This window comes from Canis lupus, chromosome 38, assembly GCF_048164855.1.
Source record: "Canis lupus baileyi chromosome 38, mCanLup2.hap1, whole genome shotgun sequence".
NCBI lineage: Eukaryota > Metazoa > Chordata > Mammalia > Carnivora > Canidae > Canis > Canis lupus.
Genome location: NC_132875.1, coordinates 23,745,937 through 23,887,915, shown reverse-complemented (window position 1 = coordinate 23,887,915; position 141,979 = coordinate 23,745,937). Strand labels below are relative to the sequence as shown.

The 141,979-nt window shown below is 48.3% G+C and overlaps 3 protein-coding genes and 3 long non-coding RNA genes across 9 annotated transcripts in view; 3 read left to right on the top strand and 3 right to left on the bottom strand.

Moving 5' to 3' along the window:
* Positions 1–931: 931 nt before the first annotated feature.
* LOC140626988 (uncharacterized) lies at positions 932–10,139 on the bottom strand. 2 transcript variants are annotated; one of them, XR_012025936.1, is made up of 4 exons: positions 9,963–10,139; positions 9,522–9,602; positions 8,020–8,186; positions 932–5,902 (listed from the first exon to the last, which is right to left on the bottom strand). It is a non-coding gene; the product is annotated as an uncharacterized lncRNA (long non-coding RNA). The 2 variants fall into 2 exon arrangements; XR_012025935.1 differs by lacking the exon at positions 932–5,902 and having other exon boundaries at positions 7,405–8,186.
* Positions 10,140–25,868: 15,729 nt separating this feature from the next.
* Positions 25,869–36,034, bottom strand: FMOD (fibromodulin). Its single transcript, XM_072815103.1, has 3 exons — positions 35,895–36,034; positions 32,231–33,218; positions 25,869–27,713 (listed from the first exon to the last, which is right to left on the bottom strand). The coding sequence occupies exons 2-3, from the start codon at positions 33,207–33,209 to the stop codon at positions 27,562–27,564; spliced, it is 1,131 nt and encodes a 376-aa protein (XP_072671204.1). The 5' UTR covers positions 33,210–33,218; positions 35,895–36,034; the 3' UTR covers positions 25,869–27,561.
* Positions 36,035–46,007: 9,973 nt separating this feature from the next.
* LOC140626686 (uncharacterized) lies at positions 46,008–57,003 on the top strand. The gene is made up of 4 exons (XR_012025732.1): positions 46,008–46,366; positions 47,547–48,557; positions 51,663–51,758; positions 53,179–57,003. It is a non-coding gene; the product is annotated as an uncharacterized lncRNA (long non-coding RNA).
* A 4,035-nt stretch (positions 57,004–61,038) lies between these two features.
* LOC140626823 (uncharacterized) lies at positions 61,039–93,127 on the bottom strand. The gene is made up of 3 exons (XR_012025824.1): positions 92,977–93,127; positions 92,606–92,731; positions 61,039–61,349 (listed from the first exon to the last, which is right to left on the bottom strand). It is a non-coding gene; the product is annotated as an uncharacterized lncRNA (long non-coding RNA).
* Positions 93,128–122,104: 28,977 nt separating this feature from the next.
* PRELP (proline and arginine rich end leucine rich repeat protein) lies at positions 122,105–135,736 on the top strand. Of its 2 annotated transcripts, none has more exons than XM_072814910.1 (3): positions 122,105–122,276; positions 129,818–130,797; positions 133,178–135,736. In XM_072814910.1, the coding sequence occupies exons 2-3, from the start codon at positions 129,834–129,836 to the stop codon at positions 133,351–133,353; spliced, it is 1,140 nt and encodes a 379-aa protein (XP_072671011.1). In that variant the 5' UTR covers positions 122,105–122,276; positions 129,818–129,833; the 3' UTR covers positions 133,354–135,736. The 2 variants fall into 2 exon arrangements, with proteins under 2 accessions (XP_072671011.1, XP_072671010.1); XM_072814909.1 differs by having other exon boundaries at positions 122,107–122,286.
* A 2,989-nt stretch (positions 135,737–138,725) lies between these two features.
* The window catches only part of OPTC (opticin), an 8,124-nt gene continuing 4,870 nt past the window's right edge, over positions 138,726–141,979 (top strand). The window contains exons 1-3 of one of the 2 annotated variants that reach the window (XM_072814911.1): positions 138,726–138,849; positions 140,030–140,312; positions 141,449–141,584. In XM_072814911.1, coding sequence (XP_072671012.1) covers positions 140,094–140,312; positions 141,449–141,584 — 355 coding nt within the window. In that variant the 5' untranslated portion in view covers positions 138,726–138,849; positions 140,030–140,093. Of the gene's footprint in view, positions 138,850–139,962; positions 140,313–141,448; positions 141,585–141,979 lie in introns of those variants that run through there. The other variant, XM_072814912.1, reaches the window with a different exon arrangement.

Here is a 141,979-nt window from a genome sequence, read left to right as displayed (position 1 = left end):
TAGAGGAGGCAGGAGATGGGGCTGGGGGAGGCCAGATCATCTGTCTCACGAATAGAATTGGTTATAGGGACCCACTTGTGTCAAGAGGTTATTTGAAGAAATGGTCCCATTTGCATCTGTACCTTCTAACACAAATGTCCTAGGCACTCATTTGTAAGGACCTGCCTTGTGGGATGAAAGGGTGGTGTTAGGATTGGATTTTTGCCCCTCCCGGTGTGCTATCCTTGTCAGCCTGTCTTGTTTTCTAACAAGCTCCACTCAAGGAGATTTCGTTGTTTTCGTGTCTAAAAAGCCTGAAAGGGAGAGTTATCTGGAGGCCAAGAGAGCATCATCCACCTCTGTCTCCAAGCCAGGGAGACTGTAGAAAGGCAGATTGATTTGGAGAATCACTCTTGGCCCAGGTAGACTGACAGTTCCTAGATTTACATGGGAGTGTTCTGTGATCAAGCCCCAGATTATTTTAGTTTGAATTTTAGCGGCGGCAGTGAGCACCTCTTGGCTAGCTGGGGGCATAGAGGTGCACAGGAGCAGTTTGAGGAGTTGCTGCTGGTAGCTTTTGTGCATTCAGGGACCAGGTGTTGGTTGGTCCATTCTGCTCCCAGCTTCCCCACTTGGTACACGGTGCCAGCCTGGGAGACCTAAACTCGGTCGGCTGTTTCTGGATGATAAGGCACTGTCCAGACAGTGTAGACAAGGTCTGGGAGCTGCAGATTAAGGGCCCATCCCAGCTTCTGATAAGGATGTTTGGGTGGGGGAAGGCTTGAGGTTTCAACAGGCAAGCCCAGGGGGAAGAAACCCTCCCCTGTGAGTCTGACATCAGCCCTAGAGCAGCTTTACATGAGCCAAGATAGTTAGGACTCCTGGCTTCTAGGCCAGTACTGGAACCAAGGCCCAGCAAAGCCTAATTCGGTGGAAGGAGTTCTGGGCTGGGAGGGAGAATATATGGGTTGTAGTCCAGGTTCTTCCTAACTAGCTGTGTGAATTTGGGACAAAGCCCCTCAATTTTCCTGTCTCAGAAACTAGGGAGTTGGATTGAATGATCTCTGTTTCTTTCTTCAGCTTTTGATTCTAAATCATCTCCATTATCCTGGCAATGACGGAGGGCAAATTAGCACAATTATTATAATCATTTTCAAGTAGATGAATGGAAGGTCATTTGTGTTGGGCAGTGGAATAATAAATAGTCTTCCCCTTGCTTGAATCACACTCCAGCTCACGATAAGGTTTCCATTTCCAAGCACAATAGGCAGTACCGCAGGGGTTAGCAGCTCAGGCTGTCTAGGGATCTGACTTCAACTCTACTACCTGCCTCCTGGCTATGGCACCTGGAGCAAGTTACATCAACCAGGCTTCCATTTCCCCATTTGTAAAAGGGGACTTAAGATAAGAACCCATCTCAAAACAGGAAGGAGGATCGAGTGAGATCTAAACCACTTGGAAGAAGGCTTGGCATATTTAAGTACTCCACATATGAGAATTGTAGTTTTAAATTGAAGTTAATCTGAATTGGTCCTGAGATGAGTAAGGATACTCTGACATTTTGATGACTGGGAGGAAACGATGATCTAAGTAGCACTTCTAGTGCTTCCCAGAATGGCTGCGGGTAACAACAACTGAGCAGCCCCCGGCCTCCCCTATTGAAAGATGGTTTTCAATCCTTTGCTGAAAACGTTTCACAGTCCAAGGGCATGTAGCTAGCTCAGTTGATACAGCATGTGACTCTTGATCTCAGAGTCCCTGAGTTCAGGCCCCACATTGGGCATGAAGCCTACTTAAAATAAAAACAAAACAAACAAAAAATGTTCACAGTTCAAGAGCCCTTCCTAATACATGATATAGGTATCATGTAGCCTATAGTAGGTACTCTATAAGAATCTGCAGAACGAATGAAGGCATTCGTGTCTGATCTTGGCCATCCTTGCTGAAATGTACCATGTCCTCACCAGACATTCGATCTCATTGGCTGGAGGGAAACTCTGACCTCTTGGCTCCATGATCTGCTTGTGGATTAATACCAAACTGGACTATGTGCTCATTCACACACACAGTGGGTGGGGAAACGAATTCTCCAATAACAACTTTGCTTATCTCCATCCTGCCCATAGGTGGAATCACACCCACGTGTTCCTTCCAGGAAGAGAGAGAAATGGGGAAGCTGAGAAGGGCAAGCCTAGTGAGTTCCAGAGAATTCTGGTTTCCTTTCTGCACCACTTCTTTGCAGAGCTGGCCTGAAAAATATTTGAACTGGGTCTAAGAGGCAACCAGGGCCCTGGATAATAATCTTACACAAACAAGCATACCCTAGATGTGCTACCTATCCTTTCCCCTGATTTGAAAGAGGCCTGCTTCCCTGGGCACCCACAGCTCCAAGTCATTGTGCTCCCAGGTGAAGTGGCTCTACCACACCCTAGCCCTGTTGCCATGAACAAGGGCAGGCCTTTATTCAACCCTTGCCCAGCAAACCTGACAGGCTGCCCCAGAGCACATCAGATAAGATGAGGTTATAGCTGGGCAGGTTGAAGCAAGGGCTATTTTCTTGACCAGCACCAGCAAGGAGGGGCCATTTAAAGTTCAGTTCAGTGGGCATTGGAGGAGTGAAAGGTAGAGCCGGGCCATCAGTGACTGAGGACAGCTGGACACAGGCTGTGGGGAACTCAGAGAGTGAGTTCAGGCTTTGAAAAAGACCCTCTTCTTTAGCTGTCGTCTGCTGCCTCCCTGGAAGACCAGTGACACTAGATATTGAGATTTTTTTTTTGAGAGAAAACTGAAATATAGACATTAAAAAAAAGATTTTATTTATTCATTTGATAGAGCAAGTGAGAGCACAAGCAGAGGGAACAGTAGGCAGAGGGAGAGGGAGAAGCAGGCTCCCCACTGAGCAGGTTGCCTGATGCGGGCTTGATCCCAGGACCCTGGGATCATGACCTGAGCCAAAGGCAGATGCTGAACTGACTGAGCCACCCAGGTGCCCCTGAAATATAGACTTTTATTTTACATATCCCTAAGTTCTAATGATGATAACTAATTTTTTTCAAGTGGTAAACTGCTTATAAGTACTTATTTGCATAGGCTTACAGTTTGACTTATGATAAGATTTGGACCACCTGGGAATAGGGATATCGGGCTTTCTGGCCCCATCTCCCAAACCGGAAGGAGGTTCGTGCATTGAAGGCATTGATGGCACACTGTCACCTTGGCTGTGATCTCTTGAAGGAACATCCCACCATGTTTCTGATAGGACCCGGGCACACATAGGGCTTCTGCTTCTCCTTCAAGGATTAGACTAGAAGCAGCTTGCCACCCTCAACTGGTGCCCATTAACTGGTCCCTGGGCCTGTAGCCTCTGGGCCTCTGCTCAAGGAATGTTCTGACCCCTCCTACCTACCTGCTTCTCTCTGGTTAACTCTCCTCTCTCAAGATTCAGATCTTCTCAGTGATAGCGTCCCTTCCCATGCTACTCAGTGTTTTCCTCTGTCCTAGCCTTTATAACCCTGAATTTACAGCTAGAACGTAAGCCAGGGACATTACCTGAGCAGTGCTTGGTGCTTAGTAGGTGTTAGCGAATAATTGCTGAACAGATGAATGTCAATGTTGCCAAGAATTAGGGCTAACAGATGAAAGGAATTTAGATGAGAGGTGGAAGAAAAACATCAAGTGCATTCACGGTCTGCCAGTGAAGGGTCAGAAGAGCTCAGAATAGCTAACCTGTGGTTGTATCTTCTTAAGAAAACAATCCTTTGAATCTTGTGAGCTCTTAGGTCTTTAAGCATCTGCTGTTGAAATGCAAATGTTACTTAGAGAGGGGTGGGCACACTTCAAATCATAATGTGAGAGAACCTCAGTTAGCAATTAACTCCCTAAAGTGGGCTTACCCAGAAGGTAATCACCTGGACGGATGGCTGGGCCACATGTGGTTAAGCAATTCTGACCTCGGTAGCAGGAGAGGGAGAACAGACTCCACAGATACTGAATACTGCTCTTGTCCACAGAAATCCTTCCCAGTGTTGACCTTGGAGGCCAGCTGCCGGGTGGTAGAAACACCTTTTGGCCTAAGAGTTGGGAAATAGGGGCCCTAGCTTCAGTTCTGGCAGTAACTAGTACTAGAATGTTACTCTCTGACATCTTTGACTAGTGTCCCCTGCCCTCCCACCCTGAGCCTCCGTTTTCTCATCTGTAAAATGAGTCCCTTGTGCTAAATCACCTTTCACCATCTTATTTCCATTCCCAGACAGAACAGGGAACTCTGATTCTTCTGGGCTGTGTAGGCCAGCACAGAGCCCTTGGCCCGGCCCATCACCCATGAAATAATTCAACAGCCTTCTACCTGCCTCCCTACAGGACCTGGCCAGCAGCCCGGGACCACCACAAACGTCATTTTCATTGTGCCATTCCCTTTCTGCTGCCTTTCTTTGCATTCTGAACATGTAAGATGGGAATACAAGGCTGTCCGAATATTTCCAACCCTGGACACCCTGTGAAATGGCCTGACCACACCAGGACACCACCCCCCACCTTCTCAATTCTCTTCTGCTCACCTTTCCTTGCTGCTACAACCACATTTGCAAGTCTCTCTACTCTGCCAGTTATGATGGCCCCAAATCACTCATCAGAGTATGCTGACATACTTTCTGCTAGGACATGAGCACCTGCCCAGGTGCTGAACACCCACTGCTCCCAGGCATTCTGCCTGGTGCCTTACACAAAGCCTCTCTCCTGTAATCTCCACACGCACACTGCGAGGTCCTGTCACCTCGGGTTCACAGATGAAGGAAGCCAAGCACCAGAAACTAGAGGGGGCGGTGGTGGAAACAGATTTCAAATCTGGATGTGTCTGTCTCCAGAGTCCATGCTTCTTCCTTCCCCTGCTGCCTCTCCACAATGCCATCCCTGAATAATTCCACTTGTGCTCTTGAAAAACATTCTCACCTCAAGGCTTTTCAACATTGATACCTATGGTTTAAAACTGGTTACACTTTCATAATAGATTCCTCATTCCAGGGCCTCTTAATGATGTGTACACATCTTTTATTACTGTTTACATTTTTGTTACCGATACAGTCAGCACATCTTCATGTATCATTTTTGATGTCTGGAGGCTTTGCAAGCTCATGTCCTCTCTCCAACTGTGACCATACTTGCCTCCGTAGGAAGAATCACTGCCCTCTATTTCTCCTTACACTCCTGTGTGTTGTACATGGCTTGGCACTCCACAGTCTGAGCACGCTGGCCATTGAATGCAAAGCTATGAGTTGAGGAAACTGTGGTGTCCCCACAGGTGGCTGTGGGGCAAGTGACTTCTCCTCATGGCCCCCTTCCAATCTGGCCCCTCCAGACCCAGAAAGGAAATTACCCATTCTGGGAATTTCCTAAAAGAAGGTGAGGGGCCTGGTGGGTTGTCACCCCGGCATGCACACACACAGTTCCCAGCACACAGTCTACACACCAGCAAAAGTGTTCTTGAGCAGACGCTGATGGTAGGGCTTCGCTTAGATTCTCCTCAGTCAAGTCTGCTCCCCCTGGAACCACAACCACTTGAAGTAATGAGCAATAAGCAGGCAGAGATGGATGCAGATCTTAGATAAGTTTAGAAATAAACGAAGACTTTTCTTTGGAATAGATTTTCACGTGACACAGGCTGCTGCCTTGGTTAAGGATTCTATCTTCATGCCATGGTTTTCAACTTACATGATCCAAAGAGGGTCTGACTCTGAGAGGGAGGAGACCACTGGAGGGAAGAGAGGGGCAGAGGCAAAACCCACTGAGCAGTCTTTGCTTTATGGGTGTTCTTGTCCTCATTCTAGGAAAGCTGGCACTGGAGGGGAATGATCCCTTTATCGATGAGTAGGGAGATGGGGTGGCCGTGATGGTGCATTTGAACAACTCAGCAGCTCATTCTCAGCAGCTGGTGGGGGCCAAGAGAAGTGCAACTAAACATCCGAGCACCCACTCCCAGCTCCTCACTGGCCCAACTCCTGCAAACTCTTTTCTTCTTTTGGGCAGAGGTCCCCCTGCCAGCTGCCCTCTCCTCCAGGTGTTTCCTGTGCGCTTTTCGTTTGCTGGCAGGGTGGTGAGGGTGGAGGACAAGTCTGTTTGGTCCTCCTGTGAGCCAATGGCAGCCAGTGTGGGAGAGGGCAGGCGCTCCTGTATCTGGGGAGAGCAGACCACAAGCAGCAGCTGCCTCCCAACACCTGCCTTTCTGAGAGCCTGTAAACAGTACCAGCCCAAGAAGGCTTCCTCAGTAGAGCAGGGCAGGGGCTTCTTTTGGGTCATGCCAAAAGGATAATTTCACAAGTGAAATGTCCAGAAGCTTCCCCTACCCAGGTCCCCTTTCCCCAGAGGAGGAGTCAGGCCTAAAGCGTGAGTCACCCCAGGAACCTCAGGGCAGAGTCCCCATTGTCCTGGACTCTAATCCCTACAGGACAAGTCTGAGTGGTGAGTGGTGCTGGGTCACCCTCCACTGTCCACCTGCCATGAAAGGGATGGCACTGTGTCTTGAGTTGAAAGCCAAGAGTGGCCAGGTAGAGCCTCCATGTCCTTATGTGAGACCTGAAATAACTGCACACCCCATCTTCACCAAGCCCCCTCCCCACAGCCCCAGCCAGTGGGTGCAAAGCCACATGCTGTCTTGGGTTTCTCCCTGGCCACTCTTCCCAAGAAGGAAAGCAGTATTTGTGGTTCAGGTTTCTTCATTGCAGTTGAAACGGTCCACTCATCTAGTTGATTATTTAATTTATGTCTCCTTGGTAGGCTGTTGACTCCTGGGGATCCAGGCTGTTTTGATTCTACATTTTATCTCCAGTGCTTGCACAGGGCCTGGCCCAAAGTGGGCTCGCAACAATATTGTAAATGAATGAATGAGTGCTACCTTTTTAATCCTTTTCTGTCCTTATGTTTGTGGTGGGCTAATAGAATAATGCAATAATAGCACTGGTGAGATTCAGCGGGTACATAATCTCATGAAATCCTCAGAACTCTATGCATTGATATTATTATCATTAGACTAGAGGAGAGGAGACCGAGGCTCTGGCAAGATATAGCAGGTGATCTCTAGGTACACCGCTAGTGAGTGGCAGAGTCAAGCTCAAATCTGGGCCTGGCCCAATAAAGAGAGAGAAACAACAAGAAAAATTAAGACAAAACTAGATCCATGGCTTCTCCTAATTTTTCTGCCACCACCCCACCCTTAGCTCTCTGGTCTTCTGGATTCCAGGAACTTTAACACCAAGCCACCGTTCACATTGCAGATAGTCAAGAGATAAGAAGAGTGCAATCTCAAGCTTACACATCTTTTAAGTTCAAGCTTAGGTTGCTTCTCATGCATGAAATCCTTTCCATTTTCTTTTTTTTCTTTTTTTTTTTTATTGGTGTTCAATTTACCAACATACAGAATAACCCCCAGCCTTTCCATTTTCCCTAAAGTAATTTTATAAAAACTTTCTGAACTCTTAAAGGAAGAAGTTGCTGCTCTGTCTGTGATTCCTTATGTGGATAGTGTTTTGTGTGCCTCTGTCTTCCGTGGTTTTCTCTTTTGTTTATGTATCATATTTCCAAATGAATATAAGGCCCTAGAGATCACCTCTAAAGAGCATCTGGCTCTAATACAGAACCTGGGGCTGAATCCGACAGCAAGAGGGCTGGGGGACCAGGTGGTCTGGTCTAGACACCCCAGTGGCCAACCCCTCATCTGCCGTTTGTGCCTTTCCAGTGGGAGAAATTTCACTCCAGTGGAGACAGACCAACCAGATGGACTGACTTCCAGCCCTGGTGCAAAACACAGGAATTCTTTGTCTTCGTTCTGACCCATTTCCTTTCTTCCTTGTGCCTGTCAGGGTGGAGGCTTAGGTCCTAGTGGCTCCTCTTGTTTTCACAAAAGGAGAATAACCTCCCTAACATAATCCCTGCTTGACCAACAGACTTTTCCCCCATCACCTCCCAGGTGGGGAAAACAAAAAATGGAACAGTGGTGGTGTCATAGGATGAGATTCAAAGACACAAGGGCAGAACACAAGGAACACGCACTTGTCAAGATCACCGTGTTAACGGAATGGGAGGATTGGAGCAGATCCACGCTGGCCTTGGTGCCCAGGGGCTGTATCTGGAGCCAAGCAGAGGGCCAGCTGCACAGGACAACTTGAAAGACCTTTTCTTTGGGTGGAATTTCAGCTTTCTCTTTGCCCTTTTAAGTCCTGAGAGGGTCCTTGAAAGAAGCACAGGGTGGGGGTGGGGGTGGGGGTGGGGGAAGGCAGAGAGGAGGAAACAGGTTTTTGTCCTCAGGGCGTTGCCAGTCTGAAGGAGGTGATGGGATAATTATTTATGAGAGTTCAGGAATGCCAGGCATGGATTAAATGCAAACTAATGGAAATGACACAGAACAATACATTACACAGTACTTCGCGCCCAGATGGTTGTTAGGCAAATGGAAATGGTCAGAGATGGGTGAGGTTAGCTTGGGCAAGGGTTGGGAGAGAGATGTTTTGAGAAATGCCTTTACTATCTTTTGCCAGAGAGAAGAAACCCAAACCAACTGAGCATGGTCACCTTGGGCAACACAAACAGGTCAGGTGGGTGGATGAAAGAGCAGGACATGAAGCCACGTAGGAGGAGTACAGAGAGCTCTGTCCCCTGTGTCCCTGGGCAGCCACTCTATTCCTCACCCCCATCTCCCAACCCAGCTCTCCCAGCACCACCAGATCAGCCCTTCTGCAGAAAATGCAATGGTGGTGGTAGGGGGGTACAGTTTAGCTCAGAGGCAAGCTGATGGCCTCAGAATCATAATTTTGCATATGCTGCACCTTTTTATCCCTTTAAGACCCAAGGAATGGTTCCTTTTCATTCTGAATTTTTTGAGATCTCTTAGCCCTTTAACCTAGAGTTCCCACTAATTTTCTCTAATGAGGCTGGGCTGATATTGGAAGGCAGAGAGAGAAGGGAGACAAACATTGGAGATTCAAGAAACTGGTAGGTCAGTGGCGGGAAGCAGGGGAGCTTCCATTTATATATATATATATCTACTATATAGATAATATATATATTTATGTATATATATATCTACTATATAGATAATATATATATTTATGTATATATATATAAATCTTTGCACCATCCTAGACATTTTTGTTTTCAGTTATCTCACAAAAGAATAGATATGAAGTACTTTGAAAACGTTGAACGTGCCATGCCCACTCCACCTCCTGGGAGATATGGGTGCGGGGAAATTGAGAGCAAAGCCTTGTATTTGCACAGCCTCTCCTGTTTTTACAACTGTGGATTGCACATCCGCTTATTCTCCACAGTGCTGGGAGGCAGAGGTGGCAGGTGATTTTACCCCCAACCAACAGAGAGGAAACTGGGATTCCGATGGCCAGCTGGCATGACTTGCCCAAATTACACAACAACCAAATGGTGAGCTAAGAGTGGAGCTGGGTCCTCTGATTCCTGGTCCCCTCGTCTCCACTGGCTTCTGATGTTTGAGGACATTTCTGGATTATTTTGACAGGATCATATTCTAGAACAACTCAAACCTGATTATTTAATGGCGAGGACCAGATCCGACTGTTCTCCACCTGTCCCCAAGGCCTTGGATTTTCCATTTAACCTTATTTCTGAAGAGATGAAACAATGCCCAGTTGGGGGATTTTCTGTAATGAAAGCCTCAAAGCACGAAGCCCCAAACAACTGTGGGCACAACACTGCTGGTCCAAATTGAGGTCTCCCTTCCCAGGGTCCCCTGGCTCTGCTCAGAGCTGCCAGAAGCCGAGGGGGCGCACGGAGGCAGAGCCTCCCCAAAGGAGGACAGATGGGCAGGCTGGCCCCAGTGCCAGTGCTTTGAACAACCTTTTTGTTTTCTAGCCAAACATCCAGCATCAGTTCCCCGCCCCCCCCACCCCCCCCACCCCCCCCACGCCCCCCCCCCGCAAACACACACACTCCCTGGCAGCCTCCCACCCCGCCTCCCCACCAACTTGTATCTTTGGGCTGGCTCTGAGGAGCTGATGGGCTCTGGAGGGATAGGGGCTGTTCTTTATGACTGGGAATTCATGAAAGGAGGCTGGCAACTGTTGCCATCTGTCTGGTGAGACGTCACCATGGAGGTTCTCACCCATTCACTCCTTCATGCACTGCTGGGCTCAGGCCTTTTGTTTGGTTGCCTGGCCATGGTGGGGGGGCTTCTGTAGGGCAGTGAGAGAGTTAACGAGTGAGAGAAGCAGCTTCTTTGTGTCTGGATGGAACTTTCCGGTGACTCACTAAGATAATTTGCATGAGGACACTGCCCAAGACCCAAACCACTCCAGTGATTGACAGCCTCCAGCCCTCTCCTCATTATACAGCTCTCCACTCTGGGCCTCTCTCTCCACTCTCTGTCCCCATCGCTTCAGACCCAGTTCTGTGTGGGTCTGGTATCTTCCTCTTGACCCACTCTTATCAATCCCTTAGAGTCCCTTGCTTTTTATTTGGTTTCTGCAGCCTGGCAGGCAGAGGGGCCCATTAGCTGCCCGGCAGCTGAGCAGTAAAAGAAAGGAGCTGAACAGAGCCAGTGGGGTTGGCAGTCCTCCAACCAGCTCCTGGTCTTTGAATAACATCCCAGGCCAGGGGCTGGGATCATCAGAGTGGGGGAAGCTTTGGGGCACTTAATTATTTAAAGGTATCAATAAAAGGAGTAAAGTCCCCGGGGGAATAGGGGAGGCTAGGCAGATGGTGTGCCTAAGGAGCTGCGAAGTGGGTGTGGGGTGAGCCCAGATGTGGGTGGGGGAGGTAGAGAGTTCCAAACCAGAGGTCAGAGCTCAGGCAGTAGGAGAAGGAGGGCTGGAAGTGAGTCAGAGATTGCTCTCCAGATCCAAGCAGTGCCCTGCAAGTCACCTTTTCTTAAAGTGGGTGGGAGTAGGGGCTCAGCCTTTCTTTGTAGATCTCCTGCCTGCCACTCCCCAATCTCAAAGTTCATGTCTGCCCTAAGTGAGGTCCATTTTGGAAACATCCAACAAAGCTGTAAAGTGTGAAAGGGGATCACTCCTTCACCTCTCTTCTGGCACTAAGGGATGCTTCAGATTGATTCAACAGTGGTGATCAGCACTGGGCAGATGGGTGCTAGGATTTTCTCTCCTTCCTTCCTTCCCTCCTTGCTTCCTTGCTTCCTTCCTTCCTCCTTCCTTCTTCCTCTCTCCCTCCTTTCCTTTGTGGTAAAACTCATATATCATAAACTCACCATTTTATCTGGTTTCATCTTTTTAAAGTATTTTTTCAAAGAATTTATTTATTTGAGAGAGAGAGAGAAAGCATCAGCTGATGGACAAGGAGAGGCAGACTCCCCATTGAGCAGACAGCCCCAGGCAGGGCTGGATCCCAGGACCCTGAGATCATGACCTGAGCTGAAGGCAGATGCTTAACCGACTGAGCTACCCAGGGGCCCCCATCTGGTCTTATTTTATATGATGAGACTATACAGTGAGCCTATGGAAGTACTGACAAAGTAGATAATTGGAGTTCCCACCCTTGGGGATACATGCTGCTTCAAAAGGCAACCTGGGGCAGCCCAGGTGACTTAGCAGTTTAGCGCTGCCTCCAGTCCAGGTCGAGATCCTGGAGACCTGGGATCGAGTCCCACGTCAGGCTCCCTGCATGAAGCCTGCTTCTCCCTCTGCCTGTGTCTCTGTCTCTCTCTCTCTGTGTCTCTCATGAATAAATAAATAAAATCTTAAAAAAAAAAAGGCAGCCTGTTTCAGCCTTTTTCTCTGACAATATTGAAGCAACGGCTATACCATGAAGAGCAAGGTCAGAGTGGGCCCCTATGTGGAAACACACTACATATATTTGACTCTGGCTCTGCCATTGACTAACTCTGTGACCACTGGCAAGGTACTTCTCAATGCCTCAGTTTTCTTATCCTTAAAGTGAGATTATTATGATTTTTAAAGATTGTATTTGTTCATTCATGAGAGACACACACAGAGAGAGGCAGAGACACAGGCAGAGGGAGAAGCAAGCTCCATGCAGGGAGCCCCCTGCAGGACTGGATCCCGGAACTCCGGGATCAGCCCTGGGCAGAAGGCAGGCGCTAAACCTCTCAGCCACCCAGGGATCCCCTAAAGTGAGATTAAAAAATAGTTCCTATTCCGTGTTGATGAGGGGGTTAATATATGAGAAGAGCTTAGAAGAGTGCCTGGCTCTTAGTAAGCACACAGTGTTATTAAATATTATTATTACCCTTACCAGCCAGGAGGCATTTCTATAGGCTACACAATGGAAACTGAGAGAAAGAGGGAATTTGGGAATTGGTTTTGAGGCCAAAGGAGAATTTGGCGAGGGCAACAATTTGCTTCCACCTTTTGTCACATGTGTAATGAGCTGTGGTTGGAAATGTGGTCTTTACTGTTCCTAGAGTCACAGTGCTGTTTGGGCAACCCCCTTTCCCACCTGCACCCCTCTTCCACCTTCACCAGGCTGAGCCAGCAGCTACAGGTCCTCAGGCTCCGAGATCCTCTGGTCCGGACCCTTGCTGTATGGCAGTGTTTGGGCGTTATTATGAGCCCCATTTTATGGATGGAATAACCAATCCAAAAGGTTAGGGCGCTTCAGATTCCATTCTTCTGCTTCTAGGGCTACCCCCCCTCCACTTCGCGTCTTTGCTCCTCCCAGACCCCAAGGTCACCGGGCATGAGGTGGTCACTAGGTCACTGTGGGGCACACCCTGCAGGTCAGCGTATTTGTTAGCCCATCTTCATGTCTTAGTCTGGCCCTAATCGTGTCAGGGGGGGTGTGTTTTCTGCACCTTCCAGCGGAGGCAGTTCTCTCGTCCTCAACCTGTCTGGTGGGGACAGTGGCAATGCCTTCCACCCGGGGACATGACCGTGATGGGGCCGCGGGGAATCAGACCTGCCCAGCGAGGGTGGAGCCGCGGGGAGGAAAGGGGGGGGGGGCAGGCTGCGGGTGTGGGGACAGGCAGGTGTCTGGCCCCCTCCCTCTCGGATATGGGCCGAAGGAGGAGCCTTGGGCCACCCACCACGGCCCTCAGTCCCCACGGAGCAGCTGGCTGGGGCCTTGAAACTGGAGCAAAAGCCTCGCTTCTGCTCTCCTGGCTCCGCGGCAGCCCCCGGGCCCCTCCAGCTCTGGGAAGCCCCACCTTGGCCACAGCTGCTGATTGGCTGGCGGAGGGCGGCGCGGGGGCGGGGTGGGGGCCCGACCGCCTGGGTCCTCTAAAGCTTGCGTCGCGTCCCCTGTCGCCCACACCCTCGCAGTCGTTCTTGAGCAAGTCTAGAGATTCTGGGTTTCTGAACCTCTCTAATTCCTCTTGGTCCTCTTTCCAAAGTCCTTGTAGACTGGGGCATTTGCTTCCCCAAGTTCATTATTCAGGCCCTCTTGGATTCCGTCCTGTACACCTGCGCGCGCTCACCCACCCAGTAAGACCCCGTGGACCATCGCTCCGTTATACTGTACCTGTTGGCCCGCAGCCTCGTACATACACACTGTATTAGAGCCTCATATGCTAGTGCAGTGTATATTTTCCGAGGACACATTGTAAGTGTTGTAAAATAAAATATCTTGAACAACTTTGTTCCTCCATTCCAACCTACACAAACATACACGCATATAGACTCAAGGGCCCAGCATGGTAGCAATAAGATTAAGGCTAGAGACAGGAGACCAGGGGTTGATTTCTACTTATTGGCTGTGTGATCTTGAGCGGTTACTCAACCTCTCTGAGCCTCAGTTTCCTTCTATGAAAAATGCTAATGTAATAGTACCTGTATTTGGACGCCTGGGTGACTCAGTGGTTCAACTGCCATCTGCCTTTGCCTCAGGTCATAATCCCAGGGTTCCGGGTTTGAGTCCCACATCAGGCTCCCCATAGGGAGCCTGCTTCTCCCTCTCCCTCTGCCTGTGTCTCTGCATCTCTCTCTGTGTGACAAAATATCTGGTACATGAATGCCTACTAATGATGCTATTATTTCAGGTACTGATAATAGAGGCATGAGTATTCTTTTCCCATATTTAATCTCCACCCTCCATTCTTGGTTTGGGTGCTGTGGAGAACTTTTGATTCTAGGGACATTTAACATTCCTATCCATAAAGCTACTATCCAAAAATCTTTAAAGAACTTATCCAACTCAATGCCCAAAAACCAAATGATCCATTTAAGAAATGGACAGAAGATATGAATAGACACTTTTCCAAAGAAGACATACAGATGGCTAAAAGAACATGAAACAATGTTCAACGTCACTCCTCATCAGGGAAATACAAATCGAAACCATGATGAGATACCACCTCACACCTGTCAGAATGGCTAATATTAATAACACAAGAAGCAACAGGTGTTCGCAATGATGTGGAGAAAGGGGAACCTGCTTGCACTGTTGGTGGGAATGGAAACTGGTACAGCCACTCTGGAGAATAGTATGGAGGGTCCTCAAAAAGTTAAAAATAGAACTAGTCTATGATCCAGCAATTGCACTGCTAGATATTTACCAAGCAATACAAAAATATAGATTTGAAGAGACACAGGCACCCTGTGATGTTAGTTAGCATCAGGGTGATAATGATGGAAGCATTATCAACAATAGCAAAACTATGGACAGAGGGCAAGAGTCCATTGACTGATGAGTGGGTAAAGAATATATATATATATATATATATCTCCTTTATGCCAATATATAATGGAATATTACTCAGCCCTCAAAATGAAATCTGCAATGAAAAGGATGGAGCTAGAATGTATTATGCTAAGTGAAATAAATCAGAGAAAGACACCACATGATCTCATTCATATGTGGAATTTAAGAAAGAAAACAGATGAACGTAGGGGAAAGGGGAGAAAAAGGAGAGGAAGACAAGCCATAAGAGATTCTTAATTAGAGAACAATCTGAGGGTCACTGGAGGGGGAAGTGCATGGGGGTTGGGCTAGATAGGTGATGAACATTAAAAAGGGCATTTGTTGTGTTGCACACTGGGTGTTGTATGTAAGTGATGAGCCATTGAATTCTACTTCTGAAACCAATATTGCACTATTGTTAACTAAATTAAAAAAAATTTCTATCTGTAAAGCAATTAAAACAGACTAAAACATAGTATAGGGTCCTGCTTTTATTTATTTATTTATTTTTTATTTTTTTAATAATAAATTTATTTTTTATTGTTGTTCAATTTGCCAACATACAGAATAACACCCAGTGCTCATCCTGTCAAGTGCCCCCCTTGGTGCCCGTCACCCAGTCACCCCCATCCCCTGCACACCTCCCTTTCTACCACCCCTTGTTCGTTTCCCAGAGTTAGGAGTCTCTCATGTTCTGTCTCCCTTTCTGATATTCCCACTCATTTTTTCTACTTTCCCCTTTATTCCCTTTCACTACTATTTACATTCCCCAAATGAATGAGACCATATAATGTTTGTCCTTCTCCGATTGACTTATTTCACTCAGCATAATACCCTCCAGTTCCATCCACATCGAAGCAAATGGTGGGTATTTGTCATTTCTAATGGCTGAGGAATATTCCATCGTATACATAGACCACATCTTCTTTATCCATTCATCTTTCGATGGACACCGAGGCTCCTTCCACAGTGTGGCTATTGTGGCCATTGCTGCTAGAAACATCGGGGTGCAGGTGTCCCAGCATTTCATTGCATCTGTATCTTTGGGGTAAATCCCCATAAGTGCAATTGCTGGGTCGTAGGGCAGGTCTATTTTTAACTCTTTGAGGAACCTCCACACAGTTTTCCAGAGTGGCTGCACCAGTTCACATTCCCACCAACAGTGCAGGAGGGTTCCCTTTTCTCCGCATCCTCTCCAACATTTGTGGTTTCCTGTCTTGTTAATTTTCCCCATTCTCACTGGTGTGAGGTGGTATCTCATTGTGGTTTTGATTTGTATTTCCCTGATGACAAGTGATGCGGAGCATTCTCTCTAGGGTCCTGCTTTTAGCTCATGGATTTTTACCAAGGGAGAGATGTCTTGGCAAGACAGCAGTCCTCTTTTCCTCAAGGACTTTTCTTCAAATTCCTCTCTCTCAAAAATTTTACAAAAGCAGCATCTGAGGATTTACAATCTATGTCATTTGAAGAGGATTTGACATTGCCTTTTTTTTTTTTTAATGGACTTGTGGAATGCCCTATTTCATCTCCTCATATGTCTACATTAACACCAAGTTGTGATTGTTTTTCTCAAACTCCTCTCCTGGAGCCACCCAGAGGCCCATCTCTTCTTCAGATTTTGCCTTCCCCCAATATACTACACACTGGTACACAGATTTTCGTCAGTGAATACAGAGACTAGCAATTTAGTGCTCACAGATTTTTGGTGACCATCCGGTTCTATCATTTGCTGGGCCCAGCTGATGCCTGAAGTGACCCTTTGTTGACATCTTGCATTGTTAAAAACAAAGGCAATGATGTGTGTGGTGCAGGATGATGGGTACAGGGAGGAAGGCAAGGAGCACACAGCATTGAGGTGCTTTTCAATGGGAGCTAGTAGACCTGGATTTCGGTGTTGAGTCTATGCTATCAGAGGCAAATCAATCAGAAGTGGTAGGTCTCAATTACCCTATCTGCAAAATGGAGTAAATCATACTTGTCTCCTTACCAGTAGATATTTTAGGAAAAGAAATGAAGTCATACAGTTGAAAACACTTTACATTTTTAGAAAAGATAAAAAAGGTTTGTGTGAGGTGGAGGGTGGGGGACAGGTAATGGGCTGTTAAATCCATTTCATGCCACTGTTTTCACTGGGCCCAAAAGAATATGATCCAATAGGTATTAATAAAAAAAATTTGAAACCAGCTCTGTGCTAACTCTTGTGGAGTATGTGAGGGAATCATATGACATGATCTCTACTTTTAAACAATTTACAATCTAACCAGGTTGCTCAACTATATATGAAACATTGATGTGTGCCACTGACTGTGGGTTTGCAACAATGCTTCCTAACCCTATCCTATTTAGTGCTACAAGGAAAGGACTATCTGGTGATGTGACAATGGAGCCAGTAGGTGGCCCCATTTGGACCAGCACAGCTGCTGGCCTCTTACTGTTGTATTTCTGTCCTTGGCAGGGCATAGGGATCTTAAAAACCTCCTCACTCCTGCCTTCATCAGTGCTCCTGAGTCATGGCCTGATGCCTTATGACCTGGGCTTGGGGAGCTGCTAGTGCGTTCACTGGGGCCTCCTCTCCTGCTCACCGTTGATGCTAGTTACAAATGCCATCACAACCACTGTGACTGCAGCAGCTGCTCTAGGGTGGACCTGGGGTGAGACACTGGAGTTCTCTTGTCCTCAGCCCTTCTGAGTTGGCCAAAAGAGGCCACTTCCCTTCCCCTTTCCAAGGAGGGTGGTGCTAGTGTACCCCCTTCTAATCTCTGCATTTGCCCCAGAAAACTAGAAAAGATGCCAGGTGCTCACCCTTTCCCCCAGCACAGAGGGATAGCTATGTCCCTGTCTGGGACTGTCCCCAGCCTTCTTGTTCGGGGATGTTGGTCTGCAGTGGGGTGAAGGACCATTTCTGTTGTTCGTCCTTAGCAGGCAGATTCCAGCTCCAGATTTCCAGTGGTAGGCCAGCAGATTTAACTCTTTTTCTTTTCTGGGATTGCCCAAAAAAGGCTCAGTATAACTTCTGAGGAGGAATGGGTTAGTGTAATCGCTATCATCTTTGAAAAGAAAAGATGGGATATGCTAATTAAAATAAAAATCAATACCAAGTCTAACCCATCAGACTATCAAAATGACTCGTCTGATGTAGTATTTGACATTGTGGGATGTGGGGCAAAGGGGACTCTCAGGTGCCATTGGTGCCCTTGTACCCCCCGTTGGAGAGCAGGCTGACAACATCTAGTAGAGGTAGACTGCTCATACTTCACACTCAGCAGTTCCTCCCGGGCATGAGTACCAGTGGTACTTAACAGGTGGTGCTTTTGGCTTCGGGAATATTTGGTAACCCTAGAGACATTTTAGATTGCTCTGTTTTCTATTTATACCAACCCAGAAGTATGTTCCCCTTCTTTTCCTGTTTGGTTTGGTGCATACGTGATGCCTCCCTTGGACTATTTTTGCTGTCATCAGGATGTCATCCACAGGACCTGGTCTGTGGTGTCTAGGTCTTAGTGCTTGTCTGGTATTCCATCCCCAAATCCTTGGAAACATCTATCTCACAGCCTATATGAAGCTCTTTTAGTCTGCCCTGGGGAAGTCCCCTTCAGATGAAGTAATGGGTTGGATAGTGTACCCCCAAATTATTCATGTCTGTCCAGAGCCTTAGAAAATAATCTTATTTGGGAAAAATTAGAGAGGGAGACAAACCATGAAAGACTCCTAACCTTGGGAAACAAAGGGTTGCTGAAGGGGAGGTGAGTGGGGGTGGGGTAGGGTGACTGGGTGATGGGCAATGAGGAGGGCACTTGACGGGATGAGCACTGGCTGTTATATGTTGGAAAATTGAATTTAAATTTAGAAATGTAAAAATAAAAGAAAAGAAAATGACCTTATTTGGAAACATGTAATTAGTTAAGGATTGGGATGAGATCGTTATGAATTAAACTTAATGACTAATGCCCTTATAAGAAGAGGAAAAGAGACAGATATGAAGAAAGATACATGAGGATGGAGGTAAGTAGAGATGGGAGTGATGCTGCCACAAGCCAAGGAACTCAGGAGCCACCAGAAGTTGGAAGTAGTAAGGAAGTAGTCTTCCCTAAAGCCCTCTTTATACTTTGATCTTGGTCATCTGGCCTCCTGAAATGCAAAAGAATGAATAAATTAAAAAAAATTGTTTCACGCCAGGGCGCCTCGGTGGTTCAGTGGGTTAAGTGTCTGCCTTCAGCTCCAGTCGTGATCTCAGGGTCCTGGGATGGAGCCCTGTGTTGGGCTCTGTGCTCAGCGAAGAGTCTGCTTCTCACCCTCCTTCTGCCCCTCCCTCCATATAGTCTCTCTCTCAAGTAAGTAAATAAAACCTTAAAAAAAATAGTTTCACGCCACCTGGTTGTAGTATTTGCTACAGCAGCCCTAGGAGACTAATGCAGACGGCATCTGCAGATTTGAAAACAGACTCAGAGCAGTGCTGGCCAGAGGAAGTATTTCTGCGTTAAGAGGAAGGAGGCATGTGTATGTGGCAGTCCTGAGTTACATAAGGACACTCCATGCCCGTGCTGGTGTTTGTTACTCCAGTCCACAGAGTTGCCATGGCAGCAGGCTAGGGGGACTGATGCACCTCACAAGCCTCCTTCCACAGATTTCCAGAAAGGAGACCCTGCCGTTTATTTGGCCACTCAGCATTGGAGCCCTTATTTATGATGGGTCATTCTCCACCACAGGAGAGGCCTGACTCCTACTGTTGGAGACGACATTGCCAGGCTCCTGTAGCGTCAGTGCACTAGCACAGAGCTTGGTTCTGCCAATTTCACCTGGAATTGAAAGTCAGTGGTGTGTAAAAGTGGGAGTGCGGCAGGGCGGGGGGGCGGGCATGGGGGCAGCTGCACCCATTGCCCACAGGCAGCAGCAGCAGTGGTGCCGAGGAGCATCTGTTATCCTCTGTGGGTGGTGCTGGAGGAGCCAGCTTCAGTGTCTGTTCCCCCGGGGGTGGTGGCTGTGGGGCCTTCATGGGCATGACCTCAGACATTGTTTCTGGCTGCATGCCCTTCAAGCCTGGTTCTAGAAGCCTCCCAGAGATTCTGGCAGCTACCTGGTATGTCACCTGAATTCCTTTTCTGCTTAACTCAGCTAAATTCAATTTCTAGGGGTGCCTGCGTGGCTCAGTTGGTTAAGTGTCTGCCTTCATCTCAAGTCATGATCCCAGGGTCCTGGGATCTGGTCCTGAGTAAGGCTCCGTGCTCAGCGGGGAGTCTGCTTCACCCTCTGCCTCTGCCCCTCCCCTGTCTCGTGCTCTTGCTCACTCTGCTCTCTCAAATGAATAAATAAATAAATAAATAAATAAATAAATAAATAAATAAATAAATGAAAATGTGATCATTGAAGCCAATGAGAAATGTTTTTCATACTTTCAAGGTGCCTGTGGGCTGAGAGCCTCCACGTGTGAGGATGGGCCAGGAGACACCATCTGACATTAGGCTAGAGTCACCAAGGCTGCACTGAGCCCTTGCCCATTGGCCATAATGCTATCCCCCATCTTTCTGGGTCATCTTTACTCCTGGGCTTGGAGCTGCTTGTGCCCCTGCCACATAAATCTGGTTTTGTTTTGAGACTTGGGCTTTGTGGCTCCTTCCTTGGAATAGCTTTCCCCCCACTTTCCTGTACCAACTGGCCTTGTTGGCTCTAGTATCTGACTCAGGCCACCTTCCAGAACTGGCCGCTAAGCCTGGTATGCATCTGTTATTGTCCCAGCCTATCTTCAAAGTCTTATTTTGCCAGGGGTCATGGCTCTGTGTGACACAGTAGAGGAGACATAGGGACTATTGGAATAGAATATTTACTGCTGGTGGGCTTTACGAGGGTTCATTCAACACTAACTCCACTGGCTTGCTGGCTTTCTTTCTTTTTAAGATTTGGTTTATTTATTTTAGAGACAGCTAGAGAGCACAAGTAGGGGGAGAGGCAGAGGCAGAGGGAGAAGCAGACTCCCTGCTGAGCAAGGAGCCCGATGAGGAGCTCGATCCTAGGACCTCGAGATCATTACCTGAGCTGAAGGCAGACACTTAACCACTTAACCAACTGAGCCACCTGTACACCCCCACCTGCTTTCTGATGCTTTTGTTTATGTAGGTAGGTCTTCTTACTTGCTCTTGGGACTGTGACCCATTTCCTGTTATTATCTCTAAAACTAGGTCAAGTGTAATTCTGTTCTTTCTACTCTACGTGCTACTGGCAACCCGCACACATAGGTGAAACTGCTTGTTTAAGTTTAACATCTGCTGCTCCTGTTGGGCCCCAGCATGACTGGGCAGAGTAGGCTTGGTCCTTTTGCCCCTTTCAGCCTTTCTGGGCCACATGGGGCAGCCAAGAACAGGGTTCAGTCTCTCATGTCATCAAACCATCCAGGGGCTCTGTCCCCAGGGCATTGTCTAGTTTCCAGGAAGGATTGGTGCTCTGGAAACTCAGGCTGCCTTGGGAGTGAGCAACGTGTTTGCTGGCTTTGGATCCAACATGGTGGCCCAGGGCATCCCCCAGGCTCAGCCAGTGGTGGGGGCCGGGTCTGCCAGCTTCCATCTGTCTGAGCCAGAGGACCTTCTGGACTGTCTGAGGTCCACTCAGCATGAAGAAGCTTCGATGACACACTTTCAGTTGTGGACACTCCCCAGGACTGCTCGTGGATCTGACGGCTGAGCTAGTGAAGAAAGGAGAACTTCCAGCCCACCCACTCCCTGGGGGGAGAAGGTGCTAAGGGTTGCGCCTACAGCTTGCCTGGCCATTCAGCCAGGAAATCATTTCTTCCTCTTTTAAAACAAATAAGGAAACATTTGTCCATATACTTCATTCAGCACTTAAGTCAGACTGCGTCAAGGGTTCTCAAATTAACTATTCTTTTTTTTTTTTTTTAAAGATTTTATTTATGGGGCACCTGGGTGGCTCAGTGGTTGATTGTCTGCCTTTGGCTCAGGGTGTGACCCAGGGTCCTAGGATCCAGTCCCACGTTGGGCTTCCTGTGAGGAGTCTGTTTCTCCTTCTGCCTGTGTCTCTGTCTCTCTCTGTATCTCTCATGAATAAATAAATAAATAAAATCTTTAAAAAAAAACCCACAAGAGAGCACACAAGCAGTGGGGCATGAGAGGTAGGGAGCAACAGAGACAGGGGGAGAAGCAGGCTCAGCAGGGAGCTCAACGTAAGGCTCAATTCCAGAGTTCCAGGGTCATGAACTGAGTTGAAGGCAGAGGCTTAACCCGCTGAGCCACCCAGGCGCCCCTCAAATTAACTGTCTTTCCAAAGGCTAAGGCAAAATACATGTTAGTTACTATTATCTTCACCAAACTCCACAGCAAGTACCAGGAGAGCTTTATATCCATTCTTTCAAATCCTGAATGCACTAACTATTGACATTCAATGGCTTGGGGTTTTGCACCCAATAAACATTTGTAGACTTTGATTAGATTGAGTTTGAGTTTGTTTGATAAACATTCGATTGAGCTATGCTCATGGAGAGAAAAGACCACACGTATTTTCTTTTCTTGCCTTTCTTCTGTGATCCATCCTTTTTGCCTATCTTTCCATGGCTTAACTTAGAGGGAGTCTGGGAACTTGGATGAGAAAATACTATATCTTTTTTTTAAAAAAAGATTTTATTTATTTATTTCACAAACAGAGAACATGAGCATGAGCAGGGTGTGGGAGGTGGGGATTGGGGAGAAGCAGATAGAGAGGGAGAAGCAGACTTCCAATTGAGCAGGGGGCCCAACTCAGGGCTCAGGGCTCTATCCCAGAACCCCAGGGATAATGACCTGAGCCAAACACAGACTCTCAACCGAGTGAGACACCCAGGTGCCCCTAAAATACTATATCTTGATTTTTTAAAAAAAGATTTCATTTATTTATTCATGAGAGACACACAGAGAGAGGCAGAGACATAGGCAGAGGGAGAGGCAGGCTCCCAGTAGGGAGCCGGATGTGGGACTCAATCCCGGATCCCAGGATCACGCCCTGAGCGGAAAGCAGATATTCAACCATTGAGCCACTCAGGCGTCCCTATATGTTCATTTTTCACACAGCTAACTGAAGTTTAACATTTCTTCCAATTACAAAGATAACAAACAACTGCGGTATTAATGGTAACTGAGGCTTTGTCACCAACTGAAATTGCAGGTATTTTTATGTCATATCACAATTATTGAAAATAGTTCAAAGTGCCATTATGCTCAACAGTACTTCCAAATGACTGTAGTTAGACTTATTGCTAGATCTTGCCATTTTTTGCATTAATATGCAAACATTATACTATATAAAAACTTACGTATTTTCTATTTTGATAACTGTATTCAATGTAGTTGGGTTCCCTTGGAACCCTATGTATGTCTTTAAAAACATTTTGAGAAGAGGTCCATAGTTTCACTAGCCTGCCAAAGGGGTCACCAGCACACAAAGGTCAAGGCTCCTTGGTTACTACAGTGACTTTTGGTGCCTTAATTCTTTTGGTCAGTGTCCAGTGTGGCTGAGGACTTTGATCAGAGGATCAAAGCGGTTGGGAGAAAGTTGAGTGGACTGCAGCCTGCAAGGATTTCAGGAAAGCTCTGATGGTGCAAAGTGAGATGCTTCCCTCTAGTGGTTGAAATTCGGTACCGCGAGATTAAATATAATGCACGCCTTTAGGGACCTTTAGGGGATTTGGGGTGTTGGTAAGTTTCCTGGTACTTGGGTCTGAAATAAGAGAAACGGAGGCAGTGGGCAGTTTGATCCCCACTCACATATCCATCTATCGCTTGAAACCCTCTTCCTCGTTCGCTGCTCCAGCCCTCTTCGCTGTCAGCTTCCTCCCACTTAGGAAGTTGACTGAGGCTGTGAGGGCTCCTGGACTGCTCCTCCCACCTCTTCATCTAGATAATGGTGCCCTACATCCAGCTACTATCTGCCCCTGAACTGCCAGTCTAGGCCAGCCTCCTTGGTCACCCTCATGCAGACCCGTGCTTATGTCCTTCACAGCCCTTTCTCAGTTTGTAACTACGTGGTACCAACCCTTTTCCCTCCCACCGCCCCGCAATTTTTTTTGGTGCCACGTTTGTCTCTGAACTAGACAATAAAGCCTGTGAGGCAGGGGCTGCCTGCTTTCCTTCTCTGTAATACACACATTGCCTGCGCAACGATCCTTCCTTATTGACAGATGAAGAGTACATTTCAGATGGGAAACTCATAAAGGGATTGTGAATACTAGCAGGATGGATTTAGGCACATCACAAATCAAGTCAGATGGCCCTCCTTCCCCTATGGCACTCCATCTACCACCATGGCCCCTCGGCACTCCTGGCAGACCTGCTTACCCCAGTGACATGGAGACTTCAGGCCCAGCCCAGGAGAAACAGGAGAGCAAAATTGACAGGTCACGTTGTGCCCAAGATCGCGGATCCGAGAAACCACCGAGGAGCCGACACCGATGCAAACACACGAGGGTTGATTTACAAGCTCGAGCTTGCGTCCAAGTACACCCGACACAGCGGAGCAGGGACTTGGACCCCGAGGTGGGTTTTAGCTTAGTTTTAAGGGCTGGTCTCGGGGACCTCCAGAAGGGCTGGAGCAATTCCTCGAGTTCTGTTTACATTTTGATTTGGGGCCTTCAAGGGCATTGAGCTCTGTTCTCATTCTAATATGGGGCTTTATAGGGCGTTAAGCTGTAAGCTGTTTTTTTTCCTGTAACTGAAGTAATGTAAAATCCAGCTCTTCTTCACAGGGGCCTGGGACGGCCGTACTTGTGCTAACGCTGAACGTAAAGTGGAATGGCCTTCATTTTCTCGGCCTCCTCAGTCAGAGGTTAGATCCTGGCCTCAATGCTTCCTCTTGGGGTGATCTCAGCTTCCCTGAGCCTCAGTTTTCCCATCTGTAAAACAGTAAAAATACTAGTACCTATGGCACAGAATGGTTAGGAATGCTAAGGACGTAAGGTAAGTGAAGTACCGAGCACCTAATAAGAACTGGCCAAATGGTGACCCAAAGGAAAGCCAACCAAGCCTGACAGATCGCCCACTCTTGCTATTCTCTTGAGAAGCATCAGATTTAGAAACCAGAGGATCCTTGCAAACAGGGCCAAGCCTGGCTTTGGATTCTCCCGCTGCTCTACCTTGGCTGGGCTGTTCCCAGGGGCTGCTCAGAAGCCAAAGAGAGAGGCAGAGGATTCTCTTTGGTAGCTTGGCTACGAGAAGCCTTTGGCTCTGTGTGTTTCTCCGCCTGCTGCATGAGGCATCTCTGTGCTGGGTCACCAAGGCAGGTGTGCCACTGTCCCTCAAGAGTGGTTGAAGTTGTGATTTCCTTTGCATCTTTTTACCCTCCGGCACTCCCTACCCCTTCCTGCCTATCTCTTGCTCCAGAGAAGAATAATCAAGTTAGTTAAGATGGAGTTGTAACATTTGAAATAGTCTCAGCAAAGAACTTCACAGAATGTATGAGTGAATGTATTCAGCAAGTAATATATTCAGCTCGATAAACATCAGTTGCATGGATTTCCCTATTTTTTTTAATTTTATTTATTTATTCATGAGAGACACAGAAAGAAGCAGAGCCACAGGCAGAGGGAAAAGCAGGGTCCCGGCAGGCAGCCCAATGTGGGTGGGACTCGATCCCAGGACCCTGGCGTCATGCCCTGAACTGAGGCAGACACTCAACCTCTGAGCCACCCAGGCGTCCCACAGTGATTTCCCTATTAGAAAACAATGGATTGTCCCCAAAGCGCCTGTCTGGTCCGCCCTCCTAACTCATGTGACATCTGCTAAGCAAAAGGCACCTCCGGGCTTTCCGGAGAGATTGAATGAAGGAGCGCTCTGCTGAAGGCTGCGCTTTTCCTGGTCCTGGCCCAGTGGCGCTGCACCGCCTTCTACTACCCTCAGTTCTGCACAGTGGCCAGTAGAGGGCAGAAGCAGGTAAGGCAACAATACTCAGGACCCGCCAGCCCCAGAATTCCTGGCTTGAGGAGCCAAGATTGGTGGAGGAAGAAAAATGCTAACTATGACTGGAAAAAAAAAAACCCAGTTGTTTTTTTCTCTCCTGGGGATCAAATGGAAGGAAGTGTGTAACTAGCGGGATTGAAGTTAGACTTATGGAAGAACTTCCAGAACACCAAGTTTGCTAACCAGAAATTTCATACAGGTGACTTTTTTTTTAACCTCCCCCGCCCCAGCTACATCTGCCCCAAGCAGAATAGACGAGAAAGGTGGTTCGTCCAGTCCAAGGCCAATGTGACCCATTAGGTGCCCTTAAAGTAACCCTTCTGTGTGTGCCTTAAATGACTCCATTCTTGCAGATGCAATCATAAAATAACTTTATTGGTCAGGTTAGCCACCACTCATGCTGTTCCTGTAATAGGGATCCTTTATAGAGGCATGATGGTGTTCACATGCAGATGCTTTCTGAAGAGCCTGGAGCAGAGGCAGCCTTGCCCCTCACATCAGCGCTCCTTTGTTGAAATGAGCTGGTTTGGCTTTTGTGGATTTTTGAGTCTGGAGCCAAGAACATAGTCTAGGGATCCTCCCCTTCACTTAAATATCAGTGATGGAATGGCATCTGGGCAGGGGCCAGGCTAGGGCTAGCTCTCCTCAGGCAGTCCCCGTCCCTGACCTCCCAGATGGCTCCATTCCAATGGTGCCCAAAGGAGCAGGACGCTTAGGCCCCAGGCAACATTACCTTTCAGACATGGGAAGAATGAATTGCTCTCCAGCAAAGCTATAAAGCAAAAGGCATCTTCAGTAATGAGGGTGCAGCTCAGAGATGTGAAAGCAGAGGGTTTCATCCTCAGCACAGGCCAGATTTGGCTGCCTGGCCCAGGCTTCACAGACCCAACAAGCATCTCCAGCCAGAGCTTTCACTATGAACTATGGCCTCAGCACAAATCAATTAATAACAGCCGAACCACAGCATCCTCCTTTGGGCTAGCCAGACATGCCCAGGGCTGCTTGGAGACCATTTCTCCCATCAGGATGTAGACCTTTCTGCTTGGACAAGAGAAGAGGACCAACTACCTTTCTCGTGCTTTGAGAACCACGTGCCTTGGAGGATAAAGTAAAGAGCTGCTGGGGGCACACGGAGGGTGTTTGGGGCAAGGGTGGAACTCTGGGGGCTACTTCCTCAGTTCAGCTGATTCGGGATGTTTGTCACTATTATGGATGCTGATGTAAGCAAGATATGGCCTTTCCTGTTTAGAAGTCTGATCCACCTTCAAAGAACTGCCCAGTTAAAATACAGCCCTATCCACTTATCAAAGCCTAAAGTTGCTTGTGTCTTCTCTCATCAGTCCCTGAATATTGCCATCACGCTGGTGACTTCCAACCTGGTAGCTTTCAAGGAGTGAGGTTAGGGAGGTGTAGAGATGACTCTTGGGTTCCTTCTACCCCCGGACACTAGTGTGAGTTCTCTGCACAGGCCATGCGACACAGGCCCACATGCCTTGGGCTCTCATGCTTCTGCCTAAGGCACAGAAGAGGAGTCTGTGGAGCGAGGCTGAGCAGATGAGGAGGGTAAGGAGGAGGCAGTTGGGTAAGAGGTATATATTCCGAGGAGCACTGAGAGGGAGCCCAGAGTAACTGCACCACCAGCCCAGCACGCAGGAGAGCTGTCTAGCGCTGCTCACAGAGAGAGCCAGGGATTGTGGGGAAAGCACGTTATGTGCTGTTGCCCAAGGGCCTTGTCAAGTTCATGACACCGGATCATTGGGAAGAACCTAGGGGCAGTGAGATTTCTGGGGTTGGGATTTCCAGGGATTATATCCTCTGCCACCACGTCTGTCCTGAAAAGAGAGCCACAGCCATGTCTCTCAGTAAAAGGCTGCCTGTCCCCTGATCCCACCTGACCCTGACTACAGGGAAGAAGACTACAGAGGGAGCCCGTGGACTTCTGTCACATGATCTGTCCCAGACCTTCCAGCAAAAGCCAAACCAAACCATCAAGCCAAATGCAGTGGGGCGTGGGGGCCCTGGGCCCCGTGCCCTATGCAAGGGCCGCTCAGATCTCGATGAGGCTGGCAAGGCGCAGGCAGAGGGGCGCGTCCACCGGCATCGCGCTGCGCTTAATCTCGTTGCCGTCTAGGCGAAGCACCTGCAGCTTGGAGAAGTTCATGACGTCCACCACGGTGCAGAAGCTGCTGATGGAGAACTCTGTGGGGACAAGGGGGAAGGGGTGCAGAAGCCCGGATCAGAGACCCGGATCCACAGGGAGGCAGGTCAGCCTCTGTGAAGCAGCTTCAACCCTTCTGGGGGGAGCAGCGGGACTTGGCTGGGTGGGGCCATAAGCCCACCGGCACCGAGAGGGGGTAACACCAGGGCCAGAGCGGGATCGCTGCCTGCGTCTGCAGCCCTGGCCCCCCGAAACACCACGCCTTTATCTGCACGGTGCTCTGCAGACCCTGGGATGTCCTTGAGTGTCCTTCCAGCCAGGATCCGATCTATCGTTTCCCTTCTGTGGGCAGCAGTGGGAGCAGAAGGTAGTCAGAGACCAACGTTGCAGCTTCGAAGGACTTGATGGCCTTTGGAGAAGGAGGGCTTGTTCTCTGAGAAGGAAGACTGGGGACGTGGAGGGACTTAGATCTGGAATATCTCCTGACACTCTGGCAGATACAGAGGGTGGCAGGAAATGAAAGAGAGAAAGCCTGGGCAGGGAGACAAGTACCTCTGCGTGCAGGAGCTTTGAGGGGGTGCATGTCTCCATTCTCAGTACTGCCGAAGGAATGAGCAAGGCCCGCAGATCCGAGAAGCTGGAAAAGAGCTGCTGTGGACCTCAACAGTCAAACAGATAGTTCCCTTGCCTCCTACATTTAATGTGAGATGGCTTACCTGACTCCTCCCTTTTTTTAAATCTCAAAAGATTTTTTGAAGCTGTTCTCCCCCTCTCCCCAAAACACATGATCTTAATGAACAAAATAGTTCTTTTGGGGTTTAACATAAATCCTTCTCTTTTCCCTCTGGTTCTCCTCTTGGACATATCAACCACTTCTGTCTCGGGTCTACTGGGTCAGGAACTTGAAGGGAACAAACCAAGAATTCAGCTAAAACTCCAGCAGGGATGACGCAAGTCACCACGAAGGGGTGCCTGAGGGCCGCCAGAAAACTGGCCTTTGCGGGGGGGGGGGGGGGGGGGGGGGGGGGGGGGGGGGGGGGGGCTCCAGGTGAAATCACCTGTTGGGTCTTGGTGGGATATACTTTGAGGGCTGTCACTACATTGGGCAGACCCAGAGCTTGCATTTGCTTCCACCGGAGGCATTCCTCAGCCTACCTGGGTGGTCGGGAGGACTAAGAAGAGCAGGAGGAGCGGGAGGAGCGGGAGGAGGAAGGTTTTCTGACTCTTTTCCTGGGAGCACTGTGGCTGGCCTCAATGAGGTTGTGGTTGCAGGTGTGAAAGGGAAGGTTGCGAGGAAGACAGTGTGGGGAGCTTAAATAGGCTGGCCAGGAAAGTGCTTTGCCATAGCACTAACACTTGTTTTCAGTCTCTCCCAAGAACTGACCAAGAGGAAATGCGGCAAGGCTGCAACCCATTAACTTGTACTGCAACAAAGACACAAAGTCCAGCCCTGAAGAATAATAAGACACAGGGCTGGGGAGAGGGGAGAGGCTGGGAAATGCCCTTCTGTGGACAGCATTCAGTTGCAGGGTGGGAAGGGTAGGAAGGGAGACACGTGGGGACAGGGGTGCAGTGTGGTGGGGGTGGTGGGGATCTTGTGGACACTTTTGGACATCTCTTTTCTGGTCCCAGGAAGTAGATTAAGTGGACTCTGAATGGTCAGATTGGGTGCAGAGCTTAGGCTGGGGGTGCACCTGGGGTGGCCACAGAGAAGGATAGAGTGGAATGGGCTGGGGAGAAGTCAGGTAGTTCGGCTTAGAGATCATTTCCAAATCTACTGGGGACTGTACCAGATTGATTCTCCACCCCAGACTCGGGCTCTGAGAGCATCTGCTAAAATCCTGGATCCCTGCACACTTATATAAATACAGGGAATACCTAAGGACTGCCAGACACACCAAGTACGTGGAGTCTATCCACACAGCAGATGCACGGTGCCCCAAGTTTGTCTCCCCCAAGCTCAAGGAAAGGACAGGGCTTCTGCTTAGAGACTCTGGAGGACATTTTCCAGGCCAGATTAAATACTGACATAAGTCTTTCCAAATTCCTCCTGGGGTACCCACCCTGCTCCCTTGAATGAATAACATTCTGAGCTGTCTTCCCTTGCTGTTGCCAGGCTGGAAAATCTGAGGGAGATCCTAATGGAAGAGGGAAGGGGGAGGGAGGGCTTTATTCCCCAGCACACCCTTTAGTTTCTGTCCTCCATGTAGCTCCTCCCCCAGATTTACTTGGGTCCCACCCACCCCCACCCCCAGCCCTGCAACTGACTGTGGGAGGATGCCCTGGGAGAGGGGGGTCAAACTCAGGGCACTGTCCTTCCTGCTGATGGTCCGAATCAGAGAGGTATTCCTCATGTTCTCAGCCAGAAACACCTGGTGCCAGGTCCTCACATGTTGAAGGCTTGTGTTCAGGGTTCTACCTACGCAGGTGGGTACCTGGAGAGATGACTGCTCCCTTTCAGGGTCTCCATCTCCGCAATGCAAAGAGTAAAACAAAACGAAAGTATGCCTGTCAACTTCCAAGTGGCAATGAGAGGAAGAAGCTGGTAACTGTTATCGTCTACTGCTTTTCAGTTATGTGCCCAGCCCTAGGCCAAGCACCTCACATGTCTTAGTTTGCTAATTTAAGAAAAATTAAATGCAAGAATTGGTATTATTTTCCCTCAGAAGAAGACTGGCAGAGAGACTAAATGATAACTAGATCAGGGGATTTGGCTTAAATGATGCAAGAAGGGATTTGAGGGAGACGCTGAACATTTTTAAGTTGTTTGACTTAATGGAGAGCTTTCTCATCAGACCTTGGTCCACTTAGCTGAAGTGGTTTGATCTTCCACAGAGCTTTGGGAATGGGTGGACCAGCTTGTATCTGAATGGCAGATGTGCTCTGCAGAAGGCAGAGGGTGACAGGGTGCCGTGATGGAGTCCTTCCCACCCCAACTTTCCCAGACTACATATAATCAGGCAATAACTAATGGGTTCTCTCCCTTGGCAGCTGCTCTTTGCTGTCACATTTTCGGGGTCAAACATGACACATAATATGACATTTCTGATGTGGCAGTCCTTCTGGATTCAGAGTGGGGTGGCAAGTGACTTCTGGGTGGGATGATGGACAGCCACGAGTAAATGTCAAACCTTTTGTAGCATGCGACATCTCAGAGACGTCTCAGAGAGCTGGCCTACTCAGGAAAAGAAGAATCCTCCCTCCCCCAAAGAGAGACACTTTACAAATTAAACAGTCGTGTGCCCATGATGGGGTCTCGGGCTTCAAAGCAGAGGACCAGATAGCTCCTCACCTCGCCTGCCCTGCTGTCGACCTCTGGGCCTGGGTGCCTCTTTCACTCACAGGGCTATCCAGCCCATTAGCATGTTGCCAAATGACTAATCTGTTCCCTGAGCATGGGGAGCGAAAGGACAGAGAGAGAGGGGATGAAAGCTCAGTCCCTATCTGGGCTTTGATGGCTGGTTTGCTCACAGCAGGCTCTGCTTCAAAGCCCTTTGCCCATGGTGGGTAGTGAGTCCTTTCCCAAGGAAGGGGGTACTTTGCTGACTGGAGGAAGCCTCAGGACCTACGAGCTGGGATTCCAACATCAGAGGCCCTGGGATAATGTAAGCACTTTCTGAACCTGAGATCCTGACACGGATCCTGAAGAGCAACTAGATAATTCTATCTGAAATGAATATTTTGGTCATAAGAGGCAGAGAGGTAGCCCTTTGGATTCCTGTAGGCATTTACTGGGAAGTGCTTGGAAAACAAGAGGCCTGTGTCCTTGAGCATTCTACCCCCACTCCCACCCTGGAGCTTGTGGTGATAGGGCCCCTGTGACCCTAGGGGAACCTCTGCTTCCCCCACCAGGGGTTCCTTGTACTCCAGGGAGAACTGACCAGAACAAGTACCTCATTCAGCTCACAGAGGTCGCATGTTCTTATCCAACAGTTGTTATGTTCAAAAAATAAACAGCCAAAACCAAGATGGGCTGTGGAGGCAGGCGTAAAGCACATGTGGAAGCAGAGAGCTCATCCTCGTCTCGATCAGTAGTACAAATGCTATGGTTTCTTCACAGCCCACCTTCCTCCCAAGATGGACCCTAGAAGTCCTAAATCCCCCTCTCCATGAACTGCTCTCATCCAAACCTCTGCACACTTCCCTCTTGCTGCTCCTCAACATATGAGCAACTCAGACACACAGGGACAGGGGCTGTCCCCTACAGGTGACCTATTCAGTGACTGGTTCCTGTGTGACACTTCCACTCCCTAGAATGGCTTTGTCCCTTTCCCTTTCCTTTGGCCCGCACTCACTTATCTCTCAAGACTTACCTCTTCTGGAATGACTTCTTCCAGGCCACCCCACCCCCTACTGAATTTTCCCAGTACTGCTGTTTGGTCTAGGGACATGCCACTTAGTACCTCTTGTACAGGGGGAGAGCTTGGGTTGCAGATTGCTTCATCAGTGCTCTTTGGTTCCCTATGTCTATGGCTTTTGTATTGCTGCTAGCACTCAGAATAGGGTTTTTTTTTTTTTTTTCAAAGCTACTCCCCACTCCCCTTTGTCAGTGTCTCACCATTGATCCTATTGCCTTGGAGGTAGAGATTCTCCAGGTTGGTGTTGACTGGGGGGATCTTCTGCAGCTGGTTATAGGAGAGGTCAAGCTCCAGGAGACTGCTGGAGTTGAAGGTGTTAGAGGCCAGGCCATTGTTGGTGAGACTGTTGTGGGACAGCCGCACATACAGCAGCTTGGGCGACCCCCGGAAGTAGCTGTCAGGGACCGAGTAGACATTGTTGTGCTCCAAGTACAGCTGCTCCAGGGCCGAGGGCAGTCCATCAGGCACCTTCCGCAGGTGGTTGTAACTCAGATCCAGCAAGATCAGGGACCGGAGGCCCCTCATTGCACTGCCCACCTCCTGGATCTCATTGTGTTGGAGGTACAATGCTGTGAGGTTCTCCAGACCCTCTAGAGCATTGTTGGGGACCCTCGAGATCTGGTTGTGGTCGAGATGGAGCTCCTTCAGCGATCGCGGCAGCGGGCCAGGCATCCGGGTCAGGTTGTTGTGGTCTAGGTACAGCCTCTCCAGGTGCCTCAGCTTGGAGAAGATCTTCCTGCCCACCTTATCACTGGTGATCTGGTTGCCATGGAGAGCAATCCAGAGCAGCCCCGTGGCATTGTCGAAGACACCTTCCTGGATAGATGAGATCTGGTTGTTCTGGAAGTAGACGTACTTCATGCGGGAAGGGACGAAGGGCAGATACTTGAGGTTGCGGTTGTCACAGTACATGGCTGTGGGGAAGTTGGGTGGACAGTCGCATTCCTGGGGGCAATCTCGGGGCTCTGGCGGGGGTGGAGAGCCATAGGCATAGGCAGGGCCTTCCTCCACCCCGTAGGGGTAAGGCTCATAGGGCTCATAGGGGTAAGGGTCATAGGGATCATAATAGGAGGACTGCTGGCTGCGGAGGTAGTGGAACCACCAAAGGGGGTCTTCATCATACTGGGCCCAGGACAGGGTGCAGAGCCCGGCCAGCAGCAGGAGGGAGGCCCACTGCATTTTGTCTCTCTGCAAGAAGGGAGAGAGAACAGAGCAAGCAGGCATGAGTTAGACAGTAGGGAGGCAGGGAGGCAGGGAAACGGGGAGGCCAGCCTTGGGCTGTGAGCAATCAGCTCTAACATCTGCAGTAAGCCCCTGGGGGGCGGGGCCACCCTGCTCTCACTTCCTGCACGCCTTCCCCCAGCACCGGCTCAGCTCACTTGATCCGGCTGGACTGTGGCTACCTGGGGGAGGCAGGTGCATTCTACCTTGCTCATAGAGTCACAGAAACAGAGCCTTCCAGACTAGAAGGAATTTGAATGGGGGGCACTGCATTTCTTTCAAGAGGCAGGTCCTTAGGAGCCTCTAGCAACCTGAAGGTTCTGTGGGGGGACCTGGTGAGCCCACCACAATCATGCCCGTGGCGGTGGTGGGTGCTCTTCAGGCCTGAATTCACATTCAGTTTGAACTCCCCAGGGATATAATATTTTCCAAGAGTCCAAGGAAAAAGCTCTCTGGTTCTCTCCATGTTTGTGGGAAACCTCCAGAAGCATTTTGAGACCTCAAAGGGGGAGGATCTGAACTACACCTAGAAGATCTTTTGGTCTCTTGGGCAAGCTGGGGGTTTCTGGTTTCTGGTCTCTGGTGAGGGGTGTGGGCTGTCTGCAGTCCCCACAAGGCTTGGGTGACCTTTCAAAGTGCCAGTGTCCATAGCAGTCTGCTGGGTGAGAAAACTCTCCGATTGGCAGTTTGTGACTATGCATGCAACCTGGCTGGCACAGGGTCTTCATGCCATAGCTACAGTCCTCTCCAGATTGGGGACACTGGCACCAGGTATGACACTGGTCTTCTAGGATGGGTTCTGAGTGTGTGGAATCTGAGTCCATGCACTCGGGATCTCTTGTATAATATCTACTAAAGTGTGTTACCTCCCCTCATGCTCCACCATAGACATTACGCTAGAGCCATGTGGAGCCCAGAGAAATGAATGAAGAATGCTGAAAAATGGAATAGGGATTGAAGAAAGTTGTGTATATCTAAGAGAATGTGGCTTTGGAATGGGCTTCTGGCATCTCTCATTCTGAGCTATTTATGATGACATCTGGATTACCAGCCCCCATGACTACCCCCTTCTCCTCACCAGTGCCAGGCAACCTGTTGCTTTGAGCTTGTATGCTAGCGAGATGAGAACAGGGCAGGCTTGGAGAGAAATGTGGGTTTGATGCGTTCTGGGAGGGAAACTGAAGATATGGAAGATGAGGGACCCTACTGGTCACCCTACTCTGAATTCCTATAGCCAATGCACTGGATAGCCCTTGTAAGCAATGGGAACCTTCCAGAGGTAAGAGATTCACCCTTGGGCAGAGGAACCTTAGAACCTTTCTTGGTCCTGGAAGGGTCACATATATCCCTCACACTGCTATTAGGCCTCCTCAAGTTGGCAACTGGAGACAGAAGAAAGAAATCTAAAAGTCGGCATCAAATCCAATGAACTGATGGGAAAGACCCTGACTGTGTCACTCAATCTAGTCACCTTCTGCAACCGTTCCTCCCAGGCCCCAGACCTCTCTATTTCCTAAAAGTGATGCCCATAGGCCTCCTTCATTCCATTAGCCTCTGGGCTGCAGAGGAGAGCCACCTGGCTCATCCTCAAGCAGCCTCAGGCCTCGGACAAAGAGCCCACAGTGTTTCTGAGAAGCCAACCCAACTGCCCACTGCCTGGACACCCTGGCTGGGCCCTGGCTCTGGCCAGGAGTAAAGATAGATGGAGCCCACTGCCAACAGCGCATTTTTCCATGCACAGCCTTAGGCTGCTGCAGGGCCAAGGTAGCTGTCTGGAGGCTGGCACAGTGAGCCTCTGTCTCCATTTTTCCTTCCAGACTGAGCATCTTGGCAGACGAGATCCACCTTCCTCTTCAAGATCTAGCTTTCCAGGGGCTGTGCATCCTACCCACTTTGGCCTCTCCTTAGGAGCCATGGCTGCTAAGAGAGCTGGGTGGGGAGCTTCTGCCTCTCTTCCCCTCTGTCTCTTAGCAGTGTTGCTCCAGGGTTGTACACTTTTAAATCCCCCTGCCCACCCTAATAGTAGAGACCTTCCTGGTACTCCATGAGTCTTAGGGAGCTGACTCAGGATTTAATGCTGTTCTCTCATTCCCCCACTCTGGAGAATGATCTTTGCCTCTTACCACATCAGACCAGAAGTCCTCCTCTCAGCTGGGCTGGACCCTCCTTCATGGCTCCCTGAATGTGGTTGATTCTCAACATTTCTCTTTATTCTCTCCCTTTCATCCCAGCACACACTCTCTCTCTCTATCTCTCTCTCTCTCACTGCCCCCCCATCCTTCCCCTATAACAGCACTCAGATACCATAGTCTGCCTACTGGACACACTGCAGGGCTGGGGTGGTGGGATTATGAGTATTAGCAGAACCGAGCTGGCTTCTCTAGATACCTGGTCCTTCCTTTTCTCATGCCTGAGAAGTGGAGGTTCCCCCTTCCCACAACAACCAGAAAGGAACTGTAGGACAGGGCTAACACATTCCCTCCTCCCCCATGCCTGTCTGCAGTATCCTGGCGTCATGGCCCAGATGGGAGCATGAGGAATGACTCCCCCCTGCCAGCCCCTCTCCCCATGCTCGAGCTCTTTCTTTTTCTCCCGTTATGGAACTACAAGGGACAAAAACTTAAGTAAAATGACTAAACTTACCTCCAGTTGAACCTTTCAGAGAGTGACCACGTCCCTCTGTCTGGCCTCCTTGGGTTGGAGAACGTGTGAGAGAGAGAGAGAGAGACAGAGACAGAGTGTCTACTGAGAGTGTGCGGGTCTGTGCCAGGCCAGGGTCCCGCCCCCAAATTCCGGATCAAATATTGTGAAGAGAGGGACCGAGGAGGCTTTTTCGGCTCTGCTGCAGGGGCGGAGCTCACACTCCACCAGGCAAAATCCTTCAGTCCTGACTTAGAAAAACCACCTTCTTTCCACTCACTGATCTTCCCTAAAGCATTGGCAGCTCTGAGTGTCTTTCTGCTGAATGGGTTAGTGGCATCCTAGAAGGTATTTGCACAGCTTCTTACCAAGTGCCTGGATTTCTCATTTAACCCACAAAGGCAGATGCAGGGCTGGGGAGGCCCAGGATTTGGGAAGAGCCATCTTAGTTCTTTCAGCAACTCCCTGTGTCCTCCCCAGAGACCCAGGACTACTCTGGCCTTTTTGGCTCCCCCTCCATGCCAGTGGTTACTGCATGAGAGGGCATGACACAGGACAGCTGGCTCTGGCTCTGGTTGCATCCCTTATCAGTGTAGACTCATCTGGGCAGGGTTTCTTTCCTCCACTGGAATTAATGGAAAGGAAGGGGAGCTCACATTTGTGATCACCTATTATGCACTACCACCACACACTTTCATATAATCCCCTGGCAACCATTCTATTGTCTCTATGAATTTGACTCCTCTAGAAACCTCGCATAAGTGGAGTTGTACAGCGTTTGTCTTTTTGTGGCTGGTACTTAGCATAATGTTCTTCAAATCCATCTGTTGTAGCGTGCAGCAGAATTCCCTTCCTACAACATTCTATTGTATGTGTAGACCACATTTTGTTTATCTGTTCATCCGCTGATGGACATTTGGGTTGTTTTCACCTCTTGGCTGTCGTAAATAACACCGCTATGAACATGAGTGTACAAATATCGTTTTGAGACCCTGCTTTTAATTGTTTTGCATATATGCTCAAAAGTGGAATTGCTGGATCATATAGTAATTCTATGTTTAATTTTTTAAACCACCATACTATTTTCCATAGTAGGTGAGAATGCCATCAGGGCACAAAGGTTCAAGTTTGAAACACTCCTTATTTAAAAAAAAAACAAAACAACTGAGAAAGGCTCAGATTTGAATCTGAAGAATTTAGAGGTGTGAAGGCAGATGCAACTTTTGGTTGCTTCAAAAGTTCTGAACTGTGTAGGCCATCAGAAAGGTCCTTGTTAGAAACCCATTCTTCTCAGGACTTCTGAAGAGTCTTTTAAAAGATTAAACATAATGAATGGGTATTTGCTGACCACTTGCTATAAACTAAGTGGTTCAACTTATGTTATCTCATTTAATGGCCACAGTAGGTACTTTGCATTAAAAATAGAGGCACTAAGATATGGTGTGACTAGCCAGAAAGTGGTAAAACAAGGATTTGGTTTTTTGGTTTTGGTTTTTAGGGTTTGTTGTTGTTGTTAAGATTTTATTTATTTATTCATGAGAGACACAGAGAAAGAGAGAGAGAGAGAGACAGAGAGAGGCAGAGACTCAGGCAGAGGGAGAAGCAGGCTCCATGCAGGGACCCTGATGTGGGACTCAATGCCAGGACTCCAGGATCACGTCCTGGGCAGAGGGCAGGCGCTAAACTGCTAAGCCACTCAGGTATCCCCTAAAACAAGAATTTGAGCTGCGTAACTCCAAAGACTTTCCCACAACAAAAGACCAGAGGACTGATGGAGTGGAGAGGGCGATGACTATCCTGATAATGCACTTGGATTCAATTCATACTGAGCCCAACTAATTAGAGTGGCCCAATCTGCAGGAATCTGGGGACAGGGCATGGTAACAGTGAGAGGGAGCTGAGATACAGGACTTCTCTTTCCAAGCCCAGACATATTTTATTTCAGTTTAATAAATGTGAGCATCTACTTTGTGCCTGGCATGATCCTAAGTATTAGGGATGCAAAGAAGGTTCCAGTATAATGCCTGCTCAAAATAAAGCAGAAGCCTTTGCAGCACACTGATTCCATGAGTGAGACAGAGTGGTCTCAATGTGAAGATGGTTGTCAATAATGCACAGATAACCTTCTCATCATTTTGAGTCCGGAAAACAGTCACTTTTCAAAGGAAGACACTGGTTTTGGCAATAGGGCCCAAGACACACTTCTTAGATGGGCCTAGATAGCCAGGTACATCTGCCCATTGGGTGCAGATGTGTGTGTGTGTGTGTGTGTGTGTGTGTGTGTGTGTGTATATAGTGTTTTTTTTTTTTTTTTAAATTGCAACATGCTGAATTACACTGAATTTACTAACAGTGAAAGTCAGGGGAGGCTGAGGACCAACCATTGACTGGGATCCTTCCCAAAGCAGTTCCACCCCAAAAGGCAGCATCTCCATGTGTTTTGTTGATCATTTCTAAAGCAGAGATTGTACCACATCTTTAATTATCTATCCTGTTTCAAGGTAGGCTTGGGAGGAATAAAGAAGGGATGACTGGGACCAGGCCAGGGGGCAACTTCCAGGGGATGACCCACTGTTCAAAGATCCCACCATCTATGGGCTCTAATCTCCATTTTGACTACTACTGCTCTGTTTGTCTGGGTCCTGGATCCAGGCCCTCAGAGCTTGGCTGAAATATGGAAAACCAAGTAGGGGATACTGATGTTCTCCAGATTGCTGAGGGAGTCCACATGTGAAAGGGGTTCATTTGGGACACGGGTGCTTTTCGGGAGGTGTCAAGCCAGCACTGCCCAGTCACCAGACTACAAGCAAACTAAAAAGAGACGCTCTGTTATTCATTTATGTAACCCCTATCCCCAGCTGGGCATTCAATGCTTTGTGCTTAGTAGGTAATCAGTAAAGTATTCTGGAATGAATGGTATTTTGGGCTCCCTACAGAGTCAGCCTGTCTTCAGTACCCAAAGCCCCATGGCATAACCAGCACCAACAAAGCCAGGAAAACCATTTGGCCTTCAAGCCTATTTGACTTTCCAGGGGTGCAGGCCACTGGTATTTCCTCCCCACCCCAAAAAGTACAGGTTAAACCACAACCACTAGGCAAAGCTGATTGTCTCTGATGTTGGACCCACCCTGTCTGGAAGGGATGAGATGTGTTCTGACTCAAATTCCTACTGGAATTCAAAGACACAGTGACGCTTTGGTGGTCACCAATCCCTTCCTCTTTCTCTCCCTTAGGACCCAATACCCCTGATTTTTATAACACAGCCTCTGATCCTAAACAACCAAGGGATGGTGGCGATAAGAGTGGAAATCCAGGGGTAGCCCCGGTGGCCCAGAGGTTTAGCGCCACCTTCAGCCTGGGTTGTGAACCTGGAGACCCGGGCTCGAGTCCCATATTGGGCTCCGTGCATGGAGTCTGCTTCTCCCTCTGCCTCTCTGTCTCTCTCTGTGTGTGTCTGTCATGAATAAATAAAATCTTAAAAAAAAAAAAAAAGAGTGGAAATCTACCCAAACAGGATTAGTAAATTGAATATAAAGAGGTCAGTAGAAAGATGATCATGGTGAATAAAATCCAGGCTCTACTCCTGGCCCATCCTGAAAACTCCTGATGCCAGTGAGGGATTATTTACTAGTCTGATGCTTTGATGGAAAGTTTGGGCTACCCTGGCACCCAATAATAGTGTCCCAAAGTTTCCAAGGGAGATGCTTCTCCTTATTCCCTTGGCATTGAAGGGTCATTAGAACTCACCATGGAGAGTCTCTTCTTTCCAGAAGGACAAGACAAAGATATTGGAGCTGGGGAAAAGATTTGTTTTCTTTCAAATGCAATCAATCAATAGGAGGAAGACCTCAATTTCGGAGTTCTGGAAAATGCATTGAGGGCTTCAGAATTTTCTTTTAATAAGCTCCTTAAAAAGAAAACAAGACAACAATTTTCTTCTTTTAATGGATAGCATGTCTTATTTTGACTGTGAATTTACTACATGCTTGGTATTATTAACCTGATGACCTGATGGATTCCAGATCACCTTCTAGAAAGTATGAATGTCCTTGAATTAGGAGATCAGGGTTGGTTTAGGGAGAGACACCTACATGAGGGAGGAAGCAAAGGAGGTAACCTGAAATCTGAAGTCTGGAGGCCACTCAGTATAGGACATCCTTTGTTTTACAAATGAGCCAAGAACTAATGATGTTCCTGAGATTGTGCTGGGGGAGAGAATCATATACGATGGACCAATTCCCAGGATTCTGGCACTGGCTATGCTTACCTGGCTCTAGGTATGACCAGGACTAGATATTAACTCTAAAATACCAGCTACCATTTCTGAGATTCTCACTACAACCCTATCAAATAAGTATTATCTTACTTTTACAAATGAGGAAACAGAATCTTAGAAAGGCTGATACATTTGTATAAGACTGCCTAGTAATTAAGCGGCAGAGCTCGGATTTTAAACTTGTCTATCTGCTTCTAGAGTCTGAATTCCTGACTGCTATGCATATACAGTCTCCAGCGTAAAAGAAAAAGCATCGATTTGGAACATATACATATCCGTTCGGATTCTAGCTCTACCACTTCTTGTCCCCATGACATTGGGCTAATTGCTTAAGCATCAATGAGACTTCATTTGTAAAATGGAGACAATAAACCTAACATCATGAAATCTTGGAAGAACTAAATGAGATTAAAAAAATAGAGGTGCCTGGTAGGGAGCCTGCATGTGGTGGTCCTTCAATAAATGGCAGCCTCTGTTGTTTATTTTAGTAAATTGCAAATTCTTTGGGAGAGAGGGCAATGTCATTAGTTGGCATAATGCTTGGCCAAGTGCCTGACACTTATTAGGCCCTTTCTAAACATTGGTTGAATAAACGAAAGTTGGATTTTACTGAATAGTAGTAAATCTACTTTGGTAACTTAAACCAATCAGAGAGAAGCTAACCAAGGATAGAAGTGGAACTTTCAGTGCCTAGAATTTTCACCCCCCTTCCCCACCCCACCATGGAATAACTAGAGAGGTGCCTGCAAGGTCAGTGTAGAACACTCTTGGGGGAGGAGGCATGGAAAACGTCAGGATCAAACCTCACATTTGATGTTAAAAAGTCATGTGATTTTTGCATTTCGTCCCATAAAACACCCATGTTTATTTCCATAGCAGTCCTCTTCCTCCCCATGAAAAATCCTTGGGTAAAAACGGTGCCCTAGATACACCATGCTTCTCCAGAGGCTCTCTGGACCCGGGCATTCACAGACTGAGCAGCCATTCACCTTGGCTGGCGAGTTCCCTGGTCACTGGAAAGACAGCTGGGTGAGCTGCCCCTACACATTGCTTATGCATCTTCACATCTCGCATCTAATGGGATGGAGGGATCCACCCCAGCTGTTGAATTCCCCCCCCCCCCCCCCCCCCCCCGACCCGGGGCGGGAACTGACAGACCAGCTCCCTCCATCTGTTGCTGGAGCATGAAGAGGTGGCACTGTTGCTTCTTCACCACTTTTCCTTTTGGAGAAACTGCCAAATGGCTCCCAGCCAGGCTGCTTGGTTAAGCTTTGCAAAGAGCTGAATTCCTTTTCTCATCCCCATGGGGCTATATTTCTAAGGGAATTTGTAATAATAGAAATTGTTTTGATCCTCAATCAAGACACAGAAAGATTCTCTCCCTTCTCTAACTCCCACTTCTGAGATCCCCAGCCATGTTAAGTAATGCACCCTTGGGGGAAAGTTTATGCCCCCCCCAACTCCCTGCCTGTAGCCAGCCTCACAGGGCAGCCTAGTCTCCAACTTCGTCCCCTGAAGCATTTCTGTCTGACCTGTGATGTTTCTTTGGACCTGACCCTCTCTTCCTCCAGCGCCCTTTTTCATCCTCTTCAACAAAACAGCATCTTCCAGGAGTCATGTGTTGTGATTTCAGGGGAGGACTGGGGTGTAGGGGGCAGGATTAGAAGAGTGTGTCTTCTTTCTGGAGAACCAGAAAAAGGAAGACGAAGGGAACCGATATTTTTGAAGGCTCTAGAGTAGGTCTTCTACATACAACATTTAATCTTTGTAAAACCCTGAAACACAATTGCACTTATTTCCATTTAACATGTACGGTAAGCTGAGGTATAAAGAGGTGAACTGGGATTTTAGCATCAGCCTAGCATCAGTGTACAGTGTGAAGGAAAGGTTGCCTAGGCGAGCGAATCAATGAGAAGGTCAAGTCAACTGGAAAGCGAAGTCTGACTTCTTTGGGCTAACTGCCTCTCTGTGTCTCTCATGAATAATAAAATCTTAAAAAAAATAAATAAATAAAAGCTTTCTTGGAATTCCCCAGCTTTGGGAGATCTGTTTCTGAGGTCTCTGCCCTGGAGTCTGGGATGTCACATCACCTTCTGAAACAGGCCCTCTTTACCCTGTCTGTTCTATTCCAGAACCAGGTTTCCATGAGAAAACCAAGCCCACAGGAAATGGAAGTGAATGAGGCCTTCTTTTATTCTTTCTTTCTTTTTCTGTATTCTTGCCTAGTTTTCTTTGACTTTGGTCCTGGCATATATTGACATTGCTGAAGGAACAGCTCCCTCACAACCCCACACCCACGCCTAAGACATTGTGGATATTTGGTAAGGTTTGCTAAGTCTCATTGAATTGACAGCTGGCAGCCACACCATCTTGCCTCCACAGGAGGGAAGAAGGGAGGGCAACCGTGGGGGAAGGAGGGAAGTGGGAAGAGGACCCAGAGGTAGAAGGCTTGGTCTTTTTTTTTTTTTAATCTTTAAAAAAGATTTTATTTATTCCTGAGAGACACAGAGAGAGGCAGAGACACAGGCAGAGGGAGAAGCAGGCTCCTCATAGGGAGCCCGATGTGGGACGCAATTCTGGATCCTGGGATCACACCCTGAGCCAAAGGCAGATGCTCACCCGCTGAGCCACCCAAGGCTTGGTCTTTAGTTGGCTGCTGTGGGTTAGTCAAGGGAGAGGTACCAGCATCACCAATTACTGGGATTTTTTTAAATATTTTATTTATTTATTCATGAGAGATAGAGAGAGAGAGAGAGAGAGAGGCAGAGACACAGGCAGAGGGAGAAGCAGGCTCCATGCAGGGAGCCTAACGTGGAACTTGATCCGGGGTCTCCAGGATCACGCCCTGGGCTGAAGGCAGGCGCTAAACCACTGAGCCACCTGGGCTGCCCCCAATTACTGGGATTTGATGTGAAAAAGTGCTATTCCTTGGCAGGGAAAGAACAGAAAGCTCAGGAGCTCGGAGATATTCTTGTCTAGACTTGCTGTTTGTTCTCAGACCCCATGTCAGCAACCCCGGCCTGAGAGCCCCTTGGAGACTCAGAGCTGTGTGTGGGGTGTCATTGGGTGTCATTTAAAGTGAATGGGAAAAGCAACTTGGGTTCAGGCCCAAGGTTGATACTTTAATTAGAGTCCTCTCCTCTGTGGTGTGAGGCTCTCTGCTAATCAACTGTAGCAGGAGGGATGGGGGAGAGTGACTGCTGGCTGTAGATCAAGGAGATTCAGATTCTGTTGTTCTGCCAGCTAGAGGCCCACTTCTAAAAAGCCCTCACCCCCTTTGGTTAGGTATATTCCTAGGTATCTTATGCTTTTGGGTGCAATTGTAAATGGGATTGACTCCTTAATTTCTCTTTCTTCAGTCTCATTGTTAGTGTATAGAAATGCCACTGACTTCTGGGCATTGATTTTGTATCCTGCCACACTGTCGAATTGCTGTATGAGTTCTAGCAATCTTGGGGTGGAGTCTTTTGGGTTTTCTATGTATAGTATCATGTCATCTGTGAAAAGGGAGAGTTTGACTTCTTTGCCAATTTGAATGCCTTTTATTTCTTTTTGTTGCCTGATTGCTGAGGCTAGGACTTCTAGTACTATGTTGAATAGCAGTGGTGAGAGTGGACATCCCTGTCTTGTTCCTGATCTTAGGGGAAAGGCTCCCAGTGCTTCCCCATTGAGAATGATATTTGCTGTGGGCTTTTCGTAGATGGCTTTTAAGATGTCGAGGAATGTTCCCTCTGTCCCTACACTCTGAAGAGTTTTGATCAGGAATGGATGCTGTATTTTGTCAAATGCTTTCTCTGCATCTATTGAGAGGATCATATGGTTCTTGTTTTTTCTCTTGCTGATATGATGAATCACATTGATTGTTTTATGAATGTTGAACCAGACTTGCATCCCGGGGAAAAATCCCACTTGGTCCTGGTGAATAATCTTCTTAATGTATTGTTGGATCCTGGGCAGCCCCAGTGGCGCAGCGGTTTAGCGCCGCCTGCAGCCCAGGGTGTGATTTTGGAGACCCTGGATAGAGTCCCACATCAGGCTCTCTGTATGATGCCTGCTTGTGTCTCTGCCTCTCTCTCTCTGTCTCTATGAATAAATAAATAAAATCTTAAAAAGAAAAAAGTATTGTTGGATCCTATTGGCTAGTGTCTTGTTGAGAATTTTTGCATCTGTTCATCAGGGATATTGGTCTATAATTCTCCTTTTTGGTGGGGTCTTTGTCTGGTTTTGGAATTAAGGTGATGCTGGCCTCATAGATCGAGTTTGGAAGTACTCCATCTCTTTCTATCTTTCTGAACAGCTTTAGTAGAATAGGTATGGTTTCTTCTTTAAATGTTTGATAGAATTCCCCTGGGAAGGCATCTGGCCCTGGACTTTTGTGTCTTGGGAGGTTTTTGATGACTGCTTCAATTTCCTCCCTGGTTATCGGCTTGTTCAGGTTCTCTATTTCCTTCTGTTCCAGTTTTGGTAGTTTGTGGTTTTCCAAAAGTGCGTTTATTTCTTCTAGATTGCCTAATTTATTGGCATATAGCTAAGTGAAATAAGTCAATTGGAGAAGGACAAGCATTATATGGTCTCATTTATTTGGGGAATATAGAAATTAATGAAAGGGAATAAAGGGAAAGGAGAGAAAATGAGTGAAAATATCAGTGAGGGTGACAAAACATGAGAGACACCTAACTCTGGGAAAGAAACAAGGGGTAGTGGAAAAGGAGGTGGGTGGGGAGTTGGGGTGACTTGGTGATGGGCACTGAGGGGGGCACTTGGCTGGATAAACACTGGGTGTTATGCTATATGTTGGCAAATTGAACGCCAATAAAAAATTAATTAATTAATTAATTAATTAATTATTAAAAAAAGCCCTTACCCCCTTCTGCATTATTGTCCCTCCTTTGTTGAGCACCAGAGTTTGCCACCCGTGGTGTGAGCGTGTGTGCATGGGGCTGAGGAGGGGGGTGGGCGCAGATGGTGTGATGGGCACATGCGCTGACCCCCTTTCCCTTCCCATGAAACCTTATTCAGATTGCTGTCTGCACCCCTGCAGAGAGCCAACCACCTGGCGTCCTCAGGTTGGGCACAGTCCTCGGGGCAGCCAGCATTTCCTCCTGAAGTGCCAGCACCAGCCAGGCCTGGGGGAAATGCAAGGGAATGCTAAGGAGCCATTACCTAAGTCCATCAGGGACTTAAGCACTGCTGGTAGGGCCCCTGGCAACTCCCATGGTAACTGCAGCACCAACCTGGGGCCAAGGAGCCCAGCGGCTTGAACCCACTTCCACTTAAGGTTTTGTGGCTCAGAGAGGTCACCTGGCTCCAGTCATCTAGGGTCCTTAGGAGAGTGGCCTCAGGGGCAGCAGGTGGCTCATCCAGAGGTTGGTGATTTGGGGCCTGTGGGACCTTGACATCCTCTGGAGGTCAGAGCAGGGCATGGATGGAGGAGAGCCGGTGTCCCTCCTGCTTGGCAGTCTAAGAAAGTTGTCCTTTTCCTGTTGAGCTCACAGCACCTGAGACTCTTCTCTTCCCACCACACATACTGCTCTGTCCACACAGCCCTTCTGGGATCTCCATACAAAGTGATAAACCCAGGGCAATTAGCAGAGGTGGTCTGGATACCAATCTGGAATGCTGCCCCTTCCTTCCCTATGGTGCTTGTGCAGCCCCACCTCCCCTCCTAGCCCCTGCCTCTCTGTGGACTTTCCCCAAGGAAAGCAGTGCCCTTTAAGTGCTTGGAGATCAGAGGGGGAGGAGGCACTAAGGGAGTGTGGTGCTTTGCTCATTAGCTAAAAGCAATGCATTCTGGCTGCTACGCACCCTCCTCCCCCCGCACACTCCCACAGCCCACTGGCCTGCCACTTGCTACTGTCTCTGAAGCTGGAGCCTGTCTCACCTTTCAGTGAACCTTGAAGGACACTGTTGTATAGGAGGAGGCTCCGTGCTAATAGGGACCCATTGTATTTGCTGATAATTCCCTGCCACCTGATGAGATGGGTACGTGGGGAAGCTCTGGGCACATTCACTCCCTGCAGAGGGATGGATGCTTTGTGTGGGAACTGTATACCCTGAGGAGCAACACCGCCCTCGGATACATCAGGCCACGCGTGGATACCATAAGCCCGTGCAGTTTGGCAGCACCACTAGCCCGGGAGGCTGAATTCAACCACATGCCGAGGAGGGTGGCTGCGTCATGCGTTAGAAGAGAGCCAAGGCAAGCTGCTTTTATCCCTTCTCATTTTAGAGGAGTAACTTTACACATGGCAACCACTTCCATATGTATGTATGTATGTATGTATGTTTTATTAGATGAAAGTCACATGATACGCAATTAGCCATTTTAACATGTACATTTCAGGGTCATTGGCCCATTTCAAGTATTGTGCAGCTCCACACCCTAGTCTCAAGAAGACTTTTTCCCTGCAGAAGAATACCCTTTACCCATTAAGCAATCTCTTCCCCCTCTCCCCTCCTCCCATTCCCTGGCAACCACAAATCTGCTTTCTAGCTCTGTGGATCTGCCTATTCTGAATATTTCATATAGAAGACATGATACAATATATGATTCTGTGTCTGGCTTTCACTTAGCATCATGTCCTCATGGTGCATCTGTGTTGTAGCAACATCAAGACTTCATTTCTTTTTAAGGCTGAGTAATATTACATTGTATGGATGGACCGCATTTTGTTTATCCACCCATCCAGTGGGGGACTTTGGGTTGTTTCCACCTTTTAGCTATTGTGAATAGCTGTGAACATCTGTGAATGAGTATTTGTTTGAGTGCCTGTTTTCAATTCTTCGGAGTATATCCCTAGGGGTGGAATTGCTGGGTCATGTGGTAAATCTATGTTTCACTTTTTAAGGAAATGCGTTTTATTTGGCCCTCACAGCATCCCTGCATGCTCCACAGGGTAGATATCAGAGAGGATGTATATTAAGCATCCTTCTTATTACCCTGCACATAATATGTGCTTGGTAAATTTAAAAATATTATTATCAGATGTGGAAACTTCTCAGAGAGTGGACATGACTTGCTCAAGCACACTAAAGGTAGTAGAATCAGAACAAAACTGAGGCCTTCTGGTCTCTAGTCTATAGAGCCCATCTTCTTAGAGCAGATTTCAGGAACTCAGGCCAGAACTTTTGCCCAGAAAACAACCCCAGGAGTATGAATTGCCCCCATGGGCTCAGGGTCCTGCCCCCTCCCCCCGACCCAAGAAGAGACAGGACAGTTGTAGTTAGCTCTCCAAACCCACCAGCCTACCACACTGTCCTGCCTTCTCCTTGGGCTTCGGCCACACGGTGCCAGCCCGGACAGCAGTGGGGAGTGGCAATGATTGTAACCCACAGCTGGCTGAGCTGTCATTTCCCCTGAGCTCTTGCTGTCTCTACAGAGCCCCTCATTCTCCTGCCTCCTGGCCCATCTGCAAAAGTAGCTGCGTTGAGCCTCCTCCAGGGGAATGTGCAACCCAGAGGCTTGTCCACAACAGAAAGATCCAACTGCTTGTCTCTTCTCATCTGGGAGTTCAAGTGAACACCTCATATCTGCATCGGTGTTAACTCACTACCATCCCGAAGAGCCTTTTCCGGTGCCTTTGCTTCAGAGGGCTGGATCTGCAACTCAGAGGACTTCTGTGACTTTCCAGAAGTCAGGTAAGGGAATAACAGCTCAATTTCCTGGCTGAAGGTTTCTGACTGGACCCCATTCTCTTACATTCGCCTGATCCTGCCCTGCTCTGAGATACCAAGAACAGGAACACAAGCTCTTGGAGAAGAGAGAGGTCACAAACTCAGGCCGGAAGGATCCAAGGAGCCATGTGGTTTACCAGTGCCTGGGGCAAGATTAGGCCCAAATCCCGAGGATCAGGCTGACTCCTGCCACTCTAGCAGACATCTCTGACCGGAGGGAGGAAGGGAGAGAGAAGTGGCAGACAGCCTGTCTTGGGTAACTTGGTAATTGTTTTGTTTCTTTAACCTATCCTTGATTCCAGCGCTGGGCCTATCCTTCTGCCCTCCTTCCTCCTTCCCCTCTAGTTAAAAAGTCTGTGGTTTAACTGCTTCAAAAAAGTGGCAGCTACTCCCAGATTTTAGGTTCTGAAAATGTCAAGACCAGTTGGGAGTTGTTTTTTTGTTTTTTTATTTTTTTTTTCTCCTGAAGAGAAGGATGGAGAAGAGCCCCAGAGAGGCATAGCTTCAGGAAATCCTGACCCTTAGGGAAGAAGTCTAGAGGACTTCCCAAGGACAGAGGCTTCTAACTTTTTACTACAGCTCCACTGATCTTGAAGGACATGAATGTCATCGGAATGGAATGTGTGGTCTGGTGAAAACAGCAGTGGCCTAACGACAGCCAGTGACTACCTTGGGGAGGAAGGAAGGAAGAGAAGTTGGCAGGCGGCTCCTGGGAGGTGGGCAATGCTCTAGTCCTTGAGCTGGATGGTGGTTATGTGGGTGTTGCTTTCCTCAAGCTTTCACATTTGTGTTTTGTGCATTTTTATATATGTATAACACTTTACAGTAAAAAAAAGTTTAAAGAAAAAGAATCCTGGCCTAAGAGTCAGAATATCTGGTTCAGTCTTGGCTCTTCTACTTGTTTGTCATGACATCACAGGATGATCAGATTAAACTAATCTCTCTGGTCTTCAGTCTCCACATCTACAAAATGGGGTCAACAGACCAAAACTCTCCCAGGAAGGCTGGGAGGATAGAGTGAAAACTTGGATGTTGTTGGTGCCTTATAGGCTGTAAATCATGATTTCCAAGTAAAATATTATTTTGTTTTAGAGAGAGCTGTATAAAGGTGGATGTCCCTGGAAAGCTGGGGCTGCTAATGGGAACAGGACCAAGGAAAGGTTAATGGCCATGCTCTGGATTTAGGGGGGATGGGGTACTAGTTTCTCAAGGCTGCATGTACAAATGACCAAAAACTGGGTGGCTTAAAACAACAGAGATTTCTTCTTCCACAGTGCTAGAGGCTGGAAGTCTGAAATCAGGGTATCAGTGGGGCCACACTTTCTCTGCAGGCTTCAGAGAAGGATTTTTCCTTGCCTCTGCTTCCTTTCTATATCTTTCTCTTTTTTAAAACCTTTGCCTCCTTTCGGATGTCCCTCAGCATTCCTTGGCACTCCTTGGCTTACAGTTTCATCACTCCCATCTTTGCCTCCATTTCCCATGGCTTCTTTTTTGTGTTTCTCTAAATCCAAATCTTCTCCTTTCTTTACATAAAGACATGAGTCAGAGGGCACTTGATGAGATGAGCACTGGGTGTTATACTATATGTTCGCAAATTGAATTAAAAGAAAATATTTTTAAAAAAAGATAAAGCAAAAAAATAATAATAAAAAATAAAGACATAAGTCATTGGCTTTAAGACCCACTCTGGTCCAATGACTTCATTTTAACTTAGTTATAGGTGCAAAGATATGATTTCCAAATAAGGTCACATTCACAGGCACTAGGGGTTAGGACTTCAACATCTATTTTTAGGGAACACAATTCAGCTGACTCTAATGAGTATTCTGAGTGGAGAGACAGAGAATCTACCATGTTGTGGCCATGAGGGCTGGCTTCTCAAGAGAGAGTGTCAGTAAGAAATCAGAATTTGTTGAATGCCTGTGACATGATATAAGGGCATGGTGAGGTTGTTGGTGTCATCCTTACTTTGCAGGAAAGGAGATTGAGGCTGGGAAAAGACATGATGGTTACCCAATCCCACTCTAATAAGAATGGTTTCCAGGAATATGAGAGGTGATGGAGAATTCAAGTTCAATACAGTTAAAGTCTTATCATTTCATAAAATACTGGAGAGTTGATTCCTATTCCCTAGGGAATGAAAGGATAGGAGGTTAAAAAAAAATACACTGCAGTTGAAACCAGAAACCAGGACGCATACTGCCTTCTGGAAATAATGAAGTGTGCTAAACCCTGAGACAGGATGCCCAGTGATGTACTGTCCTCTGTGCAGTGGCCAGTTCAGCTCGGAACCCTGCTTGGTTATGTGACATGGACACCAAGAACAGGACAGAGTCAAATCTCTACTCTGTCACCAACTATAGAGGTCCTCAACTCCAGCCCCAAAGTGCTCTGACCCTTGAGGTCTATGACATCGGTTCCCATCCTGGTTTTTAATGTTGCCGTTGGATTATCTGTGGGTGGTCAGCCTGTCCAGGTGTCCCCCCTCAGAATGAGAGACCCTCAGAGACCATCTGGTGAGCATTCAGCACAGCTCACTTTTCTGGCACTTTCTAAATGTAAGCACTGTGCTAGGGATGTAGAAGAGATTGGTTTTCCCACTCTCTATTTCCGGGAGACATTTCCTCTTCCCAACCCACTGGCCAGCTCCTTCCCTGGGGCCCAGCTCCACAGCAGGTGAGAATTGATCTTCTCTTACCCTGACCCTTTCCTAGGGCCACAGCTATAGTTAGTTGCCAAGAGTTCTGGTCACAGCCCCAGGTTCCGGAGAAAGGAAAAAAGTGGTGATGTTTACTCATCCACCAGCTCTGAATAGAACCTTTCAGAAGGGCCTTTGGCCAGCCAGCCAGTAGAAACCACTGCCAGGTATATCAACAACCTTGGAGAAGTTGTCCATGGCAGCTCCCTCTCCCTTTTAATAGCTCGTTCTCCAAGGGAAGACTAGAGGTCCTGGTCTTTGCTCCCCCTGCTTGGGCTGCCCTGGATGTGCCCAAAGGAGCCACAGCTGGAATCAGAATTGCAGAGGCCTTCATGGATCAATGACTCCCAAACTTAAATCTGTCTCAGAATCACCTAGGGCAGGGCCCACTTCTATGTGCTTCAGTATCACCTGGAAGGTTGTTAAAATAAGATTGCATGGGGGCGCCTGGGGGAGCTCAGTCGGTTAAGTGTCAGACTTGATTTTGGCTCAGGTAGTGATCTCAGGGTTGTGAGATCGAGCCCCATGTCATGCTCCAGGCTGAGCAGAGAGTCTGCTTGTCTCCCTCTGCCCCTCCTCTCTCTCTCTCTCTCTCTCTCTCTCTCTCTCTCAAATAAATGACTAAATCTTTGGGACAAAAAACCCAACAAGATTGCATGGTCCCATTCCAGCATCTCTAATTGAGTGAGTCTGGGGTAGAGGGAGAATTTGCATTAATAAGAAGTTTCCAGGTGCTAATGGAAACTTGGTGGTCTGCAAACCACATGTTAGGGACACAGGCCTAGGGCCAGAGTCTCAGGCCCCCATCCAGGGGATTCTTAATCAGAATAGAGTGGGGCCCAACTCTGCTTGTTTAACAGGCTTACAGTTGATGCTGAAGCTCAAAATTTGGGAAACCTACACCTCAGATATGCATTGTTAAGTTGGGGCCCTAGGACCTCTAAGAACACACTCAGGGGACGCTGAGGAGATGGGCTTTAAGGCACTTAGGGCAAGGACAGTGGTGTAGGGAGAGATATCTCTGTATTTGACAGCAAGTGTACAAAAGAGTTGTGAAATAAGAGTTTATTGCTCAGGGGCCCCCTGAGATAAGTGGCAACCAGGTGCTTTGTTTTTTTAACAGGGGCTGACATGGGATAGAGCTGGGGGCCCTGGTTCCATGTGGGGATGTCACTCAGCTTGATTAAGGGATGTTTTCCTGCTTTGAGGTCAGAACCAGGTAAGACTCTAGTATCTTCCTTCTCCCCCTCCCCAATTCCCCTCTTCCTATAATGGATAATGTCAACTTCCCTCTGAGATTAGGAGGGAAAAGGAGCTGGACTCTTAGTTATCAGCTTTGAGCTTCTTACCCTACCTGGCCTGGTGAAATTCTGTAGGGTAGAGGGGACAGAAATGAACTGGGGTCTGCCCCTGGGGCGGCTCAGGCACTTGTTAGGGGAGCCAGCTGCAGGGGCCAGCAGGAGCCCAGAGTACAGTGTGGGAGAGGGGATACAGCAGGTGATGGCCCAGGGAACCCTTAGAGCTGGGGGTCCCAAAGCAAAATGGCTAGGTTGCCCCTGCAAGTAGGGCACAGCACAGGAGTCATAGGATACACAGGTGGGTCCATTGTTGGTGTGGAACCAGTCTGTTAGGGGTCTTCACCACCGTTAGGGCTCCAGGTCATGAGGAGGAAATGGAAAAAGCAGAGAGGATATATTGATATCTGCTCTAATGGACTGGTAGGGGCTGTCTGGAGTCTGGCTTCTGCAGAAAAAGTAGGCAAGAGTCATGTTATTGATTAACAACAGCTACCATGGAGGACCCTGGGGAAGATTTGTGATCCCTGGGCAAGAACACACAGCTCCCAGAGGAAGGAATTCACCAGAAGACTGGTGGAGAGACCTAGGTCCTCAGGGTAGAAGAAAGGGGGTCTCAAGAGCAAGGTAGAGGGGCACCTGGGTGGCTCAGTTGATTGGGCATCTGACTTCAGCTCAGGTCATGATCCCAGGGTGCTGGGATTGAGCCCCACATTGGGCTCCTTGCTCAGTGAGGAGTCTGCTTCTCCTCCCTCCACTGCTCCCCCCGCCCCCACTTGTGTTATCTCTCTCAAGTAAATAAACAAAATCCTTAAAAAAAAAAAAAAAGGTAGAAAGCTGGTTGTCACAACTCCAGCCTGCAGTCAGAGGGGGACTAATGACCAGGGGCTTGACGCACAGATCCAGGCACTGGGCTCCAGCAGCTTTAATCCCTCATGACCAGAACCAGGCCTGGGACACAAGACTGTGCCGTGGCCCCTGCTGGAGTGGGAACTAGGCAAGGCCACCTGCTGGGCCAACCTGGACTGACTCATTCCAGAAAGAAGACAAATGGGTTCCTCAGGGTTTCCGAGTCCTGCTGGCAGTGCTGACCTCTGGGCCCTAACCTCATCTGCTTAGGCTCTGCTGAGGGCCTGGCCAGGTCTGGCCAAGTCATTTGGGAAGAGCCTGAGAGCAGAAGAAAAATAAAATAGCCAGGATCTGGGAGATACATTAACTTTTCCACTCTGCGTCCTGAAATCAGTTTTTCCATAGAGGAAATTTAATGCCATGCCTCTGCCTCCTTCTTGACCTCTGTGGCCCTGGCTAGGCCTCCTGACCTTGTTGCCTCATCTCATCCTTTAGAAGACGGTGTGCCTCCGTTCAGGCGAAGCTCAACACTGAGACCTCCCATCCATGCCACTCTGAGGCATCTGGTTCCTGCGCAACGCTGGCTGCTGCTATAGGCGCATGCACATTCCTATCTGAGGACAGAAGGGGTCGTGATGGGCCCACAGTTTAGTCCTAGAGCTTCAGCGTGGAGCCAGTCAGCATGGAGGACCCAAATGAATAGCGTGTGGCAGCCTGGAGGACACATCTGGTCTCAGGGCTCCTGGGCTCTGAGTGGAGCTGGCTGGGGAGAGGCGGCAGTAGGAAGGCAGCCCCTTCCATTCACAGCAACCCCCTCACCCCGTCCTCTGCAAATAGGCTATGGAGAGTGGCCTTGGACCTCCACCCACACATGAAAATCACCCAATGGGAGCATTGCCTCTTCCCAAACTGGTTCCCTGAGAAGCTCTTCATTTCTTCACCAGGGGCTCAGGGCCCTGTCAAATTTTCTCACCACCACCTACCCTACTGCAGTGCAGCTGGGAAGTGATCTTACCAGCACCTCCTCCCTGGCTCCCGCCTCGTCTTCCAAACTTGGAGGACATAGGCCTTTCTCTTTCCTTCCTTCTTTTTTTTAAAATTAAGATTTTATTTATTTATTCATGAGAGATACACAGAGAGGGGCAGAGAAACAGGCAGAGGGAGAAGCAGGCTCCCTGAGGGAAGTCTAATGTTGGACTCGATCCCAAGACCCTGGGATCACAACCTGAGCCAACCAGGCATCCCACCAGGCTGCTTCCTAAAACTCAGCTGTCTCCCATGTACCCTCCACTGCTCAGCATTGCCTAGATCACAGGGCTGCCTTTTAAAGCTTTTCATGGTCTGTTCCTTGTCCCTGATCTATTACATAGGATGGCTCTGCTCTGCAACTCAACCGATATCAGCTAGGTAGGTTGAGGCTGAGTACAGAGGGGTAAAGTGGATCAGGAAGGGGGAGTGGCATTTGAGGGTGATGGCAGCAGCCAGTGAGATGCACAGCCACTGGGGAAATAAACATAAAATGATGCTATGGGGGCGGGGACAGTGAATAAACGGAACCAGTGCCACCACACCTGCGCTGTGTGAATCAATCCCAGCCCTCAAGAGCCAGTGAGGCCTCAGAATGCTTCTCAAGGGAGTGGGGGGGGGGGGGGGGGGCATGCCCATGTGCTCAGAAACACAACATGGAGAGTACATCTAGTGACCATCCCTGTCTAGAACAGTGAGTGAAGCATCTGAGCTTCTCTGAACAGTAGACCCTGCCTTAACTAGTACCCAGTGAAGATGTGGCAGGCAAAATAGTAGACTGAGAGGGTCAGGGGTGGGAATCAGCTACCCTACCAATGCCAGCCTCTCTGGGGAGGCCCCATGGCCATGTGACTGGGTTCCAGCCAATGCAATGAGGAGGAGCTAAGCGCTATTTAGGGGCCTGGCCTATAAAGGTCTCTGGTACCTAGGCCTGTGTGACTCTCTCCATCCTAGCACCCTGGGTGGCAGGCGTGGAGGTGGTGGAGCCTTAGGAGGGAAAGACCCTGGATGCCAGCCACAGCTCAGAGGAGGGAGGGTTGCCTGCTAGGCAAGTAAGACCAATTTTGAACTTTTCATGAATAAGAAGAATATTTCCATCAAATTTGAGCTGTTTGTATTTTTAGGCTTATTTGTTATAGCAGTTAGTATTAACTTACCAAATAGAGGGAGTGAGGGTAGGATTCCAGGAGCCCACATCCGAGAGACTTAAGGGTAAAAAGAAGGTGCAGCAAGGTCTAGGTTACAGGAGAAAAGTTCTTCCTGATCCATGCATCCTGGAAGAAGGGGAGGAGTGGGAATGTTAGGGCAGGAACGGAGTAGGGGTTAGGCCAGCTCAGGGCAGGTCAGGGGAGCAAGCAGGAAGAAGACAGAGAGAGCAAACACACCTGGGTAAGCCAAGATACAGGTTGTGAGAGGGACAGAGCAGCCCTTCCACTAACTCCTCTGATCTCCTTTGCCTCTGCAACCTCTCCATTTGTCCCCCTTGTTTGGCTCCTGCATTTCCTCCCATTTTCTGCTAGAGGAAGGTCTTGCCTCTTCTGTGAGAGCCAGAGAAGACCTTCAAGAAATGCCAGCTCCTAGAAAGCAAATAATATACTGGATTCAAATGTTAGCTGATTCAAATATTTGCACCAACTAATGTTAAGCACATTAATCACCCTTGGGGTTGCTCCTCAGGGGACAGGCAGGAGGGGATTTGTGATCTAGGGACAGGAGTTTTAGCTGAGGGTCCAGAGCATTTCAAGGGGGAGAAGACTTTTAGTTAAAAGCCTAGTGCTGATCCGAAAGGAAATTGAGCCAAGTGAACTACGAAGTAATTTCTGACCTTGGGAAAATAGAAGGCAAACCAGCCCCCAGGATTACAGAGAACACTGAACTGATTATTGCAATGCCTGCAGGGTCTGTTTACTCAATAAGATGGTATTTAAAGGTTCAGGGTTTACCAAGCTGTGGCCTCCAAGGGAGCCCGGAAGGTTTCTAGAAGGACTTGGGGGCCTTCATGGTATGTTCTGTGATTACCTCCCTTGGCTCAGACTGTCCCTAGGGCATAGCAGGGGAAGCCTTGACTTCCTCAGGGCCTTAACCTGACAGAGAACTTCCCAGGATTTAGGCCTGGAACTCTCTCAAAAATAAGCAAACAGCATGTTTTCTTCACCAATGTGCTCTGACCTTAGGAGAAATAGCTAAGGCAGGAAGACATAGAAGAATCCAGAACAATTTCTTTGAAGGGAGTTCTTGTAATATAATGGCAGATCTAGACATAGCTGGGAACTGTCAGTAGCTGCATAATGAGACAGAGGAGGAAGCATGAACTCCAGAGTCTGAGTTCTGAAGATGTCTTTATTTCACCCTCTATTAGGAATAATAACATTTCTGTTTATGCAATTGCCAGATGAGAGGTTTCTTTTCCCCTCAATATGATTCCACAACTTCTGGTTTCCATCACTGCTGTTGGGAAGTCTGCGGTTGTCTACATTTCATGCCTTTGCTGGTGATTTTGCTTTACTCTTTCACTGATGGCAAGATCCTCTCCTTGACTTTATTATTCTTCACATTCCTCGAGATGTGTCTAGGTGTGAATTTCTGTGTGTTCATTCCTCATGGTATATGTTGTATTCCTCTCTAGATTCATGTCTTTCCTCAGTTCTGGAAAATTCTCTTCAAATATTATCTCTCCTCCATTCACTCTCTTGTCTCCTGGGATTCTCATTAGATGTTTATTCAGTTTTTTTATTCTATCCTCCATTCTTGCTTAATGCTTTTCATATGTTCTCTCTCTTTGCCTTATTTTATACTTTGCTTATTCTCTCCTGAGCTATGACTCATCTTCTGTCTAAGCTTCTTATGGTGTTTCACCAAGGGGTGCCTGGCTGGCTCCAGTCAGTAGAGTGTATGACTTTTTATCTTGGGGATGTGGGTTCGAGCCCCATGTTGAGAGGAGAGATTATTAAAAATAAAAACTTTCCCCCCAAAATATGATATTTTATCTGTGAAATGTCTTTTTGGTTCTTTCCTCAAACATGCCTGGTCACTTCTGGTGATATGTAGTTCCCTGCTCATATTTGTCACCTTGTTTCAAATTTCTTTAAACATGGGATCCCTGGGTGGCGCAGCGGTTTGGCGCCTGCCTTTGGCCCAGGGCGCGATCCTGGAGACCCGGGATCGAATCCCACGTCGGGCTCCCGGTGCATGGAGCCTGCTTCTCCCTCTGCCTATGTCTCTGCCTCTCTCTCTCTCTCTCTCTCTGTGACTATCATAAATAAATAAAATTAAAAAAAAATTTCTTTAAACATTTTATATATCATGACTTTCTATTCTGTATCTGATCATTTCGATATCTGAAGCCCTTATGAGGAAACAGGGGGCTACGTGTGCTGTGGTGGTTTATCTCTTGAGTATCTGGTGATCTGTGATTGTGATCTCCTAGTCGGTTGATTGAATTTCTGAAAAACCTGGAGAATGAACGTGAAAATGTTTCCTCAGTGAGAATTAGCATTAGTTTCTGCTGGAAGCAAGGGGCAGTCCTGAGCAGGGACTGCTTTATCCCCATGTGTCCTTGGCTTAACCTCAGAGTATTGGATTCAGCTCCCCACTTTGCTGATGGACCAAGGTTTGGTCTCTTAAGGGCAGCCCTGATATGAGCATTTGTCCTCTGGACAACCTTCGTCTTTAACTTCTGCTCGCTGTTCCCAGTACTGGTTTTAATTCATGGTTTTTAAGGCCTTTTATTTTTTATTTTTATTTTTTTAATATTTTATTTACTTATTCATGAGAGAGAGAGAGAGAGAGAGGCACAGAGACACAGGTAGAGGGAGAAGCAGGCTCCTTGTGGGGAGCCCAATGTGGGACTCTATGCCAGGTCTCCAGGATCACACCCTGGGCCGAAGGCGGCGCTAAAACGCTGAGCCACCAGGGCTGCCCATCAAAATGGCATTTTAAAACACAAATTAGGGACTCCTGGGTGGCTCAGAGGTTGAGTGTCTGCCTTTGGCTCAGGGCATGATCCCGGGATCCAGGACTGAGTCGGGCATCGGGCTCTCTGTGAGGAGCCTGTGTCTCTGCCTTTCTCTCTGTGTCTCTCATGAATAAATAAATGAAATCTTAAAACACACACACACACAAATCAACAAAAGACTGATTATGGGATAACATCAAGTCTGAATTCTAACAATATAAAAAAATAAATGATTTGAAAACGTTGGAATTCTAAGCAGGCCTTTTGGTTGCAAGGAGCTCACTCAAGCTGCTTTAGGGTGTACAGGGCCTTGTGGTTGTTCTGAAACCAGAAGGTCATTGGGATTCAGCCACATTCTGTCTCTGTCTGTCTCTTCATCTCTCTTTCCATATTTCTCTCTCTCTCTCTCTCTCTCTCTCTCCTCATAGCCTCTGTTCACTCCCAGTTCTGCTCCCTCATAACCTCATTTTGCGCATGACCATCATGGCCGTTCTCTTCTTTGTATATCTTTTCACTTTAACTTCCACTGTTATCTATCTCCTTTTTCCAATAGTTCCTAGCTTAGATTCCTGAGAGCAACCATATAGGATTATCTCAGTCTAATTAGCCTGACTGTTAGCCTGGACTGGCCAGCCTGTGAATTGGCTGCCATTGGGTTCTTTGCCTCCAGGCAACTGTATCCAGAGAGACAGAATCACAAGGTTACAGGGGCTGTAAGCAAGGAAATTTTCCTTAGAAGTTTGTGTGCTTGGCAGGCTTTTACTTAAGATACACTTTACAACTGTCAGGGAAAATACAGAGCAAAGGGTTTGTTACAAAGGGTTTGTGTCGAGACCTGGTGACTTGAGAAATGCTAGTCATTGAGACAGGCAAGGAGCTCAGCAGCTGTTAGATACTAGGTGCTCAATGAATGTTAGCTTCCTTCCTGCAGAAACTTTTCATCCTTGACCCGTGAGGACAGGTGACCTCCTGAGATTCCCTTCCAGCTTAGGGTTTTCATGGCATGAACACACACATCTAAAAGCACTCCTGGTGGTTGGGAACCTTTGATGTCTACCTGTTTTAACCTTAAACTTCTGTATGTGAGCCCTAAAGAAGAGACATTGACTTCTCTGAAGCAACACAGAAACATGAAGCCAAATTGGCAGGACTTGGGTGGCCCAATGGCTAACAGCATGGACTCTGGAGCCAGACCACCTGAGTGTGAACCCTGGACCCATCGTATAATCTATTATCAACTCCATGACCTTGGCCAAGTGCCTACGTCTTTGTGTCTCATTTTCCTCATGTGTGAAATAGAGGTCTCCTTACACAATTGTGGAGATTGAGTTGATACACACAAAACCTTCAATCCATGCCACCATAACAAAGGCCCAATAGATATAAGTTATTGTACTGTCAAAACTTCCAGAGGTCATCCTGCTAATTGTATGCCTCTCCATGACCCTACTTTCAATCTACATCAGAGAGCAATGAGTCTCTTCTTAGAATCTTTTGGAGGAGACTCCACGAACATCACAGAAAATCCTTGGCCCATAAAGAAGTAGACATTTCCTCTCTGGTTCTAATCTCATTCTGCTACAACACAATTTTATGTCATCTTTGTGTCTTCTTGTCCTCAAAGGAAAGAAGGTCATGGCCCCCTAGGCCCTTGCCCATGTACCAAATGAATCCACAGCTAGAGACAAGCTCCTTCCCTTTGAACAGTGGGAAGAGGGCCAAGATGTTTTAGAGGCAGATGGTAGCAGCTGGAAAGAAACAAGGGAAGCTTGATACATTCAAACCTATCCCTTCAGGGCCTGTGACCTCTCCCCCTTCCCCTTAGGACCTTCCCTCTAAAGAACTTTTAGCCTAAATTGAATGATGAAATATGTCCCTGGAGAAAATCAACAATCCTTATCAGGATAGAAAAATGTAAATATTTGGTATTTTCTCATTACACATGGGGAGTCTTTAAAAAGAAATATGTTTGGGTGTGTTTCTATTAAAAGAAATCCTTTCTTCAAAATATTTCAGTTCTTCTATTTTTAGAAGATTGTGACATTCTCCAAGCATTTGAATCAGTTTTGTGGAAGTCACTGGGCTTCCTCCTGCACACACATTGTCATGTCTGCATACACAAAGGTGCAGGCAGAGGGAACACACACAGCTGCATACGTCCTCCTGTACACATTCAAACGCCAGATATCTACAATATGGCACCCACATAAGCTTGTCTACACACATATACGTCTCTAGACATTTGGATTCATGATAGATGATTCCACTACATACTAACACATACATATGAACAAGTAGAAGCTGGTAGATGGAGCCATTTCTGGAGCAGCATTGGCACATACTAGCATGGAATACATGTCCACAGTGCATCTTTAGAGTGGCTAATTCACCAACAGGTTTCATAAAAAAGAAAATTGTGTATTTTTAGGGAGGATCAGAAATCTAGCTGAATTCCCAAAGCTGCTAGGTTCCCCCATTCCTCCCTGTCCTGTACTTGGCCCTGGAGTGAAATGACTGAGCTCCAGTGAAATTCCCCAAGGGAATTGGGGCTGGAGGGTTATTCTAATTCAGAACAGCGGATCCTTGAATGTGGGCCCTTGAAAGAATCCCATGGTGCCTAAGCAATGTCCACTATGAAAGGAGAAATAAATAGCTCCACCACTGGAAACAAGTGTCCAGAAAACAGCAAGTTTATCCTGTCCTAGAGCCAAGGAACAGCCAGGTGCCGATTGTATCCCTGGGGAAGGGGGAGGGCAGTGCAGCCACAGACTAAGTCCTGTTATAGGAGAGAGACGAGAGGGCAGGATAGGAGGAAAATCTGAATCTATAAGCTTGCGTTTTATACAAACCAGACTCATAAGTTTGCTTTACTTCAGCTGGAACTCACATCACAGCTGCCCTATTTACTTACCTACCAGCTGCATTCCTTAGAACTGATTTTGTTCCCATTTGAAAGGAAACCAGGCAGAGCTGGGAAAATATTTCCTCAGCCAGCTCCTCAGCACCGCTGTCTGAGGGAGACCATCTGGCCAAGATACCCTTCAAGTAAATGCAGCATTGTGCCCTCCCCACAGAGAGGAGGCTGTGGGGGGAGGCCAGAGAACATGGCAGGGTGATGCTGCAGGCATTCTAACTGCACTCCCTTGGGTCCCCAGGGTCCAGCAGTGTGCCCCACTCTCTGGGAAGTAGGAGTGTGGTTGCTGATCCCCACAGGCTATTTGGAGCTACCAAAACTAAAGTCACTGAACACAGAGTTAGGAAGAGATGCTCATCAGAGCTTCATTTTACAATATTTCTGCCATTAGATACAACAGAGGTACATAACATCAAGAGCATGGATAATAATAAAATACAGTAGAACAATTAGCACGTGATGAGTTTTCAATATCTATTATCTTTGTCTTTAATGTGACGTTGTCAGTTTATATAAGTGAATTCCGAATGTTGTATGACTTTAACGAGCAGCTCACAAGGTTCTGGAAAGTTGGACAGTTCATTCTTGTGAGCCAGTGAGGGCTGGCTCCCGAGCATGCTGTGGGAGTTCCTCTTTTACTTAGAGTCTGAGGATAATAAATGCATTGGTGTTAGAACTGCTCTCATTAGAAGCCATGGCCACGTCACCAAGGGAGGTTCAGCGTGGGCTCCATTTCTTTAAGGAGATTCTGTGTTCCCAAGGTGAAACAGCCTGGGAGAGAAAAGAGGTTGAAAAACAATTTTTGGTGGGGAGTGGGATGGTGGTCTACTTACCACGTGTACTTGACCAGAACAGCTCAACACACAGGTCAGGAGTTTCTACCTTCCCCAGCCAGCTCCAAATTGTACACACTTCAGCTTATAGAGTCAAGATGATGTGACAGCTTCTTGAGCGCCTTGTGCTCAAAGGACAGTTCTCTGGCTGGAGTTCCCTGACGTTATCTGGGTCTCCGGCCCTTGCCATTTTACCTGGAGGGTCCTGGAAGGTCTGTGGCTATTGTGTCTCCCTATTATTTCTTAGACCCCACTTAAAGGAGTTGGAATACCACTTCTTTCCCAAAGCTCTCTTATGGGAAACATTTGTAGATGAAAGGGAGGGCATTTCACCCAGCTGGGGTGGAGGGGGCCCTGGGCATCTACTCCAGCTCTGAGTAGATTTTTCTTTCTGAAAAATGACTGAACTTTATCCAAAGTATGCAGATCCAGAAATAGCAGTGTGCAGAAAAACAGAGTATAGGGACTGAAACTTGGGGGAAAAATCCTTTTAGTGGCTTTGCAGGGCTAAGAACTGAGCTAGATTCACAGCTCCTGCATTTTTTTGAAGGATATACAGAGCACACCAAGGACAGGAGGGTCAGATGACAGACAGTGGGAAGCCTCTGAAAGGTTGAAAGGGCAGAGAGGTGGGTATGAGTGGTGTTAACAGGTTTATGTCTTCCATTTTAGGGTTGTCTGTGATGGCTGCTGATAGACACAACCAACCCCACAATTCTTCATACTCATGAGCACTTTGTGATGCTGGCCCTGTGATTTAGTGCCCTTCATCCCCCTCTTGTCTTCACCTCCCTCCTGCCCCATGGTAGATATCATGGCCCTTCAGGGTACTCACACAGCACATACTTGTCTTCCTCCAGTCTATTTACCCAGCAAAACCCAAACCTTGGTCAATCCAGCTTTCTGTTCTGTACCATTTCCAAGCAAGCAGACATGGTCAGAAGAAAGCCACCCTTGCATGGCCTGGTCTTCTAAATGTGAGATGACTCATCTCTAAATGAGGCTCAGTACTGCTGGGAAATCCAGCTACACTTTCCTAGTTGATCCCCCACCCCACCCCCACCATCCCCAGCTACAAGATGAACAGCCTCTATTCTATTGAGACAGGTCCCTTCCCTGAAACATTGGGCTGATCCCTTCTCCTCCTGTCTACTCAAGACCATTGCTTAGATAGGGGAAAGATTTAAGAAACAGAAAGGTCTCACTTGACCATTGTAGTGAGCTGTAAGCATGTAGGTATTTTCTAGCCTTGGTGCATATTAAAAACAGACATTCTTCTCTTGGATCACATGTTTCTTGGTGATGCTCCTGTTGTGGTCCTCTGATGACAGCTTCCTTGATACAGACCATGCCTTTCCTCTAGCTGCACACTTACCATTCCTTCCTTAGCTCATGGGTGTCCTGGGGTCCAAACCACACAGATTCTTGTTGGGGGGCCCTAAAGTTCCTTCAAGCAGTCTTCTTGGGCAGGGTCCCATTATAGAGAGCCCCCAGGCCACCATCCCTATTCCAGGCTCCTATCAAGATATTGGTCCTATCATCATGGAGAACAGAAACTTCCCGACACAGCTCTCTCTGCTCCCCAATGCCAAAGCACTAGCCAGCCACACACAGTATCTTGCATTTATTATAGGCATGGGTACTGCACCACTCTGTTATCCCATTATATTCTCCATATGGTCACTTAATGTCCTCATCACTTGGTTTGAGAGGCAAGCTTCTCTTTCCCTCCTTTGCAACACTCCTACAGCTTTCACCAAAAACTAAATCCTCTTATATAGGTACTATTATAACAAGAAGGGAAAAAATTCTCCACAGCTTTTCAGTGACAAAATTAAAAATATAATTATTGAGTACATTTTCTTAAAAGATTTTATTTATTTATTCATGAGAGACACACACACACACACACACAGAGGCAAAGACACAGGCAGAGGGAGAATCAGGCTCCATGCAGGGAGCCTGATGTGAGACTTGATCCTGGGACTCCAGGATCACACCCTGGGCTGAAGGCAGGTGCTAAACCACTGAGCCACCCAGGGATCCCTTGAGTACATTTTTTTAAAATAATGCAGGTCTCCTAATAAGGATGGAATTCTGTTTTTGGTTAGGAGAAGATTAGACTTAATTGGGGCTCAAAATTAGCATTCCTTATTATTGAACTGATTGCAAGTGTCCCCCCTAAAAACCACTCTTGTGGGCTATACATAACAGACAGTGGGCTGGATTTGGCCCATAGGCCATAGTCTGCTGACTCATAGATTCGCCTTTATGCAGTGGGTTGTAATCTGCTACTAGCATGTATTTGGATATTCAGATTATCCCTGATTCAACTGTACAAGCCCCTTCAAGCCAGCTTTTGTGCCCTTTGACTTCCATCATTCTTTGAACTCTTTCTTGTTCCAGGCTCATTTTGTACTGTCTCTGTTCCAGCCTTGAAAGCAGACATTTCTTCCAAGAGCCCTCATGTCTTTCAGTGGAGAGTGATATTCAGAAGCTGGGATCTGAGTGCCACATGTACTTGTAGCTGCTGGAGTGTTGCTCTTCCCAGACCCTCTCAATGGACAGAGCTAGAACATATGTGTGTGTTTACAATGCCCTTGATTCTAATCTAATACTGCAGGACAGTTTCCACTCTTCTCCTTCCCTGTATTTGTAACTCCTTTTTCCAAAGAAGAAAACCCTGGCTCTCACTATAATTAAAAGACTATTTCATTACATCAATTACCCCTGTAACCAATTTCCCATCCCTGTTGCCAACCCTGCCCCTTAGTGACACTCATTCATCCTGCTTGGGCTCTGATGTTCTTTTCTGGGCCATCCTTGTGTGTGGACATCTGGTCACCATGCATGGGCTCCGACTCTCCATGCAAGCTGCTCTTTTACATGGTACCTCTACTTTCCCTGTTTGGACAGACACCTCATGATAGATACCACCCTCTACTCACAAATGCCCGCTCCCCTGCACTCTTCATGCCCTCCTCCCCAGACTTTTTTGGGCTGTTCTCACATGCATATGCTGCATACCCTACTTGGGTGCTAACTCCCCATGCCACTGTTCCTCCTACTAACGTGGACACCTTCCTGCTCTGCTCAGGCTCAAACACTCCATGCCAGTCCTCCCCTGCTATGCGAATGCCCTCCTTACCTTGTTTGGGCTCAGACACCCAGTGCTGGGCCTTCACATAGCACAGGTGAATCCTTTCCTCACTCTGTTCTGGCTCCGACACCTCATGCTAGGTCGCCCCTCTCCATGGATGCCTACCTTGCTCTACTTTACCTAATTGCTTTAAGACTGAATTGTGCAGGAAGGGGAAGGAGTAAGGTTGCTTTCAAAATGCTTTACAAAGTTATTCAGATTAAAAAAAAAAACAGCGATAACTAACGCTCATAGTGCTTACTAAGGGCTAGGTGTTCTAAACACTGTGCATGAAACCCATGTAATCCTCAGGGTTTCTATAGGAGGTTGTATAATTATAATCTTTAGTTTAGAGAAGAGGAAATTGAGCACTGAACGGTTTAGTAACTTGTCTGAGGTCACACAGCTCATAAGTGATGGAACCAGGACTAGGGCAAATCAGTTTCTAGAGTCTGTGCTGTTAAACACCGTGCTGTATCGTATGCATATTGCAAACAAAACTCAACAGATACAACTATGCTTCATAGGAAGGAAAATCATTGCTATAATAAACATTTTATTTTTTTATGCAATTGTGCAAGTTTCCTTAGGGTATGTTCATAGCAGTGAAATAAGTGATGTGCATCTTCAACTTTGCCAAAATATTTTTCCAAAATGGTTTTACCAGTTTACATTCCAACTAGGAGAATACAAGTTCATGTTTTTTCATTTCTTTGGCAGTGCCCGGTGTTGTGAGACTTTTACATTTTTCTAGTCCGATGGGTGTGAATATCCTTATTAATTTTCCAATTTGCGGGACACCTGGTCGGCTCAGTGGTTGAGTGTCTGCCTTTGGCTTAGGCTGTGATCCTGGGGTCCTGGCATCGAGTCCCACATTGGGCTCCCCAGAGGAAGCCTGCTTCTCCCTCTGCCTATGTCTTTGCTTCTATGTGTCCCTCATGAATTAAAAAAAAAAAAAAAAAAAGAAAATTCTAATTTACATTGCCTGATTACTAGTGGAAGTTGAGAATATTTTCACAAACATACAGAATTTGAGGTTTTCTCTTTGGTGAATTATCTGTTCATATTATTTGTCTATTGGGTTTATAATTTTCTTACTGATTCTCAGACATTTTAAAAAATATATATAATATGGGTACAAATCCTTTGTTCAGTTATATATATTGAAAATAATTTCTCCTATTGTGTGGCTTGTTTTTCATTTAACAGATTGCATTTTTGTTATATAAAAGATTATAATTATCAGGCAATCAAAATGATTACATTTTCCAGTGTTTCTATTGTTTCAAAAGTCTTCTCTACACAAAAGGCATAGAGATATATACCTATATTTTCCTTTCAAAGTTTTAAAGTTTTGCTCTTGAAACATCTAGATATTTACTCCACCTGAAATTGATTTTTGTGACTGATTATGAAGTGAATATTTAATTTTATTTTTTCCATATGGATACCCAGTTATCTCTGCGTCATTTATATAGAAGTCCATCTTGTCCCTGTTGATTTATAATGCTATCTCTGTTGTTCATCAAGCTCCCACATGTGTGTGTCTGTTTTTGGATTCTCTAATCTGTTCCACTAGACTGTTTGTCTCTAGCAATACTGTCTTAATTATGGTAGTTTTTTTTTTTTTAAACAAATCCTCATATCTGTTGGAGGAAGACTTTCCTTCTGCTGGGGCTGAACTCGGCTCTTTGCCTTTTCATATTAATTTTATAATTGGCTTGTCAAGTTTTTTGTTTGTTAGCTTTTTGCAACTTTATTGAAGTATAGTTGATGTACAAAAACTACACATTTTTAACATGTAAAATTTGGTGAGTTTCAAAATATGTATATACCCATAAGTCCTCAGCACAATCAAGCAAACTTCTTGTAGCAGACAGACTCTGAGATGGCCCTGGATTGTCCCTGCCTCCTGTCAGCCCTCATGTAACCCTGCTCTGTACTCCCCACCCCTGCTGCCCCCAATTCACCTGCTGAAATCTTAATGACCAAAGTAATGGTGTTAGAAGATGGAACCTTTTTTCTAAAAAGATTTATTCATTCATTCATTCATTCATTCATTCATTCATTTATGATAGCCATAGAGAGAGAGAGAGAGAGAGAGAGAGAGAGAGAGGCAGAGACACAGGAGGGAGAAGCAGGCTCCACACCGGGAGCCCGACGCGGGACTCGATCCCGGGACTCCATCTCGGGACTCCAGGATCGCGGGTCTCCAGGATTGTGCCCTGGGACCAAAGGCAAGCGCTTTTGGTCCCGCTTTCCAGAAGATGGAAACTTTGAAGGACGCCTGGGTGGCTCGGCGATTGAGTGTCTGCCTTCAGCTTCAGGGCATGATCCCGAACTCCTGAGATTGAGTCCCACATCCGCTCCCTGCAGGGAGCCTGCTTCTCTTTCTGCCTGTGTCTCTGCCTCTCTCTGTATCTCTCATAAATAAATAAATAAATAAATAAATAAATAAATAAATAAATAAATAAGATGGAATCTTTGAGATGTGAATAGGTGATAAGGGTGGAGTCCTCAGGAATGAGATTTGTACCCTGATAAAAGAGGCTCTGAGAACTCCCTCTCATGAAGACTTGAACATGAACATTTACTTTTATTTATTTTTTAAAAAGATTTTATTTTATTCAAGACAGACACACAGAGACAGGCAGAGACACAAGCAGAGGGAGAAGAAGGCTTCCCATGGGGAGCCCGATGTGGAACTGGATACCAGGACCCAGGGATCACAACTTGAGTCAAAGACAGACGCTCAGCCACTGACCCACCCAGGTACCCCTTGAACATGAACATTTAGAAGCGGCTTTGCTTGTAGTAGCCCTGTGGTAGCTTGGTTCTTGTCTACTTGATTCTATCAACTCTGTCATTTCTGAGTCTGTTTCAGTTATTTTTCTTTTCATTAAGGGTTGTATTTTCCTGCCTCTTTGCATGCCTGCTAAGGTTTGTTTGGCTGCCAGACGTTGTAAACTTTAGACTGTTGGTTGCTGGATTTAAAAAGAAAACTGTATTTAAATAATTCTGAGCTTTGTTCTAAGATACAGTTAAGTTGCATGGAAATAGCTTGATTCTTTGACTTGCTTTCAAGCTCCGAGCCAGTCCAGAACATCCCTTAGTCTAAGGCTAATTTGGCCCTACTACTGAGGTGACGCCCCTCTGAGGATGGCAAAAGAGATCTTTCGCTTCTGGCTGGTGACAGCAGGAACTGCTTCCTTGAGCTGTGTGAACGCCAGGGATAGTCCTGCCTGGTTGTTTCCTCACATGCATTCGCTAATCAGTCTCGGCTGAAGACAGGTGAAGGCTCAGAAGCTGTCTGTTGATGCAGCACTCTGCCCTGCAGAGCCTGGCCAACATGGACTTAAAACTCTGAACTCTGGTCCTTAATTCAGAGATCACTTTGTTTCCCTTCTTTTAGAAGTCCTTTTCCAAAGTCTGAAAATCATGTATTTCATATATTCTGTCTGTGGTGTTTTTTTTTTTTTAATTTGTTTAAGACAAGAGGATAAATCTAGTCCCCATTACTCCTTTATAGACAGAAATGGAAGTCTTTGCTCTCTTTTCTTCCCTGCATGTCTAAAACCCCAACTACTTGGGAAATATTTTAAGATAACACAATGTGTATTTGCAGAAGTAGATGTGACAAAATTCTAATCCATTAATATATGAGCTAATATTACTTCTGTGACCCACTCTATTGACTAAGTTCTTGGGGATGGCGCCTCCTATGGAGAGGACCAGATAAGGTATGCAGCACACGGGATAAGCTACAGTGAGGGAGAAACTCCTGCCTTCTTTCTTTCTTTCTTTTTTTTTTTTTAATTTTTATTTATTTATGATAGTCACACACAGAGAGAGAGGCAGAGACACAGGCAGAGGGAGAAGCAGGCTCCATGCACCGGGAGCCCGACGTGGGATTCGATCCCGGGTCTCCGGGATCGCGCCCTCGGCCGAAGGCAGGCGCTAAACCGCTGCGCCACCCAGGGATCCCTCCTGCCTTCTTTCTACTTGGAAGATCCTACCTGACTATATAAGTAATTGAGTGTTGTAATGGTATCACTGAGGCAGTCTTGAGATGGTCCCAAACCCTATAATATTTCCCATTTAAAAAACAAAACACAAAATCTCTCCCTTGGTTTCATATTCCACTTTGAACTATTGCTCCATGGCTCTGTTCTGTACACCTGAACTACTAAGAGTTACCTCAACTTGATCTCATCTTCCCCCTCATTTACTCCTGTCTGGTTGGGCTCGCACTTCACCATTTCACTGAAACAGTTCTTTTCAGGGGCCCCAGTGTTCTCCACGCTGTTGGGCCCCACAGCCATTCCTCATGTTATGTAGCTCCTTAAGACGTGACATGACTGATCATGCCCTCCTTTAGGAACCTTCTTTTCCCTTGGCTTCTGGAAGTCACTCTCATCACTCTCCTGCTATCTCTCTGGAAGCTCCTTCTCCATCTCTTTCCCTAGTTCCTCCTCCTCTTTCTGACCTCTTTTCTATCTACACTTAGCCCCTTAGATACACCAAGTCCATGCCTCTAGATATCATTTATATGTTGATGACTTCCAAATCTACCTCCCCATCTCCAACCCCTGTCCTGCATTTAACTCAACTGTCAATTTATCACATATCTCCACTGGATTTTCAATGGGTATTATGAACTGAAGTCTCAAACTAAACTTGGTCTTCCCTCTCAAATCTAAGTACCCTGTAGTCTTTTCTTTCTCCACAAATGGCATCTCCACCTCGCCTGCCAATCATGCAGGTCAAAAAAATTTTGGAGTTAGTCTTTCCTTTTGTTACATTTCACATGCAGCCCATCAGCAAATCCTGTCAGCTATATATTCAAGTCTAACCATTTGTCACCATCTCTACCAGTACACGCCTGGCAGAGCCACCACCGAATTCTCCAACAGCTTCTTAGCTCACACAGAGCAGTCTTTGCCATGGCTCATGAGGCCATTCATGATCAGTCACTCCTACTGATTCTTTGTCATCATTACCTACTCCCCTATCCCATCTCTGATTCTACCACCCTGGCCCCTTGCACACTCCTTCCTCATTCATTTGCACCTGCTGTTTCTTCTTTCTGGAGCACCCTTCCCCTGGCTAGCCCCATGATTTCTTCCCTCTCTTCATTTGAGTCACCTTAGAAATGTCAACTTATAGAAGAGATTATATCACTTTTCTCATTCTATTCATTTTTAAACATTTATAACCATTTACCATGTTATTGTTTCATTCCTTCATCCACACCTCCTATCTCTACTAGAATGTGTCATGGAAGCATGACTAAGAACTGTTGCCATTGGTTATGCAATAAAATTATTTTTAAAAGAAAAAAAAAGTAGCATAAGAGAATGACCAACAGAATCCAATGCATTAGAGATGTCCAAACTAGTCTATTAGAGTGGGCAATTGAGAGAACTGGCAACCTGGAGAGCAGCTTTTCAGGTTGTTGGGTGGAGATGTCATATTACAGTAGATTGAGTACATCCTCTCCCTCACGGTCTCCCAGTTCTTCCCTCAAAAAAACCCTATGTCATCCTTCCCACCTTTCAATCCTTATAATCACACAGTTATACCTATGTGCTAACCATTCCCCATGAGGCATTGTCAGTCCTTAATCTCTAGGAGGGCACAGTCTGATGGGGGAAGAGAGCTCAGCTCAAGGAGCTCCCAGTCAGATGTGGGGGTGGTGGTGGTGTAGAAATAATAATAATCCCTCTCTGGCTCTAGAGCACTAGGACCCAGTGGGATGTGACATCCATAATTCATAGCCTATCAGTCCTGCAGGGTCTGGTGCTCTGACCTTTTCAGAAACACCTCTCTTCTCTGACAGCTGAACCCATCTCCTTGGAGACCTAGGGCAGGAAGGTTTCTGCCAAGATGCCCTGTAGCCAAGATGATGGATGAGCAGGCGAGGGCTGTTCAAGGCAGCCTGAGCAGAGAGAGAAATATGGGAGCAAACACAGCTCTGTGTGTAGAGAGCGCTGAAGGTCAAAGGACAGAACCCTGTGGAGCACTAAGCACGTAAGAGATGGCTTAACAAGGGGGATGCATGAAGAAAGCAAAGAAGGGCTGTCTGTGAAAGCTGGAGAAAACAAGAAGCCAAGAGAGAGGACAGCTTCGCCATAAGAGAGGGAACACCAACAGTGATAGCTGACTGCTCCAGAGAGGTCCCTGCTGTAACACCTGGGAAACACCTCCTTTGGATTTGGCCATGAGGGGATCCTTGGGGAAGCTGGGAAGAGCAGTGGAGAGGAGGCAGCAGAATCCAGGTTTCAATGGGCTGGGCCACAAATGGAAAGTAAGGAAGAGGATCTGAGGTCAGTGGGATTGCCAGATGTAGCAGATGAAAATATAGGATGTCCTGTTAAACCTGAATTCATTCGAAATTTTAGATTAAAAATGTTTGTTTGTTTGTTTGTTTATTGAGGGAGAGAGTGTGGGGGTGGGAGGAGGAGCAGGGGAAGAGGGAGAATCTCAGGCAGGCTCCATGCCCATCATAGAGGGGCTTGATCTCACCACCCTGAGATCGTGACCTGAGCCAAAATCAAGAGTCAGATGCTTAACTGGCTAAGCCACCCAGGGGCCCCCTGATAAACAAAAGTTTTAAATAAGCATGTCTCATTTATTCATTGCTTATCTGCAATTCAGTTTAACTTGGTGTCCTATATCTTAGGGGACAGTCCTGACAGCATAACACGTGGACTTCTCTTTCAAGCACAGGTGGGAAGAAAAGATGAGTGCTAAGAGCCATTGCTGGAAGGGCACCTGGGTCAAAAAAAGTTGTGTCTAAGCTGGGATCAACCGAGCATGCAGAGCACATGGCATTGCTTTCTGTCGCCTCTGTGAGGCTGAAGGGAAAAGCCTATAGTGGCCGAGGCTAGGCACCGTTGGGGAGTAGTTGACTATTTAAACTCTGGGCTTCTAGCCAGACCAGAAATCATTTCCTTGGGCCCACCCATAAAAAGCAGACAGCCCCTCCCTGACCTTCCATCCCACAAAAAGCTCAGAAAACTCAAATTGCCAATTTCAATTTACAAGTCGGTTGCTGCTCCCCTGACACTGGGATTGTGGATTTCCTAAGAGCTCTCCTGCCAGTAAATGTTTTCTCTTTTGTTCTTTTTCATGGTATTCTAATGGACCACCATAGCTGCAAACATTCTCTAAATAGACCAATCTACTTTGCCAACTTCTCCATTTCTTAAAACGCTACCTCCAGAGAGAACCAGTTTTTTTGTTTTTGTTTTTGTTTTTTTAAGATTTTATTTATTCATTCATGAGAGACATAGAGACAGAGAGACACAGGCAGAGGGAGAAGCAGGCTCCCTGCAGGGAGCCCAATGTGGGACTCCATCCCAGGACCCCAGTATCATGACCTGAGCCAAAGGCAGACGCTCAACTGCTGAGCCACCCAGGCATCCCAAGAGAACCAGTTTTAATAGCTAGTTTCCATGGCTGAGATTTGGGCCCTCAGCCTGGATCTTTCAAAGCAAATAAATCAGATGAGTGCTGTGATCCAGCCGCTCTTTCCTCTTTCTGTATTTTAATCTCACAGTGAGTAGTGAAGCTGTCAAAGCTCTTTGGATGATGGAAGAATGCTATCATTGGGTGCACCACATGGCATCATCAACAACTGTTTCTCTTCCTCATTACACCCAATTCCAGTTCACATCTGGTTTGAAAACTGGAATGCAGATATCCTGTTCCTCTAATTCCTGAGATTTCTGCCAGACTGGTAGCCTTCGTCAATCTTCTGTTGGCTGTGTTTGTGTTACAGAAAGAAAAAGACCCCCTCCACTTTCCACAAATACTCTAAATCTGTTTTGTTTTAGTTTGTTTGTGACAGAGTCCAATTCACTCCGTCTAATTCTTTACTGGGTTATAGTTATGTAGACCCCACAGCAGAAGCAGTTCTGTGGCTTCAGCTGCCCCTCCTAGGAATGTCTCCAGCTGCTATATAGACATTAGCGAATGTCTTCCTTCCTTCATAAGGGACAGTGAAACTTTTAGTAAGAAAAAGATGACAGCACAGGGCTGTCCCAACTCCCTTTCTCCCAAATTGTTGTATATTAGCTTCAAAACAGGTGTATACTGGGGCACCTGGGTAGCTCAGTCCGGTAAGCGTCTGCCTTGGGCTCAGGTCACGATCCTGGGGTCCTGGGAGGGAGCCCTGTGTCCTACTCCCTGCAGAACTTCTCCTTCTCCCTCTGCTCTTCTATCCCCTCCTCCCCACTCATGCTCTCTCTCACTCTCAAATAAATAAAATCTTTAAAAAATAAATAAAATAAAAATAAAACCCACCAATGTTTGCCAGCTTTCTTTTCAAGAAAGCACCAGTGGACTGCCCCCAGTACTGCTTGTTCTACTTCTGGCTTTGACAGAATCCATAGACATGGAGAACAGGTATTTTGAACAGACAGTCCCAAGATAATCCATAATTTTGCCTTTTGCTTCCTCTCCTACAGCACTCAGGTTCGAGCAAGGTCTTCTGTGGTACATTGGTATTCAGGATCTGGTGCAGGGAGGTTATGTCTAAGGCCTGACCTCAAATAAAATATTTCCACCTAGCTAAAGAGTAATTTAACACTTTCCGTGGCATCTGTCCCGAGAGGTGGACAAGTGCAGAGGAGCTGGAGCTGAAGTTGAGGCCAGGACAGGAAAGTACACTTTCTTTTCAGATCAAAATATTTGCTGAGCCTCCAACAGGCATGGTACAACAGGCCCCTCTGGGCGATTGCTCGCCTGCTAAGCTATCCAGGGCACCAGGCTGGTGTGGCCCCAAACCAGCGGGGTGGGGCAGTATATGGCCTAAATCACATCATCTGGAAGCTGAAGACCTGGGACAATTCAACCTAGAAAGGACTTTGAGTTCCTATAATCCAGGAACCCCCAGACTTTTAATTCCATGGTCTATCACAACTCAGGGCGGAGAAATAACTTTAAAAAATAGCAAGCTGTCAGTCATCATTTTGCCAGTTGACCAAATAAAATATTCCTCTTCTGTCATCTCAGAAAAAGGACATTTTAACGTACAAAATATGAAAGACTTATTCTCAAGCAGCCTGGGTGGCTCAGCAGTTTAGTGCCGCCTTCAGCCCAGGGTGTGATCCTGGAGACCCGGCATCGAGCCCCACATCGAGCTCCCTGCATGGAGCCTGCTTCTCCCTCTGCCTGTGTCTCTGCCTCTCTCTCTGTCTCTGCGTCTCTCATGAATGAATAAATAAAATCTTAAAAAAAAGATTTATTCTCTCACTCTAAACGTAAAGAATTTATATCCCAGTCCTTCCCCAGCAAGCTGGTGTTAAATTTATACCAACATTATAAGATTTTTAAAAATATGTGTGTGCATGCACGTGTATAAATATGCACATATGTTTATCTTCCTTCTCCTTGGCTTTTCCATATCGTACAGGCAGTTGTAGTGGAGCGATTTGGTGCATGGACTTTGGACCACAATAGTGAGTTCAAATCTGGGCTCTGCCACTTACAATCTGAAGAACCTCAGATAAGTCACTTAACTTCTCAGCCTTGGTTTTATCATCTATGAAGTGAAGGTCATAATAGTAGTACATACTTTCCCTAAGTAGTTGTGAGGATTAAATGAGCTGATATGTGAAAAACGCTTATCACACAGGAACCAGCCAGTAAGTGATAGCCGTTGTTATCATATAGGCAGGGACTAGCAAAGCCTTCATAAACTGGTCCTTGGGAGCCACCAGTAGAGCAACCCTCTTCTCCATGAAGGTAGCCAAGGGCTGGGGGTGGGGCAGGAATCTGTGGGCAAGTGTGCAGGTCGTTTCCGTGGGAGGGCAAGAGCCCACACTGTAGCAGGGCATGATGACCAGGGAATCTGGCCTCTAGGGCTCCCCTTTGTCCTTCAACCAGGGAGAAGATGAAAATGAGTAGGTTACAGCCTGGGGCTAGGGGAATGGCATGGGAGTCCCCATGTGGGAAGGGAGTGGGGAAGTAGCAAAGCACTTTGCACCCCTTCCTCCTGCCTTTGGTCCAGCCATGGGACACTCCCCTCCCCACACTGGCCCCATTGAGTCCCTGTCCTGCCTCCTGTCCACCTGGTGGCTGGGCCGCCTCTGGATGCAGAGTCCATTGGGTGAGGTCCTGCCCTCCCTGTCACCACTCAGCAGTGGCCAAGGCTGGAATAATGAATGCCCCAATGCTTTGATGCGTCTTTTGGCTGCTGTGGCCTGGGGGCTGCTCCTCTCTTCTGACGCGGCCTCGAGGGAGGCCCCTGAATCAGGTAGGATTGTACTCCATGGCCACTAAACAGCCCCACATTCCTGTGGCTGCTTAATGACTTCACCAAGCAGGAATCAGCTGCCTGAGCCAGGTTCCTCCCCCTACCTGCTCCGCCACCTGTCACACGTGATTTCCAATCTCACCTTTGCTTTCTGATCACACACTCCAGGCAGGAAGAAGGAAAAAGAAAATGATACTCAAAGTGGGAGTGGTCTCTAGGAGGAAATCTAAACTTTCCGGCAAACCCTCCAGCAGCTTCTACAGACAACTCGTTGTGTCACATGGCTGCTCCTAGCTGCAAGGGAGGCTGGGAGGTGTCATCTTGTGTCTGGGAGGCAAAGTGAGGTTTCATTAATAAGGAAGAAAAGAATGGATATTGGATAGAAACCATTGTCTACCAGAAAGGTATAACCAGAATCGACTAGAGCCTTTTTGGTTCCCCCTTGCTCCAAAGCAGGCTCCCACATGACAGGACAATTGGCCCAGCTCCAGAAGCCTCAATGGCAGCCCTTTACTGACGGGGGCTGTTCATGTGTGTGATGGAGTACAGCACACGTTGTCCAGCCAACCTTTTTTTACAAGTCTCTTTATACTTTCCTCTGCCTCCTCTCAACAGCTGTCCCAATATCCCTCTTTTGCAAAAACAAAACAACAACAACAAAAAGACCAAGCACAGCCTGGCCTCAGCCTCCCGACCTCCTCTCATGTGTTTCCGTGCTTTCCCTCATTCATTCATGTGCCCTTCTTGTGGAAGTCAGATTGAGCCCTGGGCTTTCACACATCTAGGCCTCCATATATCTCCCCTCTAAGCACAACCAAGACTGAAAACAAAGAATCTGGAGAATGACATTAAGGTGTATAAATTGTCTTCTACTATGTCCCCTGCTGCCCAGGTTACAATCGAGCCAGTGTAACGCCAGCCCTGTTTGCTCATGGCCAACCCGCAGATACCTGTCAGATACCTACCCCAGCCAGGGAGCACCACCCCGCCCCTCCTCCTCAGCCTCCTATTCTCCTTCCCCCAGTTTGCCTCTGGATAGTCCCCCCACCTCCACTTAGACACCTATCCTGTTTGTTACAGCCAAAGAATTTCCATCTGCTCCTTTGAAGGTTATTTAAGATCGGCTCTAAGGAGGCTCTCAGTTAACATCGCCAGGCTCCAGGCCAGGCAGTCCACGTACTGCTCTGAAAATAAGACCCTGGTTTCTACGTATCCAAACTTTGGATCCCATGTTTTCTTTATATGTGTTCTTCCTCCACCATTAGGCTGGGAGCAACCTGAAAGGATGGGCTGGGTATCCTGTCAACCTCTGGACAAAGGTTACTTTTTATCTCCCCAGCTGGTACGTTTGGGGCAACTTCTATGTATCAGGGGCTGAGGTAGGTACCGAGGATGCAAGGCAGACCCATTCCCTGCCCTCCCTCACTGTCTGCCTCTTCTGCTCCTTTTCCTGCCCCCAGCACAGCACTCCACTGGTCCCTCAGGACGACTGGCCACCAGCCCTCCTGAGGCAGAGGGTGGAGGTTCGGCCTCCAGAGCAGAGCCCCTCATGGTCTTCGTGGCCTCAGAGCTCATACTGCTCTGGGGCCGCTCCGCAGAGCCCCAGGCCTCCTCCCAGTGTCCCGGCAGCCACTGTTACTGTTGGCTCGGCCCGCCTGCCCTGCAGCCAGAGCCTGCAGGAGCTTTTATTTCAAAGGAGGGCAGTCAGCTGAATTTCCAAATCAGAGCTTTTTCCACTTCAACTTCTCTCCTTTTCTCTTTTGCCCAAATGACACGTTCATTCTGTGGCAAGGGGACGGGGCAGTCCTCCTTCCAAGGGTTAAAGACTTTATAAGGAACACGTGAGTAGGGGGAGGGAGGGATGGATGGGGCTCAGCCAAGTCCTTCTCCTGTTGGGAGGGAGGGGAGGAGGAACAACATCAGAGGGCTCTCTAGCCCCCCAGAGGACAGAGGGCGTAAGATCAAACCAGGGAGGCCAAGCCTCTTCTCCTCTCTACTCCAGCCTGCACCTTACTCCTTCCCTCTCTTTCTTGCCTTTCATCTCCTCTCCCTCTCCTTCCTCTTTGCTCCTGCATTCATGCAATTTTTCAGCAGCCGCTGCTTTAGCAGCTGCCGTGTGTCCAACGCTGTGCTACAAGCTAAGAACACAGAGACAAAGTCAAGCTTGAGGCTCCTATAGTCTAGGGCTCGTGGAGAGGGTTGTGCACAGATGACAGGCTGGGGTGAGGAGTGACAATTGGCAAAGAGTTAACTGGTAAGTCTCCAAGTACCTTTAGTGGTGCAGGCAGCATGTCTAGGACGTGGGACCGAGGAGATTAGCCTTAGACAACCTCCAGGGCAGCCTCACTCATAACCTCTCCTGTCCCAACTGAGGGAGAGTATCTCAGTGGGAGAGAACACAGACTGTGGGAGCAGGCTGCCCATCCTCAGATCCCTGGTCTACTCTTTTCTGTGTGATCACAACAAGTCATGTAACTGTTTTATTATTATTGGTTACTTATAAAATAGACCTTTTTGAAGAGCACTTTTAGGTTCACGGCAAAATTGAACAGAAAGTACAAAGAGCTCCCCCATCCCTCCCACCCCTAACATGCACAGCCTCGCCGACCATCAACGTTCTGCACCAGTGCAGTCCATTTCCTATGGTCCTCAACCCTACACTGGCATGTCACTACGAGCCAAAGTCCATAGTTTACCTTCAGGTTCACTCTCAGTAATGTACATTCCATGGGTTTTGATAAATATTTAATGACCTGTATCTATCATCACAATATCATTCAGAATAGTTTCACTACCCTAAAAATCCTCTGGGGGCACCTGGGTGACGCAGTCTGTTAAGCATCTGACTCTTGATTTTGGGTCAGGTCATGATCTCAGGGTTGTGAGATCGAGCCCTGTATAGGGCTCTCTGCCCAACATGGAATCTGGGACTTCTCTCTCCCTCTCCCTCTGCTCCCCACTCTCCATTCTCTCTCTCTCTCAAATACATACATTCATACATACATAAATCTTTAAAAAATAATAAAAAATCCTTTGTGCTCTGCCTTCTGTCTTCATCTAACCTTCTTATCCTCAATTTCTTCTTTGAAATGAGAGAAATAACTGTCTCATGGGGAGATTGTGAGGACAAAATGAGATACTTTATATGAGTATTTTGCTTTAGGTGTGTTATTTATGTAATATTCCAGTGAAAGGCAAAGAGCCCTCCTGCAGTGATCCCTGATTGTCTTGCATGCTATTGGAGGAGAGAACCAGATGGGGTGGGTGATCTTACTCCAGAGTGGTAGATTTGGGGTGGAGGGCTGCTTGAGGAACCGCGATGGGAGGATGATACAGAGGCCCACGGGATTCCAAAGGCACTCTGGACTAGTCCCTGCTCCTGAAGTAACCCATCCAACTTTATCCGAGTAATCTTCTGTCTGCTATTGGCAGAGGCTCCAAGAGCCTGTGTGAGTCACATCCACGTGGCTGATGTGGAGAGGGAGGGAGAGAGAGGTGGGAAGGGCTCATGCCCAGGCTAGGCCACGCTGGCTTGGAGACATTGTTCCTAAAAGTCCCTGGCAGGAAGGGGGCAGCTGTGGGCTGTTAGCCATGCAAATAGACAAGTAAACAGTCTCCAATGAGAATCCCAGATGCTTGGTTCATTCCAGAGACCCAGACACTCATTATGGCCTCCAGGTGGGGCCAGCTCCAGGGAGCCCTGTGCACAAGTTCCCCTGTGCTGCTTGTCTCTCATTCCTCCAGGATCCAGACAGGGCTCTTGCCTGGGAGACCTCAGTGTCCTTCTGCACTGATGGGCAGTGTCTACACAGGGAGAAGGAGACCTGGCGCCTCAGATGTACCACCCTTCGGTCAGACAGGAAAATCATTCTGGGGTCGGCTTGAGCTGCCTAGACAAAGCAGATGAGCTGCACCATGGTGCTAGAGACATGGGTGGGCCGTGTGGTGGCTCTTGTGGTCACCCCCGGGCTCCATCTGTTGGGTCTGTCACCAGGCAGCCACAACTGGGTTTGGGAGATGCCAGGTGCTTGCTATATATATAGTCAGAATTTACTGCCCTGTGGTAAGAAGGGATGGGGAGGGAGAGAATGGAATGGAAACATCTGGTGACCTGATTTTTGTTTTCCTATTCTCGGTTAAGGACCTTGGCTGTGCTTAGGGCTGGAAACAGAAGTCAGGGAAATGGGGCAGGGGCAGGAGAAGGGAAGATGGGGACCCGGAATGCATGTTAGTTGGCTGGGCTCAGAGACAGATGGATGGATCCTGGGAAGGCCTCTGCTCCTCATAGGGTGTTAGGGAACTCTGTTCCCCTGTGCGAAGATTCAATGAGGAAGAAAAGTATGATCTCATGAGATGGTGGCTACACTTGTGGTGAGCATAGCATAAACTTATCGAATCATTATGTTGTACACCTGAAATTAATGTAACATTGTGTGTCAACTGTACTCAAAATTTTTAACAAGTATGATTACATGAAATTTAACAGCATCTCCCAAAAAGGTACAACATGCAATCATATCCATACATAAATCTCAAAGAAGTGCATAGGGACGCCTGGGTGGCTCAGTGGTTGAGCATCTGCCTTTGGCTCATGGTGTGATCGTGGGGTTCCAGGATTGAGCCCCACATTGGGCTCCCTGCGAGGAGTCTGCTTCTCCTTCTGCCTATGTATGTCTCTGCCCCTCTCTCTGGGTCTCTCATGAATAAATAAATAAATAATCTTTAAAAAAATAAAAAATAAAATAAGTGCACAAACACACACACCTTCATTATAGCTGCAAACACAGCCATCAACTCTGCAAGGAAAGCTCACACTTCTTTTAGGAATACTGCAACTGAAACACACATGAACTTGTTCATGGAGACCAGACAGTCATACTGACCTTGAAGATCAGAGCAAGTGCCATGTGAACCATTACAATGCCTTGGATCTTGCAAAGCCTAATGACCATTTCAAGCTTTCTGCAAACTTCCAGAGGGTGCTCCTGCTTTGGGTGAATCATTCAGTCCAGGGTCCCCTGACCATTCCTCATGACTATCCGTGCTCTCCACCACCTCCCTACAGATGGAGACTGTGGTAGAAACACTCACAAGGCTTTTGTTGGGTGGCCAACTTGGGAAGATTTGAAGAAACGAAGAGATTTACATTATCTTTGAGGGCACGTAGCAATCCAGGGATTCCCTGTAAGAGCCACTGGCTAGGAGATGACCAGGGTCCAATCCTGTCTTCCATGATACCCCTTAGCAACCAGTGGAGCTGTTTTTTCCATCCTGCTCCCAGGCCAGGTTCTAATTTCCAATACCAGAAACTACCTCATTTCCTTTATGAAACACAAGCCTATCCAAATGGCACAGTCCTGCTGGCCTGAGGGCCCTTCATGTACAAATGCTGCTGCCAGAACCTCCTCCAAGGCAGCCTTCTTCCACCCCATCACATGTCCCTCCTCATCCTAGGAGGGAGCTGTCTCACCTAAATCTTCGTCTTAGCTGCCCTGCTGTGCTGCCTTTTGACCTGAGGGACTTGGACACCCTCTCTCAGCCAGCCTGAGGGACAGGCCCTCATCCTTAACCCCAGAGAGCTCCATCCATGGCTAGAGAGGAAGAGCAGAGACTCCCAGTTCAGTGGGTTAAATGCTGTAGTGTAGTATCCAACATGCTGTTGGAGCACAGGATGGATGGGGGGCAGCTCAGGGAAAGGAGGTTCTACATGGGCCAGGGCATGAGGAATAGAGGAAGAATCAGGGCAACATCTGAAGACAAGCACCACAAAGGAAGGTTGGGCACAGATGGGGAAGGGAAGGCTTGCATGCTGGTCAGCTACTCATGATGACTTCACCTAAGGCATTCTTCCCTTCCCCTCCACTTTCCCTTTCTCCCTTCCCTCCCTTCCCCCCACCAGTATTTATCAGGCATCTTATTTGTACCAAGTACCCTGTTAGGTGGTAGAAACCAAATAGGACTAAGATGTGCCCTGTCTTGAAGGAGCTTGAGGATTAGTAGGGAGACAAACATGTAAGATTTGTTCTAGCTTCTAGTCCCATAGGAGGGGAAGTACCTTCAAGGTGACATCCTCTAAACTCCAGACCAGAATCTGACCGGACCCCTCATGACATTGGGCAGCATGCCACCAAGCCTCAGAGCCACCTCAACCACTCTTAACCCTAGGCCCCTCTTATAGGCTAGTGTCTGCCTGTCTTGCTTGAAGAGATACCTTGCATCGTCTCTGCTCTGGAAGCTATAGGGCCTCTCCACTAACTGCCCATGCCCCCTGAACGTAGCCTTCAGCTTATCTCCAGGCCAGGACTCCTCCAGGGAAGTGAGGCAAGGGTGGGGAGGGAGAGGTCCACCCAAAACACCCCTTCTACGGAGCAGGATTAGGAGAGCAGATGGCCTCCTGGGAGTCTCCTCCTTGTGAGCCCTCACAAGACTGCTGTGTGAGGGAAGGGTGGCTTCAGAGGCTTCATTTGATCCTCTCTAGACTATAGACTCAAGGAACACAAGGGGTCATCCGGTCCAGTCTCTGGCCTTCAGGTAAGAAAATTCTATAGTTCTCATTGCTCCCTGAATAAACTGTACAATTAAATGCATCAGCCTCCTGCCTAAGGTCTGTGGATTTCTGCCACTCTTTCTCTCCCCATCCCTCCTCCCAGTCTGGCCCTCCCAGCCTGCATGGAGGGATCAGCATGGGGATGCTGACACCAGCTCTAGGAGATGGTTTAGCCATTTGCTGGACTTTCCCTAGAGGTTCCTGAGACAGCGAGACAGTGAGACAGTATCCCTGCACAGTGCAGGGTGTGGCCAGATGCAGCCGTCTTTTGTGTACCAAGGTCATAGATCCTGGCTTTTTTTGACAAGGAGGCACTTGAGTCTCACCTTCCTCTTATTACAGGGGAAGCTCTTTCCTCCTTCTGGCCTCTGAGGAGGCAGAGAACAGTGGCTAATATCCCACTTGATGCCTCAATTGCCTCAACTGAGACTCCCCATGCTCCCCTCGACCTCCCTCTTCCCAAAGAGAGCTCTTCCCCATCTTCCTGGATCCTCTTCTGAACTTTGCATCCTTTGCATTCCGTTTTGGGAACCCTGTTCAATTTTCCACCTTCTATTAAAGGCCAGAACCAGGGCGCCTGGGTGGCTCAGCGGTTGAGCATCTGCCTTTGGCTCAGGTGGTGATTGCAGGGTCCTGGGATCAAGTCCTTCATTGGGCTCCCTGCAGGGAGCCTGCTTCTCCCTCTGCCTATGTCTCTGCCTCTCTCTGTGTGTCTCTCATGAATAAACAAATAAAAATCTAAAAATAAATAAATAAATAAATAAATAAATAAATAAATAAATAAATAAATAAATACCAGAACTCAGGGGGTGGGCTAGGGTTGGGGAGAGGCATTGTTGAGGATGTGGGGAGCAAGGCTCTGATAAAGACTTTTACCAGACTTATACATCAGTTCTTTGGTTTCCAGAACAGTACATCTCTCTGATCCCTGGGTGTGTTGGACTATAGGGCAGATGTCAGGATTCCCCTCCAGAGAAATGCCAGAATGGAAGGACCAAGCCATTGCCACATGATGTAGCCTAATTCCCCCTCTTTTTGAGAAAACCCTTGACAATACCCCTGCTAGAAGTTGGGCATTCCCAGGGACAGAAAATTCTTTACAACTCAGGCCTCTCTGGGGCTCTGATCCAGTAGTGGGCAGTCCTACTGGTTAAAGGAAGCATCTCCCTCATGTTATAATAACAGGGATCTGGGGCAGCCTGGGTGGCTCAGTGGTTTGGTGCCACCTTCAGCCCAGAGCATGATCCTGGAATCCCAGGATCAAGTCCCACATTGGGCTCCCTGTGTGGAGCCTGTTTCTCCCTCTGCCTGTGTCTCTGCCTCTCTCTCTCTGTGTCTCTCATCAGTAAATAAATAAAATCTTAAAAAAAAAAACAACAGGATCCCAAGGCACCTTCTCTATAGCAGGTACTGTACAGAAAGACCCCACTGAATGGCACTCTGGCCAGCAAATTCAGCTTTATTACCCCATTTCACAGATGAGGGTACTGCCAACAAGATAGCTTGAATCCCTTGCCCACGGTCTCAAGCCTGGCATTTGAAATTAAAATCCAAGCCTGTGTTCTTTCCACTACATTGATCTAAACTATTAGGATTTGGGGATGGAGAATTCTTTGTCGAGGGGCCTTCCTGAACATTGTAGGTTATATGTAGCAGCATCCCTGACCTCCACCCACTGGATGCCAGTTAACACCTCCTCCTCCAGTCATGACAACTGAAATCATCTCCAGACGTTGCCAAATGTTCTCCTGGGGGAAGGGGCAGCACCTGTGGTTGATCTGTCTGCACTGCTTCACCTATTGTCTCTCTGCTGGGCTCAACTATTTCCCTTCCACCCACTGGCCTGGTTCTCCCTGCTGCAGTCACACAGAGCAACCACTCTGTCTTTATATCACCCATCAGTCCAAATAACGATGACATGCTTCCTTATCTCCAAACCCCCTCTCCAGGGCAGACTCCAAAGCTCCTCCTTTTCCTGATACACTGTGGTTTCTAGGCTTTTTGCCATGCTGGCAGTTCTCTGCTGCTGAGCATCAGCTGTAAGGAGACTTGGTTAGATAAAATGAGGAACTCCCTCCCTCCCTCCCTCCCTCCCTCCCTCCCTCCCTCCCTCCCTCCCTCCCTCCCTCCCTCCCTCCCTCCCTCCCTTCCTTCCTTCCTTCCTTCCTTCCTTCCTTCCTTCCTTCCTTCCTTCCTTCTTCTCCTTGACTCAGTTATCAGGAGCAGCCCGCATCAGCCATCTTTTCCTTTGAGAAGCCCAGATGCCTCTTCCTTCAGCCTTCATTGCCCTTTTTTCTACCCTAAATCCTCATTGTATGTTTATTCTGTCTCCCTCCACCTGGGCTTTTATCTCCTCTACTTCTAATTTTTTTTTAGATTTTATTTATTTATTTATTTATTTATTTATTTATTTATTTATTTATTTATGACAGACAGAGAGAAGCAGAGACATAGGCAGAGGGAGAAGCAGGCTCACCGCCGGGAGGCTGATGCAGGGAGCCCGATGTGGGACTCTATCCCAGAACCCCAGGATCACCACCTGAGCCAAAGGCAGATGCTCAACCACTGAGCCACCCAGGTGTCCCTATCTCTACTTTTTTTTTTTTTAAGATTTTATTTATTTATTTGAGAGAGAAAAAAACGGGAGAATAGGCGTAAGGGAGAAGGAGAAGCAGGCTCCTTGCTAAACAGGGAGCCTGATGTGGAGCTTGATCCCAGGCCCCAAGATCATAATCTGAGCTGAAGGCAGATGCTTAATCAATTGAGCCACCCAGGCACCCCGCCCCACCTCTACTTCTAATTTGCCTCATGCACACAGTAGGCTTGCACCAGAAGCCGTACAGGTGGATGGTGTCTAATAATAGCACATAGGCTTATGGAGGGGATCGTGCTTTGCAAAGACATAAAGTGTTGTGAAATATAAGGGGGTTATATTTTTCTTCTCTGTCCTCCATCGCAGGCCCTGTCCCAGAGTCATCTCCAAGGCAGACTAGCAGACTGGCAGAGAAAATTAATCAAGGGTTTATTTGAGGAATGGAAAACTTGAAAAAGAGGATACCTTCTAGAACTTTTCCCCATAATCCCCACTGTTGCTTCAGCAGGGGTTAATATGTGGTTGCCAGTGTTAGATTTTAACAGGAGCCATGTCCCCTCTCTCCCTGCCCTCCTAGTTATTTGCAAGCCTGCTCCTCAGGGGAAATTCGATTCTCCCTAGAACCTACCACCTGGAAATATGCCTCACTGCACACACGGTGAACAAGGAGTGCATTAACAGAGGAGGGAGACCGATGGTGGGCCATCAGGTCTGAAATCTGGTTAAGTCTTCCAGTTGTACCAAAGGCATGTGTGTCTGGCCCAGAAAACAGCCACACATGCCTGGTGTCTGAATGGGTCCCTCACTCATTGCTCCCCTGGAGTCTGAGTATACCATGAAATCAATGGGCCATTGTCTTACTGGGCTTCTAGGGTTGGCTCTCTTTGCAGGCCTCTGCTGAGCACCAGGGTCACATTCAGGTTCAGCTCTCTCTGTGAGCAGGGCCCAGTAGGTGTCTGAAGAATAGGAAGAGAGCTCCTGAGACACTCGGCTCTGTCCTGACAGGAGAACCTCCTGCCCTCAGGAAGTTAGGGAAGAGAGGTTCCCCCAGAAGGCTCCATAATGCATGCAGCTGAGCCAGAGCATCAGAGTCAGCTGCCTCTGGGGATGACTGGGAGGCTCAGCGGCTGGGCATCTGCCTTTGGCTCAGAGTGTGGTCCCGGGGTCCGGGATCAAGTCCCACATCAGTCTCCCTGCAAGGAGTCTGCTTCTCCCTCTGCCTGTGTCTCTGCCTCTCTTTCTCTGTGTCTCTCATGAATAAATAAATAAAATCTTTTTTAAAAAGGTAGCCACCTCTGCTATGAGGAGATCAGCTCCAAGCTGGGGACGGGGGCTTTGGAAAGGCTCAGAGGAGAGATAGGATATGAGTTGGACAGGGCACAATTCCCCCAACCAATATGGAAGAGATAGTTCTGACTAGTACAGAAACAGTACGTGTGTATCGGGGGCAAGTGCATGGCTAAACTCAAATGCATTTGAACATCTCCCCCACCCCCACACTATGCTAATAAAGTGAGAAAAGAGGGCTACAGGGCTGGACATCTCTTTCCCTCTGGCCCACATTCTTCTCTGATCCAAGGTCAGAGAATGTGGCATAGTGGTTTGGAAATAAATGGGACAGAGAGGTGAGCTATGGCCCAAGCTCTAGGTCCACGTCACTGGCCAACCCACGATATGATTTTGTCTTTCTGGCCCTATACCTCAAAACTCAAAGCCAGCACTTGACTTGGGAGAAGGAACCAGGACAGCTGTGCGGGACCATCCTCAAGCCAAGGCATTGTTTGGCTATCTCCCCAGCTCCATCTCAGCCCCAAGCTGCTCCTGTCTCCAACTTTCAAGGCCAGGGACCACTCCCCAGGAGACAAGAGTGGCAGAAGCAGGATCCATTGATGCCTCTGTGGCCTGCAAAAATGGGTTTAGCATGCACCGTGGGGCCTTCCGTTCATCAGAATACAAAGGAAGCTGACAGACTGGCGCCACAGGCTCCGTTTAATAAAATGAAATTTAACAGGGATAAATGTCAGGCCCTGAACTTGAGTTTAAAAATCCAAGTAAAAAAAAAAAAAAATAAATAAATAAATAAATAAAATAAAAATCCAAGTGCGTGAGCACAGAACGGTAGCGGCAGGGCTTAGGAGTGGCACGTATAGGAAAGCTTTTAAGTTTTAGGGGATGATGAGCTTGTTGTGACTTAAGTTGCCAGTAAAAACAAGAATTTGCCCCTTGGATATAGGATGGCAGTGTTTACAGTGCACTCAGCACAATCTCTTGCCAGCCTTGAAATACCCAATGGTGTGGGCACTACTCTATTATGCCCATTTTGCAGAAGAGGAAGTGGAAGCACAGAAATTTCAGTAGCTTACCCAAGAACGCATAGCTAGTAAGTAGTAGAGCCAGGAGTCCTCTGGATCCAGACCCTGAGTGCTCTGGGTTGGAAGCATGGAATTTAGCTCGGGGAGGCAGTCATTTTCTGCTCTATGCTGAAAAGAAACCTTTTTCCAGAGTCTTCTATTTTGTTCTAGGACCAACACTCCAAGTCTTCCTTAGAGGTAGGTAAGACGGAGCATGTTCAGAAGAGGGAGCTTAGGAATGTTGCAGAAAGGGATGTTTGGGGATGTTACCTTCCTCCTCTTCATCTACCTAGTGCTCTAGCCGCAGTGTGGGGAGTCACCTGCAATACCACCCTCAAAGCCATTCTCCCACATCCTCCCAGCACCAGCCCTGAGTCACAGCAAGCTTAGCAGGCTCCTAAAGCCCTGAAGGCTTTCCACACATGCCACTTCTCAGATCCGCCTTCTCCCTCCAAAACCCATCTTGCCTTGGCCCCTTCTCCCATTCACAGCCACTTTTCAGCCAAAGACACCAGCATCTCTTACCTCCATTGATCACTGCAGACCCTCTGCTAACTGATCCTGTCTTCATTCCTGCACCACCAAGTCACTCTCCACAGGACAGCCAGAGTGGGCTCTGACAATCGAAACAGGCCCCTGCCGTCCTGCCAGTTAAAGCCCCTCCACACCTCATGCCATACGTGGAGCACGGCCTCAACCCTAACTGGTCCCAAAATTCTCCAGGGCCCTTGTGCATGCTATTCCCTCTGCCTAGAACGCTCTTCCCCACCGTCCAACTCTTGTGGCTGCTCCTTTCTTCCTTCAGGGCAGGGGTCAATGCCAGGTCCTGGTAGAGGGACTCATGCTTGCCAGCTCCTGCGTGGGTTTGCCCTGCTGTTCCCTGGCCCAACACTCTTGTCCCCAGCTACCTGCATAGTCCACAGCATGGTCTGAGATGATTTATCCATTTGTGCATTTACTGTAAAGTCCATGAACATGAGGCCATTTTGTTTTATTCACACAGCAAACTCTAGGCCAAACACAGAGACACATGGTGAGTGTGCAATAAATATTTGTTGAGCAGATGAAGGGCTCAGAGAAGAAGCATTCCAGGTCTGGAGGGCTTCATACCTGAGAGAGGACTGTCATTTGTATGATCCCGTATTTCAGAATTGCGACCCACTTGTTTAGCAAATACTGATATGGCACTTACTTCCCACCACAAGCCACTCCTAGCACGTTTTACATGATAATCAATCCCCCTGTGAGGTGGTGCTAGCATTACCTCTATTTCACACACAAGGAAACTCAGGCCCAGAGAAGCCAAATAACTTGCCAAAGGCTCCACAGTCATAAGGGGCAGAGGCAGATTTTTGAACCTGGAGCCCATGCTCCCAAGCACCTCAATATGAGGTCAGTGTGTAGAAGCTTCTGGAAATGCCCTATATATCCACAGAAGGCATGCTTTCCAGGGAGGTGGTCCCAGGTGCAAAGGGCAAATGCCAGAGGCCTCCTGAGTCCACATGCTTGGAAGAAGTCAAGCCTGGACACAGCTGACCTCTGTGACCTCTGACACCAGTCTCTCTGATCTAATACTCCCCCTCCCCCAACCACCACCCAGGGCTATCAGGGGGAGAGTGCAGGCTCACAGAAATGAAGTCGCTTTGGCAAAGGTGGAACGCATTCCCAGAATCCAAGGTCGTGCTGTTCCCCACAATGGTCAGTACTGGAATTAGCAGTGAGGCCTTCTAGTCAGTCTGCAAATCAAGGGGTACAGCCAGCAGGGGCATGGCTCCTGCTAAATCACCCCATCTCTTCCCTGCTGGCCCTTCTGCCTGCCCTCCCAACCTCCAGGAAGGGGAGCGGAGAGGGGGAGGATAAAGGGAGCAGGGAGGCATCCAGCACAAGAGAAGACGGGCTGCTCTAAAAGAGCAACCAAAAATTCCCCCCTGATTTATGAGGTTTTGTCTGTGTCAGAGTTTTGGGATTAAACCAAAACGCCTTGGCCCATCCTGTGGTGGCTCGGCATAGGGTTTGTTTTCCAGGCAGATTGCCTTGGCCTGCCCTGGAATTTTCTGGCAAAGTGGCCAGTGCAGCCCAGGGAGAAGGCCTGGGCAAGGCAAGGTAGTAGCACCCGTCTTGTGCAATGCACAGAGGCCCTAGGCGTCGAGAGGGTGGCCTTGATTCCACTTCTCCTGGAGCAGGCAGCTGGGTGAGGGGGCTGGGGTGACTCCATCTGCAGACTCACCTGAGTCGTTCTGTGTCCCTCTGCCCACACCGCCTGCCACAGGAGCTGTGTGTGAGGACAGAGATAAGCTCTGCCAGAAGCAGGCACCGAGGGTGGCCGAGATGCCTGGGTCCGGGTGGGATGTTGCAGATGGGGGCTGTGCATGGGACACGTCATGTGGGGCCATCTAAAGACAAAGGACAGGGCTAGGGAGGCCAGAGAAGGTGGTGGGGGTAGCTCCTGTAGCCCTGGGGGAACAGGAGGGGAAAAGGAGGATAAATTAGGACACGGAAAGAAGAATACACACACAGAATAGGAAAAGGAAGGAGGAAGGAAAAAGGAGCTTTTTGCTTCCTTCTGGAGTGCAAACTAAGGAAGATGGCTTCATCCCTAAACTGCAGCAAGAAGTGTCGGGTTAGATCCCAGGCACAGGGGAGTCCCACCTGCCTGCATCTGCTGCCATGAGTTCCACGGTGAGATGCCTTCCTCAGGAGCTCGGGGGTGGACGGGCTGTTTTAGAGAGTGGCACACAAGATCCCCAGAAGCCCGTCTAAGTATTCCATGATTTTCTTGGACCAGGGAAAGGGCAGAGAAGCAAGAACAATTCCTAATAACTGGGAGAAAGAAGACAGAGTCGATGTTGACTGAGGGCCACTGGATCTGCCAACATCATCTCACTGAGAATTCACATGCTGGCCTCTGGACAGGTGCCTGATCTCTCTTCTGCAGGAGAGTAGTTAGAGAGCCGTACAAGGCCAAACAGCAGCTCACCAATGCCCATGATCCTTCTACCAGGCTACATTTGGAAAAGGCAGCAGGAGGAGGCTTAGTGGTAGTTGAAGAAGGCAGCCCGCTATAGTGAAGAGACCACTGCTCCTCAAGGACCAAGGTCTCACATGCGGATCTGATGTGCAAAAGGTGCAAGATGCCTTGTGACCTTGGACAAATAATTTTCATACTCTAATCTCAGTTTCCAGTCATATAAGGTGAGGGCTTGGCCTAGGTGCTCTCTAAAACCTTCTCCAAAGCTAAGCTTATTCTGTTGGGAACCTGCGTCCCATTGAATGCCATAGCTTTCCTTTTTTTTCTTTTTAAGATTTATTTATTTATTTTGGAGGGAGGAGGGACAGAGGGAGAGGGAGAGGGAGAACCTCAAGCAGACTCCCCACTGAGTGCAGAGCCTGACACAGGACTTGTTCCCACGCCCCATGAGATCATGACCTGAGCTGAAACAAGAGTCAGACACTTAACTGACTGAACCACCCAGGTGCCCCAGGAATAGCTTTCTTATTCCCACTTGTGGTAGTATGTTCTATTCTGTGCATACACTCTAGGTATGGGTACCCTGCCTATAGCCCATTCAAAATTGAGAACCGAGCTTGGAAATTTTGATGATAGCTTCTTTCAGAGGGTGCGATCAGTTAATTAACCAAATAAATAGCCAATTATTTATTAAGCCTACTGTGTGTCTGGAGTGACACTTAAAGGGAGAGAGAGCCTTGACCTCCAGCTCCGAGGAGCTTACAGGCTAATGAGAAATCCACCGCCACAAAGGCTGTTTGCCAGGAGTGATCAGAAATCGTTATTGCTTTATAGGAAAGCTTTGAAAGCCAAGGCTACTTCAGCCCAGCCTCTGCCATTTAGAGATGAGAAGGGAAGATCCACGTGAGTCAAGGTTGGGAGTATCTGGGACACACAGTGCCTGTTAGGACGGCGGCACATGGGGTCCCTGGCTACCAGCTCCTCAGACAGGGAAGTCTGTGTTGCTGAAGTCCTAGTCAGTTGTCTCTGACCTTAGCTGGCGGTCTCCAGGGGGATTTGGCAACTTGATCATGGGCGGGGGTCTGTGTTAAGTGTGAGCATGGGGCAAGCGCATGGCCACACTAGGAGGGCTGGCTGATCTGACTTGGGAAGGGAGGCCTCTGGCGGGGAGGAGGAGGAGCAGGGTGAGAGTCTTCCTGCCAGGGGGCATGAGAAAGATTCAGGCCTGGAGGAGAGAGAGCAAGAGGCTTGCTCCATGGACTGCAGCTGGAAGGGAGAGACAGAGACACCAGCCAGAGACAGAGGTCAGAGACAGTACCAAAGTGGCTAGCAAAGCCAGCAGAGGGGCTTGGGAGGGACACTGCACTTTATCCTGAGGGTAACGGAGCAGCTGTTCCTCCTGCCCTTGTCCAGAACCACCCTTCTGTGGACTGTCCCTGTTCCTGCCTTTCTTTACAAGGCTACCTAGGATAAATTCCCTTCTGCTTGGCCTGGTCCGATCCTGCCCACCCCCACTGGCACTATTTAGATTCCCTGTCCTCTAGGAAGCCTTCTTAGACCACCTCATTTCATTGGTTCATTTCATTCATTCATTTATTCCACGATGCAATGTGCACTAAGCTCCTCCAGTGGGCCCGGCTCTGTGCTAGGCTCTGGCCAAGAACAAGCTGCTCTGGTTCCCAGTGTTGTGCAGCCTGTGGAGTACAGCGGTTGGAAGCCTCCATGACAGCTCCTGTGTCCATCTTTCTGAGGTGCCCAGCCCACGAGGCTTTTAAGGGCCCTTCCGTAAGGGCCCTCCCTCTAGACTGACAGTTCTTGCAGGCAGAGATCAGGCTTCTTCATGTCTTTATTCTGGGGCTGGTTGGCTCAGGGATAGGCACTTGGGAGTGCTCAGTCCCTATTTTAGAGGTGTCTGGCTTTCCATTAAACAAGGTGGAAAGTTCTAGCTGACACCCACCCCTTTCCCTAGTCTCCCCAGCTACAGCACAGCTCCTCTGCAAGGAAGAAAGATGGAAGCTCCAGTTCAACCTTTGGCCCCAGGATGCAGAAAGAAAGCAGAGAAAGGAGGGACTAAGGGCAGGAAGTGACTGGGCGGGATGCCAGCCCGAGATGCCTCAGGCCAAGCGGGGGTTCTTGGTCCTCTGCGTTTTGGAATGTGACAAGGGTTTGCCAGGGCATCTTGCAGCGGCTCCTCCCCAAGCCACTCGCTGCTCACCCTGGACAGAGCCACACTGGCAGCCCCTGGGCCCTCCTGATGGTGCACTGGTGCCCCATGGTGGACAGAAAGCAGGCCCTGATCTCACTCTCTCCTGAGGTTCTGTGTCCCACTGACGGAGAAGGCTCGGAAACCTGTGTGCCACTGCCCACTGCGTGCTGCTGTTCCTGCCCTGGCATAGGGGTCAGCCTAGGGCATGGCCCCTGAAGTCTCTCCACCATGACCACCAACCTTTTACCTGGATTGTCAGAATTTCACCGGACCCCAGACCTGGTGTTGTCCTTCAAATCAGGCACAGATCTGCTCTCTGCTGGTGGGCGTATTCCAGCTCATCTTAGAGACAGAAACCTACTGAATCTAAAAGCCCACATGGGGGCTGGGGCGCCCTGTGTAATCCTCCCGTCTTTAGGGCGGGGGCGATGGGAGTGAAAACAAGGCTTCTGCCTGCAGCTGACTGTCTCTCTAGGCAGCACAGGAGGGCAGAGTCAGAAGGGATGGCAACTCAGAGGCCATTGAGCCTGGGGATGTAAGGGTGCAGTGGAAAGCTGGATGAGGATGGAGTTGACCTGGGTCTGAGACACAGCCCTGGAATGCTCTGGAATGTAGGAGCATCTTGTTTTGTTTTGTTTTTTAAATTTTAATTTTATCCCCCCCCCCATAGTAAACTGTGCTAAGTTGCTAGAAGAAGATGAGAGGTAACCCTCTGAAGGCACCAAGGGAACAGTCCTATCCTGAGGGCTCATCTTGGGGTGCTCTGTTGGCCTGTCATGTCCCAGGCCCGAGCTTCCTGGAGGGTCATTGGCAGAGTTCTACCACGGGAGCAAAGCAGAGCTAGAGAAACACTACAGGAAAAGGGGCCAGGGAGCAGTAACCGAGCCTGGAAGATGTCAAGAGGACTCGGAGCCAGAGATAAGGAGGAGAGAGCGGGAGGGCAGCTTGCAGATGTCAGAGTGTAAGGAACAGTCAGATGGCTGCCAGATGTGGACAAGGGCTGTGTTTACTCACCAGAAGGAAGGGAGACCCCTGAGCTGGGGTGGTGCCAGGGGCTTGGATACCCTTATTTCCTTTGCCCCCCCTTGCTGCAAAGCCCCGACTTCTTTCACAGGAGCCTGAAACTTACACAAGTCATCAGTCATCTGCTTATGGTCCCATGGGTAACGTGGTAGAGTGTGGATTCGAATCCAGCTCTGTTGGATCCCAAGTGGGTTCCTAACAGCCGAGTGCTCACCTGAGAGAGGAGGCATGGCTGGATCAGAGAGAACAAGAGGACTTAAGAAACTTAGCACTGAAACCAGAATCTCTGGCTTTGCCCCTTCCCTCCCTGCCCCTTCCCCCCTCCCCCTCTTCCCTCCTGTCCTCCTCCCTCCTTCCTTCTCTCTCTCTAACCCTCCAACACTGTTTACTGAGCAATTATAACCTGTCAGGCATCATGCTAGTTCTGAGGAACAAACAAATAGGAACGGGCCCTTGACCCTGGAAAATTCACAATACCTTGGGAAATTCCAGAAACCTGAGGCAGGTCTTTATGGACACCTCCTCACCCTCCAGAGGGCTTTTTCCTCCCTGTCTTTACTTCTGAGTTCCTCATGGGGGCCCAGCAAAGTTTCACCTCTCCCTCCTGCCCCAGGTCCCTCCCTCCCTCCTTTGGGAGAGGTTGGGCAGCTCTGGCCAAACCACTCCCTCCCAGGGGTGGGGGTGGCTCCTGCCAGAGTGGGCAGTGACGCCACAAACAGGCTGTAAAAGCCCTGAGTCTGAGTTCTGCTCACACATCTGGACACAGCTGGACCCAGGGCAGCCCAAATTCTCCAGGTCATAAGTCACACTGGAACAAACATTTCCTTGGCTTCCAGCCTCTTCCCCTCACAGCCACTGACCCAACTGCCTCCTACCCATAGAACTAACCACACCCCATTCCTCTCCGCTCTGAAATCACAGTGCAACACTTAGCCATCACCCACATGGCCCATTCTCGTGGCAGTTGCCATCAAATCAACTCAGTCTGGCAACCAATACATGTTTCAAAATAACTCAAGCTGTTTGTGCAAATTCTCAAATACTATGAAGAGGATGCAGTGGATCAGTACTATCCCTCTTAAAATCCTGTTTTACCTCTCTCTTTTATTTCTCTACATACCAAATCAGATCCCCTACCTCTTCTCTTCCAAATTCCTACTTCCCAAGCTCCTCTTCCAGCTATAGCCACACACACCCTTTCTCATCCCTCTTCTCTCTCCTCTCCTCCTGATTCTGCAGCACAAAAGCCCATAGTACAGAGTCTGGCAAAGCCAGAGACTCTGGAGAGAGGGTTGGGAAGTAGGTGACTGGGTAAAGCCCATCTTTCCTAGGCAGGAGAGAAGGCAAGGTCTGGAAACATTCATGCGGTGATCATTTATTCCCCTGCACAGGAGCTGACACCACAGATAGCCCTTCCAAATCATGCCAGGTCCCACCAGGGCAGAACAATTTCCGGACAAAGTGGTCATACCAAACTATTTCCATCAGTCCTGATATAGATATTCTGTTCCCAACCCAAGCTACAATGAGCTATCATTAGTCAATTGTCCCAATTTGGAGCTGGGAAAATATGGTCACCAGATCACTGACCCATCCTCCCTCTTAGCAAACATCATATACCCTGATTATATTAAATACTTCCACTATTGCTATGGATTGAATGTTTGTGTTACCCTAAAAGTCATATGTTGAAATCCTCACCAACATGATGCTATTTGGATGTGGGGCCTCTGACAGGTAAACCAACACTTTATACTGTCCTCATGAACAGATTTATGAAAGAAACCCCAGGGACCAGACTTGCCCCTCCTGCCATGTGAGGACATAGAGAGAAGAGGGCTGTCTATGAGTCAGGAAGTGGGTTCCTGACACCAAAACTTCTGGTAACTTGATGTTGGACTTCCCAGCCTCCAGAACTTTGAGAAATACATTTCTGTTCTTCATGAGCCACCTCATCTATGGTATTCTGTTATCGAAGCCCAAACAGAATAACACATATATTCCTATTGATTCCATTAATGTCTACTTGGTTACCTAGGGATTATAGGTTCCTCAAGGTCCCAGACTATATTTACTTTCATTTTGTGTTAAGCCTCAAGAACAGGTGCATACTAGTTAGCTAATGCTGCATAACAAAACATCTCAAATATTAGTGACAGTCATCATTTATTATTTCTCATTGTTTCTGTGGATCAGGAATCTGGGTGTGGCTTGGCTGGGAAGTTCTGGCTCAGTTCTCAAGCAGTTTGATCAAAAGGTTTGACTGGGACTGAAGGATCCACTTCCAAAGGTGACCTATTTACGCGGCTGCCAAGTAGGTGCTGACTGTTGGTGGAAGATCTTAGTTGTTTCCCAACGAACCCTCCATGTGGCTTGGGCTTCCCTACAACATGGTTGTTGGGCTCCAAAGGAAAACCATCTTGAAACAGAGAGACAGAGATAGGCAGAAGCTGAATCCTGTTTTATAACCTAACCTTTGGAAGTCACATCATACCACTTCTGCTGTGTTCTATTGGTCAGAGCAATCCCAGGCTCCCACTGAGGCAAGGGGATCATTAAACCCTACATCTCAGTGGAAGGAGTTCAGCCACAGTGTAAGAAGAGCTCAAGGGATGGGATAAATAAACAGGCCTGGCAACCTTTGAAGAAGACAGAGTTGCAACATTGCCAGCCCTTGCAAGCCCATAGCAAACGCTCAGTGGTGAGTTCAGCACCCATTGGCACCTGAAACTGAAATACTGACATCACAGGGGGCCTGATATAAAGAGGAAAATACATTCAGAGTCCTAATTCTTCACCCTTCTAGCTTTCTACCTCTTTGCCATGAGGTCTTAGCATGTCTTCCCTACCCTGACTCTGGCCCCAACAATATGACTTGCCCTGACTGATAGGCTGTTAGCAGATGGGGGTCAGCCTTTAAATGCACTCACATGTTTCTCCTGGGGTTCCTACACTTTGACCTTTGGCAGGAAAATAAGCTGGGTTGGCCCACTGGGGGATATGAGACATGCAGAAAGGAGCCGATTTGCCTCAGTTTCCCCAGCTGATGAGCACCAACATAGAAACATGTGAGCAGGGAAGATGAGAAGAACCACCCATCACCCACAGGCTTGTGAGCTAAATGAACATATCTAGCTTTAAGGCCTCAGGTTTGGGGGTTGATCAGTTATGCTGCATTTTTGAAGCAATACATGACTCATATAGCACTATCCTCTTATTGTCATGGAAAACACCTCATGAGCTAGGAGCCTCTGTTCTAGGTCAAACTTGGTATCTATAGTAGATGGAATAAAAGCCCCTCAATATCCACATCCTAATTCCCAGAACCTGTGAATATGTTACCTTACATGGTAGAAGGGCCTGTACAGATAGGATTAAGGGTCTTGAGATGGACCAACAAGCACCAGATCAAACAGGCTATGAAGAAGCTCTGTGACATCGACACGACCAAGGTCAGCACCCTGATCAGGCCTGATGGAGAGAAGAAGGCATATGTCCGACTGGCTCTTGACTATGACACTTTGGATGTTGCCAACAAAATTGGGATCATCTTGGGGCACCTGGTTGTTGTTGGTTAAGCATCTGACTCTTGATTTCAGCCCAGATCATGTTCTTAGGGTTGTCAGATCAAGCCCCACCTAGGGCTCCGTGCTAGGGATGGAGCCTGCTTAAGATTCTTTCTCTCGGAATCCCTGGGTGGCTCAGCGGTTTAGCGCCTGCCTTTGGCCCAGGGTGTGATCCAAGAGTCCCGGGCTGGATTCCTGCATCGGGCTCCCAGCATGGAGCCTGCTTCTCCCTCCTCCTGTGTCTCTGCCTCTCTCTCTCTCTCTCTCTCTAGGTCTATCATAAATAAATAAATCTTTAAAAAAAAAAAAGATTCTTTCTGTCCCTCTGCCCTTCCCCTTCCTCTCTCCCTCTCTAAATAAGAGAGAGAGAGAGAGATCATCTAAACTGAATTCAGCTGACTAAATCTAAATATAAATTTTTTCGCAATAGAAAGAAAAAGATCTTGAGATGGAGTAACTATTCAGCATTATCCATATGGGTGCTGTCTAATCACAAGGGTCAAAGTCAGAGGGGAGGTGTGGTGGTAGAATAGAGGTTGGAGGATGAAGGGCCGGGCCAAGGAGTGCAGGCAGCCTCTAGAAGTTGCCAAAGGCAAGAAAACTAATTCTCTCCTTCAGAGGCTTCAAAAGAAACATGGTCTACTGAAACTTTGATTTTTACTGATAAGACCCATTGCAGACTTCCGACTTCTCAAACTATGAGAAGAAATGTGTTGTCATAAGCCACTAAGTTAATGATAATTTATACAGCAGCAATACAAAATGAATATACTATCTAATTGATACTATAATGGCATGATCTAGAAGCAGTCAGGTACCACTATGGGCCTCACTTATGCTTTCTGGCAGATGGGGATGTGTGGTAGATTAAAGATGCCTAATCCTCCTTTAAGATCTGGGTTGGCCTTAGTAGCTTGCTTGACCAATAGAATACAGCAGAAGCAATGTTCTGGAATTTTCGAAGCTTGTAATAAGAAAGCTTGCAGCTTCCTGCCAGGTCTCTCAACACTCTTTGGAAGCCCAGCATCCAGCCCCCGTCTTAAGCCAGGCGTGTCTCCTAGGCAGCTGGTTACCCTTGCTCAATCTTTCACCCCAAATTTCTACCCCTCAAAGAGCTACTGACCACCTCCCACATACACCCCCACCCCAGTCCCTCAGAGTCTTCAGGAAGGTCCCAGCAACAAAACTTTGGACAGGTACCCACAGATGGTCTGGACAGAGAATCCAGCTTCCCACCCAGTAATAGCTTGGCCCTCCTCCTCTCTGTATCATGCCTTCCATTGGCTTCTGGAGGCAGGGCAGGCTTGGCAGCTTCCTTTGGAGCTGTCATCCTCTGTCCCACCCTGCCATTTCCCTGGAAGTCAATGAGTTAGGCTTGAAGTTTGGTGGGGTTGGATGGGGTGGGGAATGTGGTTCAACAGAAGGCCTGGAGTTGAGCTAGGACAGGGAGAAGGAGCACGCTCTGCCTTTACACATTTCCTGCTTTTCAAAAGTTCCCTGTGAGCTACTTTGGTGAAAGACCTAAATTAGTACCTGTTTTTGCTGAGTGAAATTATGCGAGGATTCTTCGCTTTTATGAATAAAGGTAACAAGCAGAAATAAGGTGCAGTGTTGGTTTTGCCAGGAGCCTTCCCAGAGGCAGCATGCCCCTGCCTAACTCCTCCCCCCGAACTATACTCAGCACCTCAGCCTCCAGCTGCCAGGCTCTGAACTGTGTCTACAAGCATCTGTGCTTTATTTCCATTTGTATCGTGCATCTGTTAGCAAGATGAGTCCTGAGGTATCAGAAAAGCCTAAGAGAGGTTATTTTGGGGTCTGGAAACACTCAAAATTTTTTCCATGTAAATTAATGGTAAGCGTTTCTTTGCTTTATGCCATTTCTGCTTACAAAAACATTTTTCTAGCAAGGGTCTACTTCCCAATAGTGGAGGAAACCTGTATTCGGAGGAAGTTGTTGGTGCATTCCAAACCTTCCAACAGATTTATTCTCACTTCTGTTAGGTACAAACTTTTTGTAGCTGTGGCCTCCATGTCTGTATTTGCCAAACAAAGGAACAGAGACACTATTTTCTTTTTTTCTAAAGATTTTCTCATCTAAGAGAGAGATAGAGAAATCCCAAGCAGGGGGCAGAACCAAGGGAGAGGAAGAAGCAGACTCCTCACTGAGCAGGGAACCTGATGTGGGACTCCATCCCAGGACCCTGGGATCGTGACCTGAGCTGAAGGCAGGCACTTAACCCACTGAGCACCCAGGTGCCCCAGGGTCACTGTTTTCAGCAATGGAATTTTCAACCTTGCCCCAAAGATGCCATCTATAGTTGCTTTTTTGTTTGTTTGTTTTTAAGATTTTATTTATTTATCCATGAGAGACACAGACAGGCAGAGAGATATAGGATATAGGCAGAGGGAGAAGCAGGCTCCCTGTGGGGAGCCCCATGCAGGACTCAATCCCAGGACCCTGGGATCACGTCCTGAGCCAAAGGCAGATGCTCAACTGCTGAACCATTCAAGTCCCCTCCATCTATAGTTTTAAAATAGATTTTCTACCTCCTGTCTTTTCATGCACTAGTCTACTTATCTCCCAGCTTTCTATATGTCATGCATCCCTCCACATCCTTTGTAGGAAATGGTAGCATCTAGGAGTTAAGATCCTGGGCTCTGGAGTCAGAGGGACCTGAGTTCAAACCCCAACCTGTCTCTTAATGGCCATGCAGGCTGAGGTGAGTTACTTAGCCTCTGTAAACCTTGGCTAGCTGGCTTGCTTCTTTCTTTCTTTCTTTCTTTCTTTCTTTCTTTCTTTCTTTCTTTCTTTCTTTCTTCTTTCTTTTCTTTCTTCTTTCTTAAGATTTATTTATTTATTTTAGAGAGACAAGGAGATGGGGAGCACATAAGTGGAGTGGGCCAGAGGGAGAGGGAGAAAGAATTTAAAGCAGATGCTGTACCAAGCATGGAACCCTATGTGGGGCTTAATCCCACGACTCTGAGACCTGAGCCGAAAACAAGAGCCAGATGCTCTACGGCCTGAACCACCCAGGTGCCCCTTGGCTTTCTTTACTGAAAATGAAGCTGATAAATGTCTCCTCTTCCCAGGGCTGCTGGAGGAATTAAATAAGACAGACCACATCAAGGCCCTGGCATAAAGTGCTGGAAATATGTTAAGACTCTCATTGCTTGGTTAGCTCTGAATAACTCATTACACAACTGACTTCATCCCTGGGTCTTTATCTAGAAGACAAAATGCTGGGAGATTGAGAGACAGAGGTGACCGGCCTTGACCTAAGGCATTTCTGTTCTCATTCCCACTATGGGCAAGGTCAGAGGGATGGGCTAATGAATTCAGAAATAGTCCTGAATTCGACAAGAGACTCTGGGGCCAGGGGGTGGACTGCTATCCTCTCTGTTCTGTTTCTCTAGTGACGTCCTTCCAGCTTCGGTCTCCAGAGTCTCCAGGGTACAGAAAAATTCTTCAAGGCAAGACTGAGGGAGAAAAGCCCAGTTGGAGGACGGAGGCACTATTTAGAGACTTGGGGAGTAAACTGTTGCTTGTGTGTGTCTGTGGGCATATTTAAAAGTGGAAGATCTTAGGGGCACCCGGATGGCTCAGTTGGTTAAATATCGGACTCTTGGTTTCAGCTCAGGTCATGATCTCAGGGTCGTGAGATCGAGCACTGAGTCAGGCTCTGTGCTGATCATGAAGCTTGCTTAGGATTCTCTCTTGCTCCCTCTCTTTTTGCCCCTCCCCCACCCACCTACACCCCACTCCCAACATGTGCTTATGCACACTCACTGTCTGTCTCTAAAATAAAATAAAAATAAAAGTGGAAGCCCTTGTTAAAAAAAAAGCAAAACTGAATGATGGCATTAAGTGACAGAGTCACCCCCTGCTTTCAGGCAATCTGGCCCGACTCCCACCACCTCAATTTCCCTGGGGGAAGGGCTGTCATGAACCCATGCTTTTTGGTCTAGGTGATCTGGAAATACTCTGTGACATCTAACCTAAATCCCTCTCCCCCGGCTGCCCTTCAAAGCCCACTCTCCCTTCTCAGCAAAAATCTTTTCCAAGCCCATGTTTGCAGCCCATCCCAGTGGGAAGCCACTGAAGGCACAAGGTTCCATGGTTCCACCTCACAGATTGGTGTGGGTGGAGGGGGAGTGTAGGACTCGTCAGGACACCCTCCACAGGAACGAGTGAGACAGCTGTTCCAGACATCAAGGCGGCTGAGACATTAAAGACATAAAAGGTCAAAGGAGCCTGTGTCTGGACTCTCCTTTGGGCCACCCCCACCAGCAGGCACCCAAACACACTGTGTTCATGACCCATTACACCACCCGAGGTGGCAACGGCTATGAAATTGCAAAACCTTTTCCATCTCCAGCCCCTGCTCTGGTAACTTCACTGTTCATTGCTAATTCTTCCAATTTTTCCGTATTTGCCTAAGATGAATGAATGACTAGATTCAAGAGGTTTTTTTTTTTTTTTTTTCAGTGAAATGTTTGGAAAGTGGCTGCTAGCACTACAAAGACCCTCTTTCTCTCTCTTTTTCTCTCTCTAAGAGGCATTGGAATAATTTTTCCTTCCTTTAAAAAGTACCTAAATGGCTACATCTGTGGTGAGCATATATAACGTATAAAGTTGAATCACTGTGTTTTACACCTGAAATTAATGTAACATTGTGTGTCAACCATCCTAAAGTTAAAAATATTTTTTTAGTCATCTAAAGATTCGGATTTATAGCACAGTGATCACTTGCCTTACATCTTCCCAGAAAGTCTCAGTTTTTTTAAAGGCAATTTGTTAATTGTATGTGAATATGCAAATATGTATGTAAATATGAAAAATCTGTATGTAAATATGATTTAAATTTTATGAATTTTTCATGAGGTCATGAGTGTGAGAAGTGTGACTCCCTTGTTTCCTTTAATTTCTATTTTGACTTTTCCTTCAGTTGGGCTAGCAGAATCCTTAGGAGCCGAATGCTTTCCCTGAATGGCAGCCAATGGAGTAGGCCATGTCCTTATTTGTAGAAGCCCCATGGGGACCCCACCACCCCAGCCAGTCTCGATTAGTGGATCTTTCAGATTATGGGTAGAAGCCCTTTTTCCCTGCTCTGTGATCCCTTCAGATTGATGACTCTTTCTGTTACTTCTCTGCCACTCGGTGATGACTCTGAAGCCCAACCCCATGTGGAACATAATAAAAATTTCATAAGGCCTTCCCCTGCCTAGATATCCCATGCAGCCTGTCTTCCCTGAGCTCTTTGCTGCCTGGAGCTATCCCAGTCTATAAGGTTCAGACCCTTGTTTATAGATCCCTTTTATCTCCCTGGTGTTGCCCCATCTCTGGGGCTTCATCCTGACTAAAGAAACAGGTGTCAGGCCATTTTCTCCAAAACTCATCCATGCCTATGCTCTGTCCCCCTCCCCCAACGCCGTACTGCTGAATTTTAGCAAGTGTCACACTAGACAAGGGGAGGGGAATAGTTATCTCCCAAATTTTTAAAATTTTATTTATTTATTCATAAGAGACACAGAGAAAGAGGCAGAGACATAGGCAGAGAGAAAAGCAGGCTCCCTGCAGGGAGCCTGATGCAGGACTTGATCCCAGGACCCCAGGATCAATACCTGAGCCAAAAGCCAACGCTCAACCACTGAGCCACCCAGGTGCCCCTCTCCTGAATTTTTAAATCTAATCTCTACCATCCAGTCCAGGGGACCAAGCCAGGCAGGGGGTGATTTTGCTCTGCTGATACAACCCTGCCCTGCGGTTTTGAACAGGGAAAGGCTGTGACTTTGAAAGGAAAGACAAAAGAGAAGGAAACAATGTGGGGACATAAGTTAATATTTCCAAAAGTTTTCCTGCCCAGCCCAAAGCCCAAGCACAGACGTTTAATATGGTGACCACATGTCCACTATTGTCTATTCCAGTCCCCAATTTGGGTAATTTTGTTCTTTAAAAGGAGATCCTTTAAGTCTGTAGCTAAATTTGTTTAAAGTTGCCTCCTTTGGCAGGGCATTTCCTATAGCTACATTGAAGGGTGCAAGTGGGGAGAGGGGGGGAGGACCCTGAGGTCAGCCTCAGTTCACTCATGTGTAGAATGTTTCATGGCAACGTGGGTGCCGCCAGCAAGTCCATGTGCCAACTGGATTAGAATGAGGCATTTCTCAGAAACCCCTCATGAGCAAGGAGGCAGTTGTCCCTACGCACTTGCAGCTCTTGTGGGACCATGAGTGTGCTCCCGGGTTACCAGAGCCTGCCAGGGGAGCTTCCCCCTCATCCAGAGAGCTGCAAGGACTCTAGCAAAATGACCTCACAAGCCTATCCCACCCAAACTTGAAGTACTGACCAGGACATCTGTCATTCCTCACTTCCTCATTTGTTTTGTCCTTACCTCTAAGGGTAGCATCCCTGACTTTTCTAGTATGCAAATAATCTACAATCAGGGTTTGCTGTACCTAGTGTGATGCTGTGAAAACAGTAAAGGTTATTCTTGTGTGTAAGTCCCACATGAGCCCAGCCTCTCCTGCTTTGCTTCCCCCACTCACTGCCTCTAGGTCACCCCAGCTACTCCTATGGCTTCAGCTAGCACCAGGTCGCAGATGACTCAAATCTCTGTCTCCAGCCTACCTCTTCTCACCTAAACCCCACACCTACCCACCTGCCTGCTAGACATTTCCATGTGGAGGTAATATCTGCAACACCTCAAGTCAACTTGTCCAAAAGTGAGCTCATTAATTCCTTTATATTCATTCCTTGGTATATTTGACTGTGGTTTTCAGCTGTGGATAGGCTTAGAGTGGGCGAGACTGCCCGTGAACCTCCAGAAATTGCACGCAGGATTTGGTGTGTATACATATTCTCTTTCTGCTTTTTCAGACTCTACCTGAAGACTAAAGTGACCACTGAGCTACAGAGTTAAGCCCCTGCCTGTTTCTCTGGCTTCATCTCCCAGCAGTTCCCCCCTGATCCCAACCCTGCACCTCCTGAACCTGTGTTCCATGGTATTGACAGGCTCTTACAGTTCCCAGAAGATGCCATCAATGTAACGTATCCGATCCTTTTACCGGAAGAGAGTTAGTTGCCTACCCTCTTTGCCTGCAACCTTCAAGCAGCAGTTTTTCTAGGAAGCCTCCTCTGCCTGACCCCGGCAGAGCTGATCCACCCTTCCTAAGTGATTGTCTGCCTCCATATGACACCCATGGTGCTGCAGAGCAGCCTCTTGCATCTGTGCACCTTTAATAAAATGCAGATGCTCCAGCCCTGCCTTCTCCCCCAGGGAATCAGGGGACTCTGAGGCATACACAGCATGGAGAACCACAATTGTAGGACCCTTCTTTGTGTTCCTATTACTTGGATGCGCCAGACTGTGAACTTCCTGAGAGCCGGAATCGAGTCCTGATCACCTCTAATCACCAGGGCATGCAGAGCAGTGCCAGTACCTAATAGCATCAGCAAACCCAGACACGGTGTTTACTGTGTGCCAGGCACTGTTCTAGGGGCTTTACGTGTACTCGCCCATTCAGTACCTCATCATTTCTCCCATGAGATACTTCATTAATCCCATTCATAGATGACGAAATATTTAATGAATGAATGAATGAGTGAATCATACTTTCTAGAGAGCTGATTGGCCTCAAGAAATCTGAATATGAGTCATTTCATAAACATGACTTTGTCAGGGGCGAGAAGTGTCTCACTCTGTTCTGATCATGTCTAGGGGGGAGAGAAGGAGAGGATCCAGGAACAGATGTGATTGTTTTCTGGGAAAGAGAGCTTCTCATGTGGTGGCAGAACCAAAACGGGGCTTCCAGAAATCCACCCATGAAGCTCCAGGACAGTCCAGACTCAGCCAGTCTCCTCCCAAAGATGAGAAGGTTTGGCACTGGACATACCCAGAGAGTGACACCATGGGAGGGAGGATGTCATTCTAGTTTCCATTGCCTTATTTTCATGGCCACTGGCCCCAAGACCCAGCCTTTGGCTGCCACTTGCTCTCTTGGGTGGAAAGTGACCAGGAGAATAGTTTATATCATAAAGTCATGACAAAGCCCCTGCTTGCAGAGGAGGTAAACCACTGTGCCCATCCAGGGTTACCTGTAAAGTGAACAAAATCCTTGAGACCCCAGAATCCTGTCCCTTACCACAGAATGAATCATGGGACACTCCCAGCCCCAGATTTGTCTGGAAGGGCCAGAAGGAGTCAGAAAATAGTACAGAAAAGTCAGCGAGCAGGACTGCAAGTCACAACACAACCTTGGCACCTGAGTGGCTCCCATCCTCATTCTTCTCCCACTTTTCAAGCCAGCACCTCTTTCAGAAGCCTTCCTGGAAGTTGCATATGGGCCTCTTCTCTTGGGCATCCACCCACAGCTCACCACCGGGGCTCTTCCTCATGCTGGTCCTTCTCTCCCAGCAGGAGCTGGCACCCACACAGAGCTCAAGGTATTGATTAGACAGCCTGTCCATTCCATTTACAATTTCCTCCCAGTGAAGTAAGCCCAGTTGTCAGACTGAACAATTTGCCCTTACATTGCAATGTAAATATTAGGGTGGTCCTAGCACCATTTTCCAAAAAAGAGATACAGCAAGAGGTTAAAAAGGTCCTGAACTCTAGACCCAGACTTCTTGGGTTCAAATCCCACTCTGCCACTTACTAAGTGTAAATTCATAGGCGAGTTCCTTAACCATGCTGCATCTTGGTTTCTCCATCTCAGAAATGGGAATAGCACCTACGTCACAGTGTTTGTGCTGGGCGTGGTGAGTTAGCACGCACTGAGCGCATGGGACAGGGTCTGCCACACAGCAAGAGCTCACCTTGTGAATCTCTCCTTAATTAATTTGATGTGATTCTCACATAGTTTCATGTGATTGTCACGACTGGAAAGTAGGCATGGATACCTCCTCTTCACAGAGAAGGGAACCAGGCTCAAAGACGTGAAATGATTTGCCTCAGGCGGCACAGCTAATAAGTGATCACATGGTTACTCTAAGCCCGGCTTCTGAGCCACACAGACGTGGCATACCAAAACTCTGAGCTCTGGCATCCCTACCCTCCCTTTATCTCCCCTCCTCTGGCATTCCTGTGGCTTCCCTACATGTTCTTGAAGTCTTCCAGTTAACAGGCAGTGTTCCCACCCCAAAGCCACCATGGTCCCTGGGAATGGTGTCCTCCTTCACCACACTCCTGTCTTTCTGGTCTCGGCTGGGAGCCCCGCAGGAACCACACTGGGCTCTGTGTGGCAGTGCTGGTGGGTGCTGTGGGTGGGCAGGAGCCGTGGCCCTCATATGGCTCTCCCAGGGCCCAGGCTGCACAGGATCCTATAGATTATCTCCTGGCATCAACTTGTCAGGCTTTGCTGGCTGGGCCACCCAGGGCCCAATACAGTGGAGCCTTGTCCAATGGGGACACCACAGACCCTAGGACTTGAGTACTGAGACTGCCTGGTAGACCAAATGTGCCAGGAGGGGGGCTGAATGAGGGTCTGTGGACAGGCTGAGCACCTGCTCTACATGGGAGCCAGATGTCATCTGAGGGGCAGAGGATGTATAGACTATGCGGGTGGGATCTTCAGATGGGAGCAGCCTGGACAGAGATGTGCCAGCTGCCCTGCTCCTTACAAAGTGTTAATGTGAATTGCCATGTTGGAAATGCAGGTCCCTTCAGAGTGTCCTAGGCTTAGCAACCCACACAGTCCATTCACAGATGTTGTCTCACAACGACCTTCTGAGTTGGTACTGATACTACCTCCATTTACAGATAAGGAATTGATTGAAACTCAGAGCTTCTGTCTCCAATTCAGAGGTCTTGCTACTAACCTCACTATCGGACAGCCACCAACCTAAGCCTGGAAGCCAGGAGGTCCTGGACTTGTGAGTGAATAAATCGGGTTAGGACTGTGTGGAGGTTCCTCAAAGAGTTAAAAATAGACCTGCCCTACGACCCAGCAATTGCACTGCTGGGGATTTACTCCAAAGATTCAGATGCAGTGAAACGCCGGGACACCTGCACCCCGATGTTCATAGCAGCAATGTCCACAATAGCCACACTGTGGAAGGAGCCTCGGTGTCCATCGAAAGATGAATGGATAAAGAAGATGTGGTCTGTGTATACAATGGAATATTCCTCAGCCATTAGAAACGACAAATACCCACCATTTGCTTCAACGTGGATGGACCTGGAGGGTATTATGCTGAGTGAAGTAAGTCAATCGGAAAAGGACAAACATTATATGGTCTCATTCATTTGGGGAATATAAATAATAGTGAAAGGGAATAGAGGGGAAGGGAGAAGAAATGAGTGGGAAATATCAGAAAGGGAGACAGAACATGAAAACTCCTAACTCTGGTTAACGATCTAGGGGTGGTGGAAGGGGAGGAGGGCGGGGGGTGGGGGTGACTGGGTGACGGGCACTGAGGGGGGCACTTGACGGGATGAGCACTGGGTGTTATTCTGTATGTTGGTAAATTGGACACCAATAAAAATAAATTTATTATTAAAAAAATAAAATAACTCGGGTTAGGAGCGGGGTGGGGACAGGGTAGGGACTGGGCAGTGTCCACGGATTGCTGCCAGGTGGGAATGTAGCCTCAGGATTTCGAGATCTTTGGATTTTTCCAGAGAAGCTGAAAATCTGGACTTTTTAAGATGTGAGATTTCCCATTTTTTAATGTTGGAAACTCATTTAATTTAGCTTAAAATATCTAGCGGGCTAAACAAAACACATTCTTGGGCTGGACTTGACTCCAGGCTGCCAGTTTGCAGACTCGGGCCCACGCATTTGCCTCCAAGATGCCAGTAAAGCTGGGATTAGCCCCCACCTTCCTCAACTGAATTAAAATATTCGCATGCCCTGGGGTGGGTCATATGTGAATGTCAGATTTCGTTTGGGGGTTATGGAATACAACTTGGCAAAAACACTCTCATGAAGCTTATACTATTCTAAGTGGAGACACATACCATGAAGATAAATTTGTAAAAAAAATTTAGTGTGTTAATAATAACTGCTAAGGAGAAAAAGCAGGAAAGACAGTTAAGAAGTGCCGGTATTGCAATTACAGACAGGGTGACCAGAGACAGCCTCACTGAGGAGAGGAAATGTGATAAAGACCTGAACAAGAGGAGAGGAGGGAGTCATGCACTTATCTGCTGGGGGAATGTCCAGAAAGAGGGAATAGCAAGTACAAAGGCCCTGAGTCCCAAGGGGAGTTCTGGAGTGGTTGAGAGACAGAAAGGGAACAAGAATGGCTGGAAGAGGAGTGAGTAGTAGTATTAGAGGTCAGGGAGGTAAGAAGAGTGGGGAAGAGGAGGCTGAAGTGCCCAGGCCCTTGACTTTTACCTTGAATGAGATTGGAAGCCATTGGAGTAACAGGATTATTCTTGCTGCTGTGTTGAGACTAGAACAAAGAGAAGCAAACAAAGAAGCAAGAAGAGTCTTTCTAAGGCTATTGCAATAATCTGGTGTTTGGAACCAGGATGGTAATATGAAGGTAATGAGAAGCGATTCAGCTCTGGACAGGCTTGCTAGGTAAACTCAGTGGTGTGCTGGTAGAGGCTGACCAACTTGGCTCTGGGAAGGGTGTGTGCAGCTGGTTTCCATGGTGTAAACATCCCTGGCTGATTTCAAGCTACCAACAGGATGTCAACTGGCTCATGGGATTCCTAGCAATTTTATAATTGGCCCTTGGAAACCAATACAGGCCAGCACCTGCATTTCACCCTCATTCTGGAAAAGTATTTTCACTGAAAAAAGAATTTTAGTTGGGCAGCTATTGTCTTTCAGCATACTGAGAAAAAATTTTAAGAGGGTGGTGTGTCTTTCATATTTTTCTTTATGTGTTGATTTACTAAAACTTCACGAGGATGTGTCCGGTTGTGGATATCTGTTTGTCATGCCTTAGACACATTTCTCTTCTTAAATTTGTGATTTATTGTTGCTGTTCATCAATGCTGGAGCATTATCAGTTATTATCTATTTACCATGCTGCCTCTGAGACAGTTTAGCAAACTTGTATTTCTGGTACTCCAATTAAACATGTGTTGGTTCTACTCCCTCTGTCCCTCTGCAGCTCTTATTATTCTTTTCTTTTAAGATTTTATTTATTTATTTATTTATTTATTTATTTATTTATTTATTTATTTATGAGACAGGGGGAGAGCACAAGAAGAGCAGATGGAGCAGCAGAAAGAGATGGAGAAGTAGACTCCTCACTCTGCAGGGAACACGATGCAGGACTTGGTCCCAGGACCCTAGGATCAATACCTGAGCTGAAAGCAGTTATAGACAGACTGAGCCACCAGGTGCACCTTAACTTTAATAGTTTCTGTCTTTTTGTTCCTCTGAGCTAAATTTTGGATAATTTTTTCTATCTTCTAGTTTATTAGTTCTCTCCAATTGTATCTTTTGAACTTCTATTTTCATTAATTGAATTTATTATTTCTGGAAATTTGATTTGGTCTTTTTCCATTGTTATAGTTTCTTATTAACTGCAAATATTTTCAAGCATGTCTTTTGTTCATCTAAACACAATAATCATACTTGTTTTGTAATCTGCATCTAAAAAATATCAAATCTGATGCTTTTGCAGTTTGGTTTCTTGTCTGTTGTATCTGTACTTTCTTACTCATAGTGCCCATTCTTCAGTATATTTAATTATTTTGTGTTTACTGCTCACCGTACTCGAAAAATAATTTGGTGAAATAGTTTGATATAAAAGGGATAAGAGTACCTTCCTCCAGAGAAGTGTTATTGCTTAGTGTTATTCAGTTTGGTGTTTTGCTTTTGGCGAGCACCTGTGGGATCTGATTTAGAACCACCTTAAATCAAGTTCAAGTTATTGCAGTTCCCTGAACCAGACAGTAATGAGAACTCTCTGAAATTGCTACCACGTTGATTTAACTTTGGTTTCCCTTTACCCTCAGGGAGTAGTCCTTTGGGGTCCTTGCTTATAGAGGAGAATATCTTCCTATATTCAAAGCTTAAGCTTTGATTTGCATCCTCCTGACCCTTGAAGGAACCAAGACAAAGGTTCAAATGTACCGGGATCAGCGATAGTTTCAGAGTAAATCTTCAGTTTCTGTCTCTGGGGTTTCCTATATTTCCTCTTCAGTTTGTTCATTCTCTATTACTAACTTTCTTCTTGGCTCTTGTTTTTTAGAGAAAAAAAAATTAATATCTTACCAGTTTTACTTTTTTTCAATGATAAGTTTGCTTTAGATAACTTAAGTTCAGCATTACTAGAGATTGGAAATCTCACTGAATGGTTTGGAGGGTGGTGATGATATGACATGGAATTTTTCAGGATAATGGAAACATTTTACATTTGACTGGGGTGATGGTTACTCCAATGTATATGTACATTTGTGAAAGTTCATCAAACTGTACATTGAAAATGGGTATATTTTACTCTATGCAAATTATAGCTTAAAAAAGAAAATTGATTTAAAAGGCAAGAAAAGGGACATCTGGTGGCTCAGTGGATTGAGTGTCTACCTTTGGCTCAGGTCATGATCCTGGGGTCCTGGGATTAAGTCCTGCATCAGGCTTCCTGTTCAGCAAGGAATCTGCTTCTCCCTCTACCTCTGCCTGCTACTCCCTCTGCTTATGCCCCCGCCCCTCAAATAAAGTCTTTTAAAAAAGTAAATCAAAAGTAAGAAAGAACATCTTTTTTTCCTGATGAAGAATGGATCATACAGTAGCAAGTACAGGATCCTTATGAGAAAATAAAGACTAGGCACGGTTCATCATCCCAGTCATCTGCAAGTCCAGAGTCTGGCTGTGGGTAGGGAGTAAAATTCCCTCATTTATAAATGCAACATTAATGAATTTGTATAGTTGTGAAGATGTAGGTAGCACATGGAGTTGAGAATAGATCCTTAGCTAAGTGGAAATGGTTCTGGAGCACCTGAGGAGCTAGAGATGGGTAGGATAGACCAAAGACAACTATTGAAGAACAAGAAGAGAAGAGTCTAGAATGCCTTATCCCTACTGCTCTTATGGGCAGACCTTGATGGAAGGGAGGGTAGGCAGAGAGGCATAGAAGTGAAGATGGTGGAAGGCTCTGGGACATGTGTGGTGAGGTCTGGAGAACAGGGTGGGTTTTCCCAAGCTTCCATGGGTGAGGGCAGGTGCATGAAGACAATCAAGACAGAGCCCACCATCGAGGCAGAACCCTAGTAAGAAGGCTGCCTACTCCCTCTTGCTGGGTCCAGCAGGAGCCTGGGGCAGAGCTGTCCTTCCAGGTCTGTCCATCCCCATCAGCTTGGTTCCCCAGCAACTTTTATGGAATCCTAGGCACCCGTGCCCACGGAATGATAAAGAAATGTAAGACAGAGATCTACTGGAGCTATCTGTGTGACTCTTGACAAGTCATTTAATCTGAACCTTAGTTTTCTTATATTAAAAATGGGGATAAAAACGAAACTGAGGCAATATATTAAGGTTCTTAATGTATTGCCTGGCATACAGTAGCCATTTACCACATGGAAATGATGATTATTGTGATTAATGAGACAAGACTAATAGAAGGCAAACAACTGAGAGACTAATTTAGGACAAGATATTTTTAGGCAGTATAGACGAGACCAGCCTTCAGGCTTGGAAGCAAGTAGGGACAAGAAATAGTAGTTAATTGTAAAAAAAAAAAAAAATTGTAGTTAATTTGTCATTCATGGATTACATAAATGCGTTAGGCACGTCCTATGTGTTCTTTCCCAACCCTTCAAAGCAGTACCTATGACATGGCCATTCGTGACATTATATTTATGTGTTTATTTTATTTTTTGCCAGCTCTATTGAAGTATGATTGATAAAAATTATATATATTTAGGTTTTACACTATGATCTTTTTAAAAGTGTTTTATTTTCTGCCTCTCCCACTAGACTAGCTCTCCAGGAGGACAGAAACCGTGTCTGTTTCAACATCTTCAGAGCTTCACATGGTGCCAGACGCACAGTAGGCATCCAGTAAACATCTGTGAATGGCCTGTGCAGGGTGTTGGGATGCACTGCAAGCCTCATAGAGCTGTGAGTCTAAAGGGGAAGCCCAACTGGTTTCAGTTAAATAAATCCTCTGAAGGCAGTTTCAAGGGGTTAGCAAAAGGTATCAGGCAAGAGGCTTCAAGTGAAGAGAGAAGGACCCAGCCAAGGAGGCAGACGGGATGGGGACTGGCCCAGGAGCGCGGACAGGGAGGCGGCAGGGGCACCAGAAGATGGGTTTAAGACTGTCGGACCATGGGGTGGGAGACCAGAGAAAAGACCCAGCTGAGGGCTTAGAAAGCAGAGTAGGGCCAGGAGGGTGGGGGATGCCCCCAGGAGGGAGGCTGAAAAGTGAGCAGCTGGGGGCCCCCTGCGCCCCACTGTTGGGGGGCTGGTTCAGATGGGGAGGGGACGCAGGGACAGGTCCCAGGGCCCGGGGGCAGGGGGCGGCCACACTGGGCTGAGCCCCGGCAGTGCTGGCAGGCCCACAGGGTCCAGGGGCCGCGGGCCTGACAGAGGGGAGGAGGGAGAGCTCTGCGGAGAGCAGCAGCCCATGACTTCATCCCGCCGCAATGTGGCCACTAATGAATTTCATATCCCCTCCCAGGCGGGGCCGGGGCGCAGGAGGAGCCCCGAGGCAGGAGAGGGGAAAGCCAAAGGGAGCAGCTCCCTGGGCCCGGGAGGAGGACAGGAAGCAGAAGGAGAGGTGGAGGCGGCAGAGGGGGCAGGCGAAGGTGGAGGAGGAAGAAGGGGGGGGGGGTTAGGAAGCCCCGTCTCCCAGCCCTGCGTCCAAGCATGACAGCCTGCATGGGGCCACCCAACCTCTCAGCCGCCCGCCTCGGCCCTGACTCAGTGCCACCCCAAGTCAGGCTCCCTTCGGCCAGGCCATCCTCCTCCTCCCCAGGCCCCCTACACCCCCACCTCCAGAAAAGACAGGAGGAGCCTGGCCGCCTGCTTAGAGCTACTGCACTCACAAGGGCTGACAGATGAGTAATGCTAATGGTACACAGCACCCACGACAACAGCGCCTGTCTCCAAGGAGCCCTGAGCTCCCTCAAATCCCAGGCTGGTTAAGGCAGGAGGGGGCTTCCCTGTTCTCCAATGAGGTTCTAAATACAAGAAAGGAGCCTGAGTTCCAGCAGAAGGGAGGCAAGGTAGAGAGAAGGAAGAACTTCCCAACAGGAAGTGCCAGGCTATGGAGCATGAAGGAAGGAAGCATGGTGGGGTGAGTCCCCATCATTTCTGGGGGCCTAGGGGGAAGCAGAGCCACCACTGTCCCGGCCAGCTTCCCCCCGACCCCACCACCACTCTACCAACCCCACAGCCTCTTGTTGAGCCCTGGCCCGTGGAACAGACAGATAGAGTTGCCAACCACCTTCCAAAACATGTTTTGCCTTTTTGCCTTCATTCTGTGGCTTGGCTCCTCAGGGCCCGAAAATTCCCCACACCTGAGGTGGGCCAAGATGGGCCGGTCCATAGCTAGCATCACTGTTTCCAGCCTGAAAGCCCTGCTCTGTCCTCAGAGCTGCCTTACAGGGTGGGACAGCAGGCCTGGGGCCCTTAGATTAGCAAGGGGCAGCTTGCAGGGCCACATGGGGAGAGGTCCGTTAAGAGGCCAGGATTTGGAGCATCGGGGGTCTTGCTGTACTGTCCCTGGCCCCAGCCCCAGAGTGCCTCCCAAGGTAGGGCATCCAGGATGGTTGTCTAAGACCTGGCTGGAGTGGCCATGTTAGCTCACTGCAAGGGTGACTGCATCTATGCCCAGTAAATTACTTCCCTGCTCACAGCCTTCAGGCTGGAGCTCCCTTGGCTAAATCCTCTGTGGATGGATGCCAAGGCCAGTGCAAACATCACTAAAGAAACACAGTGTCTCTTGGCAAAGACACTTTCTAACAGTGCTCTGGATCCTTCCATAATACTGTTTCATGAGCCACAGCCATAAAAAAGTATTTATCCTTTACTGTGTATCTTTGGGGTCAGATGGTTGTTATGGGTCTTGGTGTCCCGATCATCCTGTCTATGTATGTATTTCCCATATTAGTCTGTGAGTCAGCTCTTAGAGTAGAAGAAAGAAAGATTTCCTTGCTTGCTCCATGAAGCACTTGGAATCTGCCCCAAGCCCCCTGCCGTCCTCACAGGGCACTGACTAGGGAGGGAGAACAGGAATGAAGCCAAGCATGCCTGCTCTTTCCCATATCATCACCTGGGAGGAAGCCTTCTCACTCTGCTTTAGGGAAATGCTAGTCTAATGAGGAGATACAGCGTCTGTCTAGGGACACGTTCAACCTGATAGTCTAAGGGCAGAGCAACATCATCTGAAGAGTGGAATGGGAGATCCAAGTACACAGCATAGGCAAGTGAAGGGGGCAGAAGGCAGGTGAGGAGCAGAGGGGTTCCAGGACCTGCTCAGGGGGTGATGTTACCTGGAGGAGGTGTGTTTGCACACAAGCCGGATGGGGGCTCTGCTGTCTGGAGAGCCAAGCCTGGGATGGGGCAAGCCAGACAGCTACACAAAGGTATGCTCTCCCTCCTTCCTGCTTCAGTCGGCTGCCCTGTGTCACCAGCCCCAGGAGGCTACAGAAGCTCTAGGCTGTGGGCGGGATTAAATACACATATTGCTTGAGACAGCCCACAGGAGCACTTCTTACTCAGCAGGCCAAGAAAGCCAGAAATTGGAGGCAGAGAACATTCTGGCTTCCATATTTGCCTCTGGTAGAGTCCTTTCCCTTTGCAGGGGCTGGAGTCAGGAGGCTCCCAGACTTAGAAGGGAGCCAGGGGTGGGCAGCCCCTGAGCCCTGTCATCTGGCTCTCCTGAAGGCCAGGGCTACACATGAAAGGTACATAGGAGGGGGCCCATGAGGCCAAGAAGGAGATGGGCCACTACTCCTCAAACTGCAGACAGACCATTTTTTTCCAACTTCGCAAAACAGAAGAAAGGAGAAATAAGAAGAAAGGAGGCTGAGGCCTGTGGGGTAATGGCAGGGCTGGATGAACATCCGTGTCAGCTGCTAGAAGAGATGACAGCTCTGTTATTTTAGTAAAAGCCATAGACCAGGCCTCTGGAGATGAGGGCTCCAACCCAGCTTGACACCAGGAATGGTGTGGGCAGAAACAGAGTAATGTCGTGTCTTATTAACTAATACCCTCTCTACGCACACTCACACACACAGTGTGGATTCAGTCTATGAGCACTACCAGTCTGGTATAGACATCCTGGACCTTGAAACCAGGCTGCCTGGGTTCCAATCCTGGCTTCAGCATTTAGTGACTACAATACCCTGTAACATGGTAATGACAATAATAATGATAGTACCCACTCCCACACGAGCTAATGTGAAGTGCACACATGGCACATAAGCTCTGGGTAAATGTTGGTGACTCTGATCATTACAGATATGCCAGAAGTAGTTTTCTGCCTTGGAGACCCTCAGTCATCCAGAGGTGGGGAGGTAGGGAGACATGGAAATGAGCGGTCCCTGAACCTTGAAGTGTGGTCATTAATGCAGCTGGGGCTCAGGGGAGTACAGGCAAGAATACTGTGCCCGCAGAAATCAGGGAAAGCATCAGACAGAAGGTGATATAAGATGTGGGCCTTACACGGTGAACAGGAGCTCCCCAAATGGAGACTAAGGAAAGAAGGACATTTGGACCCAAGTTGGGCAAACACCTAGAGACATGAAAACCAGAGAAACCTGATCTCATGAATCTGGTTCTCAGGTTCTGGAAGCGGCATGGAAAGAAATATGAATGGTGAGAAAGTGGGGCCATGCTGCAGGGGCCACAGGTATGATGTTAAAATGTTTGATTATGGGGGCACCTGGGTGGGGGCACCAACTGAGGTTGGTTAAGTGTCTGCCTTCGGCTCAGGTCATGATCTCAGAGTCCTGGGATCCGGCTCCACGTTGGGCTCCCTGCTCAGCAGTGAGTCTGCTTCTCACTCTCCCTCTGTAATCGCTCTTTTCTCTCTCTCAAATAAATAAATCTTGAAAATCTTTTTTAAAAAATTAAAAAGTAAAACAAAAACATAGGACGTTTGATTCTGTTCTGTACACAGTTGAGAGACACTGCCAAATCCTAAGCAAGGGAAGTGCACGATCAGGTGTGTGTCTTGGGAAAGAACACACTTCATGGGTCCTGGAAAAGAGGTCGGAAAGTGAGCAGGTTGCAGACACACACACACACACACACACACAGAGGAGCATTTTGCCACAACTCGGCAAACACAAAGGAGGAGACACTATTCTAGTGCTTCTAGGCTTGCCGTCCCTGGGTCCTGGGGCTCCAAGGAGGATTCTGGTTTGGCCAGTCCCCTATGGAGCTGGCAAGCCAGGCCAAGAGAACAGAGGAAGGCAGGGATGTGACACAGGACCTGGGATGGACACACAGTAGGGGACAGTCACAGCACACGGACAGAGTGGTCATTCCTCCCTCCGGTTGAAGAAGAGAGCACTGTCAACGGAGCGTTCTAGAAGATGGAATACTTCCGGGAAGGAGTACTTTCTAGACAGAAGTAGCAGTGAGCAAAAATGTGTAGATATGAAATAGCTTGTGGTATCTGGTTGCGGTGAGACCATCTTCGAAGAGGAGAAGTGAGGCTAGAGTGGTAAGCAGAAGTCGGAGTATGGAGTTTGGGCTGCATTCTGTATGCCTGTAGCTGTCAGCCAAGGGTGTGGGCCCAAATCACTCATGTTGACAGCCTTTAAAAGTCCAGATCTGCCTGAATTAGCATCTTGGAGGCTGGGCCTTTCAGCATTTTTAAAAGCTGTCAGGTGACTCTGACAGGCACTATGGGGTAAGAACCACAGTGGGGACAGGGAGACACCAAGGGGTGACCTGATCAGATCTGTGCCTTAGCAGGAGCCAGGGAGAACAGAGCGTGGGGCATAGCGGGGAGACCCAGAGGGCAACTCCAGTGGTGGCAGGAAAGGAGTAGCGGGCACCGAAGTCATTAAGGAAACAGACCTGACAGATCTTGGGGAACCCGTAGGAAGGGTCAGGAAGATAGGAACTGAGATGGAACTCAGGAACTCTCTATTTTAGGAATGAGAACCTGAGTCCTGGATCAGTGGTTCTCAACAATTTCACATGTGAGGATTTCTTTTCCACATTAGGAAAAAAAAATTTTGGAGGATTGTTAAACCTGCATGAGTTGAAAACACCGGACACCCAGCTACATGGATCTAGAGATGATCTGAAAGGATTTGCATTTTATCCATCACAACAGCACAGAGGTACACAAACATGAGCTTTGGAGGCAGAACAACCTGGGTTCAAATCCTACCTCCACCATTACCAGACATATGACCTTGGGCCCTACAGCCGTCTATGCCTCAGTGTCCCACCAGTAAAATGGGCATTATAGCAGCGCCTGCCTCATGGAGTTGAATAAGGACCAGAGTTGTACACATAGAAGAATGCCTGGCATCCGTATGTCCCAATAAGCTTTAGCCATTACTGTCACTATCGTTCAGTTTAAGGATGATGCTAGGTGGCCATGTGGATGTGAGGACCCCCAAGGTCATATGTGGTGGCTGCCTTGCTCCTGCCCTCCTAGACCTTGCAACATGGGACATAACTGACCACACACGTCGGCAGACTAGTCATTGTCCTGTGGCTGCCGCGTGTGTTCCTATGTGAGGCGGTGTCACTACTCAACACTCTATGGCATTGGAGCAGGGTGGCCCCGGTGGCTTCTCAGATTATCCCTGGGACCTGAAGTTAGACCCAGGTGTTGTGACTGGTGAAAAGTGATTTTTACAACATAAAAGTAAGTGAGGCCAGAGTTCCAGGATGGTATGATGGCAGGGCAACAGAGGCATCCCAGAACCCAGGAGATGTCACCTTGGAAGGCAGAATGCCATCATTACTCATTTGAGTCTGGCTTCTCCAGCACCTGAGGAGTTCCAGAAGCAATGCTGGATGGACATTCCCAGGTCGGTGTGATTGGGTTACAGCAGCTGACAGTGCAGCGGGACTGCTCGGCTGGCCCATGAGTTGACAACTCATGGACAGGATCTTGGATGATGAGTAGAAAGGGACTTCAGGGTCCTGCTGTTCCAGTGTATCCACCACTTGGCCAATAGATATTCCATTTCTTCTTTCCCTGTCTTTTCTTCTCCTTCCTTCTCATTGAAACAAGTGGACCAGCTCTGTGCTCCCTGCTTCAGGTGATGCAGAAGATGGAAGCAGCCTACAGGTGGCCTTGGCTTCGTATTCTGCAAGCCTTAGCCCTTGGGGTTTCGGAGCATAGATACGGTGTCTTGGCTAGAATTAAGGGGCACAAGGAGGCTTTCTCCATACAGAGAAGAAATGGCCCTGGTTGGGACCAGGTCATGGGGAGAATGTGGGGCCCTGTGGAACCTGAACCACTGCCAGAGAGCCACAGGAGGAAATGACAGGTCCGCAGAAGGTTTCTGTCCTCTATGCACAGCCTTAGAGAGAATCAGAGGGGGGCACCTGGGTGGCTCAGTAGGTGGGCATCAGCCTTTGGCTTAGATCAGGGTTCCAGAGTCCTGGGATCAAGCCCACACTGGGCTCCCTGCTCAGCAAGGAGTCTGCTTCTCCCACTCCCTTTGTCCCTCCCCGTACTCATGTGCACATGTGCTCAAGTGACCTCTCTCTTGCTCACTCACTCTCAAATAAATAAATGAAATCTTAAAAAAAAAAAAAAACTGTCAGAGGGCTGCTCACTGAGGAGCTCCCAGGAGGAGGGCGTGCCCTGCAGCATCCCAGGTGGAACTTTATCTGGGAACCATGTGCACATCTCCACCTCAACACCCTCCCACCCAGGCCCTGGCATCTGAGAAACTCACCCTACCATCCGTACAGTCCCGGGGCAGGGATACCAAGAGGACGGAGAGGAAGTTTTCTGCTGTGTGTGAAATGAACGCTCAGATTCAGAAGTTAAGTGAAACGGTAGAAGGAAGTCAAATGATAGAATAACTGAACTACTGAGCTGATGTCCTGCAGTGGATACCTGTCACACATAGCTGAGAAAGGGGGCTCAGAGAGGGCAAGCCAGAAGGTCAAGACCACCTAGATCACCTGGAAGCAGAGCCAGAACCGACCCAAGCTTGTGAGACTCCAAGCTCGGCATTGCCTACCTTAAAAATTGGGCAGGAGGACCAAATACCCGTTGAGAAGGACTGGTCTGATAAACACTGGGCAGAGAGAGAGAAAGGGAGAGAGACTTATGGATCAATATGGAGGGATCGTCAAGATACGCCACTACGTAAAAGTAAAGGTGCACAGCTGCTTGTACACATCGCTGGAATGTGCATTAAATAAATCGAGCAAGACACAAGAAACTGCTACGCTGCTTGTCTTCTGGAGGAAACTGGGTAATGGGGAGACAGACGGGAAGAAGACTGTTCCTTATACAACCTTCTGTATCTTTTGGATTTTGAATCAAGAGAATCTATTACCTATTCAGATTCAAAAAATAACATTTTTTTATAAGGTGAGTGACAGAGAATCTCTTTGTTCAACCCTCTTAAATGTGATGAAACAGACTCCCACTGAGCACCCAGGTTGTGCCAAACCCCCAGTGGGTGCTGTGGGTTATACATAATGAGAGGGACGCTGCCTCCAACCACCAGGAGCCCACTTACCCCAGGCAACCCCGACCCCCCAGGCTGGGTGGGGGAATAAGTGACCACAGGACTCCCACAGCCTCTCACCATCCCACACTTGCCAGGACCCCCAGTCACCCTATGCTCTGAGCCTCAGTTGGTGAGGGGTGAGGGTCCATCTTAGGGCCAGCCTCTGTGTGCCTGAGGACCACGGGGCAGTCTGAGCCAAAACTCCTCTGGGCCACAAGGCTCCTTCCTGGCAGAGGTTGAGGTAGGGCCGTGGGGAGGCAGGGAGGTAGGGAGTCTGATGGACTTCCTTCTGCATTTCGATGGAAAGGATCAGACACAGTTGTGCCTTTTCTTCTTGGACTGTGAGCATTCACTGCTTGTAACGAGATGGCAGTTACCACACGGGCCAAATAAGCACTGAGTTCTGAGACAGTTTCAACCTGGGTGGGAAGAGTGAGTGTGTCCAGGTCCTCTGTAAAGGTAGCTGTAGTCTGCCACACTGGACAGCTGCCTCCCTCTCCGTCTCTCCCAAATTTTCTGCTTCACACCTTCCCCTGACCAAGCTGCCCCAGCCCCTTCCCAGGAGCAAGCAACAGCATGTCCCAAGCCAACATGTCCCAACTTTTCACCACTTCCCCCAGTGTTGTCCTCACATCATCCTTGACATGGAAAGAGATAAATGCCTCCCTTGGGGCGAAGCTATACTACTTGGGGTCCCCAAGACTCTAGGAGAGGAAGCTCTTTCTGGAGGAGTCCCAGGATCTGGCTATATGAAGCCAGTAAACCACAAAATGCTCTCCCAGCTGATGTTTCCAATAATCCTTGAGCTATCCTGGGTGTGTCCTGGGCAGGACACAGGTTATTGCCCTAAACCTGCTCACCAACCAGCTAGAGTAGCAGAACTGAGAGGTTAGCCCAGGGTCCTGACCCCAGATCTCAGGTTCTCTTCACACTATTGCTGAAGGAGAACTCAGAGGTCACTTCGGACAACCTCACATTTTCAAATGATGAACTGAGGCCGGAGAGGGAGAGGGACATCTGCAAGGTCACACATCGTGTGAGAGGCAAAGCTAGGTCTGAAGAACCCAGCCACCTGTCTCCCATCTAGAGGTGAACCCTTGTGTCAACAGAATGAAAAAGGCAGGTTGCTTGAGACAACCTGCCACCTTCTCCCCTATAGCATCCCTGATTTGTCCCAACTCACTTCATTTCTCAGTTGCCGCCCCTTAGACCAGTGCTTGTGACCTCAAATATCTTGGAGAACAGGCAGGTATGTAACTGAGTGAGGTTATCTAGGCCATCAACTGAGACAAGATAACACAGAAGGATGGTGATTGCGTCCAACTGGGAAGTACTTTCTCTGCTTCAAATCCAATTTTTAAAAAATATCAATACTTTGAGGCCACTGGGTGGCTCAGTTGGTTGAATGTCAAACTCTTGTTTCAGCTCAAGTCACCATCTCTGGATGTGGGATCAAGCCTGCCACTGCCCCCCTGCACTCATGCTCTCTCCCTCTCTTGAATAAATAAATAAAATCTTTAAAAAAATCAATGCTTAAAAATATTCCAGTGGGTTTTGTGGGAATGAGGGGAACCAATAAAATAAGACGAGCCATGAGTTGGTGATTGCAGAAGCCGGGTGTTGGGTATATTGGGTTATTAATACTATTCTGTGTAAATGTGTATATGTTTTAAATGTGCCATAATAAAAAGGGTTTTTTGTTAATGTGCTATCAAAACACATGTTGGGTCCTCAAGCCATATTAGATCCACAGGCCTACAATTAGCAAACTCTACTCTTGACATTCTAGAATATTCCCCTAGCCATTTGTATGCTTCATTCTGATTCTCTCTGCAGAGCCTAGGATAGAGCAAATGAGGGAGGGTGGAAAGGACGAAGAGACACATTGGCTTGGCAGGGCTTGGAGTTGGCCATCGTCAATGAGCATAGACTCAGGGATGTGGATGGAACCCCATGAAAATAGATACAAGTCACACACACACTCACCCTGCACGATCTAGTGCCTCCCCTCACTCCCTGCCCACCCTCCCTGTGCCTCATGCACCTTGCTCATCTTTCTTGAACTCTGCTTACTACCTGCTACACAAAGGCAAACAAGCAAGTTGAAGGATCCGATGGGCTCCGGCTGCAGGAGGGGACATTATCCCATCTGGATGAAAAATAAAATGTGCAAGTGACCTGGCACATGCAGGCTAATGGGAATCTAGAGTTGTGCTGGCTTCCAGCAAGACCTCCCCAGCAGGGTGTGGAAGGCATGAGTTTTAGGATGGAAAGGGGGTAGGAGAGAAGGAGCGGGTTTTATTTTTCCTTCTCCATTGCTTAGGCTGACTCGCAGGCACCATCATCTCTCTCCTAAACCCAGTCATCTTCCTGGTTTATAAAGTGCCCTCCCATTTATGACATCACTGAACCTTACCAACCCTGTGAGGTTGGTATCATCCCATATTATAGATGAGGACATGGAGGTTCCACATTATCGACTGACTTGCCCAAGATAGCACAGCTTATAAGTGGTGGAACCCAGGGATGCTGACCCTAATGTCAGCACTGATTTTTCAAGTAATCACTTGGGGTGCCTGGGGTGACAGGAAGTTTTTCTGGGCACTACTTAATTGCAAATATGTTGCAGCTTTTTAATTAAGGAGGATTGTTGGAGGTGTCTTCTGAGATGACATGGACAGGGGGCATTTGGATTTCCTCATGTACCTTGTGTGAGGACCATATAGCCCCCAAATCTCTCCTGAGTGCAAGATGTTTGGAGAAGTTGAAAGAAGACACTGATTTTGTCCACATGAGCTAGAGACAGAGACTTTGGATCTTACGTCAAACCTGAATTCTGTCTGCCTTTGCTGTGTGACCCTCAGGCCAGACCTTTCCCTCTCTGGTCCTCAGAGCATCCCTCCAGCAACCAAACCAAAGCCATCTCCCTGACAGCTCACTGCACAGCAAGACTCCACTCCCTTGTCACCCTCCTAGAGAAGGCGAGGAAGGGCAGGATGGTCACTGCTCAGAGGAAACATCCCACACCCCTCACTGGCTTAGGAATGTAACACCAGGGAAGTGATGGGCATCAGAAGCGTGGCGACTGTGAGGAGGAGGAATGAAACAGGCTGGGGCTGGACCCAGCTTTGCAGCTCTGGCCTGTACAAAAGCTGCTTTTCACGCCTTTTTCCTCTGTTAATTTGGCTTGTTTTCCAAACACAGGTCAAACAATCTCCCCCCAGAAACAGAAGCAGCAGAAGGAAATGTTATTAAAAAACGAGTCCGTTAGTGGGCATGGTGTGTGGACGAAGTCTTTGGGAGTTTTTGGCTGCCAAATAAAGACTTTATTGTTGTCATTCCTCCGTTCCCAAGCTCCCTCTCTCCCTCTCTCTCCCCCTCCTCCCTCCTCCCTCCCTCCCCTCTTCCCTCCTCCTTCCCCTCCCTCCCTACAATCTGCCTGTCCCTCCCCCTAACCTAACCTCCCCACCCTACTAGGATCTGGGAGAAGAAAAGCCAGGCAAATACAAGCACGCAGGCACCACTGGGAGGTTAGAACTTCTAGCCGGCTCTCTGCTGCCACAGCCCCACCGAAGGGTGGGGGAGGAAGAGGGGGAGCCTTGCCCGGGACTAAACCCACAGCTGAGAGGACAGGCAGGTGTGTGCAGGTAAGCCCAGGGGGAGATGGGGGAGACCCCTTCCCCAGAAGGCTTCCTCCTACTCTGTCCAACCAACCTTATTGATCTGGTCTCCATCTCCTTCCTTCCTTCCTTCCTTCCTTCCTTCCTTCCTTCCTTCCTTCCTTCCTTCCTCCCAGCCTTTCTCCTTTCAAGTGAGCCCCAATGAGCTCTTCCACATTTCTCCTGCACCCTCCTCCTCTACCTTCTCTCTCTCATTCTATGCCCATGTATTTGCTTGATGCAAAAATTAAACTTTCTTGGTTCAGTTGTTTGCTGTGGCACAGGAAGTTATACTGCGCACAGTATTCTACACAGCAGGTGTTTCTATGGAAACCTGACTCTAGAATCCACTTCTTTGCACCCTTCACGTATTGTCACACACCGCCACAAGGGCACCCACACGTCACAGAGGGGCTGCATTTTCGCAAGACATGCACACACACACACACACACACACACACACACGATATGAGGATGTCCTGTCCGTTTACCTCCACTCTCTGACTGCATACGACAAGCAGAGCTAGAGCACACAGAGACTGGCTGCCAGCAGACAGACAGACAGACAGACACGCGCGCGCGCGCGCGCACACACACACACACACACACACACGATCCATCTTGTCTCTCACACTTTCACATGCCTCCCCAGCTGGAAGAGCAAAAAGAAAGTGAGTCTTCCCACTGAGATGGGAGAGCCAAAAGAAAACCATGTGTCCTGATTTGAGGCTGAGAGGGAGGAGATGAACCCAGCAAGCGCTGGAAGGGTTTTTTCATTCTTTAGAACTTAATTGGGTAGGAGGGAGAAAAAAAGCGCCTTTCTAACCTGCACAGTATCTTCCCATTAGCTCTGAATGTCCCTCTCTGGTCCAAACCACTTGGCTTTTGGGAAGAAAGGGAAAAAAGCATCCCAGCTTCCAAGACTTGGAGGTCCTGATTCCCGGCACTGGGGGCAGCTCATTTATTTTTTTCTACAGGCAGCCAGAAAACTTCTCTTTTTAAACCAATTTCAAAATCATCCCAGGTTGATAAGGTGTCCTTGTGGCAAAAAGATAGTAATTCCTTAGTCAGGGAGGGGGAAGCCAAAGTGGATGATTGAATGGGGCTCCTTTCCAAGTAGCCCCATCATCCCCCCAACTTCTTAAATTCTGCAACAGCAGAGGGAGTGCTGTGCCAGGGCAGGTAGGGGTGGGCAGCTCTCGGTCGCCAAATGTGGTTGATCTTCAAAATCACCTGGGAGCAAGGTGGGGGATAAGGGAAGTTACTAAAAATATAGATTTCTGGACCCCTCACTCTGCTCCTTCCAGATGGAGCCCAGTAATCTATTGTTTAATGCTTGAGGGGCTCCTGATGGTCAGCCAGGGTTTGAGCACCTGAATCAGGGGCTTGAGAGACACCCATGTGGGGACTGAAGAGCCCAGGACTCAAGGCAGTATGAGCTAGGCAGAAGGACTGTATGGTTTCCTGGACAAGAATTGTCTGGTGGAGGAGTTCCAGAGTGTCCTTGGAGTAGGAACAAGCCACCTGAAGGAATAGAGAAGATGTCCAGTGGGCCCTCCTCTACCTTTTCCCCACAAGCACCAGCAACTGCATCATCAGGCATATCTCAGAAAATTCCCCCAAGATAGCTCCAAAGAGCTTCTGTTTCCTCTCACTTGCCAATCTGCCTTACGCTGGGCACTGGACTGGGCTCTTCCCCATTCCCTCTATATCCCCTCTCCCCCTGCCTGATAGCTGTCTGTCCTGATGTGCACAGAGAGAGGTCGGACTAAACACCAAGCTCTGTGCTCCCCCTTCACCTCCCTGGTGGGCAGCCTCATTTATTGGGCCTGCGAGGGAAGCATGTCAAGACTAGAAGGGGGCAGAAAAGCCAGGTGCAAAAGGTTGGGAAGGGAAGTCATAGATCACAGGGGTCTCCAGAGCCAGCTGAGGAAGTGAGCAAGCATCCCCTTACCTGCTACAGAAAGGCTTCAGGTGGGGTTAGTGAATTGGAAAGACAAAGTGAGCCTTCTCCCAGGTAGCTGGAGGCTCCTATGGTCTCTCCAACTAGTTGGTTCTAAGACCCAAGTGTGGCCTCGCAGGCCCCACAGGGAGGAGGCTGCTTTGTGTGTGGAAGAGCTGGAGGAAATATGGGAGCCAGTACCCACCTACAAGAATCCCTACCTTTGAGTGGAGAGCAGGTCTGCCCTCTGGCCAAGTTAAAGGAAAAGAGACCCCATTACTTTGAAAATATGTCACCAACAGCTTAACATTCACTAAGCACTCACTTTAACCACATCTACTCATTTAGCCCTCAAAACCATCGGATATGAAGGTGTTAATATGCCTGCTTTACAGATGAGGACACTAGAGCTGAGTAGAGGTAGGTTTGCCCAAGCTCTCCAGCTAAGCAGGGTTGGAACCCTGATCTATGAGTACTCAAGGCATCGGACAGATTCTTCCAGACTTTCTTCAGGGATTGGAGATACTGAGGGATGGAGGCAGAATGAAGGATATGGTGAGGAGACAGGCTGTCAGAGGAGGACAGCCATCTCACCCCATTTCGTCCCTGGGTCCTCAGAATGGAAAACGTGCTCTTCTGGACTAGTGGCCTCAGGCCAGAAAAACTTCATTCTGTTTACACTTTGCCTTGTGGTAGACACTGGGGAGACAGATGGTCTCTCCATAATAGTGTTATATTTATTTTTAGGATTTTTTAAATCTGTGGTTCATTTTAAAGTTGTTTATCACACTTGTTTCTGACAACAACTGAGTGAGGAATATAGGGATGGGGAAGATTTGTTATCCGTTTTACAGGTAAGGAAACTGATGCTGAAGACAGGCTGAGAAACCTCATCCCCTGTCTAGCATGTACCATAAAGCTCTCTTGCCACCACCCCTGTCAGGCTCACCCTTATACTGATTCACCCCACAGGAAAGGGACAGCTCCATCAACAGTGTGTTGAATTCACCATGCCTCCTTATCAGCCCTTTTGTTAGCTGAAGACATGAGGAGCCCCTTGAAAGGAGCTCAGGCAGCCTGGTCGGGGAGAGTGGCTGTCTCAACTCCTCGGCTAACAAATGACCACCTGATTCTCCTGGCTTCCAACCTCCTTCTGGGCTTTAGGAAGAGACAAAGGAAGCAGGACAGCTTTCAGAAGTCTGACTTTAGACAGAAAGAAGGGAACAAAGAAAGAGGGTCATCCTAATGTCCATGGATGTGCCTCTGGGGCCAGGGGCAGCCCCATTCCCCACGACAGGGTCACTGGCTGACTTAAGCTGTGAAGGCTTAGGGGTGACCAAGTAGGCAGGAAATATGACAAGAACAAGACTACCAGTGAGTACAGTTGACCTTTGGAAAAGCACAGGGCTTAGGGGTGCCAACCCTCACAACACAGTCAAAAATCTGCAATATAACTGTTGATTCCCCCAAAACCTACTAATAGGCTGCCATTGGCCAGAAGCTTAACCAATAACATCAACAGTGAATTACCACATATTTTGTATGCTCTACATATTATACACTGTATTCTTACAAGAAGTAAGCTAGAGAAAAGAAACGTGATTTTAAAAATCATAAGGAAAAGAAAACACATTTATAGGACTGTACATGTATTTATTGAAAAATATCTGCATATAAGTGGACCCATGATATTCAGACCCATGTTGTTCCAGGGTCAACTATAGAGTGAAATAATCTTTCTTCAACCCTGGGAGACACACCCAACCTTACTCCCAGCCCAACCCCAACCCCAGACTCTCCATGCCAAGTCAATTAGCCTTAAACTTGCTCATACTGACTTGACAAATCCATGCGAACTTCAGCACAGCCCTGTCCTGAGCCTCAACCTTGCATTAGTCCTGGTGTTCAAGCCTTAATGAGTGAATTCATGAACTAGGTAGGGATGAGGGCTGTCTCACTTTAAAAATCAGTCTCCCTAGAGGATCTGCTCTTTTATAAATACATAGGTGAATAAATGAAACCCCTGCCATTTGTAGAGATTTTATGCTCTACCACACGCCTTCGTGCGTGTGATCTCATTGCATCTTAATAAATGAGGAGCCTGGGATGGAGGGTGAGAGTCAGGATTTAAGCCCAGATCTCCAACACTTGGAACGGAAATTTGAACTGAGAACTCTCATAGGAAATGTTCTGAAGTAGTGAGTGAACATTGGGTTGGGCTTTGCCCTCATGGAGCAGCAGCTCTCAAGAGCCCATGCTGGGGCATGGAGCTGGGTGAGGTTTAGTGGTTGTTGCTGGTCTGCAGGAGCCTGAGGACTGCTAGTGAGCACCACCCAGCAGAAAGCTGGGAGTGGGGTGGGGAGGTATGCCTGCAAAGACATATGAAATGTAAAAATCACACACACTCATGACCCAACCTAAGGGAGTTTATGATTGGATGGAAGGCTCTGGAAGGCAGAAGCATAAGAAAATGTGACTTTGGGCTTTGTGGCGGGGGGTGGGGGGGAGCAGTTGTGACTCCCCTTGGAGTCCAGGGGCCTCCACTTGGTCACACAGATTCTGCTTTCAGGGACTTAGGGCATCGCTGAGTATTGCCAGAGCAATAGCTGTGCTGTCAGGACCTCCCCTCTGGACAGTCAGGCTCCAGCATGAAGAGGCGTTGCCCAGTGAAAAAAGCCTTAGAAATGAACTCTATTTTCTCAAGAAAGAAGCATGGGATCTGGCGTGTGCACACACATACACACACACATACATACCCACAGCAGAGAGTGGTTGAGCCCTGGGGCTCAGATAAGGGGAGCTGAACAGATGCAGTGTTTCTCCATGGACTGAGGGTAGAGAACTTTTCCTCCGAAACCTCCTAGTGGTTCTGAGCGGAGCTTGGCCAGTCTCAGAGGTTTGGAATGTAAAAGGGTCAGGAGGTCAGTGGGGGTTGGGGTTGGAGGGTGGCAGGGAAGATAAGAGGAGTTCCCAAAGGGTCCGGTGCAGGAGCTGGGGATGAGGAGGACTTGTGCTCACTGCGGACAGAAGGAGCAGGAGGCTAGCCTGTGAGCCTGCCCTCCTAACTGTGAGCACCAGGGCTGCCCAGTCCCCCAGCTACCCAGAAATACCGGGGAGCAAAGGCCAGCTGCCCCGTCAGTGAGCCACACAGAGCCACCCTTGCTGTAAGTGCTAGACACGTGTTACTTGCTTAACTCGAGGTCTAATATCTAGGCAGATGCTTTTGATGACAAAGGCAAGGAAGGGAAATGGGGGAGCTCACAGCCAGTGCTGGGGAGCCTCCCTGAAGCAGGGCTTCATATCCTGAGAGATTTTATGTTTACTTCTGGCTCTCAGGTGATCAGAAAATAAAGAAATGCCCAAATAAATAGGGTCGGAAAAATTGGGGCTCTTAAAAATGTTTGCATTCAGTATACTAATGCTTTAACAACCCCTTAAAGTGTATATGTCTGTGTTATTTTCGAGAAAATTACAGGACTTATGAAATACTAATTCATAGTTTCCCAATCCTGAGTGGTGTGGGGCCCGGTAACAAGATGGGAGTTTACAATGAATGTCCGCTCTTTTCAGCCCTTGTGGGACTGTTGGATCCTCAGCTGGAGGTAAAGCCAAGATTCTAACTGCACGGTTCTTCTTTCTGATGAGAGGCCCAAGAAAATGGACCTGGTGGACCCCCTCAGAGAGGCCTGCCTGGGGAGAGACCCCCTTAGAGGGAGGTAGGGAAGCAATAGAGGCTGCAGGGCAATCTCTTCCTTCCTTTCCTCCCATCTTCAGAGTACTATGTGGACATGGGTTTGCTTATGTGCACGCATGTGTGTGTGCATGAAAGAGAGAGCTGGCTAGGTGTCAAGGGTGTGTGTGTATGAAAGGTGCAGGGAGACCCCCTTCTTCCCCTTGGAGTTGAGCTCCACCCTCTCTCCCGTTTCTTGTCACATTCAATGCCTCCGGAGCATCAGGCCTGGGACTAAGCAGCTGGTGAGAGGCCTCTATCCTTTTCCTTTGAGCAGAGCCAGAAAGAAGCATGCAAGGGAGGAGTGTAAGTGGATGTGGGCTCAAAGGAAAGACAGTGATAGTCCTGGCACAGAGGCAGGCAGGCAGGATCCCAGGGTCCAGATGCAGCTGGGGACACACTGTGGCCTGCTCTAGGTCAGAGAATCTCAGGAAGCCTGCATCTCTGGGCCCCAGACCACCACCTCATGAGGAAGCAGTAAGGAGGCTAGGGGAAGTGTTGTGGGAACAGAGAACCTGGCTGTAGACCAGAGGGGAGAGTCATAGGACTGGCGGGCCCTGTGGAGGAGACGGTGTGAGGGGAGGAAGCTGGTGGGAGCTGCCACTCTGTCTGCAGCCCTGATCCTATTGCTATTTCTCCAGCTTAATTCAACTCAATCCACATGACCCTATCTGAAGAGTCACCAGAGCCACTGGGGAGCCTGACCCCAATATAGCCTTCAGTGACCTATTCCACTATGTCACAGAGGCAGGCAGGAAATTTTTCTTCATAGCCAGTCTCAACACCAACAACTGCCATGGATATGGGGGCAGTGATACCAAATCAGAAGAAATGAAAGTGATTTCCCCACAGCTTTTGATCCCTTCCCTGTTTATTTTCACAGGAGCCTTCACATCTGGGGAGAAATTCTTGGTATGCCTCTTGCTGGCAAAGACCAGCTTTCCCTGAGCTGAGCACAGAGCTGAGGAGTAAGCAGGGGCAGACACCAGACACAAGTGTGTCCACAGCTCTTTCCTTCCTTTCCAGGACCTCCACAAGCCCTGCTCTGGAAAGCAGGAGGCCTGGGTTTCTGTCCCAGGATTGGTGTTCAACAGCTTCCTGGCCTTGGCAAGCCATTCCACCCCTCCGGGACTCAATTTCTGTAAACAGTAGAATCTGGGCTTGATTGGTGAATTTCAAACCGTTTTTAGCAATGCAGCTCTTCTTTCAAATACATGCTTTGGTCAAACCTCTATATATAACAAATTTAAAAACACAGAGCCAAAAAAATAAATTAAATAAAATAAAAATAAAAAAAAAGAAAACAACAACAACAACAACAAAACACAGAGCCACTCAGGTTGGCTCAGGGGTGAGTTGGAGGTGCCCCAGGGCCACCCACTTGTTTTCCCTCCCTCAGGGGGCTCCACATATCAGGGCACAGTCTGAAAACCATTGAATCATAGGATCTCTTAGGATCCTTCCAGATGTACCACTTAGGACTCTATAGTTCACGTATCCTAACATCCCCCTTCTAGGAACAGGGGTGATTTGTTCATGCTGCAAGTTGGGAGACCAAGCACTAGAGAGGTTAATGGTCTTCTCCAGCAAGCCCCAGAGCTCCTGATTTTCAGTCAATGTGCCTTCTGCCAGGATGTCTCACCCTCCCAGAGCTGGCTAGGCATGTAGGCTGGGGGTCCAAACCCTCAAGTCCTTGTTATTTTTACCTCCTGGATATGGGCAGACAAAGAGAGGCTTCAACAGGTCTCTCTCACTGGAGCTCGTCCTGGCCAACACTAGTGCCAAGACAGAGCCTTTAATTATGGAGGCCCAGAAGGTTAATGACTTCGTGTGTCTCCTCCCTGCAGGTGTGTCACCTGGATCATGAGGTCATCCCTCTGCTGGCTCCTCCCACTTCTCCTCATCTTGGCCTCAGTGGCCCAAGGCCAGCTAACAAGACGACCAAGACCCAGACCCAGACCCAGGCCCAGACCCAGGCCTACACCCAGCTTTTCTCAGCCCTATGAGCCACCGGAGCCTACAGACCTGCCCCCTCCCCTCCCACCAGGTCCTCCCTCTATCTTCCCCGACTGCCCCCGGGAATGCTACTGCCCCTCTGATTTCCCGTCTGCCCTCTACTGTGACAGCCGCAACCTCCGAAAGGTCCCTATCATCCCACCCCGCATCCATTACCTCTATCTGCAGAACAACTTCATAACTGAGCTCCCAGTGGAGTCCTTCCAAAATGCCACAGGCCTGAGGTGGATCAACCTGGATAACAACCGAATTCGCAAGATAGACCAGAAGGTACTGGAGAAACTACCCAGTCTAGTATTCCTCTACATGGAGAAGAACCAGCTGGAAGAGGTGCCCTCGGCCTTGCCCCGGAACCTGGAGCAGCTGAGGCTGAGCCAGAACCAGATCTCCAGAATCCCACCCGGCGTCTTCAGCAAGCTGGACAGCCTGCTGCTCCTGGATCTCCAACACAACAAGCTGAGTGATGGTGTCTTCAAGCCTGACACCTTCCAAGGCCTCAAGAACCTCATGCAACTCAACCTGGCTCACAACATCCTGAGAAAGATGCCACCCAAGGTGCCTGCAGCCATTCACCAGCTCTACCTGGACAGCAACAAGATTGAGACCATCCCCAATGGATACTTCAAGGGCTTCCCCAACCTTGCCTTCATTCGCCTTAACTACAACAGGCTGTCAGACAGGGGGCTCCCCAAGAACTCCTTCAACATCTCCAACCTGCTGGTGCTCCATCTGTCCCACAACAAGATCAGCAGTGTGCCTGCCATCAACAACAAGCTGGAACACCTGTATCTCAACAACAACAGCATAGAGAGTGAGTGGGGGCAGGGCAGGGCCATGGCCAGAGAAGTGGAGGCTCTTATTGTCTCAATCCTTTCTAGGAGTTTGGGCCGGGGTGGGGGGTGTAGAACAAAATAGCACCCAGTCTGGCATTGGACTTCAAACCTTGACCTTGCCCCTTACTATCTGTGTGACCTTGAACAGATATTTTACCTCTGCCACGTTTTCTCATCTGTAAAATGAGAACGGGAACAATGCCTTCTGTCACAAAGTTGATATGAGGATTTAACAGGGTAATACGGATAAAGTGCCCAGAATACCATGCTTGAAGGATAACGGCTTTTCCTCCTCTGTCCCTTCTTGTCAGCCCCGGCTTCTCTGCCCTCCAGATCTACAGGTAGACATGGAATGTAGTCCTGGACATTCTCACGAAAGCAGAACAGTAACGTGTTCTGACTATCACTACTCTGAGATGTCCTGGGCCTGTCCCTTGCACAAGCTGGCAGCTGTGAGAGGAAGGCTGAGCCTAGGTTTTGGAGAATCTCTAAAAGACGTACACAGAAAGGCAGCTCAGGATAGGCAGCTGGTAAAATGCAGCAGCCAGAGAAACACGCCAGTGTACAGGCGCTTTCTGAACCTAGCTGCAAGGCTGGAATATTCAATCATATAAGATAGTACATTTAAGGCAGAATTTGCCCAAACTACATTTATAGGATCCTGAGCTTGGGGGAAAAATTGCAGCCCAGAAGAAAGGGCTGGAAGTCCCAGTTTGGCTCTGAGCAAAGCATTAACAGAAAACTTGAAAAACAAGAGAGAATATTATCTGGTCCTCAAAAAAAACCAGGTTCCATCCACAACAGGAATTTACAGCTCTAGGGTTGCAGGGAACCAAGGGGAAAGGGCAGCAACCCTAAGATAATATTAGGAATCCCCAGTTTCCAAACCAAAGAATGAGAAGATTGTTGAGTTTCTACAATCTTGAAACAAATGGATGGGAGAACAGGCTTATTCATTCATCTGGGATAATTACGTGAAGTAGGGGAAGGCTTTTTTTTTAAGCTGGCAAAAAGCAAATTCTGGAAAAGGGGAAACTAATTTTATCCTGCAGGTAGTAAACTGATGGAAAGTATTACCCTAAAAGCTAGATGAGCCGAAAATCCAGGCAGAAAGAATACCTTTACTCAGAGCACCTGGGTGACTCAGTTGGTTGGGTATCTGCCTTTGGGGTTGGATCCCTGCTCAGTGCAGAGCCTGCTTCTTCCTCACCCTCTGCCTGCCACTCCACCTGCTTGTGCTCTCTCTCTCACTGTCAAATAAATAAATTAAATCCTAAGAATCACGTTACTCAGTGGCCAGCAGGTCTCCATCAGTGTGTGGAAGGGTAGGCTGCTAGGGTACATCCAGCTTTTTAAGGCTGAAGTCAGAAAAATCCCCCCCCCCCCCCCCGTGTATATCCCCTGCGCCCCACCTGTCTCCTGTGTCACCGATGGACAGAGTGGGCAGAGCTGGCCCTAGATCAGCTAACCGTGTTCTCAGCAATGACCTTAATGCTGCCAACTTCCCTGTCCTTTACAGCCTGTAAAATGCCTTTGCCAATATTCTCTCATCTGAAGTGAGGGACAGGTACCCCTCCCACCATTTCACAGATTTGAGAACTGAATGTCAAGGTGGTAAGGTGACAGTCCAAAAAGTCACAGTGGTCATAAGAACAAAATCCACCTAAGTCAGGGCTCTTTCTGCTACTCCAATGATGGACAGAGAGGAAGAAGACCAAGAAGGAGAAGAACATCACTAACAATGCTGATCCCCCAACGCTGATGAAAGAGGCAAGGTTGAGGGGGAATAAGAAATTCATTCAGAAGATGACATCATTTCACGTGACATCATCTCACCAGAGGTGAAGGAGAAAGTGGAATCTCGCTTTCCATTTGAAAGTCTACCACAAATTGGCTCCTGCTGAGCTGCCCGGCTTCTCTCTCCAGTACAGCTCACTGTGCTTTTACTACTCCTGGGTTCTGCCATGAGCTCTGCTGCCCCTACAACTTCCTTCAAATAGGAGGTCACTCTAGCAAACACCAACCCCCACGTCTCCACCCTGCTGTGGCCCCACCTGTCTTTGAAGGTCCAGCTCACAGTTTACTTCCTCTGTGACTCCACAGAGTGAATTTCCAATAGTAATGGTTGATTGGTTCTGACTTAATTCATTCTACAAACAAGTAAAGTAAACCTGGGGGTGGGCAGGCTTGACTCAACCTCGGTGGCACATTCCCAAGGTCAGCCAGTTCCAGAGAAGAGAACTCAAATTCTTATCATCAATTGTCTGCCCCCTTCTCCTTCCTCATCTTTGCCTCCAGCCCCATCTGTCCCAACCCCCACCCACCCTACCTGCTGACCTCTCCCTTCTTTCTCCACAGAAATCAATGGGACCCAGATCTGCCCCAACAACCTAGTTGCCTTCCATGACTTCTCCTCAGATCTGGAGAATGTGCCACACCTCCGCTACCTGCGGCTGGATGGGAACCACCTGAAGCCGCCCATCCCGCTGGACCTCATGATGTGCTTCCGCCTGCTGCAGTCCGTGGTCATTTAGGCCTTACTCTGCCACCCAGATCTCCTCTGACCACACTTGAATGCTGGTGGCCCGGGTGCCTGTGCCCACCATTCGTGTTCTTTATCTTCCTTTCTCATTGCCGGCTTTGTCTTTCTCATCCCATCTTCCCAAGGCAGGAACTAGCCACATACTCTGCTGCACCTGCAGCTTCTAGAGCAAGACGTCTAAGGGCTTGATTTGGTTCAGCCAGCTCAAAGACACCCACTGCACACCCACACTTCTGGCACCAGAAGCATAGATGTGTGTCTAAAGACAACTTCTTCTCTCTCCTCCTCTCACTCCTGGGGTAAGTCGGGGCCATGGGCTGATATCTGGAACTTGGTCCTGGCCAAAACAAGGAGAAGGTGGTCAGGAGCAGCCCAGAGGTGAGGTTTTGGAAAGTCCTGCTGCAGACTCCACCATCATAGGCAGCTATGGCCCAAACGGGCCCCTTAGCCACAGATCACACCTTCTAAAACTGCTGCTCCACCGACCTGTTCGCTGGCACCAGACGTTGCACTGGCTCCCTACCAGCCCGGGTTCTCCAGCAAGGAAGTGTAAGGGAGTGGCTGAAGGATGGTGGAGGGTCAGGGTTCCTCACGAGGACCTGCATCTGGCAGTCTCTTCACAGGGATAGCTGAGCCTCTTCTACTCAAGAGTAAGAGCAGGAAGGAGCAGTCCAGGAGAAGAACAGCTCCAGGAACTAGGGATCAGCCAATGGAGGAGGCGTTGGCAGTCAGAGCCCTGGGGATGGGCCCCTGTGGGTGCAGATAGATCTTGCAGCCCCCTTGCCAGTCTGGACAAGAGGCCTGATGCCCTGAGCAACACAGTGTCCATAGTGAGGGGTACAGAGCCACCAGCCCACCCCACCATCTGTTCTCTATCAATGTGGTGGCCCAATCCTGTCCAAAGCCCGGAAGCAGTTCCTGAGAAAGTGCTCTCAAAGGGGTGGAGCTCCCGGGGTAGAAGCCCGTTGCACCGTGCACAGCCGGGCTTCCCGGTCTAAGGCAGATGCATCAGTGACACCTGGTGGCTGGTACAGGCCACAGCTGGCTCCTGTCTTCTTGCCTGTCTTCAGGATGGTTTTACAAGGTTAAGGAGCTGGCCTCAGGTTCCAGCTTGAAGAGCCATGGGTCATGTGTGTGGTGTCTCCTCTGGGGTGTACAGGGTGCAAAGGTACTGGTGGCCTTGAGGCTGGGGGGTGGGGGGCTGGTTCCCATCACAAGTGAGCACAAATGGGAACCTTCAGGAACCCAGGTGAGGATGTAGTTTCTTCCTGTGTGCTGTCTGACCTTGTGGTCCCTCTAACTTCTGCCCCCACATCTGGATCCCAGATCTCTCCAGCATTCACAGTCTGGTCTGTGGCTCCACTCCTTAAACCACACTCGAATTATCTACTATCCCTGCTGCCACTTGCAGTAAGTTATTCCCTATATGGACCATCCCTCCCCTTGAAGAACCACCACCCCACCCCACCTGGGCCAGGTGAGTGGCTTGGCAGGCCTCCAAGCAGAGCCTGGGTCCCATGAGCCTGGGCTCATTCATCTTCATTCCTCTAGGGAATGTTGCCCCTCTATAGCTCCCTAGAGTATATGTTGGGGAGTGGGGGGGAGGTGGATGCTCTAGAAATAAGTAGGACACAGTGCCCACCCTCGTTAGGCTGAGAAACATTCCAGGGATTTTTAAGAAATTAGGTTAAGCTAGGACCCTAACCTCAAGAAATTCCCACAGAAGTCTCTCTCCTTTCTCTTTTGCTCATTTACAGAAAACAGGGTCCATTTCCCCTTAACGTTTTTCCCCATGCTCCCCTCTAGCTGCCCATCCTTCCCAGCTACTGCTGGTTTCTCCAAGGCTCCTGTTGAAAGTCAATATATTATTGTGGCTGTAAGCAACCTGGTGCTAAAGCCTGGATAAGCCCCCACTTCTGCACCAAACTCGCACTTTGCAATCTCTGTCCCTCGGACGAGGCCCTCAGGGGAGCACAGCTCCTGGGGTCCCTTGAGGGCAGGGGGCATTTCTGCTCCTGCAAAATCTAAACTGTTTTGTTTCAGCAGCAAAACAAACACCATCATCCCATTGCCCCATCTAGATGCAGTCTGCTTCCGCGTTGCTCCCTGCGGCTGTAAGCCAGAGGGGATTCAGGGGAAGTTCACTTTACAGCAAATCCCCTGCTCCCCTCTGCCCAGTGCTGACGGAAGCCCCTCCTCCATAAGCAAGTTCATTCTTTCAGTGCCATTGGCATCTACATAGACAGGTGTGAGAGTAGATGTGTAGGTTACTCTACATGTATCTGTTCTTTCTTCAAAACCATGTTAACTTTGTGAAACGACTTTTACACTCCAACACGCTTTACAGCAGAAGAAATAAAGGAATATGAAAAATATCCTGCTTGAACTTGACAGTGTGAACAAGTTGAGAATACCTTGAAGTTATCTTGCTACCCCTCTCCCCCCCACACACCACCCCCCACCTCTTACCTGGCTCCAAGGAGGTGGATGGAGAAAGGCTCTGCTTCCTAAGAAACTCTTAAGAAAACAATTCCAAAGTCTTTCCTTGGCAAATTTACCCTGAATCACAACTGTCATGAAAAATTCTTCCTAAAGTCAGATCAGAGATCTGATGGCTACATTTGAAGCCCAGAGGCTCAGAGTCTTTCAAACCACAGATATCAAATTGTTGAGGGTCTCCAAAACGCTCATCTGGAGCCAGATTCAGAGAGACACAGAATAATTCTCCACCAAGTGGAGCTTACAATCCAGCTCCAGAGCCACAGCAGGAAAGACAAATTAGTGACAGAACCGCAACCAGGGCGAAGAGCAAAGTCCTACAGGCCATGCGGAAGCGCATGAACCAGGTGCCCGGAAGTCTGTCTTCAGGCAGAAGGTTGATTCCAGAAGTGGGTTTATGGGCCCCTCAGTCTACACCATTTTCTTTAGAATGAAAACTGCCCGATGCTGCCCTACTGCTCCCACTGTGCCTCCTTAATACCTGCTTTAGTTCAACTCAGCAGGTTTTCAGTGGACATCGACTGTGTGCAAGGTTGCCAGCTAAGAATTCAAGGAGAGGTAATATCCTTGTCTGTACCCTTGAGGAATTCTTAGCTTGGGAAAGGGGAAAGTCCGTGGAGTAATCCCGCATCCTGAGTGTGTAGTAACGCAGCATACAAAGAGCGTGGTGGAGAGGTCCTCTACCCCCGTGGAGGGACACCAGAATGATTCCTAACATTTGAGCTGGATCTTCAGGTGAGGGAAGGAGAGGGAAAAAAGCATATAACCAGGAGCTGAAACAGCATGAGCCAAAAGGGAGTATACCCTGCAATTGTGTGTGTGTGTGTGTGTGTGCACGCCTGAGGAAGACAGAGGAATGTGTTTAGGTTACAGAGTTATGTGGCTACAAGCCCTCAGCAGGGAATATATCCCTGTCGTCCAAAAAGCAGGAGGGTTCCTGAAATTTCCAAGCCTGCCCAAGAAAGGGGCAGCAACAGGGTCAGCTGGCCAGACTCCTGTCCCCACAGCCTGCCACCTCCTTTCCATCAGCAGGCCTTGTGCTTCTCCTAATGAGACACAGGGATTAGAAGGGCACCTGCACCTCAGGCGCCCTTGTGTGTGCTCCCAGGATGCTGAGCTGCATGCCACAATGGCATGATGGTTAGTGGGTTCCCACACAGGTCACACACGCGTGCCATGGACAGTCCCCAGTCTCCATAGGAACTAGAGCATGTGACGGCCAAGCTTGTAAATGTGAGAGTAGAAGCTGGGAGAGGGTCTGAGAAGTGACTTCTGCTTCAAAGGGGCTCTTTCCTAGGGTGCAGGGGAGCCTGTGCATGCACCCTAGAGGAGACTGGCTGTGCCTGTGGCCTGCAGAGCTTGAAAAGGCGTTGGGGGAGGACCATTTGAAGTGCTTGTTGCTGAGAAAGTGGGGAAGAAGAGTGGGAACAGGCAGGGAGAATGAATGAACAGTCGCATTTGCTTTCCTCACAGGGAATAAATGTTGTGGGATGGGAAGGGGAGCTGAGCCCAGCCTGACTGGGGGATGGGGGAAGGCCTGCAAAGCCCAGGCTGTGGAAAGAAAGTCAGAGAGGACAGCGTGCCAAGTGTACCATCTGCTTCCTGGGCACCCTGCTGGCTCCAGGGCTATCTCTCTCTTCACCCAGCAGAGCCTCTGTTGCTGCCTCTCCCCAGATGGTGGGCTGCCAGGGGCACGGGAATGTATGTTCCTGTGGTGACCAGGTCCTTGGGTTGGGGGATGCCACCCCCTCACCAGCTGGTGCCCAGGGACGTTGCAGGCCAAGACTGCACCTCTGGGCTAGTGTGCCAGGGCAGAAAGGAGTCTTGCCAAAGCCATCTGTTCTGAGGGCATCTAGGCACATGATCTTGGAGCTGGGGTGGGTAGGGTTGGGGAGATAAGGGGGAAAGGGCCAGGGTCCTATGAACAAAGGACAACTCTCTCTAGACAAATCTAGGCCCCCGCACTGGCTTTGTGTGACCTTGGGACTCACTGCACTTAGCTGGACCCACATTTCCTGTCTGTTGGATAACACCCTGCTGGTTGGGACTAGATGATCTTCGGGGGCTTCATAGTCAGGATTCAGTATCTGGTCAGCGGGAGGGAATAGGGAGCAAGGGGCAGCATTGAGGAACACCTCTGGCAAACACACAGACCCTTCCACTCCTGCCTTCACACAGCAGCCTGACAAACCAAGGAAAAGACAATGTCTCCTATACAGACATCTTTGACAGGGGATGGGGGTGAAGAAGATTCTTCTCAGCCCCCTGTGGACCTCCCCAGTGGCTCCTGGTGTGCATGACCGGAGTGCACCTCAGTGGATGGAGAACGTTTCTTGCATACTCCTTGCCATCATCATCATCATCATCATCATCATCGGAGAACTAGATGATCTTCGAGATCCACTTCATCCACGTTCACTTTCTCGTGGAAGAACTGCCCCAGTCTGCAGAGCCTCCCCCTGGTGATTCTTGTTGGGGCCCCAGGTGGTGGGTGGCAGTGTGCTCAAAGTGCCTTAAGTTGGCCTCTTGGAATTTTTGGATTCTGTCTGAAAAAAAGCTAGAAAGGTAAGCCCCATCCCTCTCAGTGCTCCATCACCTGCTGCTGCTCCCTTAGAGACAAGGAACTGTCAGCCCCTTGAAGAAATGCCTAGAGAAGAGAAGAGGAGCTGACAGAGAAAGAGAAGGAGAGAGGAGGGGGAGAGGGAGGGGGGACCTATGGAGAGGTGGCGGGGAGAGGGAGAGAGAGAATTCCTTCTCACCAGACACAAGAATAAGATGGGGGACCCCCGCTGAGCAAAGAGGAGGGGAAACAGCTGGACACCAGGCAGAAGAGAAGTCTGATTGGCCTTGGCCGCCTCAGCCCAGCTCCCTGGCCATACCCTGGCCCACTGCGCACAACCTGCACAACCTTTCCGCCAGAGTCCCCACTTCTCTAGAAGCTGCGAGGGGAGGCTCAGTTCTGGAACAGGAGGATGGGAGTACCTGCAGGGTAAGATTCACAGTTTGAGGCTTTGGGCCCACCGGGATGCAAATGAAGGGCTAGGGTGCTGGGCTGGCAGATGCAGCTGAGGAAGAAGGGAGGGAGTTTAGGGCTCCTGGCAGGGAACTTGGAGGGAAGGGATGGGGGAAGGCTCTGATGGAGGGCTCCTTGTTGCTGCTGCAGAGGGCTTCCCCTAGCCCAGCTAAATGAATAGAGCGGGAGAATCCCGCTCATGAGGCACTGATGCAGCTGGCTTTGGGGAGGATTCCACTACCAGAGACACACCAGGTCCCTCACACCCACACCACACCCATTTCCTCCCCTGCCTGCCCATGTGTGCACACATGTACACATGCTCATCACATGCTCACGGGCCCATCACGCACATACATTCTCACCTGTGCACACACCCAGAGACCCAGGGGACTCGGGACGTGTACGTACTACCACTACCACATTGCAAGAACACTTGGTTTCCTGTAATCATTTGCTACTAAAAAGCTGCATTTAGAAAGTATATTTTATAAACATTCTTTTTTAGATTATACATTAGTTTTTAAACACAGGTGCTCTGAATGCACTCTCATTAGATGTGCCCTATTTATTTCTGCATACCTCTGCCGCCCAGAGATAAGTCCAGTGCCTGGGAACATAACAGACATGCCATGAATGTTTGTTGAGTGAATGAATAATTCTTTAGGAGCTCCTGAACAATCCTTTAAAAAGCCACAAGACTTCTTGATGATGAAGTTTATCTAAATCTAGCTGAGTGACTAATGGTTGTACTCTGTGTGTGTGGCTGTATAAGAGAGAACATCCGTAGACGTGCACGAGAATGTGCCTAATCAGGAGGGAGGTGGGCAGCTAGGAAACAGGCATGCGAGGAGCGAACGAGCTTTTGCCAGGTGTCTACACACGCCTGTGTGAGTGAATAGAAGTGTGGGTGGGAGCATTTAGGCACTAACGTGGGGTGGTGGTGGGAGGGGCTGCCAGGAGATGCTCTCCCACCCCCAGACATAACCCCAGCCTTTAGGGGGTTTGCACATGCAATGAACACGCTGAGTGTACAAGGAATGGCCTGGGTTTACAAGTGTGGGAATGGGAAGCAGGGTGAGTCTGTGAACTGTTCCCACGACGCTCGAGAGAGAGCCCTGCCTCTTTGTTGCCCTTCCTCCTGCCCTGTCCCCAGGACTGGACGCTGAGGTGATTCGACCCCATTCTCGCTTCTGCTGCCACCTGCTCCCAGGGTCCCCATGAAGCTCCCAGCATTTCTGAGCCTGCTGGCCCTGGTGCTGCTGGAAGCGGGGACAGCTTCTCTCCCCAAGGAGAGGAAGCGGAGAGATGAGATGCACGGGGAAGGTGATTCTTATGTAGTCCTGGGGAACTATGTCCTGGGCCCGGACAACTATGATGAGGTCATTGACCTCAGCGACTACGAGGGGCTCATGGACTACGGGGACCAGCTCCCTGAGGTAAGGGCACGACAGCAGACTGGCGGTGTTCCCTATAAGACGCTGAGCACCGGAGGCCTGGCCCCTTGTAGGTGTTTCAAGCCTCCTCCTCTCTCCCCAGGAGGTGGAAATTCTGGTCCCTCCCTAAGAACTTGTCACTTAGATGACACTAAGAAACAGGACAACAAACGTTCAAGTTTTTTGTTGGTTTGTAGTAAACTCGGTGGGACACCTCGCCCTTAAAAGTCATGTATCTGTCCTGATGCCTTTAAGGAAGATCATAAGCCGTATCTCGCTGGGAAGGGGGTCAGCCTTGTCTTCATCCTCTCGTTAGAAAAAGAAGCTCTGCCACCCCATCTGCTCTTATGCTGTCTTCTGGTCTGAAGCTTTTTCCTGGCCCTTTCTTGCCTTCCAAGGGGCTGAACTGGAGCCTACACCCATTAGCTGCGTGAGCTTGGTCAGTGCTGGGCAAGGGGAAGCACGCTGGCCTGGGTGATCCAGAGATGAGGATTCTAGCTCTGGCACAGCAGGGCTGCCAGCTGCCTGCCTCCTTGATCCTCAGTGCTCCCTGGGTCCACTTCCTTCTCCATATAGGGAAGATGTTGGATCCCCTGGTCTTTAGAAAGTTCCCTTCTGGGGCACCTGGGTGGCTCAGTTGGTTAAGCCTCTTCGTTTGCTCAGGTCATGATCCTGGGGTCCTGGCACCAGAGCCGGGAACCTGCCTCTCCCTCTGTCCCTTCCCCTGCTTGTGTTCTCTTTCTCTCTCTCAAATAAATAAATAAAATCTTTTTAAAAATTTAAAAAAGAGGGATCCCTGGGTGGCGCAGCAGTTTGGCGCCTGCCTTTGGCCCAGGGCGCGATCCTGGAGACCCAGGATCGAATCCCACGTCGGGCTCCCGGTGCATGGAGCCTGCTTCTCCCTCTGCCTGTGTATCTGCCCCTCTCTCTCTCTCTCTCTCTCTGTGTGACTATCATGAATAAATAAATAAAATCTTTAAAAAAAAAATTTAAAAAAGAAGTTCACTTCCTTCCTCCCTCTTTCTCCACAGTGACTCTTTGCAAATGTAAAACTAGTCACTGAGGTCCCCAGAGTTCAAAGTAAAGTCCTTTCTCAGGCAAAAACCTGGCCAAGTGTGTGCTGTGTGCTATGTCTCCAGGCTAAAGTGACCAACCTGGCTCCTCCCACCGGGATCAGTTCTGCTCAGAGCACAATGACTCCAAGGACCCTATCTTTGAAGCCCACGATGATCAGGCCTACGGAGCTGGGCGTCCTGGGCTCCCCAAACAGCCACGGTGAGTCCACGGTCACACGACTCAATATGCAAAGGCCAGAGGATCTGCAGTCATGACCCAGCCCCCAGGCCTCCCACAGTCAAGTGTGGTCAGGGTAGGAAGTAGAGGGTCAGTGCTAGCCCTCACTGTAAGGGAGAGGAGGAGAAATAGCCACAGTAAGAAACAGAAAGAAAACCTAAGGTTTTGGGCTGTATGTACAAATTGGATGGGATGGAGGAAAAAGGCAAGGACTCTGCTATGCCTAGCAGAGCCACCCTACCTTAATTAATAGCATCACTACGGGAGCAGGTTGAATGGTAATTAGATTAGAGACAATTAAAAGCCTGTCGAGAAGAATAAATAACATTGTGGCTGTCACTTGGCACGGAGGCAAATGAAGCAGTCATACTGCTTTT

Coding starts and splice junctions, on each gene's coding strand:
- FMOD (XM_072815103.1), bottom strand. CDS start 33,209: ATGCAGTGGGCCTCCCTCCTGCTGCTGGCCGGGCTCTGCACCCTGTCC. Junction 27,714..32,230: donor CCAAGGCAATAGGATCAATG/GTGAGACACTGA, acceptor TTGTCCCCACAG/AGTTCTCCATCAGCAGCTTC.
- PRELP (XM_072814910.1), top strand. CDS start 129,834: ATGAGGTCATCCCTCTGCTGGCTCCTCCCACTTCTCCTCATCTTGGCC. Junction 130,798..133,177: donor CAACAACAACAGCATAGAGA/GTGAGTGGGGGC, acceptor CTTTCTCCACAG/AAATCAATGGGACCCAGATC.